The sequence below is a fragment of the Danio rerio genome, chromosome 7 (assembly GCF_052040795.2).
Source record: "Danio rerio strain M-AB ecotype USA chromosome 7, GRCz13ab, whole genome shotgun sequence".
Classification (NCBI taxonomy): domain Eukaryota; kingdom Metazoa; phylum Chordata; class Actinopteri; order Cypriniformes; family Danionidae; genus Danio; species Danio rerio.
In genome coordinates, this window is record NC_141027.1 from 30,203,897 (window position 1) to 30,348,075 (window position 144,179).

The following is a 144,179-nucleotide window of genomic DNA, read 5'->3' on the forward strand; positions in this document are numbered from 1 at the left end:
GTCTGCTATGGAATGCAAAAACTTTGAAGCTCAATATCTCAAAATCATTCAGAATGCAGATAGAACCTTATAATTCTAAGGTGACGAAATGTTTTACAGTTAGAGCTTGCTTTATATTCTTAATAATAATACTTTTAATTTAATGGCACCTTTCTAGTCACCTAAGGTCACCTTAGAAAATACTAACATGTAGAAAAAACAACTATTAAACAACACATAAAAGCAATGGAAATATGTTTTAAAAAATAGAAACATATCTGAATACAAACATAAATATCATAAATACAAAAAAAAAAAAACACAAATAAGATCATTAAATATAGTCTTAGGGAAACTTCCCATATAGCAAAATTTCTCTGGCCCACACAATCAGGTTTTCCTTTGCCCACATGCCGCAGTGAATTACGGTACATGACTGGACCAAATCTGGCTTCCAGACAAGGGCCAAGCACAGACCATATCTGGGCCAAGTCTCAGCCAAGTTAATAACTCATAACTGGGCCTGAACTGGGCCAGATAGGTTGGTGTGTCACGATTGCAATGAAATTGATAAACCCATGGAGTGATGCGCTTTAGGCACACTATGGGCACGCTTTTTCTCAAAGTGACCTGATTGGTAGAATTTTTTTTCTTTACTCAAAAATGATTTTAGTGTATTTTAAATGTGGGTCAAGACTGGCCAAACTCACATGGCCCAATAATCAAATTTTTAAATCTGGGCCAAATACTACGTTTTTCATCTGGCCATCTGTATGCCAGTGCCGGATGAATGCCTGCTGTGCCAGCTTTTTGCCAAATCTGGGCCAGAATTCTTTGCTACTAGGGTTGGATACATAAATTGGTCTTAAGAAGAGATTTAAAAGTGTGAAGGCCTACACTCAAAACATTGCATTCCTACCATTTATAACCTGAAACACAATAATAATCCAAGCTCTGCAAATCCAGCCAGAGGCGCTTAGGAAGAGAACTTGGATTTTGAGTTCTCTGATGAACACTGGGAGCATGTTCTTGAGCTCACACATACCTCTTCTATGTGCAAGACATGGGCTTATACAATGTAAGATTCTACATCGGGTTTAATACACTAATGCTAGACTTGCTAAAATATACCCCTCTGTCAGCGATGCATGTAATAGGTGCAAACAGTCACCAGTGAATCTCGTCCACATGTTGTTGGAATGCCCTAAATTATTTGATTATTGGACTAAAATATTTAAAACTCTGAAAGATGCATTCGACATAGATCTGGATACAAATCCACTTCTGGCCATTTTTGGGTTGGCAGTAGATGCTAACCTTTTAGCAATGGCTTTAGCTTTTACTACTTTAATAGCGAGACGTCTCATCCTTTTAAAGTGGAAACAATTAGACTATCACTTACTGGTTCTTTAAAGAAGTTGTGGCGCCCTTTTTTAGATTATCTGCTGGCAAACTCTTGATTCTTAAGCTGAGCAATAATATATGAATAAATATTTATTTTTAATTTTTTTATTGTATGTTTCATTTTTAATTTAATTTATTATTATTATTATTATTATTATTATTTTATTTATTTTATTACCCTTTATTTCCTCAGTGGGAAGTTAGAGGCTGTTGAGGGAGGGAAGTTTTCATTTGGGGTAGTGTTAACATTAACAGGGTAATTTTAAATTGACTGTTATGGTTGATATTCCATGTAAGAACCTAATAAAAGAATTTTTTTTAATAAAAGTGTGAAGGCCTAGCCCTAACCCTAACCTAAACCCAGTAGGAAAATGAACTGCTGAGTTTTGAACCATTTGGAGTTTATGGAGGAGTTTTGGGTTTTCTTCAACCTCCAAACAGGAAATCTTCGAGCAATAATTAATTATTAAAAGATTAAGAATAACTGTATTATTTATCAATTGACTGCCTTTTTTCTTTGTATCAGTGCCTGAAATTAGATTTCTGTTTTTAATTAAAATTAACAACATAGCAAAGGCATTTTCCAGTGATGGGTTGCAGCTGTAAGGGCATTCGCTGCGTAAAACAGATGCTGGATAAGTTGGCGGTTCATAATAATGGGACTAAGCTGAAAAGGAAATGAATGAATGAATGAATGAATGAATGAATGAATAAACATAGCAAAGGCTCCTGTCACTTTAAGACAGACATACAGATCCAGTATATGCATCATTTTGTAGATGTTTTCTGTTCATTTGAGACCAAACTAATTTAGTTATATGAATATTACATAAGTTTGGCATTTTGACATCATTTTGAGTATATTTGATAGCACATACAAGGTAAAGAGCGAATAAGTTTATACTGTATGAGGTGTAGATCAGATATGCCAAATATGCCTAAACACAGAACCGCAGTGCTACTTTAAATAATAAATTGCATTCAACAGATACAAAAGTAAACTATGTAAAATATTTTAGCTAGCAAACTATACACTGTAAAATGCTGGGTTCCACACAGTTCTGTCATGCTGTCCCAACACAAATCGATTAAGTTACCTTTTTTAAATTTACATATTTTAACATAAAACAATTAGGTTGTCCCCCCAAAAAACTTAAGAAATGTGTTGTTTCAACTCATTTTAAATAAAAGGTTTGAACAAACAGTAAAAGTCATTTTATGAGTGTATCGTCATTTGTCAATAAGCAAGAACATTCACACACAAGTCACACACTTTGTCATGCACCAACACTGTGAATATTATAATAATATATCTGACATACATTTTGGCACCCAACATCATACTTTTTCTAGCTCACGATAACCTGAATTCAACAGGATATATCACATGATTTATTTGCATACAGAAAACAGCTTTACTTTGTTAAAACCTTGGTGATCTAAATTGTTATTGAGAATAATGGTGCATATCAAGTAGTCAAGTATTTTAAAAGCAAAGAAATAAAAAGTGAATAGGTCTCTCAAAGAAATAATAAAAATTTTTTGGGTACCAGTTAAAATGAAATGACAAAATAAAATTAATCAAAATATGGAAATAAATGAAACACGTTTAATTAAAATTCTGTCTGTCTTTGTCTGATTTGATATCTGCCGCTCATTATAAATGTTTTCAGTGTCTTGGAGCAACTCATTTGCAGTAATTAAACTTCCCAAAACTCTATATCTATCTTTGTAAGTGCTGTAAGCTGCTAATAATGCACATTTTAAAATAGAAGATGCAAATCAAATCTCTAGTGCCATAGTTTTATATGATTCCCCATCCCTAGTTTTTAATGATAATGGTCAATATCACATTTCCCTACCAAAATAAAAACTCTATGGTTTCATGTCAAACATAAATTTGAGGTGATTTTAAAGTTAATGTTACTCTTAATGTTGCAAATAATAATATTTGACTGACAAATAACACATCCCAAATTAGTTGTTTGATGAAATCATGCATGCAGATTAGTGGCTGGTAATATATATATATATATATATATATATATATATATATATATATATATATATATATATATATATATATATATATATATATATATATATATATATATATATATATATATATATATAATCACAATATAAAAATTGGCTTTTAAATTCAAAACATGTCAAATAAAGAAGACAAGCATAAAACAATTGCAAAAGCAAAAATTGCAAATTGCTGTTTTTTTTTGTAAAATACACTTACAATACATTACACTTTGCCTGTACTGTGGAGAGGAGAGCAGTCGTTCCGCCTGACTGCTTGTTGTGCGAGTGATGGTTAGTGATGTCTTAGCATGCCTGTGTCAGGGAAAGGGAGCCAGTGACTATGTAGGCTTTGTGGTCGATTATCTAGTTGAGTTCCTCTGGATGGTGTGAAAGTCGCATGCAAAGCAAACAAGCTTCATTCGTGCTTTATCTGATCATGGAGTTCCGTCCAATTCAGACAGCAGATTCACTCATGCTGATAATAGGATATGTGCTAAAACATCTTCAGCACCGGAGCAGGATTACAGAACGCACATTCCCAGCATTACTATCAGTCATCTCCTGTTCATCAATCTAATATAAAAAAATAATAGTAATACATTATATTTAGGTTATTTTGGGAATATGCATATATGTTTGAGATGTGAAGAAAAAAAAATAGTATTGAAACCAAACTAAACATTTTTAAAAACATTCATAATATTATCCCTATGAATACACACACACACACACACACACACACACACACACACAGACAGACAGACAGACAGACAGACAGACAGACAGACAGACAGACAGACAGACAGACAGACAGATAGATAGATAGATAGATAGATAGATAGATAGATAGATAGATAGATAGATAGATAGATATTAATTTAATTACACATATTTTAAATAGGAAGCTATACAGTATTATATGTGTGCATTTACATTAGATCAGTCAGTACTTGAACCCACGGTACCTACTGTAACGGTCCCAAAACTTGTACAGCCAAATTTATGTTACAGAAAAATATTAAATAAAAAACAGAGGAAAAATAAAGAGAAGCAAAAAAATAGTAAAATTTTGTTGCAGTTTTGTAGGTTGAGATTGAGATTAAAAAAATTCAAATTTTATATATATATATATATATATATATATATATATATATATATATATATATATATATATATATATATATATATATATATATTTTTTTTTTTTTTTTTTTCTTCTTCTTCTTTTTTTTCCATATATACTTATATTTCTTCAGTTGGCTACAGAACAAACCACTGTTATCCAATAACTTGCCTCATTAATCTAGATAGGCCTTTAAATTGCACTTTAAACTGATGAATAGTATTTTGTAAAATAATGAGAAAAATAGTAAACATTAAAATTGTATCGTGGCAAAAAAAGGAATAAATTAAGTATTAGTTGTTAGAAATTAGTTGATAAAACTATTGTTTAAAAAATGGGTTGAAAAAAACATACATTACATTTTTGCAAAAATGTTTGTTATATATACATACTTTTATAATACATAAATAATATAAATTTTGAAGAAAAAAAAATTTAGGGTATTTTGTTTTGCTTACATTCAAACCAGCTACATTCAGTACAGGCAACCCTACAAAGTATTGAGTTGCATATCATCATTCTATTGTCATATCCATTACATATTGTGCCTTTCTCATATTTTTTGACCACTTTATAAACTATAGTGAATAAACAGTGGTAAAATGAGAAATGTTGAAGATGTCTAAAACTATTTTGGTCTGGAAGTGCGGGTCTGAGCGTGCGGTTGGGTCTCCGGGACTGCAGCTTCATAATGTATAAATACGGTCCTGTACTCATTTTTCACCCACTAGAGGGAGACACCTCGCTGAATGATCACTGTGCATTTCATTGTATAGAAATTGTGATATTATAGAAATAATATGACAGTAAGAAAAAAGTAGTACCCTAAGTTAGTACGTTGTAACTAAATCTGAACAACCAGTGCAACAGTTAAGTCTTAGTTTAATGAGAAACACACAACAGGCCTAAAGATTTTTTTTTGTATAAATTGGAGTAGACCAGGGATGAAAGTGAATATGAATAACTTTGCGTTTATTCATGTTAGATCTCTAAAAATGTGATACACTGTAGCCACATTGTCTACTATAAATATAATGAACTTATTAAATATAACTTGTTCTACACAATCTGTGATTTATGCCAAATACAAAGGTCCTTTGTTGCAGTGTACCAAAGTACTGGGCTAAAGTACTGGGTAACACTATCTGAGAATAGATGTAACAGTCAAGTAAATTGGTGAAATAATATCTACAATTCTCCAATATATCTGGACGCAGCCTTTATGATGCAAGCTGAGATTGCAATGATAGACACAATGCACTCACGATGTCACTGTGAGGTGTAGGGTTAGAGGTGGGGTTAGGTGAGCCTATTAAAAAGCATTGTATCCAGCTCAGAGTGCATTATTAGTTCCATACTGCAGTCAGATCCCTATCCATTATCCAGTTAATGAATTACTTAAAAGAACAAGATGAGTAATTAAATGAATAAATAATTTTCCTTTGGCTTATAGTTGCTGATTCATCATGGGTTGCCACAACAGAATGAACTGCCAACTACTCTGGCATACCCAGCTGATGCTCTTCCTGCTACAAATGGGAAGCACCCATACACTCATGGGAAATTTAGTTCATCTATTTCACCTATAGCACATGTCTTTAGACTGTGGGGGAAACCAGAGCACCTGGAAGAAAATCCATGCAAACACGGGGAGAACATGCAAACTCCACACAGAAACCAGCGACCTTCTTACTGTGAAAGTGTTAACCACCTAGCCACGTCACTTAAAATAATATATTTAAAAAAACAAACTGTGCGTCTGTGCATTTGTGTGTGTGTTTCTTTTGAAACTTTAAACTTGACATTGTAACAATTTGCTGTGTATGTCAGTGAGTGTATGCACTTTTAACATTTGCCATTAAAAAAGGAACATAGAGGAGGAATTAATACATTTCTGAATTAGGGTTTGATTGTTTCAACTGTTACATCTACAGGACCTCCTTTTACAGCATCAATTTGTCTTGGGAATGACAGATGCAAGTCCTGCACGGTGGCCAGAGAGATTTTCTGCCATTCTTCTTGCAGAATATTGGCTAGGTCACAACGTGATGATGCTTTAGGAAAACGTTTCCTGTCTCGCCCCTCTAAAACACCCCAAAATGGCTCAATCACATTTAAATCTGTTGACTGTGCAGGCCATAGGAGATGTTTAACTACACTATCATGTTTATCAAACCACTCTGTCACCAGTCTTGGTGTGTGTATTGGTGCGTTATCATCCTGATGCACGACACCGGCTTCAGGATGCAATGTTTGAACCATTGGGTGATCTTCCCTTGAAAATGACATGCCCATCTAGCACAATTATTGAGCCCAGAGAATGCCTTGATATTGCAGTCCAAACCTTCACGTATCCACACCCATGCTTCACGCTGGGCAAGCAACAGTCTGAGTGCTACACTTCTTTGGGGCTTCTCCACACTGTAACTCTCCCGGATGTGGGAAGACAGTGAAGGTGGCTCTTTTGAACTTTTTTATATGTCATCCATAATGCATTGCAATGTGTTGAGCAAAACTGTGCTAATACTCTAACAAATAAACATTCACACTCTGCTCTTACTGAAAGAATGTGCAATTAATTAAGATTGGCCTCCTCCAACACTAAACTGGCAATGTTTCAGTTTCATTGTTCAACCTCTGTATATAGAAATTCTTTTACTTCAATATTTGAATGAGTGAAATATAAGTGATAAACAATATTTTAGTCTTAAATAGTTTTCATTTATTCATTTTGTTTTTGGCTTAGTCCCTTTACTAATCTGGGGTCGCCACAGCGGAATGAACCCCCAACTTATCCAGCATATGTTTTACGCAGCGGATGCCTTTCCAGTCGCAACCCAACACCGGAACCACCCATACACTCTTACATTCACACACATACACTACAGCCAATTTAGTTTATTCATTTCACCAGTACCGAAGCACCTGAAGAAAACCCACGCGAGCACAGGGAGAACATGCAAACTCCACACGGAAATGCCAACTGACCTAGCCGGGGCTCGAACCAACGATCTTCTTGCTTTGAGGCGATTGTGCTACCCACTGTGCCACTGTGCTGCCCCAATAGTTTTCATCACAAATTAATTAAACAGTATCTACATATATCATTTATTTACGATGTACCTGTTTGGCTTACTATATGTCAGTACTGCATTACAGTAGTGTAGAATGCATTTTCAGTGATTAACTTTCCTTTAGCTTAGTCACTTTATTCATCAGGGCACGCCACAGCGGAATAATCCGCCAACTTATCCAGCATGTGTTTTACGCAGTGGATACCCTTCCAGCCACAACACTGGGAAATACCCATACACACCCATTCACACACATACAGTACCTATTTAGTATATTCAATTCCCCTACAGCGCATGCATTTGGATTGTAGAGGAAACCGGAGCACGCGGAGGAACCCCATGCCATCACAGGGAGAACATGCAGACTCCACACAGAAATGCCAACTGCCCAGCTGTCAGCCGAGGCTCAAACCAGCAACCTTCTTGCTGTGAGGAAACAGTGTTAACCACTGAGCCACTGTGTCACCCTATAGAACGGGTAGTTCAAGCAAAAATGAAAATTTTACATTTAATCATTTATCAGACTTATCCAAAGCGACTTACAGTTGAGGAGACATTCAGCAATTCAACAAGAAGAGGCAGTACACACAATAAGCAGGAATTATGCAAAGGAGCTGTTTGTGCTCAGAGAATTAGGTGCTAGATTTTTTTATCAGTATTTTCTCACCCTCAAGTCAAACCTTTATGATATTCGTTCTTCTCAAAAAAGTGCATTTTAAAGAAACTAAAGAGTAATCATTAACTTCCATAGCAAGAAAAAATAGCCTACTATAGAAGTCAATTGTTAAATGTTTCCAGCGTTCTTCTTTGTGTTCAACAGAAGAAAGAACCTCAACAGGTCTGGAACAAAGTGTGAGTGAATAATGACAGAATTTTCAGCTTTGGGTGAACTATCCCTTTAATTTATCACCCAAACATGAAACGTCACGTTAAAACACCTCCCAGACCATGAATATTGAAGTTGCTCTTCTGAGATTGTCGAATCAACCTTCGCTTTTTGGATGTCATAACAAGCAGGGGGCGGGGGCAGTTACGAAACCGCTCGTACGCGGGAGTTTTCATAACAGCTTGATTTCAAAGGAAGTGTGTGTGTTGAATAACCTCGAGAGCGTAGACATGGATACAGATAAAAGTGATTTAAGTTTAGAGACGATGAAGCTTTTACAGGTGAGCCGAGGTTTGCTCGCTACTAAATGTTTCTCACTTCCACACAATATATCAATAAAACACGCGCTGATACCTTGCAGTGTGTCTTAGGTCTGCATGCATGTATTTATGCTTTAACGTTACTTAAGTGTTCTGTACTGGTAATGTTAGCTTGCATGCTGTTGAATTGACGTTTGATGGACAGAAAGATTCAACTTTTTACCTCATTACACGTACAGGCAAATACAATTGCCAAGTAACGTTACAGCTGAAAGTTGTCGGCGTAATGTATTGAAATGTGTGAGGCACGATAGTAAAGACGTTTGTATTTGAAAGAAAATAAATGTAAACACTGTAACGGGCGATTAAAAGCGATTCGGTGAGTGCTGTAGCGTTAGTGTTTATAAAGAAGTTTTGAAATTACAGAACCTGCTGCAGCAGCTAGTGATTTTAGCGCCCCCTGTCGGACACAGTGCTCAGACACACCGCTGCTGGTTAATAAAGTTATGCGTTCAAAAAAATAATTGTATCTCTTTTTAGGAGAGGACGCCGCCTCAGAATCCTGGAATGGACGGGTCCGTGCTTCGGACGTCTCGGCGAATAAAAGAGAAACAAAATCAAAGGAAGAAACAAAATTTACCCCCAAAATGTCTGACCTTTAGGTCTGAGGTGAAAAGCACCAAAAGAGTCGTCAAAAGAAGGGTAAAGACATCTTTTGTTGACCATTTCAACCTCAGCTGTGTTTTTGAACATATATGTATATTTATTGAGTTATATGTTATATCATTATATATTTCATCCCTAGATAAGTGGCAGTGAAAAAGAAAAAGAAGTTAAGAGGTCAAAAGCAGACCCTGATCATGAATCTCTTCCAGTAAGTACAGTCAGTAGTCTGACTAGTCTGCCAAAATGTAGACTGTCCACCTGAAAGGCTTTTCTTTGTCCTGTCAAGCAGGGTTATCGTGAAGGTTTGTCTGAATATCAGCTGGAGCGATTGGAGAATATCAGAAAGAACCAGGCCTTCCTCAATTCCCTGAATCTGACCGAGGTAACTTAGCGAGGCAGCAGATTTAAAATGTTGCATTCTGTGTCTTTGTTAGTTGTACACGTTTTCATTTTCATTACATTTTCAAGGTATCTGCAGGGTCTTAGAAAGTCTTGAAGTCTCTAACATTTTAAAAACAAAAGTTTAGGCCTTAAAAGTCTTGAATTCACTAAATTATTGTGTTGTAGGTCATTTTATACAGGTCTTAATTTCCCTCTGTCCAAGTAAACCTGGCCAATCTGACCAACACCAATCACCTATAATCCATCTCAAAACTTTTTTTAATAGCAAAAATCAGTCTATGAAGGCAGCTCTCTGCCAAAACGTGCATAGGTTTTTAAAGGATTAGCCATGTGAATAAAGGGTTTTTAATGTTTTTTTTTTTTTTTTTTTTTTACATTTTTTGAGCGCCTTGGACTGATTTTTGCAGTTTATTCTGATGAATCCCTTACCCAAAGAGCACCAACACATTATTTAAGCTACCCCTGAGCACTATTTGTTTGATTTAGTTTTTAAACAAAAAAATATATATTTACGTTTTTTATTGCAAAGGGACACAATTCACAGCAGTTTTTAGACATTTTTTAAAAGCAAATTCTCCAAATTAAACTACCCAATCAGGCAAAGAAAATTAAAGCAACACATACCTTTAGATGATCTTCCATTAATACAAAAACTATTTACAGAAGTAACCAGGTTATAAGAAAAAAATGCTTAGTGTTTAGCCCTGTATAAATCTAACCTTTAAGTCATAATGGTCTTCAAAGGATCCTAAAAAGTCTCAAATTTGATTTGATGAAACCTGCAGAAACCCTGAGATTGACATGCTTGACTTTATACCCACTTATTTATGTTCAGTATTTTGACATGCTTGACTTTATACTAATATGAATGCGACTTGTTTACAGATTTCTGAAGCTCTGAGACCCAAGCAGAAGCCTACACAGAAAGGCCTGAAAAAGTAATTGTTACTTAATGTACATATTGTGACAAATGTACATAATTAATATATTGATGGAACCTTTTTAAACCACTAGTATTATTTTCAATTATATTTAAAGGTATTAAAAACATCTCACTACTAAAGATATTCTATTATTAAATTTAGAGAAAAGACCCAAGTGGAGATGCTTCCAGTTCGAAAGTCACTGCGGTTACAGAATAAGGGTCCTCAGAGTACCACTGCTACAGAATTTACCTTTCCTACAACCTATGAGCTTGTAAGTCATGTGTCATTTAAAAATAAATAAATAAATAAATAAATTTACACTGAAATGAATTGATATGAAATAAAACTGTCCTTACTAGGAAAAAGAAGCTAAACCCCCAGGACCTATTCCACTGGACCCTATCAACTTGGACGAAGATGCCACCTTACCTGATGATTTGTTAGATGTCTGGAATGAAGTCAGTCACATGCTTAAAATATTCTTAAGTTAACCACACATTGATAATATAATAATGACTTAATAATAACCCAAAATCTGTTTGATTTCATCACGCTTAGGTCCCGTTAGAACAAAGCACAGGAACACCAGATTTGAAATCGTGAGTAGAATCTAATAAGGAAAGAGAGTTTGCTTGTGCTTGTAATTTTGCAATTTCTTCTCTCACTTAAGCAATGAATATATTATGTATTGTTAAAGAATTGCTGAACTTGTTTTTAGGTATGAAAGAATGTTGAAGAAGTTATCTATTGATGACAGTCGTGTTGTGAAAGTTGTGAAAGAACGAATCTGTTGTGCAGCTTTTCACCCTTCCTCAAACTTGCTAATGGCTGCAGGAGACAAATATGGCCACCTGGGACTCTGGAGGCCGGTGAGATGAAGAGAAGAGAAATTTGTGAAAGTTGCATATTGGGAATGAATGACTATTTACTAATAACTGTTCTGAATTGCTGTGTTGTGTTTATGATGATGTAAACTGTGTTTTTTTCAGGATGCTGAATGGGGGGATGATGGTGTAGTCTGCTTTGAACCCCACTCCCGTGCAATTACTGCCTTGGCTTTCACATCTCAGCCGTGCAATCTCATCACAGCGAGTTATGATGGCTCTGCACGCAGCATGGACCTGGAGAAGGCTGTGTTTGATGAGGTAAAACAGCTAATGTACCATCAAAAGACACTCAAATATTAATAATCACAGTAAAAAAATAATATTCAGCTATGATGAAGATTAAATGTTACTAACGTTGTTAGAACCTATATATATGCACCTGCATCTAGCAGGCGAAATGGTAGCTCACTGGTTAGCACTGGTTCGAGTGTTGTTGAGTTTGTATGTTGTTCCGGTGTTTGTGTGGGTTTCCTCTAGGTGCTCCGGTTTGCCTCACAGTCCAAAGACATGCGGCACAAGTGAAATAAAAAAACTAAATTGGCCATAGTGTATGAGTGTGTAAATAAAAGTGTATGGGTAGTGGGTTGCAGCTAGCGGGGCATTTGCTGCATAAACAGGGTGTTTGTGGTGTCTTAAAATGTCTTCAATTTCAAAAGCTAAAATTTAGGCCTTAAGTTTTAAATTCACTGAAATATTGTGTTGTAGGTTTTAATCATTTTAAACTGGCCTTGATTTTCCCATGTCTAAGTAAAGCTATCCAGTCTGGCTGACACTCAATCAACTATAAACTTTTCTCAGAACTTTTAACTTTTTATATTTAAGTTTTTTTATTGCAAAGAGACACAATTCACAACAGCTGTTAGACATTTTTACAGCAAATTCTCCAAATTTAATTTTCTAATCAGTTAAAGAAAACTAAAGCAACACATCCCTTTACACGATCTTCCATTAATACAAAAACTATTTACAGAAGTAAACGGGTTTTTAGAAAAAATGCTTTGTGTTTAGCTTTGTTTAGGTCTAAAATGTCATTCATAATGGTCTTAAAAGTGTCTCAAAAAGTCTTAAAATTGATTTGAATAAATCTGCAGAAACCCTGGTAAAACATATGCTGGAATGGTTGGTGGTTCTGAAATGGAGACTAAAAAGAAAAAAATGAATGAATGAATGAATGTATGAATGCGCATCTAGCAAATAGGCATCAAAACCTTAAAGTGTGCAGTCTTTAGTGCTTCACAATATAACATCTCTATTTTGCAGGTGTATCGCTCATCCTCTAGCTTGAAAAGCTTTGACTTTTTGTCAAGTGACTGCTCCACCTTGCTGTTTGGTGAATGGAATGGAGACGTTGCCGTTGTTGACCGTAGAACTGGGTAGGACCAACATATATAACATGTTTATAGATATTTATACACAGAGAATTATTAGCCCTCCTGTGAAAGTTGTATTACTTTTCAAATATTTCCCAATAGAGAGATTTTTTTTAAAAATGTAATAGTTTTAATGACAAATTTTTAACAGGTAATAGGGTATATGCAGAATAACCTGGGTCTAGTGCTTCCGGTGAACTGTATGCAGAAAAGTTGCGTGTTTGAGGTCTGTTTTCTTTAAAAATCAACCATCACTGCCTGATTGATATACAATATAAAGTGGGTCTCAGATTGTACAAGAAACGCTGCTTTAAATGAAATTTTCCCACGCCATAATATGGACATTTATTTTACTCCAGTGTTTTTGGTGTTTCTGTGCTCGCTAAACGGCTTTTCATATCGTTTTACACTTGAACAACTAAATGAATGCCGAAGTCTATTTCACTGATTGTATTTTAATTACATTACAACATCGATGATGTAAAAGGAACCGTATAAAATTGAAAAAAGTCCCATTAACTGTTCACCGGAAGTTTATTGGTATGGGAAAGAACACTAGCTGTGCATATAACCTATTTCTATTGTCGTGATAACAGTGCAATTCAGGGTGTCTGCGGGGTCTTAAACAGTATTTAAAGTTGATAAATCAATTATGAGAAAATTAAAGAGAAAATGAGAAAATTAAAGCCCTTAAAAGGTATTGAAAAGTCTTAATTGCATTTTTAAGAGGTCTTAATTTTATTTCAAGCATCGTCCAAAGTGTTTGACTCCAAAAAAAGTATATTCCATAAATATATTTCATTTCTTTCTAATATTAACAACGGCGTGCTCCATCCACGTGATTGGTTCAGGTTGGGCGCGTCTGGTTAAGCTCCTCCGTCTGGGTGATGTCACGTAATTTGCGACAAACATGGGAAGGTGATGTGATGCTCTCCACATGTAGAGAAACAATAGAGCGAAACAGACGGCGAAATGGGAAAATGTAAGTTTGCGTACTCCTGGTTGGAGAAAGAAGAGTTTAAACAGTGGCTAAAGCCTGCCGCTGAAAACAGCCACGTAATTTATTCTTTCAAGCTTTATTTCTTCAAAGCTGGTCTTAGTTCTGTTGCATGGTTGTGCATCATTAATTTAACTACAACTGTTTTTTAACCACTGTTTATTAAGTTAAAGGTTTTATACTGACTAGAAATTGAAGTGGCGATGAGCTCTTAAAATATTCCGAGAAGGTCTTTAAAAAGTCCTGAAAAGGTATTAAATTACCTTCAGGATTCCTGCATATACCCTGATATTATTTTACAGTTTATTTAGCTAGATGCTAGCATTCAGCTTAAAGTTATATTAAAAGGACTAACTACACTGAAAAAAATTATTAAAGGATGATTCCTTGAATTTACTTATTTTTTTTAAGTTAAGGGGTTGTAAACAATTTGTTTATGTTGAATTTAAACAATTAAAATAAGTTGAACATTACAAAATTTAATTTGTTTGTTTAAATTCAACACAAATAAATTGTTTGCAACAATTTTGCAGACAGCATTTTTTCAGTGTAGGTTATTTATGCTAATTAAGCAAGTTAGGTTTGTTTGTTGCGGCTCATTGAAAAAAATAATGATTTTTTAAGGGGATGATGATTTTGTATTATAAAACCTAAAAATTCATTTTAGAAATTTAGAAAGTTGCTTTCCAGCCTAACCAAACAAAATCTGAACATGTTTCTTGTTCTGTTAAACAGCACTTGGGAAATATTTGAATAAGATAAAAAATTTCACAAGGGGGCAAATAATTTTCTTTACATTATAACTTATGAATGAAATATAATTGCAGGAACTTGTGTGAATCTCTTCATGCCATGACTGCAGCTCCTCTGCGAGGTGTTCATGTCCACCCTGTGCAGCAGCATTACTTTTTAGTAGCAGAGAGCAGGTAATACTTCTTACCTGTACTAATATTTCGGTTCATTTTCACAAAGTAAATCAGCTTTTTAAGTTACTGATTAAAAGTTTGCATGCTATGCTGACTGAAGCTAATTGTTTTTGTGTTTTTTTGTTATATTTGTCTTTTCTTTTAGTTTTGTGAACATCTATGATTTGCGCCATCTGAAAAAAAGGAACAGTCCAGCAGTGTGTGAACTGTATGGTCACAATCGCAGTACCTCCAGTGCCTTTTTCTCCCCACTCACCGGCAGCAGAGTCCTGACCACCTGCATGGACGACTGCATCAGGTGCCCAGAGATCACAAATGTCACTGCTAGAAGCGCTCACATTAAATTTTAGATGTTCCTTCATTCTGTCTTCCATGTCTAACAGTAGAGGGTGCCAGAGTGTCATGGTTAAGATTTTATTTGATGTATTTGAATAGGTTGGATTTATGTTTTTGTTTTTTAAACCGTATGAACTATTTGTACCTTACTATCATATTGTCTTTCAAGAATTATAAATGTCATCTGTCCTCCAATTATCATCTCTAGAGTTAATGAATGCTGAACATGATTTATGATTTGTATAACAAATGTTATTTTCCTTTTGCTAATTTATTTTAGGGTATTTGACAGTTCGCAAATAGCTGGCAGGATTCCTGCACTAACATCAATTAGGTAAGTATAGTTGTTGTTAAAATGTAAATGCTCTGTTGTAAGACATACACTAGGAGATTGAGTTCAAATCAAAATTTATAATCTCAAAAGATGCAATAAAGTAAAAATCTCTGTTTTGAGTCATACACTACGAAATTTTGTTCAAATCAGAAGGGATTCAATAAATTAATGAAAAGTGAGAGTGTTGTGACAAATTTGTATACTTGCATTATTTACACAACATGGTTTGGAATATTTTATTCATCTCATAATCTGACAAATTTGTTATAGTTTGCACATTGTATCGAGCACCAAATTAGCTATTAGAATTAATTTTTAGATTTTAAATTTAATTTGCGAAGGATCATGTGACAATAAAGATGGCTAAAATCATTGATGATGAACTTTGCAATAGCGGGAATAAATATTTGAATAATATTTACAAATTGTTTAAAGTTTAAAAAATATTTAGATATTCCACAATATACAATGTGTTTATTTTATTTTCAGGTGCATCATTAGTGAGAAAGAGACTTCTTTCAAAAGCATTAAAGTGCTGTTTTTAAATTAAAAGACAGAATCAGCAGGGCTGTAAACATAGGCTAAGCAACATAGATAATGCACTGAGGCCCCACACTCACAGTGGCAACAGAAGTTCTAGAACTTGTCTTTTAAATAAACCCATTTATTAACTGTAGTAACTAAACAAGCCGTGTGCAGTGATATTCTCTAAATGCATTCATATTTTACTCAAACTACACAGATGTAGAATAATACAGAATTATTTAGTTGAATAAATTTGAATTATTTAAAAAAATAAAAGTTTATAAATTTAGATTTAAAATATAGCTTGGCCATTTCTAAGTGTTATTAGTATTTTCTTATATGTCCTATTTAATTAGTCACATTTAGATAAAATGTTTAATATACATATCTTTGCAACTCATATCTCATATACCTTTTTTTTTTTTTTTACACTAAAGTACAATTAGACTTTTGAGTTAAAGTCAATGTCAACATGCATTCAAAATTACAGTTTTTAGTCATTAAAATGTCTTTTAGGAGACCATCAAAATAAAGGTATAGCAGCAGTTTACAAATACTTTAATTACTGCTAGTTGGAGTGCTGTTGCAAATTCCCTTCTAGTCTCAACTGAACTAGCAAATTAAAGTTTTACCTTTTTTTAAATTAAAGATGTCTTTAACTACAGACTGATAAACTGATTTTTGTGCAGGCACAACATGCAAACAGGCCGGTGGTTGTCCAGGCTGTGTGCCGTATGGGACCCCAAGCACCAAGAATGCTTTGTGATTGGCACCATGGACAGGCCTCGTAAAATAAAGGTATATCACGAGAGCGGTCGCCTGCTCCACACTTTACAAAACACGGAGCACCTGACCACTGTGTGCTCCGTCACAGCATTCCACCCTAGCAGGAACGCTCTGCTTGGAGGCAATGCAAGTGGGCGGCTGCACATCTACACTGACTGATTTATCAACTAGAAAAGATTGATTGCTTTACCTGTTGCTTTATTTGAATGTTGCTTTTCTACTTTCCTTTTATTTACACACACACGGCACTGTTGTTTTATATCAAATATGCTGTTGTTTATGTTCCTTTAACCTGATATATGTCATATTAAAGAGTACTTGAATAATCTTATTTTAGCTTTATTTCTTTCTTTGAAATTCCTTCTTAATCTTCCTATTTTTAGAACACATCCATCCTGAACTCACACACAAACACATTCATTTAATCAAATTATCATTCACTCCAATAAAGTAGAACTTCAAAAAACAAGTTTATTTAGTAATCTACAGAGTTGCCTTGAAAACAGTTTACTATGGATGTCACACAGGCTTTATCTCCTCTAGTTAGACAGGAACTCAAACAGTCAGTGATGAAAGAGGCTCATCGTAAGCAATTAATTGGCTTTTTCAAAGTGCAAAATAAATAGCAAATCAATACAAAGGAACAGTAATTCTCCACCCGGAAGCTGTTAAACCAAACTAGATGAAGTTAAGTTCTGGCAACGGTAGTGGTGTTTGGGAATGGCCAGCGTACGGTCCTGTACCAGACGAAGTGCAGTAGCTTTGGTACACTGGGCCTAGGCACACATCACTCATTTATATATGTATATTTATTTATTTTTGTACCCACACAAACCTATCTACTCATGCAGATATCCAACCATTTACATGGGCCTTTGTTTTCTTTTACATTAGGAGTTTCTTTGTGTTTCTATGACTTACTGTAAGTGAAGGCAATATAAATCAAAATAACAGAAGTTATTAGACTGCTCTGAAGTACCACATCGATGAAGGCCACACGGCTGCATGCACCTGCTATTTCCATATTCCCAACCAAACTTATTTTTGGAGGACTGTGTGCTTTACACAAGACTGCATGTGTATGCACCTGCATAATGATGAGGCTAATGTATTGGGCAGAAATGTAACCTTGTGATCCACAACGTACTAAAAACACAGCATTGATGTTTGTGGAGTCAAATGACTCTTTGCAAACCTTCAGTCTGTTTCATAAGAGACAATCCCGAAGTGGCTACTCCATGAGATCAACCCCAGGAGGTCAAGATGGCCTCCAACAACCTGCTCTTCAAAAAGGCGAGCAGTGGTTCTCATAGGGGAACATCTCAATCAACTCATGGTTGATGGGTGCCAGCGCAGGCCATTTATTACTTAATATTATCTCAGCTTGACTTGTTTTGTTTTATGCTGTACTGTAGTTTCCCACATCCTTCCCGAAGTTGTAATAGTCAAGTTCTTGGATGGCAACCTCGGATAGCTTTGTTAGATTTGGGGCATCATTATTTTCCATATTCTCTGGTGCTGTGAAATTAAAGTTTTCGTCTTCATAGTCCTCATGGGGCTCCATGTCTGTTGGGCCATCTGTACCAAAAAATCAAAGTGAAATTGATATTGGAAAATGTCCATAACTGCGATGTTAGAGAATGTTTGCTAAATACTGATGGAATCTCTCACCTTGTCCATCTGGAGAGACATCCATTCCATGTTTGACCTTCATGTGTCTGCTGAGATTTCCCTTCAGGTTAAATTTACTCGAGCAGTACGCACACTTGAAGGGTTTACTGCCTGCATGGAGGTGCATGTGGCCCAGAAGGTTGTACATTCGGTTAAATGACTTTCCACACACCTGTGTGGAAAAGAAGTCAAAAGAGCATTATGAAAGACGCTGAGGAATTGTCACAAAGAGGTGGTGTGAAGAACGTGCTAAGCCTAACCTTGCACTTGAAGGGTTTCACAGGCAGGTGTACGATCATGTGAGTTTTGAGGGTCTGTTTCTGGACGAAAGATTTGAAGCACACGTGACACTGAAATGGCCGAACACTGGCGTGGATCAGCATGTGCCTCTTTAGGTTTGCAGACAATGTAAACTCTCTGGCACATACATCACACTTAAACCCCTTTGTTCCCTAAGAGGAAAACAAGCACGAACAACAATTGAAATGGAATGTGAAAACATGTTAGAAACAGCAAGTTGTAAATAATTTGAAATTATAGATAGAACATTCGTGTTACTGATTAGCATACCTAAGAACTATTTATGTTTTTGTTTAAAGTGATAGTTCACCCAAAAATGAAAATTTACTCACCCTCAACTGGTTCCAAACTTCTAAGAGTTTCTTTCTTCTGTTGAACACAAAAGAAGATATACTGAAGAAAGCTGGAAACCCGTAATCATTGCCTTCAATAGTTTTTGTTTTCCTACTATTGAAGTCAATGGTTACATGTTTTAGCTTGCTACAAAATATCTGTTTTTGTGTCCAACAGATTAAAGAATCTCATAAACGTTTAGACTACAGGTCTCAAACTCAATTACTGGAGGGCCGCAGCTCTGCACACTGGAGTTTTTCTCCAATATTAATTAAACAACGCTGATCCAACTAATCAAGGTCTTCAAGACTACTAGAGACTATTAAGCAGGTGTGAGTTAAAGCTAGTTGGAACTAAACTATGCAGAGCTGCAGCCCTCCAGGATTTGAGTTTAAGACCACTGGTTTAGAATCATTTGAGGGTGAGTTAATTTTCTTTTTTGAGTAAACTATTCATTTAATATACTACTGTTTTTAAATAGTGTGGGATTGAATTTTCACCTTGATCTCGCTCAAAAATAAAAATATTATCATTATTCACTAATCCTCAGCTTGTTCCAAACCTGTTTGAGCTTCATTCTTCAGTTGAAAATAAGAGTAACACTTTAGTTTAAGTACAAATTCTCACTATATACAGGAATCAAACTGAAATTTAATACCTTTTAAGACATTTTTAAGACTCTTTCCATACATATTAAGACCTTATAACCACTTTAGGATTTAACCGGAAACACTGTAGAGATTTTAACTTACAGTATATTTACTAAATATTAATTAAAAAAATGTATCAAAAACTAAAACATTATTCATATACTGCATAAAAATCTATAAAATCCAGCTAATTCAGCAGGTTGACGCCTACAGAACTGCAGAAATAACAGTGTTGCCTTGATTACTGCAGTAAACAAAGCAGCATGATGTCAAAGCTAGCAGGATTTCATAAACTACACAGAATCCGGATATTAGATTTAATTAGATTAGATTCGCAGATTTAATTTAGGCAAACTTTAGCATACAACAATACAATGCATAATCAAAATGATATAAAATTAAACACCTAGCAAAATACCATTTAAGACTTTTTAATACTTTTTAAGAGCCTTAAATTTCTCTAGATTGATTTATTAACATTTAATACTTTAAGACCCCGCGGACACCCTGTATAAGATATTGGCTGTTTATTAGTACTTATAAACTACATATTCTGCATGAACCTAATCCCTAATTCCCTACTCCAACCTAATACTTAAACCACGACCCTAATGACTATTAATAAGCAGTAAGTTAAGAATTTAAAGCAAAAATCATAGTTAGTGTTTTATTAAAAGCGAGAATTGTACCTTAAAATAAAATAGGATATTGTTAAAAATGTTTTATGTGAAAAAAAAATTTGTGAAAAATTTAGCAATGGACTTTCATAGTATTTATTTCCTACTATGCATATCAACGGCTCCCAGTTTACAACACTATTAAATATATATTTTGTGTTCAACACCGAAAAAACTTGTAAAGGTTTGGCTCTACCTTACCATTTAGTTCTAGATGTTGATCTAAATTGCAAAATAGGCAGAACTATCCATCATTAGCCAATGCCAATAATCAAAACAATAGCTGACCAAATGTAAAATTAGCTGAAATACTACCATTACTTATGTAAGACGTGACCTCGCCATAGCATAACATAAAGATAACAAACAAAAGCAAGAAAAGAGTTGATCAAACGTGTAATAATTCTCTCTGTACCTTGGTAGCGCGGGTCTGAGGTTTGTTTGTCTTGTGCGTGAGGGAGTGCTGGCGTAGCTGATGCAGCTGAAGAAACTGCAGGCCACACTGACTGCAGGAGAAGGAGCGTTGCGTCTGGTGCTTCAGCAGGTGATTCTGCAGCTGGCTGCGGTAAGCGAACGACTTGTTGCACTGGCTACACTGGAAGGTGGAAGGTCCTTGGTGGCTCACCTGGTGACGCTTTAGGTGGGCATAGGTTGGAAACTCCATGCCACACTGCGAGCAGACGTGGCATCGACCTCGTTCATGCTTTACTTCATGAGCACGGAGTTCACTGGGGTAAGCAAAACCACGGCGGCAAAAGCGGCAACTGTAGGGCTTGACGTCGGTGTGCTGCAGCATGTGCCGCTTCAGGTGACTGGTCTGGGTGAAGCCTTTCTTGCACACAGTGCACTTGTGTGGCCTTGTGCCTTGGTGTGTCAGCAGGTGCGTCTGTAGGTGGCTGGGCTGCTTAAAGAGTTTGCCGCAGTGTGGACAAGCGTGTGGCTTTATGCCATTGTGGCCAAGGATGTGGGTGACTAGATTGTACTTAGAGGTGTAAGACTTCTCACACATGCGGCACTTCCATCGTTTCAGGCCTTCGCCAACATCCACACAGTAAGACTCGTTGATCTGGATGTTGATGTCCAGTCTGTCGATTCTGCGGCCTCGGGGTGCCTCCCCTTCCACTGGCTCTGTCCAAAACATCCCATCGTTGTTTTCATCAAAGTCCCCGACCCCTTCCATCTCGCCACCCTCGTAACCGACCTCATTTGCCTGAAAATAGCTGCTAATTTGCTCTTCTCCATTTCCGGCTTTCCCCATGCCGTTTCTTCCATTGTCTCTGTCCTCTGCCACTTCATCTACTCCTTTCTCATGTGTATGGCCCCTGTTGCGTGTAGGCACCTCATGAGGTGCATGATTATGTCCGTGGGAATGCGAATGTAAATGTGGGTCAGGTGGAGAGAGCGTACTCTTGGGATCTCGAACGCAGGTGGTGCTGCAGTTGCTGGACTGGGATTTGGGCAGGACCCTGTAGCTGGTGGGGTCCACCATCTGCATGCCTTCTCTGGGAACCATGTTATTCATCATGTGAGTGCAGGAGGGCAAACCTGGGGTAACAGACTCTCCTTTAACATGCAATGCCATGTCTTGGTGCCCTACAGGAGGCTTGGTGTTTTCAGGTTGCCCCTGCCACCTTCTCTCAGCACAGCTGGAGTGCATGTGGCCATCCTCGCCCAAATTTTCCCCAAGGTAGTCACCGTTGGCACCTATAAGTTGGTCTGCGTATTCGTAGTCCATTCTCTCACCCGGCGGAGCAGGGGACTCTTTGGGGTCTCCCGTGTAGAAGCCGTTGGGGGCGATTGTGGCACCAAAGACCTCGTTCTGGGAGATGAGTCCCAACACAGCAGCTTGGGCCAGCGACAGGACCACCACAGGGTCTGTCTGTGTCCCTGCGTCCATCTGTTGGTGCATGGCCTCAGAATAACATCTGACCAGCCGCTGTGTCTTCTCCTCCTGAAGAGCACAAGCACAAGTAGATTAGTTTAATATGACTACGGGTTTAGCTTGACGTTAGAATCTTTTTTCTTTTATGGAAAATGACATCATTGTTTGGAAGTTTGAGATGCATTTACACTATGTTGTAATTGAAATTTTTTTTTTTTTTTTGTGAATAACACAGCATCAAAAACCAACCTAAAAAAAGACTCAGTAGGTGATTTACTCTCATCTTTGGTCACTGCCAGGAACATTAGAGTCTACATACAAGATGTAAACATTCTATTTTGTGATTATCTACTTGGGCTGCACGATTAATCGAAAAAAGATCATGATTCTACCCTACACGCAATCTTAATGTTAGAATATAATGTTGAATATAATGCAAGAATTCCCACGCTGCAAAAATGGTCTAATAATGAAAACTTCAATGAATATTCAATGAAAACTCAAACATAATAATTCAACTTTATAATTATGAATAGTTATATTCTGATGTCATCATTTTACTGTAAATTACCAACAGGACATATTGAAAGTCTGTTAAAGTCCACCATAATGACTATACAAAATTTTGACCTACACACACAGGTCTAATATTATTATTGATGTTTTACCATATGTTTGAGAATTAACAATAATAATAGCCTACTCATATTATCCTTTATTTTACATCTACAGAATCGTGAGAAAATCATGATTTTAATTTTAAGCAAAAAAATCTTGATTCACATTTTAGCCTGAATCGTGCAGCCCTATTATCTACTGTATATCAGATACATATTGTGATATATATTGATATATATTGGCCCACGGTAACCTTTGATTTGGCCCACCATCACATCTGAGAAGACAATTAAAATTTAATGGAATTTCTTATACGTTTGTTTTATTGTTAAGCTATAAAAATGCTAACTGAAATTAAATGTTTCAATTTAAATGCTGTAGTTTAGATTAATTATGTACATTTACACTAGATCCCAAACTCACACCATTTGTTCAACCAATGTTATTACATCTGCTTGTGCAAAAAAAAAAAAAACAATTGGAGTTTTGTTTGGTACTACGAAAAAATACACCATCATTTGCAGAAGTCCAAGTTCTCACTCAAAAACAAAAATTCTGTAATAATTAAAATTTCATTCCAAACCTGTATGACGTTTTGTTAACTAAACTTCCACTTTAAATCTTATATTGTCATTGTCAAACTTCTCATGGTCCAAATAATTAAGTCGGTCAGGGTTTGAAATGACAAGTTGACAAAACAATTCTTTTTTACACAAACCATGTCTGTAAAACACACTAACACAGTCAGCACCCTCTAATTTCCATCTCACTCAACACAAAACCAACATTCCCTCAGACAGGTGACACGGTTTACTGAAGAATCCACACCTTAAGGAAATTTAATCTCCACTTGCGCATCATGCAAATCTTGAAACAAAGGTAATTATGTAATGAGGATTGTGCTGGTAGGCATTTTCAACTGTACGTCTAAGTGCTTTTAAAAGACAGGAAGAGTCTGAGGAAAAAAGAGAGAGAGAGACAGACAGCAGGGGTGAACGAGAGAGTTAACAGAAAGAGAAGAAAAAAGAGAGGGAGGGGCAGAGTGGCTGGATGAGTGAGTGACTGAAAAGCAAGAAAGAGAGCGAATGAGAGATAAATAGAAAATTTGAAAAAAGGCTTGAAGGATCAGAGTTTAAGAGAGACAAAATTGACTCAAGTTTCTAAACTGATTAATTAAAACATTGCTATAATTAAAAAGACGAAGCAATCAAATACATGTAAAAACACAGGCCAAGCCATTTCGTAAGACCTCTCACTTAGGCCATCTAGTTTAGTGACTACAATCACATGTACAAACAAACCGAGCCCTCAGAGGGCATCGGAGAAGTAGCAAGGGGAACTCACCACATTTTTCTTGGTCTGTGGCTTCAGGTGTTTGAGAGATCTCATCCTGAAGCAGAGTCAAGGGTTTGAGTTCACACGCTGCCCTCCCTTTTCATACATTATATGTTCTCTGGACCAAAACAGACACTCTCTCCTCTGTTTCTCGTACTCTCTCTCTCTCTCTCTCTCTGTTCTCTGTGTATGTGTGCTCTCTTTCTCTCTCTCTCTCTCTCTCTCTCTCTCTCACACACACTCTTTTTCTCTTTGCTTTCCCCTCCCCCACTTCTCTCTCTCTTTCTCTCCCTCTCTTTGGCGCAACCAAGCACACACATACACTGCTCTTTTCTCTCTCTCTCTCTCTCCCTCCCCCTCTTTTCATTCTTTTTTTTCTTTTGCTCATTCTCTCTATCCTTTCCTCTTACTCTCTCAACTGTTACTCAGACATTCTCTCTTGCATGCACTTGTGAAACGCGTTTGAAAACACAAAACCTCGCGCTGTGAAAAATTAGCCATAAAGATACAGGGATGCATGTAAAAAAACAGCAAGCACACAAAGAGAAGCTGTGTTTGCCATAGAAGGGAGCTGCAATAGAAGTATATAGAGAGGAATACATGCATAGAAACATGAAATACACCTGATAGGAGATCAAAATAAGAACAGAACAAACAGATGGGGAATGGTCTAACTGGTGAAGTTATGAAAGCAACTCTTTACCAGTCTATCTAGCCGTCTGACAGAACAGAGGATGCGAGAGCACACATGCATCTGAGAGAGTCTGTGCCAGACGAGGACCTTTTGGCCTGTGTGCTGCTGAGAAACAAGAGCGTTCAGCATGGCTCTGTTTAAGGCTCAGTAGACGCTATCTGATGTCCGTCTACGACGTCTATATATGGACTCACTTATGAATATCCATTCTGTTGAGTTTGTATGACACATTTACGCTTCACTTTTTTTAACAAACAACAAAGGAAGCAGGGAATTCATCTATTGTCTAACTGCATGTTATAGATCTTATTGCAAACAGTAACTTAATCTTTTGGTGACTTACTGTTAGTCAGACTTCTCCAATAATCTTTCTGCACAAATTCATCCGCTATCTTGCATTCAGATCTGCCTCCTTCTGATAAGCGGTATTAAAAAATCTGAACCCTTGCTTTGCATTTTCTCCTTTTGAATGAAAGTCCTTCAGACACAATGTAACATCATTGTACAATTTCATGTTTGAAGACATCCATTTCGGTTCATATCACAATGGACTAGCAATAGTACATACATTAAGCGGTAAGATACATGAGGGTGTGCTGTAGGGTAAATGTTGACGAAAAACACAAAAATTTCCTGAAAAATAGTTTGGGTTTTTGACTTCCATGTATAAACATTGCAGTTCACACAGATCTCCAAACACAACTAAAAATGTTCTATGAATGTCAGGCCAGTAGATGGTTATGATGCTTTGTGAAGTAACACGACACACCTGCAGGCTTTTATGGAAATAATCATTCCTGTAGTCCACCATTTTCGTTTTGCGCATATCTATAATCTGAAAACACAATACACACCCAGCAAGCATTTTATGTTTTTTAAAGATGTTTAATAGTTGTCTAAACATAGTCGTCTTGGCTAAAACAAGGCTAAATTTGGGCTGTCAGTAAGAAATCTAATAAGACGTTTAAGAATAGACCAAAATTAGACTAGTCATCAAATAAACAGAAATGAATGACTACGCATATAAAGTCTGTCTGATCTGTCTATTTGACGACTAGTCTAGTTTTGGCCTATTCTTAGACGTCTATTAGATTTTCACTGACAGCCCAAGTTTAGCCTTGTTTTAGGCAAGCTGTCTACGTTTAGGTGTCTATTAGACATCTATTAAATACAAAAGATTTTGCTGGCCATGCACATCATGTGCATTCACTAAATCCTACTTTGGTAGTTAGAGAATTTTTTCTGAAAGATCTTAAAATGTAGTATTTTCTGGCCCCAAAAATGCTTTTGTTGTGTAAATGAACGCACAAAATAAATTGGTGAAACCATATTTAGAGTCATGTTAACGTACCTATATTCAGGGCCAATCGGTGTGCATTATTCAGTTTTAATCTCATTGCAAAACTTTTATAAATAATCATGAAAAACTTTTATTTTGCAACTCGTATCCATGAGATCCAACAAGAGCAGAGTCTGTGTGAATTTTTGCAGTTTATATTGTGAAGAGCTTTATGAAGCATTCATCCACAATGAAATTCATTCTGCTTGTGTTTCACGAACGAGCCTCATTTTTCACAAGTGATTAAAAATATTTTTTATCTGTGAGATATAATTATCCCTTATTCCTACGTTAATTTGCAATTACTGACTGAGTATTGATTTTTAATGGATACCAAAATAAGTAGATATACCTCTATATAAAATGGCTGAGAGAGAAGGATTGTGAAAGAAGAGAAAATGGAGGGATGAGGGAGGAGAAGGGAAGCCTTTGCCAGTAAGGAGAGAGAGATGGAGTGAGAGAGGGAGGGAGATATTGTGAGAGAGCAAATGGTGAGAGAGCAATAGAGGGAAAGAGGGGAGGAGATAAAGAGAACAGGAGAGGGAGGGCAGAGAGAGAGAGAAAGGAGGGAGGGGAAGAGAGAAAGAAAGAGAGAAATGGCAAAAGACAAGAAACAGAGAGAGTCTCAGCAAAAAGAACGATAGAGGAGATCCTTATGAGAAAGTAAGAAAACGTGAGAAGTTGAGTCAGATTGAGTTTGTGGTGTGGGGGGTTTAAGAAAAGAGTGGAAAAAGGGAAAGAGAAAGAATTCAAACCATTGGGGGGAAGGGAAGAAAGAGACAGAACATGACAGGCAGAGAGAGACAGAAAGATTGAAAGGCTGTCCCCTGGGAAAGGTCTGCTATCTCGGCGAGATAGTGTGGTGACAAAAAAATTAAATACCAAGGAATTTGGTTCAACAGTATGAATTCAAATTTAGTGATGACAAATCACAGGATGCAAAACATCTAATGTAGACATTAGCAATTCTATTAGAGTCAAAAAACACTACCTATTACTGTAATACTGGAATTGTAAAAATATATATGAGTCAAATGCTTTTCATATTCAGAGTCTACACAAACCAGAATAAGAGACCTGATTTGTGTATAAACTGTTAGCACTGGGCATCTTACTAAAACCTTTAACGTAAACTAAAAAGCACTGGCTAACTAACTAATTTAACTTAAATACAAACAGATCCTGAGGCAAGCAATATAACACTAGCCACACACAATCTAAACTACGTCAAGTTGAGGGTTAGAATCTTGGATATAATGGATTAAACAGTTCCCGCAGTGAAATGTAGGCCTTGGTTATTTGGTAATCAGATGCATTTTTATAGTGTGAATAATGCTAAATACAAAGTGAGTTCTAAAATGTTTGAGCTTTTCCATTTAGTCTACTATTTGGGCACTTGCACAGGTAGTTGAATGTGCAACAGCTTTGTAGATGCTTTACTTATTTGCTCAGATTTGTTCAATAGCCACTAAAGGGTGTCTGCCTACTTACATAATTCTTATATGTTACAGGACGTGTTGTTTAAGTGTGATAGCCATATGTGATTCACACCATGCCTTTTGAAAAAGTTTGGTTTAAAAGAGAAAAAAATTGGAAAAGAAAAATGTTCTCTTACTATTTCGGACTGTTGTCTACTTTTATTTTCTTATGTGATCTTTGAGAGCAATTATTTAGAAATATTAAATGGAAATATCAGAAAGGGGGCATACAAACAATCACTGATAGACTGTTTCAATAAAGAAATCAGAAAAAGTGGACAGGCCGGCAACATGAATGTATTTCCTTCATCTACTTGTGATCCAATTGACCAAAATGCAGGTGTATACTAGGGTTGTCGCGATACCATTAATTCATCTTATGTTGCTATACCAGCTGAAGAATCATGATACCAAGTATTATTGCAATACTGTAAATCATAACTCAAATTATAAAGAAAATTGTCAGAATTACTGTTTTACATGTTATAATAGGTCTTAAATGTAATTCATAATTCCCTTATTATTGAAAAAAGTATTATTTGCAAGTCACGTCACCTAAAATTCATTATTTTTGTTTTGTTTGTAGATAACTGACCAACAAAAAAATACATTAAAATAAAGATACAAACCACACCAAATAAAATTTGTTACAAAAGAGCATTTTTTCCAACAAAATTAAGCTTTATGAAGTGGTCAAAAATTGTTTCAATATTTCCTGTTGCTATTTTGGGTTTGTCATCTATTGTTTTGTCAGTCTTATCAGGTAACAATCCAAAGTAATTCAAAATTTCACTGCAAGTAGTTCTTTTTAAGAGATTGTTGCGGTTATTGTAGCTACTAAATCCTATTGAAAGGAACAGATATGAACCGATTCAGATGTGCAGTTAAAACGTCAGAAAACATCAGAAAACTTGCACCTTGAAGGGCTTTAAAACAAACACGCGAGCGTTTTAGTGAATTTCCACATCCAACATTATCTATCGTAGATAGACCATTAATGACGATATACCGTTTACAAACTACAGTGGCACCGCTAGCATTTTGGAGCCATAGTATCGCAATACTACCATTGTACCAGGCAGTAAACCATGCAAACCTAGTGTATACAGAGGCATATTCTGCTATCTAGACCTTCAAATTTTAAAGTGCCTCTAATCCCTAAAGCAAGACATTCTTAAAAGCATACAGTTCCATTTTGACATGAAATGACGTGAAAACTTTACGACAGTGTTAAACACCAAGTTTTACATTCAGAACATTAACTTTTTTTTCTGCAATGGAAACTAGTGGTCTGTGGTGGAAAAAAATTATTATCTAGAGCCAAATCACTTATAGGGTATCTTCCAATCTCTTAAACTAAACTTTATCTATTTTCACACAGACACTTGACCAAAAACTTTGTATCAACACTACATTATCACTAAACACTAAGATTAAAAACAAAAAAAAACAAATGTCATTTATGTGCTATTTTTACACTTCAGGTGACTAATATAGATCCCGGCCACATGCTATTTTTGATTAATCACACAGAATGAAAGATACCGCCTTGCCTTATTGCATTTACAGTTTTCAGAGAACAGTAGGGAGGATTATTACCCAGACAAAGAGTGTTGTTGCATGATTCACTGGACAATGTTTCCAATAGCATCTAGGTCAGTCAACCCTAATGCTGGGCTATAGACATATCACATGATAAGATTTACAATAGAAAGCAAGGATAAAGGTTTTTCCTTATAGCAAAGTCTTTAAACAGTCACAGTGATTGCAGATTTGGATATTCCAGAGCTCATCATTACAATTATTACACATCAAGTACTTATGTATGAATTTGAGAAGACATACAATGACAACAACAGCGGTTATATAATACAGCCATATAATACATTAAGCAAAAAGCACCACATACTTTCTACCTCTCCCAAACAAAGCATCTCAAGTAGTGAGACTTGTTAGATTTGTGAAGGTTATTATTGCAAGACTGATACCAAGGTTTAAACTATAAAATAAAATAAAAACTATAAAATAATAATCATTATTATTAAACAGACCTTGTGTAGCACAAGCTTCTGTAGACCTACCTGTTTCACTGAAAAGGCTAGTTCAGACCAAACTGCTTTTTGAGCTGTCTTAACTGAATATAACTTGCACAATCTCAGACACATCTTAAAATATGGCAATGTCATTGTTTTGCCTCAAGACACACATGCGGTAATGTGTCTTTCTAAAGCATTTTTATAAAAATCTGCTAAATTGTCCTTATTAAATCAAATATTAGTCCTGGTTTAAACCAAGTTCTCTCTGTTAAACTGGGCCTATGTGCTCAACCATTATGTCAACAAATTATTGCCGTCACATGTAAATACATGTAATCAGCACATGCAGAAATCTGCAGATTTCAGCAGATTTTTAGCCCATCGTTGATCCTATGTATTTACTTGTGTAAATCTGTGTACATTTATATTTATTCAGTTTTTAAATTCATTTCACTAATATTATTTTGATATAATAATAATAATAACAACAGTAAAATGTTCATTTGATTTATTTTCAATACAGTTTGTAATGTAATATTTTCTGTCTTTCAGTAAAGATATTATATGAGAGAGTTACTTTGTTTACCAAATAAGTGGATCTAATTGGATTTGCATTGTTAACATTAAAGTTAAAAATGTATTCTTTTTATGTCTTTTTAAGTTTAGTTATGATACTTCCAAAATAATTCAGCATAAATCAGACACATATATATATATATATATATATATATATATATATATATATATATATATATATATATATTTTTTTTTTTTTTTACAATATTCTCTGCAGAAATGGAAAAACATTTTCTGCACATTCTGTCTGGCCCTACTAATGGCTGATACATCCACCTTATGTTTCAATGCAGGCTGTGCTATATACTAAACGTGAGGAAATTACATAAAAAAAGTGTTTACAATTAAAGGAAAACTTTAAAAAGGTCTGAAATGTCGAGAATAATAGGTTTTGTACACTAAAAAGAACTGGAAACCATAATTTCGTTTACGAATAACCATGCATAATTTTACATGAAAAATCAGATCGGTAATGTCGACATACTGTCATTTACATAAATTGTAAGAATAATAATAATTATTAGTTTCTCATATTTTGTGAATCGTGGGTGTTTTATATTTATTTATGCTTTTTATTTATTTGTTATTAGATAAGTATATTAGAGTGTAAGGTGACTAGAACTTTTTGAAGTTCTTTGCTTGTGGTGACTTTCTAAATAGTCAAATTCAATGTATAGCTTTAAGGTTATATATATAAATATATATATATAAATATATATATATATATATATATATATATATATATATATATATATATATATAAATATATATATATATATATATATATATATATATATATATATATATATATATATATATATATATATATATATATTCTGTTTATATTTTGCTCACAAAAAACCTGTCTTTCCATTTTTATCATTGTTACAACATCAATATTCCTACAGTATGAAGAAAACAAGTGATTTTTCTTTAAACAAGAGTGTTTACTTCTGAACCTGACGTGTGCACCTTATTATGCGTGCTCTTCTAAATTATTATAAGGTGCATGGTAATTGGCGGTCAATGCTTGATTGTTGTTTTGCCAAACAGAAATAAAAATTGTTTTAAAAGTGATATCCTCTGTCATAATGATAACATGGGCTTCTCCGATATCACAGAATTAAAACAAAATGAGTAAAACTAGTATTTTATCAGCTTACACTAATAATAAAACATTACCACATCACCTAACAGAATCATCCACTTTTTAGACATACAAATAATTTAATATATACACAGCATTTTTAGGAATAAAATGTAAACATCACGCTTTCATGCAAAATAAAGCTGAACACTTGATTCACAACAGTAACTCAGATAGTAGTCTACAAGTAAACAAACTGTGATGCTGAAATTCTTTAAATACACAGATCATGTGATCTGAAGATGATGTGTGACACCAATGCACCTGACCTCCGGTCCGAGATGCTGACAAACAATGACTACTGGCAACAATGGGACTGACAAATATAAGTTGATCACAGTGACTGCATTAGAAATATCGTAACGAATACCCTTGAACAACACTACTACAACCAATCCCACGCAAACTCACTAGCCAGCTAGCCGCGTCTTAAAACTTGGCCACATTCTTCAGCATCAACAGCTACATTGCGTCCATATGTAAAGAGTTGAGAAAAGAAACTTCAGAGAGGGAAACTTGAATGCAGACTGCACGGGCTCGGGCCTGTCCTAAGTTGTGCTCCAGTCACACACCGTGTGAGCTAGGCTAACGTTAACTGAAGGCGAGCGTGGCCTGCTCTATTCGTTTATGCGGCTCTTTTTCACTCCCTCCATTCCCCTCCCGACGCCATCTGTTTGTGCCATGAGAGAATGTGGAAGTAAAAAGAAAAGGCGACATTTTGGCTCTATAAAATGACCCAGATACACAATCGCATCCTCGGACATGCAAGCACAAATCGTAATGTAGATGTCAGATGAAAAGCGGAAATGTAAATATCAGCATCCAGTTCAGAGTGCACATTATTTTTGAGGCCAGTTACACAGAAATCGGTGAGTTTCGCTGGGATAGACAGTGGGACAGCCGGGTTTTTTTCTTTCGGGGGCTATTCGATCATCAGTTTCGTTTTCTGTTTTTATGTTAATAATGAACGGACCGTTGTCGAACTTACCACGCTCCAAAAATCGGGTGTATACGTAGAAAACACTTTGGACGATTTGAATGTCGCTTTCTAGTTTGAATTGTTGCTGGTCTGGTTCTCTGTGTTCGGCAGGAAGGAAGGAAGGAAGAAGGGAATGAGAGAAAGAGTGACGTGAACGAATAAACAGCCCGGGCTCCTCCTCGCTGTCACAAGTAAATGATGAAGCTCGTGGCGGCAGAAAATATACACCCGTGCTGCTGGATTGATTCAATACAAATTCTGACAACACAGGCTGATAATGTTTAAGAAAATTATTCTTTAAGAGATATAATCTGATTGAGAGGCTTGGTTTTTAAAAAGCACAGAATGAGTGGATTTTTACTCATTAAACAGTAGCGTTATTATTTGGATTCTGTGTCAAAAGTGCACTTTTGTTTGGGTAATTTATAAAAAAAAATAGAGGACTTATACAAATAATGGACGATAGAGGACGCTATTGATTCACAAGGCTTAATTCATCTGTAGAGAAACCTGGTTAGTTTCTGTTACAAACACAAGATGTCGCCCTATTATCATCTAAATCTAAAATACTTCATGAAGTCAGTTTGTCACATTAAGACGGTTAAGCCTTAAGACGGTTAGAAGCATCACTCACCATTTCTCTCGTGGTTTCTCTCATGGTTCAGCATAACAAACCCTATGGTAGCCTACTTACTGGTTGCCAAACTTGCCATATTGCACTAACAAATAGAGAGAAATCCACCATCCAAAATTTTGCCAAAAAAAGAAGATATTATTGAACATTTATTTGAACCTATAGTAAATGTATTTCTGGCTAAAGCAAATTTTCCATCTTTTTTCAAAAACAGCTATTATGTTAACTTAATCTGTAGTTTGTTATTTAGCAATTTAGACTTGCTATTCTAAGCTAACTTTCTGAAGACACAATTTATTTTTTATTTTATTTTATTATTTTTTGTGTGTGCTATTTTTAGAACTATGCTGCTATTTCTTGGGATTATTTATTTATGTTTTGGATGAATGTGTTTCTTTACCATCTTTTGAACTATAGCTGTATGTAACCAGTTCCCAAACTCCAGATTAATACATAAATTTTTGACTCCTAAAATAAATTGTAAAAAAGTTGAAAAACATTTTAGATGAAATTTAGATAAAGATTTTAGATTGCATGATGTGTCATATGATCATGTTATCACATTTCTCTTCCATTCTGGGGTAAATAATAAAAACAATATACACATTTATAATAAAATAAAACCACATATTTGTACCAGGCAAGTGCATGTGAAATTTGTAAAACTATCATGCTCTGAACCCCATGCAGATTCACACAACCTGAGGAAGTCAAGAAGTGTTAGGTTGTTCCCTGCTCTCCCCTACCTAGATGGGAGCCCTCCTGGTGGCAACTATGATTGCTGTGGAACCAGGAGTGCTTGTTCTGTGGGGGTCCAATTGTGAAACCCAAGCACCATGGCCAATTTGCATACTGGCCTTTATCAGTTTTGGCCACCTTATTATTACCATACACATGGTGTTTAAAGCTTAAGAGTGAAAATAATTGTCGTTGTTGTAAGAATGGCCAGGGTAAGGGGGCAATCTACAGGCTATCTACATCAGCATAAACTCAAAAAGATACTAACCAAACAAATAATAGGATATAATTCATTCCCTTTTGTGCTTTTAACTGGTTTATATGTAATATCTATTATATATATATATATATATATATATATATATATATATATATATATATATATATATATATATATGAAATTACAAACATTTATTATGTTATATTAAGTTGTTCATAATAAATATTAGTTTTTTATATCATTGCTAAGTCGATGCAACGTAATTAGGATCTGCATTACATCTACTCTGATGTTTTGAATAACAAAAATAAAGGAAACTGAACTGAAACTAGGAGAAATCACTTTAATATTTTACTCAACAAAAATACAAAATGTTTGTGGTGAATCAAGCTGTCTATTTCCAGCTCTCTTATATAAGCTCACACACATACAATATACATGAACACAGAAACAGAAATGTGCTATTAATTAGGATGCTGCTGCAGAAATGAGTGCTAATAACTGCATTAGTCTACATATGAGAGCATCAAGCTTCTGTTATGAGCTCTAAAATTACATATAGTTATCAACAAGAGGTTTGGGATGAGCTGTAAAGAAAAGTCTTCCTAATAGACAAGTTTGGACAAAAAAAAAAAAAAACTGGCTCCTGGTCTTTGAAATATTAGAAAAATGCCACAAATCTTATTTGAAACATTAATAGAAAACCCCAATTACAAACAATTTTAACCCAAACATCCCAGATATATGTTTCAAATGCCAAAACATAAAGGAACATTCTTTCATTGTATCTGGGAATGTGAGTTAATTAAGATTTTCTGGCAAAATGTAATAACAATAATCTCGTCAATTATTTTAAAACCAATTCCAGTTACACCTGAAATATGTGCTTTGGGTTTATTTCCTGTAGGTTTGTCATTACCAGGTTATAAAATGCTAATAAATGCTATAAAATGATTGATATGTGTCTTGTTATTGCAAGGCGTTTGATAGCACTACTGGAAGAAGTCCATCGATTGATCACTGGCTAAAAGAATTGACACATTACATTGCACTGGAAAGAATAACCTACAGTATTAAGGGCAAATTAAAGAAGTACCATAGAATTTGGGATCTGTTTATACAATTTTTGGAACATAACTATACAATGGCACAAGCAAACACTTCTCACACTATTGATTAGTTAATTGATATATGTTTATGTGTATTTTTATTTGTGGAATACAGTATATGTTTTTCTTTGCCTTAGCCCATGTAAAACAATATATCTACCTGTTAAACTGAATCTGGATGCTTTTGGGGAGGGAGGGGGGAAGAGTTAAAATGTAAAATAGTGTATTTTCATGCAAAATTTCAGGTGTTTTTTCTACAATAAAAAATGTAATAAAAAAAAAAAAAGAAAACCCCAATTACAAAAATTTGAGATATTTTTTAAGGGAACCCATAGTAAAATAAACATCAAGTCTACAGGATTGAAGAAGGAGGATCCAAATATCAGTTTCACCTAATTCACAGCAAGAGCTATATGCGGCTCTGGTAAAGCAAGAAAATTGCTTGTAATACAGGGTTCTAAAGTTGTGCCTTATTAGCCGAATTACATGCTTATAAATGGATTTAGGTGTGACAGTAAAACAGTATAAAGTAGATTAGTGCAGGTATAAAAAGGGCATTTAGAGAATAATTAGTTAAGGTATATCGGCTGTATAGCAAAGATTTAGAATTTCATCAACACTTGTTTTCTGTAAACCAATTTTAAAGTGTCAAACATTTGCAAAACACACATAATGTCCAGTTCAATGCATATAATATTCAATTCAAGCATATTTAAAGGGCTTCTTAAAAACCCTTAGAGAAAATCCAGAGGGAAGCCATGGGGAATCAGTCAAGACTGTAGAACTATATAAGGAAATGGGTGTCAAAATGATTATTTTGTGCCTATGTTGCAATAAGAGGCAAATCTGGCTCCTGGGACCAAGTGTAATTTCTTGTAATTCAGGGTTCCAGAATGGGCCTTTATTGGCTAAATTACATGCTTGTACACGGATTTAGGTGTGACAGTAAAACTAGCAGGTTTAGTGAGGGCTAAAATGGCCTTTATTTGATTGTGGATCAAGTGAAAGAGTTCATAATGAGAATAAATGAGGTAAATGTTTCTCAACTATAACAGATTTGTCTTTTCATACATATTTCACACCAGTTGTCTAGTGTCGTACAGCTGCAAAACTTTCAATGCAATGTGGACTTAAGTATATCGTAAACGTGTCTTGTTCTAATGTCTTTCAGCACAGATACTGCTTTCCTGCTGGATTGCCATCAAGTTATTGCTCAGTGTAAGTGCTGGCCTCAGTCAGATAGAGATCTGTTTCTTTGCATTGCATCATGTCCACATAACATCTGTGATCAGTGGGAACTCTGCGAGCAAGTCAGTGTGTGTTTGACCCTGTGCACATTTCATTAGGTTCACATCCCATTGAGATGCACCTGGAGAAGGGATCTTCATCCAAATGTGTCCTGAATGCAGGAATTATAATATACAACATGCTTGTACATATACACCAACAGGTGGTTACAACAAGCCAGAACATTGTTTCAGCTCTTCACATCTGAATGTGTGAAAAAAAGCCTTTCTCCTTCTCTGGGTGTGTATCCACACCCACAGTGGGGTGTGTATGGGTCCAGTGGGAGAGATTAGCTTGAGAGTTTCTGGCTGTAATACAGTGCTGAGTGAATCATAAAAAGAGCACACACACACACGCATGGAGCACACGTACTCTCCCACATTCACAACACTCCACCCCCTGTGTATAATATGAATGGAGCTCCATTCACAGCTAGGTTGACAGGTCTGTATTAGTCCAGTTCCCATCATGCAGAGCTGGCCTAGTGTTTTAGAACAAGACCCTCATTAGTATCAGGCCTGGCCATACTGAGTGGAAATAATGATGAGAAGTGAGGTCTAAAACAGCACTTCATGTCCTGACTGGTCTTTTATTAGGGTCAGTGCTACTTTCATTTTGGAGATCCGGAAGGATTTTTTTCTCCTGTCAAGATGTTCAGTTATACATTTTAAAATGAACCTGTTCCTGAAAGAGAAGCTGGACTCAGTTTCTTGAGCCACTACAGAAAGATCAGGCCATCCTGCTCTCAGATTCGGTCTCTCTTTACTTCCCCCGACACAATCCCCGCTTTCTTTCACCGTTTCTCTCACTTGATTCCTGTTCTGTTGCTCTGAGAGATGAGGTAACGGCCCCTAGAGCACTATCCATTCTCATTCAATTCTCATTCAAATATGTCATGCAAATAAGCTTGAACAACCCAAATAGTACCCCCTTAAAAGAGAATAAGCAGATACTTGGATTTAAAAATACATTACCAGGACTGTTTTTTTTTTAAAGAAAGTGATAAAAATTATTTAATTGTTTAGTCACAAAGTAAGAAAACTGGTTTTACTACTCATTATTCATAAAAAGTTTGCTACCTAAGAATGGTCAGGTCATTGTTTAGTATGTTTTGCTTGTTTAAATTTTCCAGAACTGCAGCTGACCCACATAGAATCCATCGTAGACCTCTATTTGACTTTCGTGTCAATTTTAATATTGCTGAAACTTTCACATGGAGCAAACTGCTATGAAACAGTGTTAATATTTTCCTTCCTTGCTCTATTTATGTCAAATAAGTCTTTAAATATTCATCACATTTCTTATTTTACCTTTGTATTCTTTTTTATTTCACCTGTAATATCATCCGGCGTGGTGACGCAGTAGAAAGCCCTGTCACCTCACCACAAGAAGGACGCTGGTTTGAGTTGGCATTTCTGTGTGGAGTTTGCATGTTCTCCCCATGTTCGCGTGGGTTTCCTCTTGGTGCTCCGGTTTCCCCCTCAAGTCCAAAGACATGCTGGATAGGTGAATTAAGTAAGCTTAAATTGTCCGTAGTTTATGTGTGTGAATGAGTGTGTATGCGTGTTTCCCAGTGATGGGTTGCAGCTGGAAGGGCATCCGCTGCGTAAAACATATGCTGGGAAAGTTGGCGGTTCATTCCGCTGTGGTGACCCTTGATTAATAAAGGGACTAAGCAAAAAAGAAAATGAATGAATGTAATGTTATCAAATTGAACTCACTGACAACATTTTCAGATTTTTTTTCAGAACACTTTTTTTCTGAATAATGACATCATTGTCTTCCGCAGAGCTGCATGTAGGTTTCTATTATTTGTCCAACCTTTATGTATTGTTAGAATACCTGTTTTAGTGTAGGTTAGCTTTATGTATAAGTTTATTTTTATGTAAGCACTATTTGTTTGTTTAAATATGTAGCACTATGGTCCTGTGAAGAAATCTATGTATTTGTATTGTTTTATTAGAACTAAGCTCTCTGAACCTGATTTTACTTTAATTATAATTCCACTATTTTGTCTCAGGTGACGCAGTGGCGCAGTGGGTAGCACATTCGCCTCACAGCAAGAAGGTCGCTGGTTCGAACCTCGGCTCTGTTGGCGTTTCTGTGTGGAGTTTGCATGTTCTCCCTGCATTCACGTGGGTTTCCTTCGGGTGCTCTGGTTTCCCCCACAGTCCAAAGGTGAATTGGGTAGGCTACAGGTGAATTGGGTAGGCTAAATTGTCCGTAGGCTAAAGTGTTTGTGTGTGTGGATGTTTCCCAGAGATGGGTTGTGGCTGGAAGGGCATCCGCTGCGTAAAAACTTGCTGGATTATTCCGCTGTGGCGACCCCGGATTAATAAAAGGACTAAGCCGAGAAGAAAATGAATGAATGAATATTTTGTTTCATAATATATGGCATTGAACTAACTCAAGCAGAACAGCAAAACTGTTGCCTTTGGTTGAGCAGAACTGAACGCATTTCATCATTTCATCACTTCACACAATCAATGACACTTTGATTTCTAGAGTTTTTATTTCTAGAGTTGTATTACAGCAGATTTAAATTCATGAAATATTTACCCCTTGTGCATTGTTCAAATGTACTACTCTTTTGTTATGTTCTGGATGAAAACATTTGGGGATGAATTAAACTGCTGTAAAAATGCATCAGATTAATATTTTTTATCAAATGTTTTTTGGTAATCAATCTCAGTCCTGATCAAAACTACTAAATTGTCTAGTAAAATACAGCATTTAATTAACTCTTTAATTGCCAAACTTTGAAGAAAAAAGCAAACATAAAATGAAATATTTTTGATATAAAAGTAATTGTGGAATGGATTTTTTTTTACCATTTTTCATTGACTGTTTAGTGCAGCCCAAAAGAAGATAATGTTGCAGCTGTTTTATGCTTATATTAAAACTCTGTTAAGTTCAATGTTGATCTTGAATTACATAATTGAATACAGTTCATGAATGTTAATCATTCATTCATTTTCTCTTTGGCTTAGTCCCTTTATTAATCAGGGGTCACTACAGCGTGAACCGTTAACTTATCCAGCTTATATTTTACGCAGCGGATGTCCTTTCAGCTGCAACCCATCACTGGGAAACACCCATACACTCTCATTCACACACATACACTATGGACAATTTTAGCTTACCCAATTCACCTATACAGCATGTCTTTTGACTTGTGGGGGAAACCAGAGGACCCAAAGGAAACCCACACGAACACAGGGAGAACATGCAAACTCCATATAGAAATACCAACTTACCCAGCCGAGGCTCGAACCAGCGACTTTTTTGCTATGAGGCAACATCGCTACCGAGCTGCCCACACAACATAAATTTAAAAAGACTTTTAAGTCTAGGCCTATTGTGGCTGGTCCTTGCTGGTTGGAAGCATGGTTTATTTAGTTACATGGACTGCCGGTCATTCTGACTAACGTCAGTTCTTAATCACCAGTCAAGTCTCCGAGCCTGGGAATACAACCCCTGTGTTTACACAAGATATCCCTCTCCCTTGCCACAACTCATCAGACTGTTCACGCCATGCACTGAGAGGCAGAACTGCTCAGCAGCAACACTCGGAACTGGCTTCAGTCCTAGAAGCATTAACAGTTTAGTGACTCCTGGATGTTTTGATTTCATTCAAATTTCAACGGGAGGATGTGACAGAGCGCTGAGTCAAACGCATGTGATTCTGTGTGTATGTGCAAAACAGAGGAGTAAAAAAAATCTGAATATTTATGTTCAGCTTTCCCAGCCAGTTTATTTGGGGTGCCAAAAGAGCCGATGTTTCTTTCTAGTACCTTTTTGTACCCCAATAGTGAGCTTGAGCTGTATGTATAGATCTTTTGGTTGTCTGCTTTGATATCTTACATTAAGAAGACTCCTTTATACAAAGTGAATTTCAAATGGGAATAAAAGAATCACTTTAAATCATCAGAAAGCCAGTATATGCGGTGCTCAGCATATATAAGTACACCCCTCACAAATCTCTCTTTTAAGTTTATATTTTTAATAGGAAGCTATAAAATATTATATATGTGCATATACATTAGATTAGTCAGTACTGAAGCCAAATCTGGAGCTTTACAAAATAACTTACGATAACTGTTTAAAAACTAGTACAGCCAACTTTATATGCTATAGAAAAATATTAAATACAAATTTTAAAAAATAGGAAAAATCAAGCGAAGCAAAAAAAAAAAAAGAATAATTTAGTTGAAATTTTGTAGGTTGTCAATTTTTTTTTCAATATTTTGCTTGAATTTTATTGTTTTATCTTACAGTTTTGAATGTTTAATGACTAAAATATTATTTTAATAAATTTATCTGTTTAATAAATCAGTTTTGTTTAAATGCACTAAAATATATTGCCTATATTTACTGAGAAATTGTTAAAAATATTCATTTTCAAAATGGGGTGTATTCAATTATGCTGAGCACTGTACATGCTATGACAAGTCTAAGCATACGGAGAGAAGAGGATTTGTCAAACACACTCACTTCTGTGGAGCACACTCAGAATTGCACAATTGTAATGTGAAGCGAACGCTGACAAGGGAGTGCAAATCCAAACGCAGATTTATTGAGAATGGTTAAGCAACGGTCATGATCAGTAGTAAACAGACGTATGCAATCAAATCCAGAGTCATATTTAAAAACACAGGTAATAGGTCATACAGGCAGGAAGCAGACAACATAAACAAACAAACAAGGTCACAAATGTCACAATAGCCCCTTTCACACAGTGATACCGGTAAATATCTGGAAAATTTCCGGAACGACTTTACCGGTATATTCAAAAAAGCGCTGTTCACACAGGCGAGGACATTACGGAAATTTTCCGGAAAAGAGCATTCACACATCTATTCCAAAATACCGGTAAATTCTGACATCATTCACCACAAATGAGCTTTAAACGGCTGCGCTTGTATTTGTAAACATTTGACTAAATTACAAACTCTGTGGAATATCAATATTGTGAACAACTTTCGCAGGATCACTTTCGCATGTCGAGATGTTCATGATATGTGCGTGTGCAGGCGCTCACAGGCTGTTTCACAGGCACACGAAAAAAGCTTGAAGGTAAACAAACAACGGCTTATCATAAGCATCTCATCGATGATTATTTACACAGTTGGCATTAAGAAGAACATATAAACGTGATCTGACTAACTTCTAGCAGCTAAATGTGTCTGGAAAAATATTCAAAGGCTTTTATTCTCACAAACCGCGCGGACGTAAATGCGTCTGACTGTTGTGATTGGCTAAAGCAGACGTCTCACGTCAGCACGTTCTAGACGTGCACGCGCTTATTACGGCAATCTTCCTTCTGCATTCACACAGCGCAGCATTCCGGCAAATTACCAGTAATGTTACAACTTCTTTTTTCAGAAAATAGCCAGGACGAATTTAGCTGTATTTTCAAAAAGGACCTGCTCACACATACACACCTTTCTGTATGTGTGAAAGGGGCTAATGTCACAAAACTGTAAGACAAGACTCAGCAACTGGTGTATGTGTGTGTGTGTGTGTGTGTGTGCTGCTTTTAAGGTCCATGTAATCAGTTCTGTACAGCTTTCAATCAGTGAGAAACCGGAACAGGTGTGAGTGTGTGGTGCATGACTAGATCTTGTAGTCCATATACCGGTGAATTTGTAGTTCTATGCGATCTGAGTTTACCAGCAATCTGTAAGGATTAGATCACTGGTGATTGTCACAATAATGTTCTCCAAGAAGTATAGAGTGCTTATGAGAAAGTGCATATACAGAAGAAAAGTCTGTTTGTCAACTACAGGTGGTTTGTCAAGCCCACTCACTTGCGTAAAGCACACTAAGAATTTCAAGATGTTTTCAGAAATGTCTTGCATCAGCTCTTTCGATGTGTCATACACCAAAACCACACTTCACGGACTGTCATAAGTCATCCATCTAGCTGTACATTTGTATCACTTCCAAAGAAGCAAATCTTATGAGAGATTTATGTGACATTAAACGGTACTCTACACTGCAGTGGAGTAATTCCAAAACCACTTGACATTTATTAATTTAGGTGCACAAAAGTCAGGCTTACATGATAAAACACAAAGCATAATAGCAGTAATAAACCAAACCCAGAATTGTAGCCATAGTTGGTATGACCCACTGTGAAAAAGAGCACCGTGTGCATGACTCAAGGCTCTCATTTCTCATTTGTTCAATTGTGGAGTAGACTGAACAGAGACTGGTTACCTTGGCGACAGGCTGGGAGATAGTTAGGACAGACACTGAGCTTATTCTGTAAAAATAAGAGGAGACTGCTGCACGACCTTGCTGGTTATTTCTCATTAAAGATGAAACACTGTTGTATGTTTACACAAGTGCTTCACTCTATGGATTCTGTTATTTCTTCACAGACAGGGTGCAGTTGGTTGAATGACTACCAAATGAACAAAGGAACATTCATTGAATCTCAATCAGGGTGCACAATAATAGGTGAATGTTTCAAATGTCATTACCATTACAAGAAGGATAAAGACCATGCCATGAGACTGAAAATCTTTCTTTTGATAACTAACTCCTGACTAAGAGCACAACTGCTCATTAGAAGTATTAACCAGCATTTGATGGCAGTCTGCTGTAACTTTACTAGAGATTTCATGGATGCCTGAGCTCAGCTCTTGTCCTTGCTGCTGATCTGCCTCTAATCCACTGTAATTTCCTTTGAGGACTACACTTTGAATTATTCTTTTCGATTTGAAGGCCTGTCTAACTCTGGGAGTCACCTGGCTGCCTGCACTTTTATTAAACTCACGCGTCATGATGATATAGGGTATAGGTGAATTGAATAGGCTAAATTGGCATGTACGTGTGTGAATGCAAGAGTGTATGGGTGTTTCCCAGATTTGGGTTGCAGCTGGAAGGGCATCCATTGCGTGAAACATTGCTGGATAAGTTAGTGGTTCATTCCACTGTGGCGGCCCCAGATTAATAATGGGACTAAGCTGAAAAGAAAATGAATGAATGAATAAACATGTTTATGTCGGTGTAGTGGTTAGTGTGTTGACACATGCACTCCGGTGCTCATGGTGACCTGAGTTGGATTCCCGCCTCGTGGTCTTATGCCGATCCTTCCCCTCTCTGCTCCCCATGCTTTCATGTCAATACTCTCTACCTTCCTATACAGTAAAGGTGAAAAACCCTGCATAAATATTTATTAAAAAATAAATAAATAAATAAATAAACATGTTTAATTAAAAAAAAGCAACAAAACACTCAAAGATTTGCATAGGTTGATAATCTGGGAATACAATTTCTGATGAAATCCTATAGATTTACAATGTCTGAATGACGCAAAAGCCCTTTAGAATCTTTTCTGCCAAACATTTCTGTTTTATGTTAAACATTATCATGCTATGCACATGCTAACAATGCAATTACCATGCTAGCAATATAATAAAATATGTTAACAGTGTGTTAAATCATGCTAAAAATGTACAAAAACATGTTAGCACTGATTATGTAATGTGTATTTATATAGCGCATTTATCATGGATGGTCATACACCCAAAGCGCTTCACAATCATGAGGGAGGTCTCTCCACACCACCACCAGTGTGCAGCATTCACTTGGATGATGCGACGACAACCACAGGACAGCAGCGCCAGTGCACTTACCACACACCAGCTAGGTGGAGTGGAGAGACAGTGATAGAGCCAATTCGGAGGATGGGGATGATTGGGAGGCCATTATGGGTAAGGTCTGACGGAGGGAATTTGACCAGGACACCTGGGTTACACCCCTACTTTTTACAAAAAGTGATGACCATAGAAAGTCAGGACCTCAGTGTAACGTATTATCCAAAAAGTGTTTTCCCATGTGGTCTCCTGTACTGACTGGTCTTGGGCGGTAGGGTGATACTGTGGCAGATCATGAAAACAGTGTGCTAAAAGAATGGTAGCTATCTGATAAAACAAGGTTGCATCTTTCAAAATTTGTCTTCAAACTTGATATAAGTGTATAAGTATATTTAACAGTGTTTGAATTTAATATAACAATGGTGGCCATTTTTTATTCAGGGTTTAATAAAGTCTTTGCACTGAAGTTGGTGCAAACCAACTTTTTTAGTGGCCGACTATAAATGAATGTCTAGATTTTACCATTTTACAAAGCTCTTTATTCATTCATTGATTCATTTTCTTTCAGCTTAGTCTCTATTTCAGAGGTCACCACAGCGGAATTTTGAGAAACACCCATACACACTCATACACTACAGCCAATTTAGTTTATTCAATTCACCTATTCTGCACATCTTTGGACTATGAGGGAAACCCCTGGAGAAAACCCATGTTATCATGGGGAGAACATGCAAACTGTGAGGTGACAGTGCTAACCACTGAGCCACCGTGCTGCCCTATATTTTGTGAATTATACCAAATCTGTACAAAAATTCATTGTCCTTTTGTCTTATTGCATAACTCTGATTAATGTTTGTCGTCTTTTCTCATATTATTTTTGTGTTGTCACTTTATGTACACTGAAAGCTTCTGTAGCCAAAACAAATTCCTTGTGTGTGTAAAGCACACTTGGCAATCCGATTCTAATTCTGAATAGTTCAATAACAGTTTTGTTATAATCTCCATTAAAGGGGTCATCCAAAATTAAAATTTACTCACTATTTACTTAACTTCAGGTTGTAATGAACATTTATAAGTTTCTGTCTTCTGTTGAACACAAAAGAAGATAATATAAAGATCGCTGAAAATTGAAAATTGATCGCTCTATTAACTTCAAACACAAATACTATGGACGTCAATGGTTACAGGATTCCAGCATTGATCAAAACATCTTATTTTGTGTTCCACGCAAGCTTAAACAAGTTTAGAAAAAGTAAATGAAAAAAGATTCTGGGTGAACTATCCCTTAAAAAATTTAAAATTGAATGAACCAGTACTCTACTACCACTACTACACACACAGATACATATGGTATAGCCTTTATTAGGGCCTATTTTTATTTTATTTATATATATATATATATATATATATATATATATATATATATATATATATATATATATATAGACACATTTTATGACTAGTGGAAAACCAATGACAATCAAAAATAAGTTTTAAAAGGTTAAATAGGGGCCTTCTCGTTGGCTATATGTAAATCTGATTCACAGTTACTTATTTTGCCTACATTTTAAACATGTTTACATGAAGCAAAGTTACTGCACATTTAGAAATAACATTGACTGTAGTTTCTCATTGGTTTCAACAGCATATAACGCAATGCTTTGGATAAAGCACCTCTGGTTTCGTGTGTGTGTTTGAGAGAGAGAAAGAGTGTGTTAGAGGTGTGGCTCCAGTGAATGGAGGAGGAGGAGGAGGGTCGAGCCGAGTGTCTCAGTGGTTTATCCATGAGAGAAGAAATCAGCGGCTGAATGTTGCACAGTTACCCGGGACTCAGAGAAAACCTGCTGGATTACAAATACAACGACTCGCATCAGCTGGCAGTATATTCAGAGAGAGGTGTAACAGCTTCAAGCGCTTCAGCGGTAAGTTGCATATAAACAATAAGTTAAAGGGGCAGTGGGTTGACCAAGAGGTGCGATCGAGGATCCAGTATTGTTCGCAGACGTAGGACTGACCACGTTTATCTGTTGAATGTTGTGGTGCGGAAAATCACCTGTTGCGAAACAACACTTTTTAATGTCGACCAATAATTTATTTTCTTCTGAGATAAGTGTTTTGGTACTAAGGTGTACTAGGATCCAGACAGGCTGTATTTAGTGTGTTTGTAGTTGTAGTAGAGGGTGGGTGAGTGAGTGAGTTGGGGGTGGGTGGTGGTAGTAGGTGGGTGGAAAAAAATGGCTCAAATAAACAAGGTGGTGCTGGATTGTGCGTGTGCGTGCTCTGACAAAGTACACCGCAAAGTAAAGCTCGACATCTTGCAAGTGTGTGTGAGGAAGAATAAACATCAAAAGTAGGGTGGAAAGTGCAGATTTAGTACTGTTTGTGATGCAGAACTGGTAAAAATGCACAGTCAGCTTTTATACCCACGTGTTATCGCATGGGAACTTTTAATAGAATTTTAGACGGTTTCAGATCAAGTGGAGCAGATCATCAGCAAAACTAGGACTGTATAGATTCACGTTTACAGCAGGCATCAGGACTGCATTAAGTAATGCACTATTCTTCTGTAAACAGTGATGACACATACATTAAAAACAATAGGTTACATGTAAAACTTCTATTAGCTTGCATAGTCATGAATAATCGCATAATCTAACATACCCTTTGGTTATATAGATCCATTATGATGACGTCAGGCAAGCAAAAACATTCACAAAACAAAAACAAGATTGTTTCTGACTATTACTTTTATTTAATTGCCCTTAACCTTAAAATAATCAGCCTCACCTTTCTGGAACCCGTCCTTAAATATGTTTTTCCTTTGTTTTAAAGATGCTTTGATCAAGAGTACTGCCTTCATTACCATTAATTATTGATATTAATCATCTTAATTATGACGGGGGTTTCTGAAAACAGGGAACATCCTCCTTAATTGTGTCGACTGGGTTTTTTAATTTGTTTACCCTTCAGACCATGTGATTTTGAGTGTAGAGAAGGAGGTTAGATAATGATTAACACAAGAGATAACAATTAAATTGAAATTAGTGATCAAAAAATGTGTTTCTCCTCTTACTATCTTTTTAGTTGCTGATTATTAGAACAAGAATTCAAAACTGAAGTGTACTTCCTTATATTTTTTGAATGCTGACTAAAACCGAAGACCGTAGTTCCTTTCTATGGTTGGTTGAGAGAAGAGAGCACATGAAAGCAGACCTTTACTGTTTACTTAAACTCTGCTCTGTTTAAAACAGCATCGACCTTTTGGATCAAAGACTCGGACAGTGAATACCTTGCATGTCCTATCAAAGAATCGTTTGATGTTTATGCAGTTTAGTCAAGATGCAAGTTCTAGTGTTTTGTAGTTAGTATTTGGTTGGGAGTCAACAATTGATAACCGGTTCTCCATTTGGTTCATTGTATCAGAGGAAGACTGTTCTTCTCACTATGTCACACCTCAGGACAGTTAAAGATCCTTTTATGTGTAAATAACCGAGAACATGAGCTCCATATTGTTGAGCTTATTATGAGGTCAGCAGTTTCAGTAGAATTTAACTAATATAGATGGCCTTACTTCAATTTTTTGGCCCAAGGTCTGGCTCTACAAAGAATTGTAAAAGAAACCAATGCTGTGCTGCTCTTTTCCAGTTAGTGTCATAAAAGTATTAGGCCTAGAGGAACGAGGCCAGACAGCTTGTAAATTTTATTGCAAATATCAGAGATCTTTTTGAAGTTAAAGATAAGGCGTTGACCTCTATATCCTTCTTTAGATGGTCTACTTTACGATATAGTGCATTGTAAATTATCTTATACTGACAAGAAAACATTACCAATTAAGAGTGAAGAGCGAATCGAATATTTACTGCTGTTAAAAAGAGTTACGTAACGTTTAATTTATTTCTAGAGTACAAGGTTGAGAGGTCATATCATTAATCCCTCTATCAAGTCTTCCTCTCTTGAGATCAGGCACTAAATCAGATCATATCAACATCAATGGAAGGTAGTTCATAAACAAAAGTTCTTTCCCTGTAAGATTTAAAGAGTCAAAAGTTTTATGTGTATGTATTAATGGTTATTGGTCAATAAACAGACATCCAATGTTGCTACCTGCTAGGGCTGTGCGATTAATTTAAATCGAATCCCAATAGCAATTTGAAACGTTGCGATTAGCTTATCGCAAGAGGCTGCGGTATGAAATATATATTATTTATTTTTTCCCACTCAGAGCAAATGTGTGACTGCCGTCTGTGTGTGACAGTCTTTCTAGCCAATCGAGTGAGCACACTTTCGTTTTGCCCAATTACAATTGCGTAACCGAACTATGCAGAATGCCTACAAAAAACACACAAAAAGGAAAGTGCAGACTAGTAGGATGATGGTGTCTGCGGGTTCAGAAGCATTAATAGACAAATATCAATGGAAATCAGGACATCAGTAATATGGGAATATTTTGGTTTCAAAGTCACGAAAAATAAAAGTTTAATGTTTTGATAATTTCATGTGTATTTCGCGTGCATTCATGGCTCAGGATGCATGTTTTTGCGTCATCTGTATTGACTGACTGTCATGTAACATACTATAAAAATATCAAGTGTCATTTCATTTTCATAGGACAGTTATATATAGATGCAGAATTTCAAAACTGTATTGGATATTATGTGATTCAATGCGACTACATGCATGACTCTTCGGAGAGCTTACAACCTACTAATTATGTATTTCTTTAAGAACATGTTAACAAATTTACTCGTTAACACTCGCTGCATTTAAACAGTAAGAAGCTACAATAGATTATTGAGCTGTAGCTTGATTAAATCGCAAATCAAATCGAAATCGCATCAGCTGTCAAAATAATCGCAATTGGATATTTTCCCCAAATCGCACAGCCCTACTACCTGCTATAAAAATGGATTTTAAGTACATTAAAAGATAAAAAGAGTATAAATATGACAATTGAGCAAACTATCTACTTTAATGGAATAGTTTACCAAAACAATGTCTGATCCACTTTATTACTCCACTTGCTTCAAACCTGTTAAAGTTTCTTTCTTCTGTCGAACTCAAAAGAGAATTGCAACCTGCTAGCCGTTATCTTCTTTTGTGTTCGTCAGACAGTAAATAAATAGAAATAAATAGAAACTCAGGTTTGCAACCATTAACGGTGAGTAAAAATGCATTTTTAGAGTGAACTGTCCTTTTAATCTCCTTTTTTTGTAACATACTTGAGGAAAAGCTGTGTATACTTTCTGGTTTTCGGTTAGTTCATATCAGTGTAAACTGCATGTTTTATTTTTACCTCGGTCTTTAATCATTTAGAAGTGCCTGTCTTCCAAATGTGACTCTTGAGTCTTCGCAGCAGTCACAGGGCAGTTCTGTCTGCAGGATTCATGTGTGCTTGTGTACATCTTGTCCTTGAGAATGATAGCAGAAGTAGACACATTTTGTTACATCTATACTTTTAAGATTTTATATGTGTACATCTGTTTGATTATCTAAAAAAAAATTATTTATGGTTTGATGCCACCTCACAGTCCAAAAACATGCGGTATAGGTGAGTTTAATAAACAAAAATGGCCCTAGTGCATGTGTGTTCATTACAGAATGTATGGGTGTTTCTCATTACTGGGTTGCAGCTGGAAGGGCATCCGCTGCGTAAAACATATGAATGTTTATTTTTAAATGATATTAGAGAACTTTTTTATTCAGGAAATATTTTAAGTGAAACGTTTGAAAGGGTGCCTACCTGAACAATTTTAGAATATGTATCTTTGAACAAACTAAAACACTTTATTATGACTGTTTTCAGTGTTGTTGCTATTTGTTTGTTTTTGTTGTTCTTGTTTATTTTTTACAATGTATGTTTGTTAAGAAACTGATATGATTCAATAGTTATATATTGTATAATTAGTAGATGTTTTGCCATGAATATAGCCAATGCTGCTGATATTGCATTAAAGCCAAAATAAAGTAAAATAAAGCGCAAAACGTGCTGGAATAGTTGGCAGTTCATTCCAGTGTGGAAACCTCTGATAAAACAAAGGGACTAAGCTGAAAAAAAATGAATGAATGGATGCTCATGACCAAATAGTCACCCCATCTTTTTGACTGTTACTCACTGGCAGTACATATTCGGTGTAGTTTGGTGATTTTATTTTCTCCACCTTAAAACAAATAAATGATAAAGATAATAATAATATAAATATAAATCAATAACATAAGCATAATTAGGATGGTATTTTTTTTATTTCATTTGTGTATTATGCTTGAGGCTACAAAGACTACGCAACCTTTCTGTTTTCAGGACAAACCACTCTTAAAAGCCGATCAGGCCAAAAGGGAGGAGCTGTTGCATTTCCAAATACTGTTTGGATAATGTCATGCAGAGGAGGACATCAAATTCACACACAAATAACTCTGAAACATGTGCTCTGAATGTTGAGATTACCCACCTTTGAACTGTGAATCTGTTTATTTTATCATGGGTCTTCATTTCAGGCTTTGTTATTATCTGAGAGTGTATAACTCCTGGTTATTATGCTCTCATAGGGAAAAATCATTTAGTCTGTTGGTCTCTGATTATTCATTTGACTAAATGTGCCTCTGTTTTTTCCTCGGCAGATTCCAGACAATTCAATAGGAGTTTCCAGTCACTAACAGTTGGAATGTGACGTGTAAAATAAGTGTTTTCCAACCAGGATCTAATATCAGTTCCCCCTTGATCTCTATGTGGAACTGGTTCCAGTATGGCCTTGCAGTATGACCCCAAATATCCCTAAAAGAGTCAAAGACGAGCTGTAAACGTCACATCTGAATACCAAAGATACTTGGAACAATCTTCAATCGCAAAGCGGTAACCATGGCAACCAAATGTAAAGTCCAATGGAAAATATCCATGGAAAACACTGACTCTGTCTGGCTCTTATTTTGGAGCATATGGATTGTTTTGGCTGGAGTTTTACAATCAACCATGGCGAGTGAAGATGATGTTACAGCACGCATTAGTTTCACATACAGTAAGTGGATAAATTAATTCATTCATTATTCAACAGATACATTCTTATTCAAAGCTATTTGCATGTCACTTAATACTTTACCAATCCCCCTAGAGCCAGCAGGCAGGGGGGTAATTTACCTACATGGCACATTTCATCAGTCAGTATATCATATGTAAACATTTCTGACTCTAAACCACGCTACAGCGATGGAATCAGTTGGTCAATATATATTTTGAGCCACTATTTTTTAAAGCTTTGTATATGTTGTGTTTTTAAAAGGTTTTAGAAATCAGACAATACTCGCACGATCCTTCTGAATTCATTTGATGATCAAGAGAGACTTATGATGAATAATAGTTATGTGTAGAGCTGTGCTAAAAACAAAAGATCAGGATTTTCTGATGAGAAAGTTCAAAACAAAAGTATTAATTCCAAAAAAAAAAATATTTTGTAAATGTTTGAACATAGCCCTGGAGAAAAATAAGACTTATTGCATCATTATTGCAGTTTTTTTGGATTTGCAACTAATACAGAGGGCTGGGCAATGAATTGAAAAGTAATCGAAATCGACATTCAAAACCTGGAATCAGTCAAATTTTTCCAGGCCAGTTTTTCCAATAACTTTTCGTACTGTGCGTGGAGTCACGTGATCTCACTTTAAGGCTGATTTATACTTCTGCATCGAGCGCAGAGGTATGGCCCGATGCAGCCTTCGCATGGTGGCATACCTGCGCACCCCTCAAAAAATGTAACTACACGCTGTACGTTTGCACTACATTGACTATAGCTATGTTTCCATCCAAAAATGTGAATTAACTTTAGGCACAAAACTGGATTATCACATAAAAGATGCGCAAATGAAGCAGCGTTTCCATCCAATGAGTCAAAGAGAACAAAATCCCCATTCCTAATTAACTGGCGCCAAATATCAACAGTAAAAACGTAATTTGCTGCAGTAGGAGAAGCTGCGGGAATCCTTTCTTTATTTAATAAATGACTTGTGCCTCAGAAGGCAATCCTGACATGCAGCGAATGCGTTTGAAGGCGTGAAACACAGAGCACAGACACTCTTGAATCTGGAGGTAATTAATAATATAATAACACTAATACTGAAATGATTAAGTTATTTTAGAATGACCAAAACAACATTTTAGATGTTTTACAGTGTGCTCAGCCTGCTGGTTTGCCCATTCACACACATTTTTATCATCACATGATCTCTTATAACAAAATCACATGACTTTTTTTAATGCACAAGATGGAGTTTGTTTGGTAAAAGTGTTTCCATCGTAGTTTATAAGAATCTTTTCTTATCAAAATTTTTTTTATCCTACTCAGTTATGCGCTTATGTTTTTAATGCACATTTTTAAAATTGATGCGCGTCTTAGTGTTTGCATCAACAGTTTTTTTTTGCACGCATCCTAAATGCACATAAAAATAGGTGGATGGAAACATAGAAAATAATTAGAAGCTGCAACAGAGATGTCTTGATATTGCATATTTTCCATTACAATAAAATTATTTACATTAATCTCTCAAAGCCCAAGGTGTTTTTTTTACATGCGTTTTTATTTATTTTTTGCTATTTGGGCTTTTTGAAACCTAATTAGAATAAAAACCTAAGTATTATCTTTTGAATTGATGTACTTTTAGAGAAAAGTGATGTCCATTTATGTGGACTTGTTGCCTGAATTTACATAAAACACTTTTTCCTGAATGATTTTAATGCATAATATTTAAGAAAAAATTGTTTTACATGTTTTGACTATCAGAGAGTAAAAACAAAAAAAAATCCATTTTGTACAATTGAAAATAGGGTTTGGGACATTTCATATGCTGCAAAACAGTTGCAGGATGACACTTTATGTCTGTAACAAATATAAAACATTCAAAGTATTTTAAATAGCCACCTAAGAGTTAAAATGTGCTGTCCATGTATGTGGCCACTAAGCCATAGGAGTTTAAAATATTTGTTTACAAAAGATTCAAGAAATGAACTGTTTAAAATGATTATTTGCAGGATATACAAGAGTTGATTTATTTATAAGAGATACTGCTGATTTTCCAAAAGTGCAAGTTTATTTTCACTTTTTATATGAAAAAAAGTGACTGTTTGTTTTAGGCAGTGTGTGTTTTAATTTCAGTTGCTCAGCGTTAATCTTCAATAAATAATCATAGATAGTAGATATTGTGTGTTTCCTTCATAATTTTTAGTCAAGGTGTGCTCCCTTCAGTTAAAAACCTCTGACTTGTAATATGTGAGCAAAACTTGTCAGTGAACTAGGATGGCAAAAAATATAAAATAAATAAATAAAATAATCGTTCATTTATTGTAATCGAGTTAAAATGTTCAATCAATCAGGATTTTGATTTAAGGTCAAATTGCCCAACCCTACTAATACATTAGTGTTTTGAGTAAAATGCCTTTTTGTTTTACTAGTTATAACGTGCCTCCTAAATGTCAAAAAACAATATTGTAATTTATTGAAATGTTTTTAAGAAATTGAATTTTTTTCAAGAAAATAAAAATAGGTCAATTTAAAATAAAAGAAAATTTGGTAAATAAATATTTTATATTTACTTTTTTTTTGCTTTCTTTAAATAATACACTAAATTATAAAATTAACATAGTTGAAAATTTTACTCTATGTATTTATCTATTTATTTCAATTGCAGAAAAATTATAATAACTTTTAACAGGTCATCTAGTTTTTTTTCTGAGCTGTATACTCTATGCATGAATTTACATGCACACTATATTCATCTAACATTTACTTTTAGTATTTACTTGGTTCTCTTCAAGACTAATCCTGGGAAATGTTAAAAAGTTTACATCATTATTTTCACAAAAGCAGCAATGTCAGTAATGAACATCTCTGTATCCTCTGAAAGAAGCTTTGCTGGCCCAGATTCCCTCAGACTACCATTCATCTGCAATAATTTAGCTCAATTTTAGGGCTACTTGAACTGATGTTTCTTATTCCCGAAAGACCCATTATGTGACTGTTCCAAATGCTGCATTTACTCATCTGAGCCAAACACACAAGAGGGGTTTAATCCTTGATTGTAAACATTTACAAGAGCTATTAGAACCATTTGCAAACCCTGGCTGGTGTGCTGTATCAGGATAACAGCCGTACTCATTAATCATATGAGGTTGAAAATGCAAATGTAATGGTGGTACTTAGAACCAAAACGGCTTGTAAAGGGTTTTATGTCTGTAAATAATGATGTTAGTGACTCTGTGCCTCACCAGGAAAACTTTCTGACATGCAAACCCACGTCATTTTGTTTAGGGTACAGGTTTGCATAGTTTATAAAGTACATTATGTGTGAGGAATACAAGATATGTTTAGAATGAACTGTAAAGAGCAATTTATGATTAGTTAATGCAGTTAAAAATCACAATAATTATTTAAATTTAATTATTTAAAGTTAAGAGCAAGTCAGTGTTAATAGCCTAGTGTATGCATAAATAACCTTTATCTGTGAAGTAATTTGAAATATACAGGCATACACATTTACAAATAGGGCTTGGAAATTAATCAACAGCAAAAGTTTAATTCATTTTTTTCATTTGTTTCATTTTCATTTAATTCATTTGTTTTGTCAGAAAAGATCTTCAGCAGGTGCTTTCAGATGGAGCAGCATTTACTACACAGAACCATAGTTCATCTGCTGACATTTTTAGCCATTTCTGCAGAGAATTTAGAAAAAATCTGCAGATTTATGCTGGATGATTTAAGGAGTATCATGACTAAAAACTTAATAGATGAAAAAAAAACTGTATTAACTTTTATTTAATGTTTACAATGCAAATCCACCTAGATCCATTTATTTGGTAAACAAAGCAAGTCATATGTTATATCTAAACTAAAAATATGACTTTACAAACTGTATTGTAAATAAATTATGTGAACATTTTAATATTACTACTATTAAATCACAATTATGTAAAAATTATTGAAATTAATTTAAAAACTGAATAAATAATTATTTACACAAGTACATAGACTCAACAATGGGATAAAAATCTGCGGAAATCTGCAGGTTACTGCATGCACAGATTCCATATGGACCTACCAATGCCTTACATAAAATTGTATTCAAAAATCAAAGTGGTTTTAATGGAGTGGTAATGACAGCTGTTTGTGTAGCTTCACAATGAACTTTGGCTCTGTGTAATACAATCCATAATCTGTGTTCAGTGTTGGGCAAAGTTAATTAAAAAAATAATGCATTACAATATTGAGTTACTCCCTAAAAAAGTAACGAGTTGCGTTACTTAGTAACTTTTATGGTAAGTAATGCAGTACATTACTTTTTCTGACCTGGCTGAGGCTTGATCTCTTTTAGAAATTGCTTTTTTTTCTTCTTAAATAGAGGAACTCTGCAATTAACACACCTTCATTTACCTTAAAAAAAGGAATGTAGGATGATTTTATCTTCTAAGAACTTCCTGAGGCCAGAGCTCTACATTCCGTATATACAGATGAATGAAAGTTTGCTATATGGGCAATGCTATTGGGCTTTCCTGGGTTTCATTTTGTGGGTGTTTAACGTTTTTGTGCTAGAGTGCCCTCTGTTTTTTTGGAGGACATTTACTGCCAGTCACACAACTTTTCTTTTATTTCAATTAATAACCCAGCCCTATTTAAATAAAAATCTAACTTCTTACATATAGGTGTACTGAAGAAAACTGTTCGACCTTTAAATTAAATGCATGAAATTTAATGATGTTGCCACACAGTTTGTTGAGGTGGCAATTTCTGATGTCCAAATAAATGTTTGCCAGTATACCATTACAAATATGCTTCTCAAATAAACATGTTTGATGAGTGTGTATATTAGGCATGGGCCGGTACAAGATACTGATGGTATGATAACCTCGTATTAAAAAAAAAAATAAAAAATCATGTTTCACAGCATTGTGATTACTGCTCTAAAATATATTTCTTTTAAATTTCTGGATAAAAAAACAAAAACTTTTTCCCCTTTGAACAAAATCTATTTTATTTTGAGAAACATTTATAATTTTGGAACAGTAAACATGCTGAATAATAAAAATGATTCTTTAACTTCTGCTGTCTTCATTTGTTACAAAAGATTTCTTTACAATTTAAAACAACATATTTGCATATCTTTTCTGCTGAAGATACTGTGAAAAAAAAAGAATAGAAATAGAAATTAAATGGATCCTAAAAATCCTCAATAAAAAAGTCTTACACTTAGGAATGATATAGCAGAACGTTTCGGCTGTTTTAAAACCTTGATTTTTTTAAACTGGGATATACCTTAAAAACGGTTATCATCCCATGCCTAGTGTATATGCATGTATATCTCAGAATAGCAGCCAGAGTTTCAGCCCAAATGAGCAGCTTGCACATGCGTTTCAATTGTTTTTGTACTACTTAGATTGTCCACAAGATGTCACAAGTTTACAGTAGTGAAAAAAATGAGTTCATTTCTAAATTTGTTGTTTTGCTTGTTTTTTATACTTGCGTATACTTTAAACATTTAATGTAGTGTTTAATTTTACATTTTCAAAAGAAAAAAAATACATTCTTTAATGTAATTATTGTTATCATAAGATGATCATCCACTTTTATTTTATGGCCTATTAAGTATTTGTTCTGGCACACTTTTGGCCACCAATAGAATTTTAAAAGTATTCATTTGAGAATGAACGATACCCAACCCTAGCCGACACTATTAAATTTCAAGTGTTTCATTTAAGAACTTTGGCTCTAATGGCTTTCCATAAGTGCATATAGAGTACAAGTGTTCTGTGCTGATTCTGAAATTCACCTCATGTGCACTGTCCATCAACAATCTTCTCTTTATGAATTGCTTTTAGCCTGTATAGGTAATATTGTCATCTCTGTGTGTGTTCAGATGCAGAAGGGCGATCAGTGAGCGGGTTCTCTGTGAATGGTGTGTACAACTATTCAGCTCTTCTGCTGAGCCCAGATGAAAACAAGATCTATGTGGGAGCCAGAGAGAACATATTCTCCCTCAGCCTGGACAACATCAGCGTGACGCACCTACAGAAAACAGTAAGTTCATGGGAGAATGTTTGTAGTAGTGTGTAGGAGTACATTTTGACGTTACTCAGACGTTTTCATCTTTTGCAGCTCACGTGGAGCACTCCTGAAACAAAGAGGGGAGAGTGTATCTTTAAGGGAAAAGACCCCCAGGTATGTGTGTTGTGGCAATTCTTAATATACGTATATGTGAAGGAATGAATTAAAGCAACAAACTGAAAAGTAGTTTGATTCTTATGTGTTTCAGACTGATTGTTTCAACTACATCAAGATCCTACTGCGTCTGAACAGCACACACCTGTTTGTGTGTGGAACGTATGCATTCAGCCCCATCTGCACTTATATTGTGAGTTTTTGTATTCATATGTCTAGTATGAAGTCTGAAGTGTGTCTAAATTGTCGAATGAAATATACAGTAAACGCTTTGTCACACAAGTATAAGCTGTAGTAGTAACTGAAAGGTTTGAATACTTGTATGCTAAACCTAAACCCTATAACTTTTTCTTATGAAGGACCAAAAACCAAACTGGATTGAGGCTAGTGGACAGAAGGTTAATATAGTTGCCACGGGTAATTTTTAAATTTATTTAATTATACTTAAAAATGACCAACTAATACAGTTTTTTTTACATTTATTTAGAACTTATTACAGTAAAACCAGAACAATCTCATTTAAAACAACAGCATTACACTAGTTTTTGCCTTGATTTGCTCGCTGATGTCTTGATCAGTCGAGTGACTATTTACATTTTTTTTTAAATCTGATTTATTTACAACATTTAATTGAAACAATTAAATTCAGTTTGCTTTTTTGTAGCTTAGCAATAAAACAAACAAAAAAAGGTTATGTCAAATTAGAAATGACGATGTTTGTGTTAAAGGCATTTGCCCCATCCGCCTTCCTATCATACCTTATATCATAAGATTACAATGAGTCAGCCTTGGCCCGTTTCAACTTTGAGCATCTCCACTCAAAGTTGAATTATGAATGAATTAATTGAAGAATTAATTAATATTGCTTAAAGGTATAATTATACTACTATATATCATTATTAAATCTTTAAAAATGTAGTAAATCTTTTTTAAATATTGTTTTTATATGGTTTTAGACTACATTCATTTTAAGAGTTTTAGTTTATTAGTTACTGTATAAATGTCATGTGGTATTACCATGAAGTAAAAATGGAAACATAAAGCAAAATGTTTTACTTTATTAAATGCAATTTAAAAAATGTATAAGTATGTTTATTGGAAATGTACATAACATTGTGTATAATATAAGAATACAAAGAGTATCAGGACATCATCTTTTTTTTTTACAATTAGCCAAATAAAAATAATAATAACAATAAAAAAAATACAATAAACCAACCAACCCTCAATCCTTACATGATATAATGGTTACAAATTTTATCAAAACATTTCTCAGATTGATGTTGCATAAAGATACAGTCACAATAGATGATTGTAATAATAAATAAATAAAATGATGTACAGAAATGATACATGAATAAATTACATTTAAAAGTATGATACAATATAAACAATTACATAAAATAAGTGAGGGTAACAACTACAACAACAAAAAGACTAATATACGAAATACTAAATTATTAAAGTCTAACAGAGGTAATGTGGCCCCAAATATAATTAAATATAATATTACTTTAATAAATAATATACAGTTGAAATCAGAATTATTAGCCCCCCTTTTATTTTTTTAATATTTCCCAAACAATGTTTAACATAGCAAGGAAATTTTCACAGTATGTCCGCTAATATTTTTTCTTCTGGAGAAAGTCTTATTTGTTTTATTTCAGCTAGAATAAAAACAGTTTTTAATTTTTTAAAAATCATTTTAAGGTCAATATTATTAGCCCTTATTATTATTAGTGTAGAGAACAAACCATCGTTATACAATTACTTGCCTAATTACCCTAACCAGCCTAGTTAATGTCACTTTAAGCTGTATAAAAGTGTCTTGAAAAATATCTAGTCAAATATTATTTACTGTCATTATGGTAAAGATAAAATAAATCAGTTATTAGAAATTATATATATATATATATATATATATATATATATATATATATATATATATATATATATATATATATACATATATATATATATATATATATATATATATATATATATATATATATATATATATATATATATATATATATATATATATAAAACTATTATGTTTAGAAATGTGTTGAAATAATCTTCTCTCCGTTAAACAGAAATTGGGGGAAATTAAATGGGGCTAATACATCAGAGGCTTTAATAAGTCTAACTTCAACTGTATTTAATAATATATTTGAACACTATTTTATTCATAATAATATTTAGAAAGTATTTCCGATGTGATTTTATTTATAAAAAAAATTAACAAATTTTTCTTTTTTCTTTTCTTTTCTTTTTTTCTCTAAAATTTCCCAGAACATTTCAAGTTTTTCTCTGGAAGCAGATGAAAAGGGTGAACCTATTATGGAGGACGGCCGTGGACGCTGTCCATTTAATCCAGAATACAGATCTACAGCTATTACAGTGGGTAAGTATACTCATGCAAAAAAGGCTATCGTTTTGTTTGAACTAAGCATCAAGGTTGATAAAGAGGTTGAATTAGGGATGATGAGTGTTTGTGTGTTGTAGATGGGGAACTGTACACTGCTACTGTCAGTAACTTCCAAGGAAATGAACCCAGCATATATAGGAGTCTGGGCTCTGGCACTCCTCTGAAAACGGAGAACTCTCTCAACTGGCTCCAGGGTAAATATATACAAACACACACACACTTCCTCACAAGGGACCTCATATTAGATAAATATCTAAAAATAAATGCCAACGTCAGTGATTGCAGAACCCTGCTTTCTCACGCATAATGAAAACAGAAAATGAGCGACTGATGCTGAGGGTAAATAAACAGTTATAAAGAGTGTGTTTTATGAACGTTTTTATGTTTGTGTGTGTTGTGGTGCATCAGACCCAGCGTTTGTAGGTTCTGCTCACATTACTGGTTCGGACAGCGAGAGGAATGATGATCAGATCTACTTTTTCTTCAGTGAGACGGGGAAGGAGTTTGACTTCTTTGATAACACCATAGTGTCCAGGATTGCACGTGTGTGTAAGGTAGGATGGAGTGTTTAAGCAGTTCACAAGGTGTTGAGAAAGTCAGCATAAACGTGAGAAGGAACACGCAGTGACACGCATACACAAATCTCAATACATCCATAATCAATATGCTTTTAGCGTATTTTAATCTTTTAACAATTTCTTCTCTCTAAAGGTCAACATATACAGCAGGGTTTGCATTTCAGATTTTTTGTGGTATTTTGTGGCAAACTTTTGTGGTATTTTCTACATGTTTATTTAAAAAAAAAACTTGAAGAATTTACTTTAACCAATGTTATGTGGAAAAAAATATTTTTTTCACCTGCAATAAATCATTATTTGGATTTGCGCAATGCAGCAGCGCATGCTACATCATGCCCAAACCAGCCTGTTTTGAAGTCACACTCTCATTGGTTGAATTCTGCAGGGTTTCCAAGAGTCACATATATAATTGCGTCATTTAACAGTGCTAATGTAAACAAAGTTGGAATGACGGCGAACCCCTTTTTGGAAGAATAAGTCATCATGTTTACAGCTGCAACAACGAGTGCTTATCAGGACCAGCTAGTGCTTAAGAAGCATGACGCTGAACAAACAAACTTTGATTGGTTGTTTTACGTGTCAGTCAGAGTTCTTCTTAGCCAGTCCCTGGAGATGGATTTTCATTTGTAAAACCAGGGCATTTTTTGGTCACCATAGTCTAAGGTTGATTTAATAAACGGATGAACAAAGTGAATCACAGAAGACTGTGAACTCTGCCCTGTTAAAGCTCACATATGTGTTACTTTCCCACTCTCTGGTACTCCATCACACCCATGATGAAATCATGACAACATTCATTCATTTTCCTTTTGGGTTAGTCCCTTTATTAATCAGGGGTTGCCACAGCGGAATGAACTGCCAACTTACCAGCATATGTTTTGCACAGTGGATGCCCTTCCAGCTGCAACCCAACACTGGGAAACACCCATACACACTCGTTCACACATATACACTACTGACAATTTAGATAACCAATTCGCCCATAGCGCATGTCTTTAGACTGTGGAGGTAACCAAAGTGAACAAGGGGAGAACATGCATGAACTACACAGAGAAATGCCAACTGATCCAGTCGAGACTCGAACCATAAACCTTCTTACTCTGAGGCGACAGCGCTACCCACTGCGCCACCGCGCTGCCCCATCAAGACTACAGTATTAATTATATAAATACTTTAAGAAATCGATCAGAAATAAATAAGACAGTCATTCAGTATCAAGATATTCATATCTCAATCAATCACTCTATCATTGTATGACAACAGCACTTTTTTACTCAAAAAAAGTTCAGAAACTAGAGCTGACCTTGTAAAAGGAGTCAGAAACTACAGCTAATATTTGGATGCCCCCTTGTGGTCTTTCAGAGTATAGAATTCTGTACTGTAGGCAATTCTGGATTATTAAATGTTAATAATCTGCTTTTTTTCTGTGTGTGACCTCAGGAGGATCAAGGTGGAGAGAGAGTCCTGCAAAAGAAATGGACCACATTTCTGAAAGCTCAACTTTTGTGTTCGCTACCAGATGATGGCTTTCCTTTCAACATCATACAGGATGTATATGTACTTCCAGCCAAACGCAAGAAAAACACACTCCTTTATGCAGTCTTTGCTTCTCAATGGTGAGCAAAACAGAGATGGCCCTTGGAAGTTAGCATTTTTTATTTTGTGTATTACCAGGGATGGGCAAAAAATACATTGTACATTGATATAACAAGTATCAAAATAAAATACTGTATTTGGTATTTTGAAAATTCTATAACATGCTTTTAGGTGGGAGGATAACACTTCTTCACAAACCTTCAATCAGTAGGCCTATTCAATCAATTCCTTCACCATTAAACTCACTTAGTAAAGTGAACAATGTTTGATAAGAACAGCATTTTTCTGAACAGGATCAAGTCAGCCACTGTAGGACTTGTTTTTATGTTGTTGGCTTATTTTCTTGGCATCTACATCAGCAATTCATCCAAAACTACTGTTATATGTGCAGTTTACTCGTACTCCCAAGAGTTTTTCCAGTTCTCTTTTAACTGGAAGAGCCTCATTTTACCCCCTTAGTGAACACCGGTACACCATCTTTCGTTGTTTTATTATTCTAAAGTTCGTCTGAATTTCCACTTGCAGCACTGAGACTGAGAATGATTATGTGCTGAAGGCTCCACATCCTGTTCTTTAGGGCTGATATTTTATTCCATCGTATTTCTTAAGCAAAGATGCATAACTTCCAACCATAATCCAAGCATTAACCACCTTCATAATAAATTTTCTGTTCTGATCTCAGGCTTAGGCAAACAACTGAGAAAGCACCAATCGGAGGCCGCGTTTTTAAGATGTCACCATGTAGACTTCTTACAAAGTATTTTAAAAATGCAAAAATACAAGACCCTTAGGTATTTTGATACAAAATATTAAGCCATTTTCATAAACCCTATCAAATACAAATTACAAAATATTATTTTGTATTTAAAATGTGTATTTAAAATACTTAAATACTGCTCAACCCTGTGTAATAATATAATAGTACTAGTATTATTAGATGCATTGTGCCCTCCAATAATATTGGCACTCTTGATAAATATGAGCAAATGAGGGTGGGGAATTTTTTTTGGATGAGAGTAGAGAATTTTCCTTAACTTTTTCAAACTATGATAATGTTGGTGACATTAGGTTGTAGTAATAACCATTTTAACTTCCCGCCAAACGCAAGAAAAACATACTTTTTTATGCAGTTTTTACTTCTCAATGATGAGCAAAACAACAGAGATGGCCCTTGGAAGTTTTTTATTGTGAATAATACTATACTAATACCACAGTATTATTAGATGCACAGTGTCCTCCAATAATTTGTCACCCTTAATAAATATGAACAAATGGGAGTGGGGGAAATGTTTTTTTTTTATCATTTAACTTTTTATTCTTTTGCTGAACAGATAAACTGAACAAAATAAAGAGATAAATTAAAGATTTTTAAAGAATTTCCTTGAAATGTTTTAAACTATGGTTATGTTGGTCATAGTTTTAGAGATTTTCTGACCCAAGAACTAACTTACTTGTGCATTTCTCCATCTGTGAATCTTTAATGTTTTTTTGACTCAAATCATCCACCCAGCATTGCATAATGACAGGACAAACACACGTCATCTTCCAGGTAGTCATAACCCATCCAGCTGAGTGGAATTTATTAATGATTGCCTTGATAGTGTATTTACCGTTTGCCTCAACAACCCTTTGCCTCTAATCACAGCTCTGTTCTTTAGCCTTGTCTAAATGGAGGTCATGGTTGAACAGTATTCTCTTCCTTGTCATCCTGGTGTACAAAAACTGTCAAATAGTAATGGGTATTTAATTCAAAATTCATATGGGGTGCCAATAATGCTAGCACACATATATTTAGCTTTTTTAAATAAATAAAATAAATAATAAAATAAAAATTTAGTTCTTAGTGAGAGTATTGTGTGTAATTTCTATAAGCAAATACATTCACAGCCTTGTTGTTGTTTGTTTTAACTTACCAAGTGTACCAATATTACTGGAAAGGTCTGCATACTAAACTTCTGATGTGTTTATTTTACTTTTCTACTCTGCATACTGTTTGTTTCTAATCTGCTGCTGTGTTTTGCAGGAGTAAAGGTCTTGCTGGCAGTTCCGCAGTGTGTGTGTTCAGCATGGATCAGGTGGATCGAGCCTTTACTGGCCGTTACAAAGAGGTGAATCGAGAGACGCAACAATGGTACACATACACTCAATCTGTACCTGAACCACGACCAGGAATGGTAAGACAACACACTCCCACATTTACACTCTACCTGTTCTGTACAAGTGGAGAGTCTCTTAGTGTTTTTTTTTCCTTTTGTAGTGTATTACTAATGCCTCAAGGCAGCTGGGAATAGACTCCTCTTTGGATATGCCAGATAAGGTACTAAACTTTGTGAAGGACCACTTCCTGATGGACCGTCCTGTCAGAAGTCAGCCTGTGCTCTTCACACACACTGTGCACTACACACAAATCGCTGTGCACCACGTGAAGGGTCTCCACAGAGCTTATGACGTGATGTTCATTGGCACAGGTATGTGAGGCCTTTATGAACATCAGATTTTCTGAGGTTATATTTAATTCCTAATAAGATGGTGATGTTGGGTTTTGGCAGCTGATGGGTGTCTGCAGAAGGCTGTAAATGTAGCTGGTATGATGCACATCATTGAGGAGATCCAGCTGTTCTCAGAACAACAACCAGTACAGCAAATAGAGCTGGATTCAGCTAAGGTGTGTTTGTGTTCTATATTATGTGGTTTACAAGGACACTAAATTGTATAGTGACATAGGTCTTACTGAAATGTAATACTGATAAGGTGATTTTTCTTTACACTTAAAATCATACTTAACAGCGTGATATTCGCAGATTAACAGGTTTTGATATTCAAATTTTTAAGGTTTACGGATAGAGGTAGGGTAAGTCCATATAATAAGCTATTTTTACAGTATAAAATACATTACACCTATGGAGAGTCCTCATAAACCACATGTATATATATTTATATGTTTGTGTGTCTTTATAAATTCAGTGTGTTATTTTATATATTTAATAATATATTCATGTTTTGGCAAAGCTTTTAAATTTATTTATTTATTTATTTATTTATTTTTTTAGTTTTAAGTAAGTAACTTTTTTTTTTTTTAATATGTGAATAAAATATAATAAACAACCCCACCCCCACACACCAACAGCTGTATACTGTGCTCTTCATATTAATCCAAACATTTGTCATGTCGATGTTAAATAAAGGTGGAGTAACAATGGTTGATGATACATATAAATGAAAACCGTAATGTCCAGAAATGATGCACAAATAAATGAATATATAAGTAAATAAATAACATGTGTATATATAGGTAATAAATAAAAAAATAACCAAAATATTTCATGACTGACAATACTGATGTCCAGTATTAAAGTCTATCAATGGTAATGAATTAAGAAAAGGGGCCCAAATATAATCAAAGTCTGTGGACTTTTGCATAAACATAATTTTCTCAGGGATACTATATAATACACACTCAATAATCAAGTGTTGAGCTCTGGGTGGTAAAATTAACATTTGAAATCTGACACATTTAATGTCACTCTCAACATTGATTTGTTAATAATGACCAAAAAACAAAATACAGTCTCTACATTTCTGAACAGTGTACTTGTATTTCAACTTCTGTTCTACAAAATGTGTATTTCACCCTCTCACTCTCAGTCCCGTCTCTCCACAAACAGGGTCTGTTATTTGTGTCGTCACACTCTGGCATTGTTCAGCTGCCAGTAGCAAACTGCAGTTTCCATAACAACTGTGGCGAGTGTGTTTTAGCCAGAGACCCATACTGTGCTTGGACAGGCACACACTGTACTGACGTCACACTTGTCCCACCACAAAAGTAAGTCCTTGATTGTTTTTTCTAAGTCATATGTCAAATAAATAATTTTTAGCACTGATTCCAATCTGTACCTGTCTACGTGTGTTTTAGCCAATGGCTACAAGATATAGAGGAAGCAGACACTTCGAAATGCAACAGCACCATGCTCAGAGTTGACTCTGGGAGCTCAGGTAAACTTGCAAACCTTTACAGAAGGTTCTTCTTATGTTATTTTTGTATTATCATGGAATTTTAAAAGGTCTATTCCAGGCATTGAAAGTCAGGGAATTTTTATAAATATATTTTTTATATATATTATAACTCCATGGAATATCATTGGCTTTTGTTTGTTGCTTTACATTTTAGTTTCCATTTATCAAAATGTAATTTTTCTATACTATTTTTTTATATCACACTGGTTCACGCAGATTATGGTTAATCTTTTTTTTAGCTTATCACCTGGCAACAACTGAGGGCCAATGCAGTACTTGGCAGTACTTGTTAAAGGGTCATGAAACCCCCCTCTTTCGGTTGAAGTCTACCACAGTTTTTTCAAAAATCCTTTATGATGGTATGGAGCTGTGCGAGTAGAGGGAGAGTGGGTGTGGCTGGCAGAGCAGGGGGAAAAGAGAAGAGCGAACAACTGTTGTCAGTTGGCTCACAAAATAAGACACAAACTATGAGGTGACTTATGATTTTATAGTTAACAAAGTTAAAATGCAAAGAAATAAAAAGTAATTTAATGCTCGCTACATATGTTATTCGTAATTTCACATACACATAACCACAATTTATATAATTATAAAGATAATTGTATAAACACTAGACATGAGTAAGACTTCTCTCCTCATGAATCCCCAGGTCTGAATGGAGACACAGTGGATAGCAGTGCAGCAGGTATCTTTCCCTAACTATTCCAACCATTAGTCCTATCGGTTTTCCGGAGGATTTTAAACATGGGTGAACACAGCAGCATAGGTGATGTCCAAATAATAACAAACTCAACTGATAAAAGACAAACTCCACCATTCTCGTACAGCTCTCCTGACAAAAATGCTTGCTGCAAATCAACAACTTTACTGTATCGGCCCTGACAGCATCACAAAGCAACATGCAACGAACCCTGTGAATCATGGAAACAAACACATAACGTTAAGACCCTTCATGAATGGCTAAATATTTCTTGCCATGCGCAGATGCGGTCTTACAGCTTGGCGGGTCTGCCTTACCTTCGAATAGCACATGCATGCAGTCATGAATTAAAAAGCAGTCTTCCGCTAATGAATAATAATGAAAAACTGACGCTCAACAGACACAAATTGAACCTTTTACTAAGGCTAACATACTAGGATAATGTCAATATTCAAAGATTCGGCTCTTAAAATAACCACTTCAGTGTTCAGAATTTATGACAGAAAAGCAATATGTAAAGTTTGTAAAACTACTTTGATCTGTCAAATATGGGAGAGGGAGCACTTCACAGCCACACAAACAGGAAGCACCTCAAGAATTAATTTTCAAAATCTGAGGTATATTATTTATTGTTTTTTTCAGTGGCTATTGAAGTCATACAGAATGAAATTCAAGTTAAAACTGTTTTAATATTTACTATTATTTTAATGTTTATAGTTTTTTGCCTCAATCAAAGCTTTGGTTGAACCACAATTCGAAAGCGATATCTGATTTTCATTGTTTATTTTCTACCTTTCTGATCAATATATACAGATGAAGTATTAGCCCTCCTGTATATTTTTCCCCAATTTCTGTTTAACAGAGAGAACATTTTTAACACATTTCTAAACATAATCATTTTAATAACTGATTTCTTTTGTCTTTGCCATGATGACTGTACCATAATATTTTCAAGATATTAGTATTCAGCTTAAAGTGCAATTTAAAGGCTTAATGAGGTTAATTAGGCAAGTTATGGTAATTAGGCAAGTTATTGTATAATGATGGTTTGTTCTGCAGACGATTGAAAAAAATGCTTAAGGTGGCTAATAATATTGATCGTAAAATGGGTTAAATCTTTTTTTTTAACTTTTTTATTCTAGACAAAATAAAACAAATACGACTTTTACCAGAAGAAAAAATATTATAGGAAATACTGTGGAAAAATTCCTTGCCCTGTTAAACAATTTAGAAAATATTTAAAAAGAGAGAAAATAATAATAATTTTGACTTCAACTCTCTATATACAATCACAACAACAGTCTGTTTTTACAATCATTAGATGTCATGACAATACTGCTTTTTAGTTGGTGAAAGCCACAGAATTTGATATTTGACTTAAAGTTGGAACCCTACTTATCCATTACATAAAAGTCATCCAAGCATCTATAATCCAAAAAATTAAGTTGTAATATTTACCTCTTCTGCTCTCTTTCTAGTATCACCGCGTTCTTTCCCAAATTCCCAAACATCAGATTGTGAGCTCATCATCATCCCAGCAAACACTCTTCAACTTCTACCCTGCAACCTTCGCTCCAACCACGCCCACAGAAAATGGCTATACAAACCAAACGTAAGTCACTTTCTGTTTCCCAGCGCAGATGGTGGCTTGGTAGTCAGCGGCCGAGCAGGCAGCGACGAGGTCTTCTCATGTTGGTCAGAAGAACGTGGCTTTTGGCAACTCTTGGCCAATTACTGCGTGAAGGCCGAGCCGTTATCTGAAACCACAACCAAAATCGGCCGCAAGGAAGCACCATTTTTAATCCAAAGCATAGCATCGGACATTCTGTCTGAGGAATCCGAAGCACACTCTGCTCAACATCGCATAAAGACGTACGGCACAGAACTGGCGGTGGTGTGTGTTTTATTAGCGGTATGTGTGCTTTCGTTTGGGCTTTCAGTAGTGTATCGACACAGAGGTCGGATGAAGGAGGTACTCAGAGGAGGAGAGCAAGCTGGAGGAGCCCAGAAGAGCACAGTCCACCCTGGGGAGAGCTTGCCTCTCAATGCTGGTGCACCTCCAACCTCGCCATCTGAACACAAAAGCTACCAGACGCTAGAGGAAAACTGTAGTTACATAATCGCTCCGGCAGAAACAAACGCACCGCAGAAATCGGAGGAAACACAGATACTCAAGCCAACACCACAGAATGGCTATAAAGAGAGTCATGTGGAGGTCAGTGACATTAGCCCTCGTCCTCGGGTACGACTAGGCTCTGAGATTAGAGACTCTGTGGTGTAAAATACTGCATATACAGACTGAAACTCTTAATGTTCACTCGGTACAGTCAATGGGCAGCTTTTGTAAAGACTAATCATACTGAGCCTGAGGAAAAAGAGATGGGACATGCTCGGTTTGTGTATTGCCACATTTTAGTTGTTGGAGACAACGCCCTGAAATCTACTCTCACATCTTACAACTTTTAAATGTTATGACACAGTTTATTGTGTTGATATAAAAAAAAAGACAGTTAAAATATTTGTGATGTGGACGAGACTAGAGCAGATCGATGTACAGGAAAGGTGGGCAATGGGCTTTGTGTTGTATGACTGCTACTGGTGCTATAATCACTGCCAAGACAAAGAGTGATGAAGCTTCACTCAAGGTGGAAAAAACAGCTTTAAATGACTATTTGTGTTCCTAATGTTTAATGAGGGTACTTTCATCTTAAAAGTTGACTGTGACGGTGAATATCAGGCAGTTCAAACCGGACACGCTATTAGTGCTACAGAGTTTGGGTACTTTTTAAAATGTATTCCTTTGTTTTGGTCAGTTGTTAATTTCTTAAGCTTTGATTTCTTTTGGTTTTCTTTTGTCAGATGTGTTCATTTAAAGCGATAGTTCACACAAAAATAAATCTGTCATCATTCACTCGCTTGTGAAAACTGTTTGTTTCTACTGTTGAACACAAAAGAAGATACTTTGAAGAATGCTGTTTGATGAAAAACATTAACTATGTTTCCATCTAAAGATGCAAATTAAATGTATTCTCAAAACTGGAATATCGCATAAAAGATGTGCAAATGAAGCAGCGTTTCCACCCAATGAGTCAAAGTGAACTAAACCGTCACTTCCTGATTAACTGGCGCCAGTTATTAAAAGTAAAAACGGAATTTGGTGTGGTAGAAGCTGCGTCAATCTTTTCTTTATTTAATAAAGGACTTGCGCCTCAGAAGACAGTTTGCCGACACCCAATGAACGCGTGGTGGTGTTTGAAGGCGTCAGACACAGAGCACAGATGCTCTTGACAGTCCCCTGGAGGTAACTAATAATATAATAACACTAATACTGAAACGGTAAGGTGTTTTAGAATAACTAAAACAACAGTTCAGATAGTTTACAATGTGCTCAGCCTGCTGGTTTGCCCATTCACACACACATTTATTATCACATGATCTCTTATAACAAAATCACATGACTTTTTTAAATGCGCATACTGGATTTTGTTCGGTAAAAGTGTTTCCATCATAGCTTATGTGCATCTTTTCTTATCGTATTCGAATAAAAAGTTTATCCTACTCAGTTATGCGCTTACATTTTTTAAATGAAAATTTTCAAAATTGTATCTTGGCATTTTCATCAACTGATGTTTTTTATTTTTTTTATTTGCATCTTAAAAATGCACATAAAATAGGTGGATGGAAACGTAGCTATTGACTTCCAAAGTAATTTTTTTTTTCAAACTATAGAAGTCAATGGGTTCCATCAGTTACATTTTTCAAAATATTTGCATTTGTGTTCAACAGAAGAAAAAAAAACTCAGTAAGTAAATGGTGAGATCATTTTCATTTTTGTTTTATATCTGAGGAATTTCACTATGATCGATGTAGGTTTTGCAATCGTTCCGGGTTTTGGCACGAGCGCCCAGTGGGCTCTTTCCACATACAGATCTGTTTCTGGAGGAAAATTCAAGGTGTCCCGCAGCAGATGTTCTATGAACTCAACCATGAAGTTTCTCTCTGCATCTTCAGGCACGTTGTCTATCCTTAATATGTCTCTTCTTGATCTGCCTTCTTAATCCATCTGTTTGCTTTCCAATTGCGATTGTACTACGATGATTTTCTGCATTGTTTCCTCCACATTTTGCATCCGGGTTTCAATTTCTTTAATATGTTCCTCTGCATGGCCGATTCTTTAAATAGTCTTATTTAATTCAGTCTTGATTTCATCCAAATGGCTGTTGTTTTCCTTCCAAAAGTTTTGAATTTCCTCCAGGATTCATTCCAGGTTGATCTGCGTGTTATCTGGGTTACTAGGCTATTGCCGATTAGCATTGTCTTGCTGTGCTAACGCATGTGTTCCAGTGGCCCCCTACTTTCTGCCATTCCCTCAGTCGCCTGAACCGGAAGCGTCATTTTGATTTTTGGATGAACTATCCCTTTAAGTAAAGTGCCTGGTGTTAAGTCATGATATCAATAAGTCATGATATGATAATGGTACGAAAAAACAGACATTTTCTTTTAGATAAATTGTAGCAAGTATGCACGACCAGTAAGAAATCATGTTTCCTAATACATTTGAATGTGTATTTGAGGAGTTATATGGAAATGTAAAGCACAAATATGAGATTTTGCCTGAGTACACACACATTGTTGGTTGTTTATTTTTTTGGTACAGCATATAGTGCAGTGGATGGAGTCTAAACAGCAAGAAAGTCGGTCTTACAGTACTATAATACAATCAAAGTTGAACCACTGTCAACCTACACAATGTGGGTAAAAATGAAACATGGTGGTTTACACATGTCTGATTTTGGTTTCAATTTACAAATTATGTATAGAAAAAAGAAGAATATTGCAGCAAATATGCATTTCAAATATATTTAAATATAAAAAGTGATAATGACAATTTGGGGACACTAATGTGTCATGCAGATTTCAAACACACCCATGCACTAACTTCACTATACTAGACTTCCATTTCACCAGGACAACTCTTTTTAATCCAAATGAACCGCGACATGTTTGATGTTGTTTAATCAAGTGTTACATTCCACTGTTTTCAGCTTGTGTGTGTGTGGTTTGAATGAAAAATGTAAAGTAGATTGTGATCTCTTTTTTATATGCTTTGACACTGTTTTGCTGTTGTTTTACATTGTACATTCACGCACTTTAAACTTTTTGTACCAGTGTTTGTAAGCTGTAAATGAGGTAGGCCACTGTCAACATCCTGGTTTAGTCATCAAAGCCTTGTAGCTACATTAAGGAAGAGATAAGTGTCTTCACTGTTGGACATGCAAAATTAAATTTTGCAATATACAAAAGTCACTGTCTAAGAATCTTGTATTTTGTATAGCTTATTTTATTTTTTGTGGATCAAATTTTATGAGAATTGCTCACAAGACAAATTCCCAACTGTGAAATTAAACAAACCATTCATTTTATTAGTTGAGCCATTTTATTAATAGTTAATTTCATTCTGCAACTGTGGAAATTTAAACACTTCTTATGAGTGATGTAGTATTACATAATACTTTACTAATACATTTATTATTATGAATAAAATCTAAAAATAACAAAATGTGATTCCAATCATATCATAACAAAGCTTTTGAAGGTTAAAATAATTTCCCTGCTTATATATTTTTTTCACACAGCTTTAGAAAAATAGGAGACAACTAGATTTATTAAATATCTATTTTTTATCAATGTTAAAATCATAATAATTTAAAAAAAAATAAAGAGGGAGAAAATTATACTCGCTCCAAGCTATTCAATATAACAAAAGCTTTTTATTTCAGATAAATGCTGACGTGACTAGATTTCTGACGTGGAAATATGACGACTTTCAAGTTCAAAAATTTAAATATTATAATAAAAAACGGCCACAATATTTATTTAGATATATGGGCCATCTATTATTATACCCAACAATAATTAAGATATTTTCAGTGTTTATTACCATTTAACAAGAACTGCACTGTACATACAGCTCGTGCTGCGCTAATTGACTTAACGCTGATATCAATTATTGTTTACATTTAAATGACCCTGTCACCACGGCAGCTTGAGATGGTTTAAAAATCCACACAACTGTCTATAAAGTAATCAATCCTGATCATCGCGCTACAAAACTCTAAACAAATCTCCCTTTGACTGAGTTTTACCTGTTGGTCTACTTTGGGGAATTGTTTTGGAGTTCATGATGACGCTGAGGCGCTCGAGGAGGGCCAGGACTCTCCCTGCTCACCTGAGAGACTTCCAGCTGGAGCGCGTCTCTTCCGTTGAGGAGCGCGCAGCGGCGGCCAGGCCGGACACTGACAGCTGCAAGTCGGACACTTCACTGGAGGACAAACACCTGAGGAACGCAGCTGTCCTTCCTGTCTTCCGCCCTGCAGCATCAGTCTCCTCAGTGGGTGAGTGTCCACAGGAAGAGCCGCTCTCCATCCACGGCCGGAGTGTGCAAGAATATCAGCACATCTTCCATAGTGTGATGGACTCAACGATGAAGAGACGCCGAGGCCGGTACAACCTTAAGTGGGGCTTGGAGATCAAGCAGCGGCTGTGGGAGAAGCTGGACCGGCCTGTACTGCTGGAGATCGTGCAGGCTGATGGACGTGTGGTCATCACTGAGAGCAGGTCTGGGTCCAGCATCCCTCCTCGGATCATGGTGGACATCAGCAAAGAGCCGCTGCCCAAGGAGCCCCAAAGGAAGAAGCCCAGGCACTGAGTCACCATATAGTGCCAGATGAAGGATCAAGGGCACGTATGTACATATTGTATATATTGTATATAGTTCTACAATAAGTTTGCAACACAACACATTTGACATTTCATTCAAGTTTTCATCACATTGCTGGAGGGTTTTGTGATTGTCAGTGCTCTTTTGGATGGTTTGCTGGATGTTGGCAGGCGTTTAGCAAGGTTTTCTAGGCGGTGTGTTGCGCATTGTTGGTCTCCTCTGAGTGGTTTTGGCACATTAGTGGTTGTTAGTGTTGGCTGTTGGGTTAGGGTAGGTTAGGGTCCCTCACACGGTTTGCAGCTTGACGTACTGTGAGGGCTTGTGTGCATCAGTGATGCTGAGAGCTATGCCACTGGTACTTCACAGTTACCGGTAGGGTCACCCATAGTGGACAGGTCTCAGCTGAGATGCCCGACCAAGACAAACCACCTGATTCTGGACAGTAGAAGATTGGCCTGATGCTCCAGACAGAAGATGTCATCTGAATGACAGAAGAACTTCAAAATTATAGTTTCTCTGCAATATGACACACACAAACTCTCTCTCTCTCTCTCTCTCTCTCTCTCTCTCACACACACACACACGCACACAAATAATTAAATATTTATTTGTAAAATATTTAATATTAATATTTAAAGATTTTTTTGTTGAAAAAACCCTTTTTAATGTCTTGACATTGGTGGTTTTCTTTTCACTAAATCACTTAAATAAAATGAATGGATTATTTCATTAAACATGTAATGCTTACGGCCCTGGGGAAGAATCAAATTAGTTGACCACTTAAAAGTTATTATTGGTTATTCTGAATTGAATTCATGCAAAGTATTGCAGAAAAAATGTAAAATTGACTCAGAAATGACCACCAAAAGAAAATTTCAATTCATTATTGTGTGAAAAGAAGCAAGTAAACATTTACAAAATAATCCACAAAACAAAGAAATTCATACAGATTTAAATGCTGTTAACTATTCTTTTATTTCAAAGAATAAAGTTTTTTGTATTCTATTGTATTTTAATATGAAGAATAATCCTCAAAATAAGAATCTAAAACTTCCAGTATGTGGTAGTAATGTCTTATGAGTGAGACTATTCCTCAAAATGAATCATTCAACAAAGAAGTAAACCGCTGTCTGGACTGATTAAAACATGGATTCATTCAGAAAGTAAACACAAAAGATCAGATTCAGGGTTTTAATTAAAGAATTATTATTGACCTAGATAATACTACATATTACTACTGACCTAGTTTTTTAAGTGAATGACACCCAGTGTTTTATAATTACTGCAAAACATTTTAAAAATCCAGTTTCCAGTGTTAGATTAACATTTTTGTTAGAAATAATTGGAGATTAATTGGAATGAATTTAAGACACATCAGAATAATCTCTAATATGATAATAAAATTAACATTCTCACTGAATTTCTCCACACGTAGATGCCCAAAGACATCTTCATGAAGAAACATTTTTCATGATACATTTTTTCAGAACAGCAACACAAATGCTCTTGTGCACAGGAAGAAGTTCCTCAGACAGGAAGTGGAGACCAGTACTTTGGGAAGCCCTGCTGCTGCTGCTGCTGCTGCTGCTGAGTTTCTTGAGCACCTGCAGTCTAGATAGCGGATCTCTGCTCACCTGCACTCAATGCAACACTGATGCAGCACCAGGTGGGTCCTCATTCACCATTACTATGTGCTGTTGACAAATAAAATCTTTTGGTTATCTTTGGATGAGGCCTGTTTCACACAGACTACTGCACGGCTTTCCTTGTAACAGAGAGATATATATATATATATGTTTGTCTATCTACACACACAGTGGGTATGGAAAGTATTCAGACCCCCTTAAATTTTTCACTCTGTTATATTGCAGCCATTTGCTAAAATCATTTAAGTTAATTTTTTTCCTCAATGTACAAACAGTGCCCCATATTGACAGAAAAAAGACAAAATTGATGATGTTTTATCATCAACACACTCAGATTTATAGTATTACAAATTTATAAAAAAGAAAAACTGAAATATCACAAGTTCATAAGTATTCAGACCCTTTGCTCAGTATTATTTGAAGCACTCTTGATCTAATACAGCCATGAGTCATTATGGGAAAGATGAAATAATGTGTTTATCACATCTGAATTTGGGGATCCTCTGCCATTCCTTCTTGCAGATCCTCTCCAGTTCTGTCAGGTTGGATGGTAAACGTTGGTGAACAGTCATTTGTAGGTTTCTCCAGAGATGCTCAATTGGGTTTAAGTCGGGGCTCTGGCTGAGCCATTCTAGGACAGTCACAAAGTTGTTGTGAAGCCACTCCTTCGTTGTTTTAGCTGTGTGCTTAGGGTCATTGTCTTGTTCGAGAGGTAAACCTTCAGCCCAGTCTGTGGTCCTGAGCACTCTGGAGGTTTTCGTCTACATTCTCAGAAATAAAAGGTACACAAGCTGTCACTGGGGTGTTACCTTTTCAAAAGGTTAAAATTTGTACCTAAAAGGTCCATATTGATACCTCAAGGGTGCATGTTAGTATCTAAATAGTACAAAAGGGTTCGCTAAGTATTTGTCTCTCCTACATAGGGTGAAAAAACCCTTAATACATATATACAAACAAATCTGCTTTAAAACGTTCTGTCCCTCGAGCATCCACTTGTTGTTTGTTGCTTTAGCTTGCTAAAGCTACCGACCTCTTCTATTCACTAATTTTCTCACTTACTCATTTTCTTACTGGCCTTGCTTTTCACCCTGTACAATGTCGCTTGTGTTACTGTCCTTGAGTGCAGGAGAAGCATTGATTGAGGCACTGGAAGCAGTGAAGTGCCAGATTCGCTCCCTCGAGGTGAAGCGGACGCGACTGCGGGAACGAGCTCTGCTCGTTGTACCTCATGCTATGGCCGCCTCGTCTGAGGTAAGTGGACGATACATCCACATAACTCCCTCTACCTCAACCCCATGTGTTTCTCTGCCCAGGCCCAGCGCACTGAGGATGCGGTTCGCCCAGGCGTTGTTCACGCCGACACCCGGCTACCACGGCCCCTGGGTGCAGCAGCGCAAGGTGCTTGCCAGGTCTCGGGGCAGAACGTCTCCTCCTCCCGTGTTCCAGATCTTCACGGAGAACCGATTCGCCCCTCTCCGCGAGACGGGTCGCGTTATAACCATCATCGGGGACTCCATAGTTCGCCACATCCACGCCGCTTCCTCCAAAGGTAACACTTTCTGCTTCCCTGGTGCCCATGTTAAAAATATTTCTACATAGATACCCACTATCCTGAGTGCTGCCGAGAGCCCCGGTGCTGTCGTCCTCCATGTGGGGACGAACGACACCGGGCTCCGGCAGATGGATATCCTGAAGAAGGACCTCAGGAACCTGATCGAGATGGTTCGACTCACCTCGCCCGCCACGCACCTTTGGAACAAACGCTTCTTTATCTTTAAGCCATGTTTCAAATTCTTACAAGTTAGCTGTTATTAAGCCTGTTATTAAGAAACTGCAACTAGACCCCAGCAACTTAGCTAGGCCTATTTCAAATCTTCCATTTATGTCTAAAAGAAACTAGAAAAAGTTGTTTCTACCCAATTATGCTCCTTTCTGCAGACAAACAATGTTTTTGAAGTGTTTCAGTCAGGTTTCAGGGCTCTTCACAGTACAGAAACCGCATTAGTGAAAATAACCAATGATCTACTCTTAGCTGCTGACCAAGGGTGCATCTCGCTATTAGTTTTGCTCGATCTTAGTGCGGCATTTGACACCATTGACCACAATATCCTCATAAATCGCTTCAAGTCTACAGGTGTCCAGGGACAGGCTCGACAATGGTTTAAGTCATACTTTACTGACCCTTACCAGTTTGTGAATATTAATGGACAGCCTTCACAAGTCAGCCCAGTAAAGTCGGGGTGCGTCAAGGATCAGTTTTAGGCCCTTTGCTGTTTACAATTTACATGCTACCTCTGGGAGACATTATTAGAAGACATGGGATCAGCTTTCACTGCTACGCAGATGACACTCAATTGTATATTTCAACTGAACCTGATGAGATGTCTGAACTGTCTAAGCTAACTGAGTGTATTAGAGATGTTAAAGACTGGATGACCAACAATTTTCTTCTCTTAAACTCAGAATTATTACTTATTGGGCCTAAATCCTGTACACAGAAGATCTCGCAACTCTCTACAATAACAATTAGAGGGATACAAAGTTAGCGTTAGCTCTACTATAAAAGATCTGGGTGTCATGTTAGACCGCAATTTAACTTTGTAATATCATATATCCCATGTCACAAAAACTGCCTTCTTTCATCTGAGAAATATCGCTAAGATACGAAGTATGCTATCCATCTCAGATGCAGAAAAGCTAGTCCATGCTTTCATGACTTCTAGGCTGGACTACTGTAATGCACTGTTTGCTGGCTGCCCAGCATCCTCTATTAACAAACTTCAATTAGTACAAAATGCAGCTGCTAGAGTTCTTACCAGGTCTTGAAAATATGATCATATCACTCCAATTTTATCCTCCTTACACTGGCTGCCAGTTAGTTTCATATTGAATTTAAAATATTGCTTCTTACATATAAAGTTTAAATATTCTAGCACCTGTTTATCTAACCAACCTTCTGTCTAGCTTTAATCCAACTCGATCTTTAAGATCTCAAAAATCAGGGCTTCTGGTAGTACCTAGAATAGCAAAATCGAGTAAGGGAGGTTAAACCTTCTCATTTATGGCTCCTAAGCTCTGGAATAACGGATTAACCTTCCTGATAACGTCCAAGTCTCAGACACACTCTCCTAGCGGAGAAATTAAAATGGTCGCGCCCAACTGTGTCTGGTTTCTCTCAAGGTTTTTTTTCACCTTTGCCAATTAGTGAAGTTTTTTTCCCCTCTCCACTGTCGCCTATAGCTTGCATGGTTTGCGATCGGTAGAGCTGTGCATCAATGAATTTGCTCTTCAGTGTTTGGACTCTTAGTAGTGATTTTTAAACCACACTGAACTGAGCTAAACTGAACTGAACTTAAACACACAAAAAATAAACTACACTGTTCCAATTTACTATGTCCTTTTATGTGAAGCTGCTTTGACACTATATAAAAAGCACTATACAAATAAAGGTGAATTGAATTTAATTGGTTTTCTTCACACATACTGCTTAGAATTAAGGTCAAAAAGTTCTATCTTAGTCTCATCAGAGCAGAGAATCTTATTCCTCACCATTTTAGCCAACTTCATGTGGGCTTTGATGTGTCTTGCACTGCGGAGAGGCCTCTGTACGGCCACTCTGCCATAAAGCCCTGGCTGGTGGATGGCTGCAGTGATGGACTTTCTACAACTTTCTCCCATCTCCTGACTGCATCTCTGGAACTCAACCACAGTGATCTCTGAGTACTTCTTTACTCTGTCACCAAGTCCTTCTTCCCTTATAGCTCATTTTGGCCAGACAGCCAGCTCTAGGAAGGGTTCTGGTTATCCCAAACGTCTTCCATTTAAGGATTATGGCGGCCACTGCGCTCTTAGGAAACTTAAGTGTAGTAGAATTTCTTTTTAACCTCGTCCAGATCTGTGCCTTTCCACAATTCTGTCTCTGAGCTCTTTAGACAATTCCTTTGACCTCATGATTCTCATTTGCTCTGACATTGTGAGATGTAAGGTGTAAAGACAGGTGTGTGGCTTTCCTAATTAAGTCCAATCAGTATAATCAAACACAGCTGGACTCAAATGAAGGTGTAGAATCATCTCAAGGATGATCAGAAGAAATGGACAGAACATGAGGTAAATGTATGAGTGTCACAACAAAGGGTCTGAATACTTAGGAGGACCATGTGATATTTTGGTTTTACATTTTTAATAAATTTGCAAAGTGTCAACAATTCTGTGTTTTTCTTCCAATATGGGATGCTGTGTATGTGTATATTAATGGGGAACAAAACTGGGGAAAAATGGGGAACTTAAATTTCTGTTTAACGGAGATATTTTTTCCAAAACATTTCTAAACATAATAGTTTTAATAACTAATTTCTAATAACTAATTATTTTAAGCTTTGCCAATCTTAGATAGTATTGAAGGTGTGTGGCTGTGGCTCAATTAATGTTGAACTCCAGTAAGTAGGGTATGTTATCCACTTTAAATGAAGCGATTCATTTTAGTTGATGCAGACTCATTTCAAATCTGTTGCGGCAAAAATGCTGATTACATGTAAGTTTCCATGAATCTGCTGTTAGCAATTAAACCATTTCTTATCTAGTTAACGTTAGCTTGTTTACAATAGCTTGTTACATAGTGCACTGCAACTAACACACCAAAGCCGTTTCCCATGCATTGTTTTATTTTTGACGACTTGGCATAATGTTAACTTAACATTAACAGCCACAATTAGCATATTGTTTAGCTGCGCTATTACTAAATGAGCACTTTGCCACATCCAACCTAACCCCACTGTATTTTTTCTATAATAATTTCTATTGTGTTCTTAAGTGCCCTAATTAGTTTTAAATACAGTTTTAGACCTTTTTTAATTCATTGTTATTGCTGTGATTATTTTTTATAATAGTTTTACTTTCTTTATGATTTTTTTTACATAGAGCAGTTACTCTAAATTCACTATTTAATGATTGATTTTGTTGCCAAACATGACTTGTTTTACATATCTTTTTCACAATAACAGTCATGTTTAAATTTTATTGTATGTTGATGGCGTGACTGTATACAACATCACAAACAATGTATTTGATAGTTTTGAAGAAAAATCAGTTTTGTCCTTGAACCTAAGAAAGTCTTTGAAAATAACCGTAATGACGCAGTCTCCATTCTACAGTAACAATGATAGAAGCCAAGATTTTCTCTATGGGGACAGTCACAATCTACAGTACAATCTAACTATTATCTGTGTCCCCTTAAAACAAATTTAATATTTATTGTTCCCCTACTGTAAATGAAATTTGCACCCATGGCCATAATGATGGTACATAATGTTTTACCAGATATTTTTCAAAATTTTCAGCTTAAGGTTTAATTTAAGGCTTAACTAGGTTAGTTAGGTTAACTAGGCAACGTATGCCCGTGGAACATTTTTTCATCCATATTTAAATTTTAGTGTCATAACAGTTATTTTAAACAAAGCAAAGACAATTTACTTGCAAACGGCTTGCATATTTTTATTATTTTTTATTTATTACAATGTAAACTCAAGTTTCATTGTACATCTCTTGCAGTCACAGGCCTCAGACATAAAATGTGTGGAAAAGGCTAAGAAAAAAAAAATGTAGATTTCAGTTTAAAATGAATAACAATGAGCTGTTTGACACTTCAGGCTAAGTATATTGAATAATGCTGCCCCGAATATCAGCAAGTTTCTCTCACTTGACGAATGTCTTTCTTCAGGTAATGATCCTGCTGTTTCTGTCATCCAGCATGTTTTAGTATGTAGTGAGATCCAGAAGTAGATTCAGTTGTTTTGTCATTGCAGATTGTGAAGAAAACTCCAACGAGAAGCTTGAGTTTGATCCAGAATGGCTGGTCATCTTAAAAGCGACAGTCAACCTTCAAAAGCCATCCCACAGTTTTTGGAACTCTCCGCTGGACAGCAGATTTAGAACACATACAATGATCACAGTTGCTCATTTTCTGATTGCTTTTTTGATAGCATATTGACAAAATCAGCTTAAAGAAATAATTAACTCAAAAATGAAAATTACCCCAAAATTAACTCCCCCCTCAAGTCAACCTCAGGGTATGAATGCTTATGGGGTGATTTTCATGTTTGGGCGAGCCATTCCTTTAGCTTGTTCATAACAGAGGAGTACATTTACATGATATGCACAATAAAAAAGGGCAAATTACTTCACAATAGTCAATATTTTGCACATGAATTAATTTCTATTTCTAAGTATTTTAGTGTCCTGTTCCTCTGCTTCTTTCAGGTGGGATTTTAGTCCATGAGACAGACATCTAGTGTCTAGTGACACTTATTTTTTAAATAAAAAATACATTTAAACTTTTATTGCTTAAAAAGAAGGTACGTTTTCAGACATGTTCATTTTGGTCAACACAATACTAAAGTTTTAGCTTCAAGGGAGTTTAGTCAATTTACAAAACTTCATTTTTAGTCACAATTTTTCCTAGTTGCCATTTTCTGAAAAAAAATTCTCTAAATGACAATAATTTATTTGAAATTGCAGAAATGTTATCAGATGTTTATAGAATAAAATGAATATTAACATTTCACTCTAACCCATAAATGCAGAGAAACTGAAAGTCTTTACCTTGGTCTCTTTTTTGCCACAACTGTATTTAAATTGGGATTGTTAATATAAATAAAGTCTATTAATTATTTTTAGCATCATTCAATATAACATCAAACCAAAATGAAAAAGAAATTATATTTCTTTAAGCAAAATATTTGGGTTAAAGAGTTATTAAATTATCATTTATCAGTACAGAAATATATATATATATATATATTTCCCCCAATTTCTGTTTAATGGATAGGATTTTTTTCAATGCATTTTTAAACATAATAGTTTTAATAACTCATCTCTAACAACTGATTTATTTTATCTTTGCCATAATGACAGTAAATAATATTTTACTAGAGATTTTTCAAGACACTTCTATACAGCTTAAAGTGACATTTAAAGGCTTAACTAGGTTAATTAGGTTAACTAGGCAGGTTAGGGTAATTAGGCAAGTTATTGTAAAGCAATGGTTTGTTGTGGTCTATCGAAAGAAATAGCTGAATGGAGCTAATAATTTTGACCATAAAGGGGTTTTTAAATAAATTAAAAACTGCTTTTATTCTAGCCAAAATAAAACAAATATGTCTTTCTCCAGAAGAAAAAATATCATCAGACATACTGTGAAACTTTACTTTCTCTGTTAAACAAAAAAAAAAAAAGGAAAATAAAACTTAAAGCTGGGCTTTTAAGGGACTATTAAGGATGTTTTTTAATCATAAAAGAGTCCTGAAAAAAACTACTCACACGTTAATTAATATTGATAATAATAATAATTGGATAGTTTTTGCTGTGCTTTGTAGCAGTTTGGTGAGCAGAGATTTTTTTTAAAAGTTAGGTTAATAGAAGGCGTTTCTCTTTGGAATTAATTGCCAGTTCTTAGGGAGTTAAACATTAATTTAGTTCTCTTAAAAGCAAAAAATTATTTAAACATGACATTTGGTTCACATCACCCCTGCTAACGTGACTAGATTTCTGACGTGGAAATATGACGACTTTCAAGTTAAAAAATTTAAATATTATTAAAAAAAACGGCCACAATATTTATTTAGATATATGGGCCATTTATTATTATACCAAACAATAATTAAGATATTTTCAGTGTTTATTACCATTTAACAAGAACTGCACTGTACATACAGCTCGTGCTGCTCTATATCAATTATTGTTTACATTTAAATGACCCTGTCACCACGGCAACTTAAGTAGGTTTAAAAATCCACACAACTGTCTATAAAGTTATCAATCCTGATCATCGCGCTACAAAACTCTAAACAAATCTCCCTTTGACTGAGTTTTACCTGTTTGTCTAATTTGGGAAATTGTTTTGGAGTTCGTGATGACGCTGAGGCGCTCGAGAAGGGCCAGGACTCTCCCTGCTCACCTGAGAGACTTCCAGCTGGAGCGCGTCTCTTCCGTTGAGGAGCGCGCAGCGGCGGCCAGGCCGGACACTGACAGCTGCAAGTCGGACACTTCACTGGAGGAGAAACACTTGAGAAACGCAGCTGTCCTTCCTGTCCTCCGCCCCGCAGCATCAGTCTCCTCAGTGGGTGAGTGTCCACAGGAGGAGCCGCTCTCCATCCACGGCCGGAGTGTGCAAGAATATCAGCACATCTTCCATAGTGTGATGGACTCAACCATGAAGAGACGCCGAGGCCGGTACAACCTTCAGTGGGGCTTGGAGATGAAGCAGCGGCTGTGGGAGAAGTTGGACCGGCCTGTACTGCTGGAGACCGTGCAGGCTGATGGACGTGTGGTCATCACTGAGAGCAGGTCTGGGTCCAGCATCCCTCCTCGGATCATGGTGGACATCAGCAAAGAGCCGCTGCCCAAGGAGCCCCGAAGGAAGAAGCCCAGGCACTGAGTCACCATATAGTGCCAGATGAAGGATCAAGGGCACGTATGTACATATTGTATATATTGTATATAGTTCTAGAATAAGTTTGCAACACAACACATTTGACATTTCATTCAAGTTTTCATCACATTGCTGGAGGGTTTTGTGATTGTCAGTGCTCTTTTGGATGGTTTGCTGGATGTTGGCAGGCGTTTAGCAAGGTTTTCTAGGCGGTGTGTTGCGCGTTGTTGGTCTCCTCTGAGTGTTTTTTGGCACATTAGTGGTTGTTAGTGTTGGCTGTTGGGTCAGGGTAGGTTAGGGTCCCTCACACGGTTTGCAGCTTGACGTGCTGTGAGGGCTTGTGTGCATCAGTGATGCTGAGAGCTATGCCACTGGTACTTCACAGTTACCGGTAGGGTCACCCATAGTGGACAGGTCTCAGCTGAGATGCCCGACCAAGACAAACCACCTGATTCTGGACAGTTGAAGATTGGCCTGATGCTCCAGACAGAAAATGTCATCTGAATGACCAGAAGAACTTACAGCTTGTGTAATTTTGTTAGAGATGGACCAATGCCAGTTACTGTTAGCTCTTCTCTTCTCTTCATCTCATCTCATCTCATCTCATCTCATCTCTCTCACACACACGCGCACGCGCACGCGCACGCACACGCACACACACACACACACTAACCAAAGATAAAATAAAAATACTTGAAAGTTATTATTGGGTATCCTGAACTGAAATAATGCAAATTATTGTAAAAATTCTGTTTAATGTTATGAAATTGACTTAGAAAGATTTCAATTCATTATTGTGTTAAATGTGAAAAGCAGTAAGTAAAGGTTTACAAATATAATCTATACAAAGAAATTCATACAGATTGAAATGGCACCGTAGTGTGTAAATGATGGCAAAATTATTTTGTTTGTGTGAACTATCCCTTTATTTCAAAGAATAAACTTTATTGTACTTTATTGCATTTGAAGAAATGTTTTTTTAATAATCTTCAAAATAAGAATCCAACACTTCCAGTATGTGGTAGTAATATTGTCTTATGAGTGAGACTATTCCTCAAAATAAATCATTCAACAAAGAAGTAAACCGCTGTCTGAACTGATTAAAACATGGATTCATTCAGAAAGTAAACACAAAAGATCAGATTCACAGTTTTAATTTAAGAATTATTATTGACCTAGATATTACTATTACTATAATACCACTACTATTAGTTATGATTACTACATAGTAATATTGACCTAGTAGTTTTAGTAAATGACACCCAGTGTTTTAATTGTTGCAATACCATTTAAAAATCCACTTCAGTGTTAAGCAGTCAGAATAATTGTTTTAAAAACAACTGGAAATTGATTAGAATAGATTTGAGACGATTCAGATTTCTCTCCAAGGAAAAATAAATAAATAAAAAACCTCACTGAATATCTCCAGATGAAGATACCCAAAGACATCTTTCTGATGCATGATTGTTCATGAAGCATTGAATACAAAGTATTCTATATGGGGCTTATTCTTCAGGATAGCCTAGATTCGTATGCATTTTGATAAACGATTTGTTTATAAGGACTGGGCTATTGATAACTGTATATCTTCTAATGGAAAAGGCTTGGGTGGTTTGGTAGTTGAATATATAAAATCATTCAAAACTCTGTGTTTATGATGGAGTGGTGATTAATGATTAATTGATCATCAATTTAAATGATCATCGATCACGTGACTTCGTTAAAATTGACATGCCTAATTTAAAGCTCTTAAAGTGATTTTTACATAAGTCCCCTTTAAGTACTAATTTACTTAAAATTAAGGTTTGTGTAATAAAAAATTGTGCAAATGTATTTGCGTTGTCAATTTTGCTTTATTGAATGTTGCATGAAAAATTCTTCTGTGATGGCATGTCTGACAGCCCTCCCAGCGGGATGGTCCCTGGAGACAGAGTCAACATCATCATTGGATTGCTGGCATTCACTTGGCATCTGCTCCTTCCTTATAGAGGCTATGTTGTGGAGTACAGCACATGCACCCACAATCTGAGACGCACGTTCGGGTGACACTCTAAGGTCACGAAGACAGTTAAATCGGGCCTTTAAAATGGCTAAAGTGTTGTCTATCTTGAGCCTGGTTTGACTCAGGGCTATGTTAAACTCGTGCTGTGGTTTTGTCTTTGGTTCAGGATAGGGAGTCAACAAAAAACTCTGGCATGCGTAAGTCCCGTCTCCCACCAACACACCATCGAACAGCCCTGTCAATGTACACCAAGAAAGACCAGCGTCACAATAACACTCCATTTTCATTAAGTGCTGCCTACAGTTGCAGTTTTTACTGTACCTTGCTGAAAGCGTTGACATAACTTTGACTTCTCGAAAATTTGGTTGTCCTGCATTGAACCAGGCCATCTGGCATCCAGGCTTGTGATCAAACACTGATGGTCACAAGTCATCTGTAATTAACATGTAGTAGGTAAATATATGTTAGCATCACAGTATGTTGAAAATGTATAAATTCAACATCCCTGTACCTGAACATTGATGCTGTGAGTGGCGTTCCTGTTAAGAAAAGTAGCCTCGATTTCTTTTACTGGCGTAGAGATTGGAATGTGTATGCAATCGATTGCTCCGATAACTCCAGGTAATCCTTTGAAAAGATCAATTCATCTCTTTAGCGATTGCATAATGGCAGTTGACAAACAGGCAGTAAAATGTTTATTATTTTTGTAAAACCATTTTTGAAGGATGTTGAGTCTGAATTATAATTGACCAGGAGCTGCAGAACAAGTGATTTGTAGAATGACTGCTAAGTTTAACCATAGCAGAGTGAAAGTTTAGTAAATATATATGCAGTAAACGTGACTGGCAGTTCATTCCGATGTGGCGACCTCAGATTAATAAAGGGACTAAGCCGAAAAGGAAATCAATGAATGAATAAAAGCAACTATAAAGCATGTGTTTTTAAAGTCTGTGCTACACAAAAAGTTTAAAATTTGGCCACATTTAGGCACAAAAATGATATTTGGAAGTATGAAATTTGTTTTGTATTTAATTATAATTAAATCTTAAAACTTTTGTCTTGTTTCTAGCCCAAAATTTACATTTTTAAGCAAAAATACAATATTTTGATGTACCCCACTAGCAGATAATTTTGGTTTAGATATTTGTACTAGAAACAAGACAAAGCAAAGTTGCATTGCCATTATTCAATTTCTGTACCTGAATATGGTTACACTTCCCAGAAAAAGACATCAAATATAGCTATTCAAGCCAACTTGAGAAACTGTGTACATCGCAATATCAGACTTTTCCAATATCATGAAGCCCTAGTCTGAGGTATTTATTAAATGATTTTTTACAAATTTCCCTTTTCATTTAGAACTATTCTTTAGACAGTCACAACATAAGACAGATATATGACAGAGATTTGTTAAAAAAAGAAGCTTTTTTATATCAAAAGGTCCATTCAAGACAACGAAATGTTTATCCAGTTACTGCATTTTAAATGATGAAAATATATATTTTTTCATTTCTGAAAAATGCAACATCACTTCAACAAGCCATATAGAAAATGGTTGATGGTGCATTTATTAGTGTATTAATCATTGAGGTATCATTAGGTTGGTTTTCTATTCCCACATCTGATTTGGACTTCAATTAAATATTAAAACAGAATTTTCAAAATGTATTGAATATTTGAAAATTCAGTCTGAAATCACATATAAACGTGACTTTAAAACAATATTAGCACTATTGAATTGACTGTGGACAATGTTGTATTTTGATAATATGATCTCCCTATTAGCAAAAAAATATTGTTTTAAAATTATATTACCCCAGTGTATTAACCCATCTTACCGGCTATTTGGGAGAAGCCCTCTTTTATGGCCTGAGTGGGTAGATGACCAGGGAACGCAACGAAAGTGTTTATGTATCTCTGGAGCGCAATAACCACCCTGCGAATGGTTCGGCAGACCGTGTTTTTGCTGAGTTTCTCGGCATCGCCCACTTCATACAGGAATGTGCCACTTGTAAAGAAACGCAGAGCGATGCAGATCATTTGCGGGACAGTAGTCGCGTGGCTCCGTCGCGTCGGGTTTTTGATATGGGGCTCAAGAAGCCGACAAAGATATAACATTCCCTCCGCCGAGAATCTGTATCTCTCGTATAAGTGCTCGTCGGAGAACGCCAACGGGTTTTGTACATCTCGGATAACTCTTTCTCTGCGCAAAGCCCTCTGCACAATTTGTGCTCCGATGTCTACAGGATTCTCCAGATACGGGGAAGCCATTTTGCTTGTTTACATGCTAGAATGACCCGCCGTTTACGTCATTTATGTCACTTTGCTTACAGCTGATTGGTCCAATGTCTCTACAATGTTTGATTGATTAATCAGTACAGTGGTCTGGTCAGAAGTATGTCACTCTGAAGTTATCGTTTATCTATGGGTCTCTTTTTAAAACTGTTGTGTAAACGACATTGTGAGTCGGATTGTTTTTCCCCCGTCTGAACGATTCGTGAATAAAAGTGATTTACTAAAAATCGGATTTGACGTATTTGGAGAAGTGTGTGGTAGCAGAACTAAGAGATTGTACTTATTACCTTCCATTCAAAAAGTAGGTAGCACATATTGATGACGCAATATGCTACCCATTATAGATTTTGCTACCAGTGTAAATATGATTGCAAATGGACATTTATTAAATTATAAAGAATTTCTTAATCGATTCAATATTCCCATCCCCTAAAGAATTTGCTGTTGTATTTGATGCCAAACCATCTGGAGTTATTAGGTTATTCCAAGGCATCCCCTGTCCTTGTTTCCCCCTTTTGATCCTTCTACTACAATAGTAGGAAAATAATGTTTCTCTGCAACTTCTTTAAACAAATCAATACACTCTTTATTTCTCAATACAATTGTATCAGCTCCAAAAGTTACCTTTTATTGGAAATCTTTAAATATTTAAAATTCTTTAAGAAAAATTTAAATGGCTCATCTCAAATAGCTACTTAAATACTGATTAGATAAAGGAAGTTTCGTTTAGAATTATTCATCATATCCAGTGAATACTCTTAGTAAGATATAAAAAAGATATTAATACTAATTGTTCCTTTTGTTAGCAACAACCCGAGTCCCTCACTTATTCTGGCAGTGCAGTTACTCGAATTGAGAATGTTGATAAAGACTTGCTTACTATGGTTTGGTTTTGTTAAGTTTAAAACAGAAACTTTACATAATTGAAAATATATTTTCTTAATCTTATCTTTATAACAAAATTTTATATACATAATTGTAATTTTTCAAACTAAAAACCTTCTTAAACATTTTGCTTATTGAAAAGCAATATTATTTTAAAACTATTTCTAACTCTTGTACAAGAAAGGCTTTTTAAAAAAAATTGTAATTATTTATAATATTTTTCTTTCCCCTCTGTTTCTTTTTCCCAAATGTTTTTTTTTCTTTTTCATTTTCTTTATAATGCAGTACGATTGTATATTCTCACATTTAAATTATATTTAAAATACCAGTGTAAGTATGTGATATGAAGCTGTAATATTGCCCCAACCTACCTAACCCCAACCTTAGAACCATTCAAATAGTGTTGGTAGCATATTCTGATGAGTAGGATAAATTGTCAGGACACTGTCCCCAGAACAGTTTTATTATCTGACAAAATTCACCAAAGAAATTAAAGACCAAAGACATATAAAACAGCAAAACATAAAAATAAATGCCCTGCCTTAAGTGGCCAAGTCATCACAACTAAAGTAAACAGCAAGCTAACCTCATTCTGATAATAAGACTTGTGTGTTACACTAAAATGGAAATTGTTCTGTATTCTATTTGCTACCTCTATTCAAAGTAATAACATTTTAAAGGTAAATATAATATATATAAAAATACAAATGAATTCATTGATTTTTGCAAAATAGCCCACTGGTTACCACATGCACACTGATATTGGTTCATTTATATTGACAAATTGGTTTCTAAAGTTTGTGTACAGAGATTCAAACTAGCCATATTATAATCTGTTGTTTAACTTGTTTTTACTATAAACCTTTAATTAATTTAATGTCAAATTCAAGTATTTCTATTGCAGTGCATTATGGGATTACTTCTCATTAGAAGTATAATGGTTTCTCTGTTAGTGTTAGTGAATGGTATAACTTTGATTAAATCTTATTTTGTTAAGACATTTTTATTCAAAACACTTCAATTAAAAGGTTTTAAATAATCATTAAAATGATTACAACAAAATCTTAAATTACTAAATTCTGATAGCACACATCTATGGAGTGAATCTAGGGCCATATATACTTTAAAAATAAAAGAAACTTTTGCAAACAAAAAAATAAAATATTGAGCAAATAAAAAGCAAATCTCCAAAAAAATAACAATATATATACATTTTTTGCTAACAAACATAATCAACTGCAAAAGGGAAAGTTAAGCTTTGAGAAATAAAAATGAAATTTGCAAACTAAAAAAAGAACTGCAAATAAAAATCAAGCAGTGCAAAAAAAAAAAAAAAAATTTTTTTTATTTGCAATTAAAAAACAACAACTATATTTGTACTGCCTTTACAAAACCCGTCCAGTCAATTGCAATGCTCTTTTTGATTTGTTTTTTAGTTAACTGGGATTTTGTGATGCTGTTTTCACTTTGTAGGTTCCCTTTACTCTCTGCCCCTTTTCAGATCAGGGCCACAAAGTGAAATGTGCAGAAACGTGTAGTGCAAATTGAAAACACGGTTGAATACATGCAATTTTTTTGCACTGCTTGATTTTTATTTGCATTTCTTTTAATGTTTGCAAATAAAATTTTTCTCTCACAAAACTTAGTTTTCCCTTTGCTGTTTTTTATTTTTGTTTGCAAAACTTTTTTTTTTTTTCAAAAATTAATTTTCGCTTCGCAATTTTTGGAGATTTGCATTTATTTATTTTTGCTCAATACTTTCTTTCTTCTTTGCCAAACTTTCTTTTATTTTGCAACTATATATGGCCCTAGATTGACTCCATACACATCTTTTATTTTTTTCAAGGCAATTCCAAAATACACTAGCCAACAGTTATGGAAAACCTTTGATACCAGCTTGACTTTATTTTACCTAATTTAGAGTAACATGTTCATATCCTTGCACAATGATAACTGCAAAGTTTAATGAAGTATGTCTATGTTGATGATTTCACAACCAGAAGAATGAAACTGCTCCAAGCAATCACCGTCCAAGCAAAACAATGGAAAAATGACTATAACAGCAGGACAGAAGATACAGTGAATCTATCGATGTACACCAAGTGGTAGATACAACAGGCTTCCTCAATAAAAACCCCTGGTCGTCAAACCTTTAAGACATTATGTCCATGCTGATTCACAGTGTATGCAGAGATTAAAGAAAGATAAAGAATAGAAGATGAATTAGCAAAAGAAGACAAATGATTAGAAAAATGGAGATACTGAACAGATGAAAAAGAATAAGTGAAATGCATTTTTTATACCAATAATGATAGCAGAGAAGCTATCATTTGAATACTGTAATGACTTTTTTTAAACAATTCTATGGTTATTCTATGGATGATCTATAATGAAATTCAATATAGATCATTCTGTATATCAAAGTAAAGAAAGTTGTTAATGGTTAAAACATTATAGAGACAACCGTTTAATCGCTAGATGTGAATTAAAATGTACATTTTATTCAGAAGGGCACTTGATACAAAAATACAAGATTACAATGCCGGTCCAGACATTTTGAGACTCCCATTTATTTGGGCCTGCTCTGATTATTTGAACATAAGAAAAGCTCTCCTCCGCAGCGGAACATAAATCATTATGTACTGTATAGTTGATATGCCCTTTCAAGCACATTATGGAGTTTGGGATGAAACTTTATAGAATCAAAATCTCCACATCTACACAATGAAAGATACTCTGTCTTGACAAAAGAAAAAAAGATCTTGGATGCCATTTCAGTCAAAACTCTGTTGTCCTCTGGTTATTTGCCTTTTGGTTCTGGCTTCTCATTTGCCTTTTTTTGCTTCTGCTGCATAATTTCAGCATCTCTGAAACACACACACACACAAAATCATACATTTAGTAAGATGTACTTTGCTGTTTAAATGTCCATTTAACACTCATTTTCCAAGTATCAGAGTTCACATTTTTAGGAAATATTTTCATTACTATGAGCCGGTATAAGATTTTGACAGTATGATAACCTTGGATAAAAATATGACAGTTTCATGGTATTGTGATTACTGTTCCAAAATAAGTTTTTTTTTTTTTTTTTTTAAATGTCCCATTGAACACAATATATTTTATTTTATTTTAAGAAACATTTAAAATATTTTGGACCAGTAGCTTTTGATGTAGAGGTTCATTTTCTGCTGGAGATACTGTTGCCCTAAAAAACTAAATAAAATAGCGAAAAACATGGGGAAAAAACCTTAGGAATGGTTTAACAGAATACTTTTCTAAACCATGGTAAACCTTGAAACTGGTTATCGTCCCATTCCTAATCACTACATTCCAAAGCATAATATCATGATTTTTGCTCCAATACATCTAAAAGGTGAACCACACAGAGGCATGCAAGTCAAATGGTGAATGAGCCAATTCTTTCAGTTAACCTGTTTAATTGGTTTACAAATTAAATAAAACCAGAGAGATCCATGCATCTGTTCTTGAATACATTTATTCAGACGCTGCAAAAGTTATAATTAAAGTTAGCATTTTTATAAATTCAGTGAGACAAGAACTCAAAATCAGAGACTAATGGCATGAGAAATTAAGATGATATTGCTGAATATAATAATGGCTCAATTGTTGTTTGTGAAAAAAATATTCTACAAGAGATTGAGCTCTTTATACCTGCTGTATGAAATGCTTGATTGTGAACATGTTCATAATTGTGTTTTACTATCTAAATCCAGAGAGGTTTATTTAAAATAAACAAAATTGCCAAAATAAACATTCATCAATCAGTACTTTATCAAGTCTTTTTGCTGGAATACAACTGAAAAAAGATACTATCAGTGGAGTAATATTTTAAAGTACTAGATTTGTGTATTTAACCATTACTGCTGTTCAGGAGGATAATTCTGCCAAAAAATGAAAACTGCCTCAATATGTACTAATATTTATGTGATTCTAAACCTTTATATTTCTTTGTTCTGTTGAACACAAAAGTAGATATTCTGAAGAATGTTGGGAAAAAAGCAGCCATTGACATCCATAGTTAACATAAAAATTATTATAGAGGTCAATGTCTGCTTTTCTGCAACATTCCTCGATAGGGCACAAAGGAATATTTTATGAAAAAAAAAGAAGCTCAAACAGATTTAGAACAAGAGGAGCAGTGACAGAGGTTTAGGCAATATGGGCGATCACCCAGAGTGGCATTTAGCTGGGGGCGGCACAGAGAGACAGTGCAAACCAGTGGCAAACTATCCCTCTCGAACATGTCCTGAACAGCAGTGATGGTTAAAATACATAAATCTAATGCCCCAGTAAAAATCATCTGTGCCCCAGTAAGCTTTGAAAGATACAATTTACTTTATGCAAATGTATTCATTTAGAGTGGTAATACCAGAATAAATGCGTTAGAGGCTATTCGCATTTGGCGTCTTTTGCACGCGTAAGATTTGTTATTCTCTATATGCAACCGAAACAACGCTGGTGAAAGCAAACTGACACATTCTTGCCCGCCTCACATGCTGCTCATGCTCTTGTTTACATGCACGCCGATAAAACATGGACTGCTCATGCACTGTGAAATCGGAGTAAAAGCCTTTTCTGTTACTTTTATGCCACGAGGTGTTAACATGCAGCGAGTTTTGCAAGTTGACAAAACTACAGCTTATAATATGATGATGATCTTATTTTGACTAAGCATGGCTATAAAACAGAAAGGATGGATAGAGTCAGGAAGGTAAGACTTAATAACATTAAATCTCAGTCTTGAGTCGAGTCTAAGATGAATCGATAATTTTATAAAACATATTTATTTTTGTATTCTATAGAATTGTCAATTAACATTCATGCTAAATATTTCTTAGTGATCTTAGCATTTCACTCCAATTCTGTCATTACATTGTTTTCCAGTTACATTTAGGATTGTTTTCTGTTATTTATGAGGTGAATCGCCCAGGATGCAATTTAAACTAGAACTGCCACTTAAGTTGAGGATGAGTAAATGACAGAATTAAAACTGGGGTGAACAATCCATTTCAGGATCAGTGTGTTATTATTCTAGGTTGTGCACCTTTGCTTGCGGGCAGCTGCAGAGAGGCCATCTTCATTTCTCTTCCCTTTGGAGCTATCAGTTTGCTTCTTAGCGTTCTTTTGGCGGGCAAGCTCACGCTGATTTCCCCCTGCAGGATGACAAATTTACTTAATTTACTTCAAATCAAAAACACTTAATGGCTTTCTTAAACACTCTTAAATTTAAAAAAAATTAATGCTACTGATTTTAAATATTCTTATAAATATCTTCCCTTGTGTTTAATGGAAAAATAAATGAAATTAATAAAGGTTTGCTGATACTGGAGAATGTGTAACTGGTGAGAACCTTTTATTTTTTGAGTAAACTATTCCCATTCTATTAAAAAGCGAGAGACACTGCAAACAGTGACATGATTTTTAAATACACCAGTTTAGTTTTTTTTTGTGTGTGTGACTTGGGCTTTTCATAATGTTATTTTTTCAGCATATTTATTTATTAAAGAAAAATCCTAAATACATTTTTAAGTCACATGTTATAAATCGATGTCTGTCAATTTCAATTACAATATATTTTAAAGACTTTTTCTGAAAATGAGGGTCTTTTTCATCTGCACTGAGCCATAAATCTCCACTTCAGCAGATCTTACATACACCGGACTTTACAGTTTTATTCATATCTGTAATCTGATGTTTTTTCTTTACAAATGGATTAGTACATACCTAATATGTCTGATTGTATGCAACATACTATTATTCAAAACATTGCTATTTCCTTTGGTTAATCCCATTATTTTGTTAATTATGGGCTAATAAAAAAAATTCTACATCGCCTCTGTAAAGACTCTGGCTAATCACACACAATAATTTTGAACAAGAATTCATCCAATGTAAGCATTTTTGTCCCAAAAATATATGAAAATGAACACACATTTCATTAAATAAGGGCACAGTTACACATTAATACAAAACATGTTAGAAAACTGGTAATTAAATACAAAAAATATTAGCAGTTCTTAATGTAATTAATCTTAGGGTGAACTATTGTTTTTTTTAACCTATTTCACCTTTAGTCTCTGCGATTAGAAGATCAGTAAAATGTACAAAAGTGAGGTTGTGTACAAAAGTTGACGTTGTACAGAAAAACTTGCAAACACTGATTTATGCTCAGTGAATCTACATACATTAATAACAATAATGTGTGGCAGTGATGCGACGTGGCAATGAGGGCGCCAGAGAGCTTTCACAACAATAACATCCGTACAAAACGCTGAGACAAATGATCGACGATAACGCAAAACAAACGACTCTCTGCTCTAATAAAACGATTTCTCTTAAGACAAAATGATTCCCGCTGGGTTTTTGCTGAATGGTGTTAGTAGTACACAATATTACTGACTCTGCAGTTTAAGTTTGCTAATGTTAAACATCTGTCATCTCCGGTTAAAGAAACTATTAACGTTAGATTACACATGTTTTCTGTGTTCTATCATATGCAATAAATAACTAACGTTCACTAGAGCCACTGTAAATTGATGGCTTAAAGGGATTTTCTTGTGATTTGATTTCGTGGACTTTACACAGAATAAGCTAACTGGCTAGTTTGTTAGCCTTGCTGTCGTACTGCTCTTAAAATGAGGATTAACTTAAAGTACTTTCATAAATGATAACTGAAGCTGATATAATATCTTTCAAAAATAAAAATAATAATACCAATCAATACCCACTCGTCATGATTGCTCTTTAGTTGTCGCCGGAGCGCAAAGCTCAGCCTAGCGTTAACTCCCGTCCTTATGATGGCTGGCGGTCTCGAAAATACTAGGAAGCTTTACGACAACACCGCATCGGAACACAGCAGCTCATTCTTTATTACGTCACACGAAGGAAATCACCACACATAAATAGTCCAAAAGATAAACCCCTGGAACACATCAGATTTGTTTTATCATATATGGCTCGTTTTTCATTCACAAACATAAATTCGCAAATAATAACCCACCCGTCGCTCATTTTGGAATAGAATTTACTCCCTCCTAAAATGTTATGCATATGTATTTAAAGAAGATCCTCGATTGTAGTTGCTTTCCTTATGGTTATTTAGCTATCATTGTAATTTCATTCGTTTAATTTTGTTTACTTAATTTAGTATTTCTAGTATTATTTTTTTATTATTAATAATACAATAATTCTTATTATTTTTTTATTGTTTCCCTTTTTGCCCAATGGTATGCTATTGGCGTTTGTATGTGATTATATTTTTTCTTATGACTATGTATATTATTAACCTTCTTTAAGATCTGTCTCACTGTCTGTGATCCCTTGGACTTTGCTCTGATGTTCTTGTAATGTCAGTTCAAGCAATAATAATATTAATATATATATATATATATATATATATGGGTGTGTGTGTGTGTGTGTGTGTGTGTGTGTGTGTGTGTGTGTGTGTGTGTGTGTGTGTGTGTGTGTGTGTGTGTGTGTGTATAACTCACCACACATATATTTTTAATAAGAAATAAAGTAAAAGGAAGATATATTTTTAAACTAATGTATAAATATTGCCCCAGTAATTATTTCAAAGGTTTTTTTTTTGTTTGTTTGTTTTGAAGATATTCCTACTCAGCTTGCTTCTGGTTTGATTTTTGTTTGTTTATTAGAGACTGTGCCCAACTTTATTTTGAAATTGTTTATATATATATATATATATATATATATATATATATATATATATATATATATATATATATATATATATATATATATATATATATATATATATATATATATATATATATATATGTTTTCTAAAACAATCATGGAAATGGCTAAAATGGAAAATTAAAACATATGAAATAAGTCCTACTTATGGCACATAAGGGAATTGATTGCGTATTTCTGACAGAGAAACGTATATGACAGAGAAAATGAGATAAATATTGTTCAGTGGCTTTTGTTTTTCCTTTATTATAAAGTACAGTAAACTGTACCGTCCTTATGTTTTGAAGCTTCATAGTGAAGTACATTAGTCTGACCAGCAGAGGACACCACTTCATTTTTTAATCTTTTCTCCGTAGACAGATTTTCTAAATGTCTTATCAAAAAACGAATATAACAATTCTTTTAAAGCTGTTAACAGCTTTATTCTGCCTTGCATGCAGCATTTTCACGAAAAAAAAATTAATTTTTGTCCTTCTAATAAAAATAAAGGTAAACAATTAATTTCTCAACGACCCAATTTACATGCTATTGTTAGGATATTAGTAGATTTTATTTAAATCTTATAAAACAAACAAATAAACAAACAAACAAAAAATCTAGGACGCTAACTTTAAATATGTTCAACTGGAACCGCTTCCACTTCCACAAGTTTGGGTCTTTTAATTTGTAATGTACGTGACACATCTGCTGTGGTATACTCGTCGCTTACTTCACAGTCTTTGCACATTTTGACAAATGGCGGCACAAGTTGATATCTAGCATCCCCTGTCAGTTATGAATTTTTATAGCGTGTCATTGTGAAACTTTTACTAATCTATTTATTCTTCACATATTTGATCATGTTGCCGTCGTGGGTAGCGCGACAGGGGGAAGTGGGTGATCTGAGAAACAAAAGTAAAGATGAGCTCCTTGAAATACTTTCACGACAAGAAAAGATACTGTCTAATAAGTAAGTGATTTCAGGTACTTTATTTTACACCCACGTATATATTTATCCTAAATGTGTTATTCATGATTGGCGTCTAACTAAACAACAAACGTTTGGCTTATTGGCTCGATGTCTATGTTGATAAACTTCTGGATCATTCCAGATCAACTGACAGTTAATTTTACAGTTAACTTGGAGAGATAATTCATCCAACGATAAGCATTTTCTCACCCTCAAGTGAATCTAAACCTTTACGAGTTTCGTTCTTTTCGTACAGAAAAATATATGTTAAAGAAAGCTGAAAACTTGTAACTATTGACCTCCATGGTATGAAAAACAAATATCACCAAATGCCAATACCGTTTGTGTTTAACAGAAGAAAAAAACCCATAAACATGTGAATTAAGTAAATGTATTGAGTAAATTATTACAGAATTTGCGTTTTCGGTGAACTGTCCTTTTAACATACCTGTGTGTGAAAATAGAAGTGTGCTTACAGTTGTTGAAGTAATGGATGGACATTAATTTATTTCATAAGTTGTTTTTTTGTATTGTTTTTTGAATAATTTTTGAAACCGCTTGTATTGTATAAAAGACCTCATAATCGTAATGAAGCATGAATAGTGTTTTATAATCTCTTTCAGGAGATTTATTCAAACCCTCCCAGATAAGGGGAAGAAGATTGCTGAGTTTGTGGAGAAAGTGCATCTTGCACTCGGGCATCTGGAGGAGGAGGAGAGAAAGCAAGCAGGTTTAATCTCTGTCCGGACAGAGTTTCAGTCGAAATATCAGCAAGCCCTTGCCAAGCGAAGCAAAGATAATCATTTAGACTCAAAATTGGACACAGTTATCCCATCCCATGACAAAAAGGAAGCCAATGTCAATACTGACGTGGTTAGCGTACAGGAAAATGGTGATCTGTTTGGCCAGGAGGAGTTTTTGACAGCCCGTCTGCAGGCTGCTGAAACACTAGAAACAGCCGGTGTGAATGCAGCAGCCTCATTGCTGAAAGACACAGAGCTTGTGAAGGCATTTGGACGAGTAACATTTGCTGAAAGCAATAATGGCTCTAACAAAGACAATATCAAAACTCAGCCTCCAAGTAAGCCCTTTCTGGACACTAAGCCACTGAAGAAACCACATTACATAGAAGTCCTGGAGAAGACAGAGGAAAGTGTGAATATGAAGAAATCTAGATTCAAACCAAACCAGTGAGTGGAAATACACTATTATTACACATCTTTTAAATTAAGATCAAAACGAATACTACATTATTATGCTTAAATCTTGTGTTTTTCGCAATTCAAACACTGTCTAAATAGTTATGTTGGAGTTCACACACATTTTATGTCACTCTTGATCAATATTATGACGATAGTCATTTTGAAACTCTTACTCAATATGTCAGACAGTTGTGGAAGTAGTCAATAAAAATAATAAAATACTATAAAAAATAAAAAAAAAACGAGCTTTCAAAAAAATTTTTTACTAAACCAAAAAAAAAACAAAACAACCCAAGGGCATTCTTGTTTTTAACCAATTTTAAGGCTTTCATAAGAGTTTTACCTCGTTTAACTCTTGGTCAAAGTTGGGTTTAGATGTGAACAATCTACACACTTGAACAAATCTCTTTCCCAGGCATAACAAAAAACAAAACAAAATTAAACTATTTGCCTTTAAAAATAGAATACAGCCCTGAATACCTTAGCATTGTGGGTGGTGTTTTAACATCCCTGATTTGCAACTATTTTCAAAAGGGTAGCACTGTACATTATAACATAATATGAAAACATGACCATATTTACAGTACTTTTCCCACAAAATACACTATTGTTTGAATTCAACCTTAAGAAGTTATTGTGATAAATCAAATAATGCTAAACATTATCCTATGAATATTTAGCCTTAAACACTACTTATGGCTTTATATAGTATCTCATGTTTACTTGCCCCCTCCATGGTGTTAGCAAAAGCAAATTATAATTCCCATCTACATATTAATTAGGTTTTTTATAATCTTGCTCGCCTGTTTCTTGTTTGTTTCTTAGGTTAATTGCAAAATCTGAGTCTCCATCATCTAGTCAGGCGTCTGGCAGCACCACACCACTAACTGCAGAAGCCAGAAAACAACAAGACCGAAAACACCTGGATGACATCACCGCAGCTAAACTTCCACCACTGCACCACAGTCCAGCCCAGTTACTGTCATTAGAGGAGTCGGCAGCCCTTCTGCAAGAGCAGACCAGAAAGCAGCTGGTAGGTGTCCATAGCAAAGGTTTGAGTAATCATATTGACCAACGACATTTCAACATTTCAAAAAGTTTTATCCCACAGAAACATGAACAATTTCAACATACTTTTGAATACTCCCAATCGACTGTGTAAAAATTATACATGTTTGCTGCTTTTGTATGTGTGTTGTTCATGTCTCAATTTGTATTCTGGAAGTAGTGCAGTCATGTGATTGTCTATAATGCTCATTTCAGGAGATGCAGGCCAAACAAGCTGCCCAGAAGCTGGCAGATGGTCTTAGTATCAGGATGGAGAGTTACAACCCAGAAGGAGGCCCACTGGCAGCCTATAGAGAGGTGCATGATGATGGGGCCCTGCTTTCTTCAGAGGAGGACTGATCGTGGGGCCCTATAGGGAGGATACTGGCTTGTTGATATGTTTGGCCCCTTGCCCTGGACCAGCTCTCGGCCTAGAGCCCATGCTTCAGGACCCTGGAGAGAGTCTTTCAGCTTGAGGACAAGAGAAAGGCCCAGAATCGGCAAATCAAGATGAATAATAGCAGGTTGCATCTAGCTATTCTGTAAAAACTAGACTGTTTTTGCATGTGGAAATGTTAGTTTCTCTCAGTAACCGCTTATCTTGGCAAGCTGATACCAAAAAAACTTACCTCGACAGGTCCACACCTGTTGTCTTTTACAGAATAATATAATTTGAAGCTCTTATCAGCCATACCTTCAAGGGTGTAGTTGATATGTTATTGCGAAGATGGTAATAGAATATTTTTGTATGACCTTTCTTAGTGTTTGTTCAAGCAAAATCCCCTGATTCGAGCCCTCAAGCTTGTGATTGGTTCTTTGAATCGGATAACAGAAACCGCAGTTTCATAAACTAAAGGTGGAAGCACTTAATGTTTTGTCACTTGAGCGCAACAGCTTTGGAAACGTCTGTCTCCCTCCCTTTTGTAGCATTGTTTTGATAACCACCCACTGGTTGATTGGAGTGAGTCAGCCATCGTTTGAAGGGTGGGATGTTGTTATCAGTGCAGAAATCTGTGACATGCCTCAGATGATTAATATATGTAATGTGAAATATCGAGGCTTGAAGGAATTACACCAATTGGTGGAATACATCTGGATTGTATTTAGATCATGTTTCTGTATGGCAGTGCATTCTGGGATGGCAGTGGATAGACAGACGGAACATATGGTAAATTCAGTTTCCAAAGTCATCAGCATTGATAAAGCATTCATAAAACTGACTTCAACTCTCAGGATGTAAACAACGTGTTTCTTTCTTGCATATGATTCAGGAATCTTTATATTTAAATGGAGAGTAGGGAGTTTGAAGAGGGAGGAAATCCAAATCTGCACTTCTCCGCAGTAGATGACCTGTGATAACCTCTAGTAATTGCTTCTGCCCGTTGATGGGAACTGCTGCCTCAGAAAAAAAGAGATCCTAACACATCTGGCAGGTTAGTGTTTAGACACCGTGTGTGACGAACTCCAGAGTGCCTTACCCAGACGTCCTGTGATAAATATGTCAGTCTTGTTCAGAAAGAATCTCTTCTCTACTGGTATTAATTAAGTCTACCTTGCATAAAGACTGTTATCAATTACACACTGGATTCCTGCGCTGATCAGATTCGCTGCTGAGTACGTAGATACGCTTGAGTTGGATTCAAGCATGCGTTCTGACAGTGTCTTTAAGTTGTTCTTTTTTAGCTGCAGTTTTTGCTTTCCACATACCTCCACACCCATCGTCTCAGATCAATAAACGGCTCATGGAGTCATCTGTAAGTGCTTTACGAGTGTGAAATCATGCCCTGAGAGAATGGGCAAACTTTCTGAGCTGTGAGGGGGATAAACTATAGATTTTCTTTTTTTTATCCTGGAGAACCCTTCCAACTGACATCAATAAAAACACATTTTCTGCAATGCATTTCACTGCTCTCTTGGTTATGTTATTTATCTTATTTAAAAGCATTTGAATTCATCACTGCTTTGAGACATAAATCTGTCACTTTAGGCATTTTTTTGTCTACCTGTAGATCCAGTTTCACAGTCTGTGCCCTACTATAAGACCCAGCTCAGTGCAGGTCACACACTTAAGCTTTGGGCCTCTAACGTTATGACTTCAAAGTCCCCTTTAGTTCAAAACAACACTCTCCTATCTACATTGATCAGTACCTCTAGTAGTTCTGTTATAATATGAAAATGTCAGTTTAATTTTAAATTAACTGTATTTAAATAATGTCTTACTGTAGACCCTAGTGGGAGTTTGTAAATGTGTATAGATTCTATTCTACTATCATAAACTAGTGTAGGGGTTTTAAGTATTTTAGATGTTAAAGTCCATGTGAGATCAATTTGCAATGCTTATTTTCTAGTGAACGTTGTTATTCTTTAGGTAAATAATTATTCTGTGCAAGTGAAACTTGGAAAAAAAAGGTTTTGGTAGTCTTTGATCAAAACTTGTCCATTTGCTTTCTTCTTTGGAGTTCCAGTCCTTCTCGATAACACTTTATTTTTATGGTCCATTTGAGTATTAGTAGACTGTCTACTATATCTGCTGATATGCTCCTTCAACAGACATTTAACTGACTAAGAAACTTTGCAAGTACATTTTAAGCCATGCGTATGCTATGGTGTATGCTAAGGTGCTACGGTGCAGCACACGCATGGACGCATAAGGCTGATTTATACTTCTGCGTCAAGTGCACGCGTATGCTAAGGCGCAGTCTGCCATCGGCGTCACTGACGCGCTCCTCTCAAAAAATGTAACTACACATAGCAATGATGCGTAGCACAAGCTCTGTGATTGGTTGACTTGGTAGTGCTGACGTGTGGGCAGGACCGAGAGCCGCGTGAGTCCGTTGGAGCGAGTGTTTACAAGTGTGGAGTCCCATGAAGGAGCTCCGGATGGAAAGTTTTGTTTTGTGTTTACCCTATGGTAAAGTTGTTGCACATCTGCCGGTTCCAGCATCAAAATGAGCGAATTTGAGCCACTTGTACATTAAGGTAGCGTTCAGAAAAGAGAGAACACCAGCGAAGAAACTTGACTCAGAGGAACACAAAAACCTACTGCCAGTTAGAGTTTCGGAAGTGTTATTGCAGAGCAACAGAGACAGAGCGCAGAAGTATAAATGCTCGGCTACGCGCATTGCATGTACCATTGGTCACGCCAATCACTTGTCGCAGAAGTATAAACCATTCTTTAGCCTAACCCTGACCTAACATTCTACTTATAATCTGAGAATTAGTTGGCACGTAGATGTAATGTAACTTAAATTCAACAAACGGACCATCAAAATAAAGTGTGAACTTCTTCTGAAGATATCAGTTTGACGGCTTCAGGCCCAATATTCTTAACCATGCTCCTTTTACCGTTAGTTTGCCATGAGGTAATAATACACAAAAAAAGCCTCATCCCCTACTCCAGCGGTTCCCAACAGGGGGAGTAGGGTCTGTTTGCGAACTGCAAGACAGGGAGGTAACATGAAGGTGCCTTAGGAGCGTAACTTGAAGTTATGGAGCCATGTTAAAACTATGTTGTTGGCTAGATGGTGCTTTACATCAGTTATTAACATGTACACCTACCCCAACCCCAAAGCCAACCATCACAGTTATTAAGGTCTACACCAGGAATGTCCAAACTTGGTCCTGTAGGGCCAGTGTCTTGCTTAGTTTAGCTCTAACTTGCTTCAACACACCTGCCAGAAAGTTTCTAGTATGTCTAGTAAGAGCTTAATTAGCTGCTTCAGGTGTGTTTATTTAGGGTTGGAGCTAAACTCTCTAGGACACTGGCCCTCCAGGACCGAGTTTGCACACCCCTGTTCTACACCTTTTCTAAACCTAAACCCAACCATCAGAGTTATAAACATCTACACCTTCCCTAAACCTAAACCAGTCCTAAGATACACTTGAATAAGGGGGTCCTGGCCCACAAGGAGGCCTAAGCAAACTCTGTGTGGGGTCGCATCATATAAAAAAAAAATTAGCAGTGGACAATTAGTAGAATGTTCATGTTGCCTTAGTTAATTTTATCCTCTGGCTGACCAAAAAATGGACAAATTTGTAATTCGTCCTTTACAAAAATGATCGAGTCTCACTTGTTCGCCTTCAGCAGCTAATAGTAATGAACCAAGCATACTGGACCCAGATGGAAAAGCTCCAAACATTTTGGGTTACAGCGCTAGCAATACTGGAAACACGAAATGAAGGAAATACCAAGATAGTTACCTAAACTATGGTTTTATTCCCTTTTCTCGAAGCAGAGAGTCCCTGACCCAGCCACAGTCAATATCTGCGACAAAGTTCTTGCTAATGAATACATGAGACCGTCCAAATTAAGAAGACATTTGCAGACGATTCATCCCCAATTGCCCAAGGTGTACCTAATCCAAATGGCCTACTGATGTTTTGCTTTTATATTTTACATTAGGCTATTATTTGTGCATAAACATATCTAGATAATAATAAACATACTGTTTCTTTGAAAACAGCAATTTGTTGTCATACCTACTGCAAATTTATATGAGCGATGATATCATTAAATGTGGAGGGGGGCCTTATATTTTCCGGATGAAAAGGGGGTCTCAGTCAAAAACACGTTAGGTACCACTGTCCTACTCAATATCCTGTTTTAGGTGGAATTACATCATAGTAAAATAATTTCATTCAATTCAGCTTTATTTGTATAGTGCTTTTACAATGTAGATTGTGTCAAAGCAGCTTCAAATAAATGGTCATAGTAACTGGATCAGGGTTGTTCAGATTTTAGAGTTTAAGTTTAAGTTGACATGTTTAAATGTCAACTGACCCAACTAGGACCTAGTTTATAATCTGTTAATTTAATGTTATAAATAGACCTAAAATAAAAACAGGAAAATAAAAGTAATGAAATTTCATTCATTATACTAATGTGTTTTTTTTTTGTATTAATATATTTAGGAAATACACTGATGCTCAAACATTTCATCAAATCTCTCCTCCATCTCGTAAAAACACCAATGTTTATTCTTGTTTTAACCCATAGCCTTCATATTTGGCTTGCACATCTGTAAGCATCAAGTTTGAATCTTTCTTTTCTCATGTAGCATGTCAGACTGAACACCCTCTTACTACAGCAGCCACACCCTAAACACTCACTATTGGTCAAGCTAGAAAGTGATTGGATTCAGTGTTTACATTTTGGGTAGATAAATCTAAGAATGGCATATTTATAGGTACCAAAGGTGGAAAGAGTACTGAAATCTTACTCAGGCAAATTACCATTACTTGCAGTAGAGTAAATTAATTATTTAATGCAGTAGAGTAAAAGTATCTATTGGTAATATTGCTCAAAGCATGAGTAAAAAGTAGACATTTCAAAAGTGTCAAGAGTAGTGAGTAAAGAGTATTTCTCTGTTAAAAGCTGATGCGTTTACATGTAATTTGTGCATGTGTGTGTAAACGTAACAATCTGGAGTGTGTCTAGTTAATGCCCAGCTGGAACACAACTTCATAAAGACGTTAATATTAGATTAGATTTAGGTTGTGATGTCAGGTGACCAAAATTCAATGTCTTTAGCCAGCGTCTAAGGACAACGTTATTTTGATGTCCAATAATGATGTCAAATGATTTTGATATTTGGTCGATTTTTAGGTTGTTAAAAAGTAACCAAAATCCAACGTCGAGCAACATCTTAAACCAACATCATATTTACGTCAAATACTGACATTTATTCATCAGGTATGGCAACCAAAATCCAACCTGTGATAAATGTCATAGTGGTAACGTCCTCACAACTTCAAGTAACATCATTAGACGTTGATATTTCATTGATTTTAAGTTGGACGTTGGACATTGATGTCGGCCTGACGATGGGGTAGAACGTCAGTCTGATGTCATGTTGACGTCTTGTGCCTGCTGGGTGTTTAAAGCCATTTCAGTCATCATACAGTAAACATCTGTCATCTTCTCATCAGTGACATGCATCTAAACACTGTCTGGGTCAATATGTGTAAAGATTTTGGACATCTTTTTGGACACTTTTAATACTTTCAAACAGTTTGCTGCCCATGTCTTGAGGTGGTTCGTTAGGATGCGATTTTTACCTTCTATGTGCGGTTAAATTAAATTGGAATCACATGACTGATAAAAGTATTGATACAGCACTAAAAATGTACTCGAGGGAAAGTAAAAGTGCACATTTTTAAAACAACTTGCATATTACATATACTTACCGGTTACAATTCCTGAGAAAAAACTACTCAATTATAATAATTTAAGTATCTGTTATTACTTTACACCACTGGTAGTCACCCAATAGTAATGTAGGTAAAAAGGGATAGTTCACCCTAAAATGAAAATTTACTCACTATTTACTCAGCCTCAAATGGTTCCAATCCTTTATGTGTTTTTGTTGAACACAAGCAATGATATTTTGAGGAAAGTTGGAAACCGGAAACCATTGACATCAATAGTAGAAAAACAAATCAAAGTTAATGGTTACTTTAAACTATGAAAGTTAATGGTTACAGGTCTTTAACGTTTTTCAAAATATCATCTTTTGTGTTCAAAAGAAGAAAGAAACTCAAGCAGCTTTATGACAAGTGAATGGTGAGTAAATGATGATTGAATTTTCAGTTCTAGCTGAGATACACCTTTTAAAAGACTTAATTTTTATATAAATATACTTCACCTTTAAGAAACACTGCTTCAGTATATATTTTATTTGTGCTGTTTTCTCTCCCGGTTGGTTTCAAATTTTCTGATTTTGATAGATATAATAAATTTTGCATTGCTTAGGTGATCACCACAGTACATCATTATTGCCTAAAAGTCATCCTGTTTTCACTGAGCGTTTCCGTACCGGATATAATCTAAGACAATGATAATAAATATTGTTTTTTTTCCATCAATTTATTTACTTTTAAGTCTTAGATTGCGGTATGGTTTTGATACAGTGGTTTTTAATGCAGGAAGGAGAGAATGAGTCAGTGCTAAGAATAAGAAACCTCAATAATGACTGTTGGCTGTAAAGATTTATGCTGCTGTTGTGAATGAGGATGCTGTTGAGAGAAGTGCTGTTTATATCATTCCTGATGTCTTCCAGAAATGCGTTTATATGATCAGGAAAGACATGAGGATTTCACATCTGCTACTTTATCAAGTCCATGTGAATAAGTGTAATGACGGGAATATTTAAGTGCATAAAAGACAGGGAATGGTTTTTTCCGCAATGTAAAAAACCCTGGTTGCCTTAGATTTTTAAGCTGAATCAGATTAACCTTATGAGTCAATTGAATTTATATCATGTTAAACTAACTTAAAACAGCTTGCGTAACTTATAGAATTAAGCTAGAACTTTATTAACTTAGTTTAATAACTTACAATGACCTAAAAACACATACTGTCATGACTAATTGATCATATAATTTTTTACAGTGTGGTATTTTTCATTTTACTAATAACTAGCAAAATTACAGTGGTAACACGAAAGTTACTAAAGTTAATGCCACAGTGATTTGACACACATAATGGTATTCACTGATTATGGTGTTGTCATACTTTGTTATTTACTTAATGATTTATGTTTGCTGTCTAGTGTAGATATTGAATGGACATATTTGCTAATATCAAACTATGCACTATAAAATATAGTGATAGACAGTGATCTTTTTATGTAAAATGACCCATGTTTTACTTTCTAAACGAAATAATTTGCCAAAAAATCTGAATCTTTTGTGTATATTAATTAAGATATTTTCCACATCTTATACAGAAGTAAGAAAAAATTGAATAAATGAACAATATTTTCATTTACAGGTCACTTAGATGAAACTTGAAGCATTCTCGTATGTTATACAGCTGTGTAAAAAAAAAAGACCACTTGAAAAATCTTGATTTCTGAATTACAAGATTCATGTGTTTAAGTAAAACCTGTTTTTTTTTGTTTAATTATGTATCATACAAATTTATGTAACAAAATTTTAAATAAAAATGTTATTTAGATTTATTTGAGTGGCATGTTTTCAGACATTTATATTCTTTTTTTAGACCAAACAATAGCAATGATTTAACTTCAGAAGGCATCGGAAAGCAATATTTGGTGGAATAACCCTGCATTTTGATCACAGCAAATAAAAAAATGAGTGTTTTACAAAACTAATGAAGACATTTTTATATTTCAGATATATGTTCACTGCTCTAAAATATTATGAATCTTTCAAAAAAAATTTTTTTTATAAATTTATATATATATATATATATATATATATATATATATATATATATATATATATATATATATATATATATATATATATATATATATAGTTTTCAAATATATATTGTTTTACTCAGACATTTAAATAGAATATAGTTTATTTTTCTAGCAGTAATCACAATTTCGTGAAACCGTGATATTTTTATCCAAGGTTATCATAGCGTCAGAATCTTATGGCCCATGCCTAGTGGCGACCCCTGATAAAGAAGGAAAGTGATTACCATTTCTATAACCACAGTTTTACTACAAATGTTTTTCTTGGTTAAACTGTGGTTAGTCGAGTTGTCTGTAATGTGGTTAGCATTGGTTAACAACAACAACAACCACGTTTTGTTTTGGTTTTAATGGGAAAAGCAGTTACTCTGAGCAGACAGCAGATGGCAGTAGTGCTTCTGTGTTTTGCGTGCTGAAAAAAAGCTTGGTTTTCAATCATGTCGACTGAGAGGGTTCATATCTTGTTTGCATTTTCTCTGAAGAGGTTTTTAATGCAATTATTCTCAGCTATCAGATCTTTTCGGTGTTAGTATTTAGAGTAGTTTACTGATACTGATGATTCAGCATCATTTTGTCGCCATTAGTGGATCCACCATTTTACCATTCCTCTCAATGGCAGAATCATCTTGAAAGTGTTATGGGTAATTTGATACACGTGTATGTTGAAATTGCAGTTGTACGTTTAGCTCAGAGCTCTAATAACTATATAGCAGGGGTCTGAGTGGGGTTTACACCTGCAGAAGATAATGTTTACTCCCTAGATGACCCTCCAGAGCTCCAGCAGACCTGGAGGAAACACTATAGCTTCGAATCGTAGTCCACATGTGCTTAAACAAACTGTTGCTCTAAGAAGTTTGCATAACAATTATGAGATGGCTGGTCCATTTCAAAACCATGGAAAGAGAAAGAGAGAGAGGGACGGGGAGATTAATAAGAGCCAAAAAACTGCCAGTATTCTGCTCAGCCACTGTCTGGCCTGGCACGGCTGTAAAGCCTGTCAAAAACTCATCACGGTGAGGAAGCCGCCGCAGCAGGGATGCTTCAAGCTGCCAGGGCACGGTGGGGGAAGAAAATGGAGCCGCTTGCCCAGCAGCGTGTGATCATAATGAGGAGGAAAATTCCCATTCTTGTATCCAGATTAATGTAACAACAACAATGTGCTTTTGTCCAACTTTTTTTCTCCCCCTGCTTGTATTACTCAAAGCCTCCGTTCCCTTTTCCATCCATCAGCGATACTGCGAGCGTAGAGTTACTCGGTGCAGTTGCTCACAGGTTTAATGCTTCTCTTGGGTGGGATTTCTGCAAAGATGTACTCTCATATTGTGCGAGTTTCTGGTTCCTTAGCAAGCCGAGGAAAATCGATTTGGGTTACCAAGCATCCTCGTACCATCTCCAAGCAATGAGCCTCTGTATCTGTGTGTACATGTGTACATGAGGTCAGTCTCAAGCTGTCTGTCCATGAATGCAGTGTAATGCTGTTTTTAATTATTTTCATGCTATTCAAGTGAAACCATGCTTTCTCATTTCTGAATGCACCAATTGACAAGCACCAGGAGTGTGAATTAGCAGCTACTTAGGGAATACTGCCAGACGTTACAAATGGAGAGTGCTAACTTCATTTAAAGGGTCATGAAATACAATCGGCGACATGTCTGATTATTGCCATTGCCCACTTTTACTGTGTTGCAGGTGTGAGAGTGGGTGAGAAATGCTCTTTTGGCTCGGCCTGATTTCTGTGATTTGTTATTTTATTTTAGATGTATTTATTTATTTATTTCCCCACGGTCAGAATCTCTTATGTTATACGACTCCAGCACGACTTGTAAAGATTTGCTCACAGAGCCTTTGGTCGTACAACAGAAGTAAAAGCGTGCCATAAAAACAAGGCAGTTCTCCTCAGCCCAGCTCATAACAATTACAAGGCCTTGATATGGACTCATAGGCTTGTTTATGTGCTGTAATGTTGTCCACGTGCCAAGACAACCTTGAGTGCTGGGATGCCTGGTGTTTCTGATTGGAGCTGCATGTACGCGTTGACTTTGCTAGTCTGCAGCCTGGCTTAATAGACTGCAAGGTTTATGTGTATGTGTGTGTGTGTGTGTTTGTGTGTGTGTGTGAGCGTTTGTTTGTGCACCTCCTAATTTGTTTATTTACATAAGCATTCTCTCCACAATCTCTCTGTCATGAAATCCGGAGCCTCATCTGCTCAAAAAGCAAACATATTTTTCTAATGAGGGAGGAGATGCTGTCCAAGCCCCTAATGATCTTAAGCTGTAGAAAACTGACTGAATTAAAGTGCAATAATTAAGTTTAACTTGCTTTTAATTGACATCTTCTTCTCTCAGTATCAGAATCTTTGACCTCAAGTGTTTTATTTTAACATAATGTTTTAAAATAGTGGAAATGCAGAGAAACACCTTCTTGTGTCCTGAGGATTGATTCAGCGGGTGTGGAGTTTATCAGTTAAACTACATTTCAATGGGATGTTTGTCTTCCTGTGCTTTTCTGTTCAGTGCCAATGTTAAACGAAACCTAATTGCGCATAGGACCGTGACAATTGTTAAAATGTATCACAAATTGGCAATCACTCATGGCCTCGAGATGGTAATGCTGTCTTATACAGGTGCCACAGTTTAGAGTAATATAAAGCAGAATGAGAGAGGAAACAGCTCGGATAAGTTTTCTTTGTCCTCCTCTTGCTTCTTCTCCATTGAAAATTTATTTTGCCCTTCATTCTTTTTTCCTTTCCCTTCCCTTTGTTTCCTCTCATCATATTTCACATGCAGCATGGGACCTCTTCACAGACAGATGGTGTCGCTCACACAAGTGGTGCCCTGTTCAGTCACATATCAGATTCGTTCTGTGTGGATACTCATGCATGGCTCTTTGGGAGAGGGAGGAAACCCTGCAAAAGTGACAGGTCATTTGACGCCCCCCACTGATCTCATGTCTCATCATGCTTTGATAAGCATTGTGAATTTCAGAGGCAGGAAGAGGGACGACACACAAAGTGACTCGCTCGGCAGGACTTAAAGGGTGGAGTGTTTTTTTTTTCCCCCTTTAGATGTTTTTTTTTTTCTCTTCAAGGAAGAGAAATATGTCACCACTGACAGCTCTTGAAGTACCTTTAATGGGCAGAACATAATCATTAGTTACAGGACACTCTTTGAACATTAATAATTCTTTGTTCTTTCAAGAGCATCTTGTGTAAAAGGCTCCTGCACAATGTCCTGCTTGTGTTTTGACAGGTTTGCATGCAATACATTTCTGCAGATAGTCATTTCACAGAGATGATACAGTTCCCAATTGATGTTATATTCATCATCTACTTAATATACTTCCTCTCCTATATTCACTCCCTTTTTCTCCTCATTACTTCCCAAAAATAATCACAAATGTGATGAAAGCACCTCACAGCAGAGGCTTTTCTCAGTGTTTGAACTGTCGTTGGTTATCTTATGCTTTTAGCTCATGCTCTGACAGCTCCAGCTTGTTCACCTACTTTCTTGCCTACTGGTTCCTTCATGACCCCTACTACTTGAAAAGAAAGAAAAAGCAGAAACAAATTAAATAAGCATTTTTTAATAAGCTGTGACTTCTGTTCATTCATTGGGAATCTCCTATTCCTCCACATCCCAAAGGTCATCTAATGGATTAAGATCTGCTGACTATGGGGGCCATTATAAGTGAGCTCGGCAGAGATGCCTAAACTAGGGCCTAAACTTGGCCCATGATAACTTTTGATTAGGCTTACCATCCCATCTGAGAGGGAGAATGAAGGGGATGGCTTAGAGATTGTCATTTCAAATTTAATGTAACCTATTTTTCTGTTTTTTTTTTTTTTAGGCTACAAAACGCTAATTGAAATTAAATGTTTCAATTCAAGTGGTGTCATTTAACCAGATTTATTTTAAAATGCACATACTTTTTCTTGACGGTTAGAAGACTTTGGTGAGCTAATCAATGCAAAGGTATTCTGCTTGACTAGCGTATTCAGCATTGAACTCCACTGTGTTAAATGTGATTGTTTATGTTTTTATAAAATAAAAAAGTTATTCTGCATTAGGTATTACAAATGTTTCTATTTCTTTTTAAATATTATGAAATACATTTGGAAATTACCCATGGCAACTTTAATGTAAAATAGTTTTGCATGTTTATATTTGGCTCATGGCTATTTTTGTTTTTGGCCCTTAGTTCAAAATAGTTTGGGCATCCCTGTGTTAGAGAAACCAGTTTGAGAGGATTTGAGCTTTATATTGCAGAAAGTATTCATAACATGATGGCTTTGTTGTGCTCATAAAGGGATGGATAGCAACAATACTCGTGTAGAATGTGTCATTTTATGTTCAGTTAATACTTAAGGCCTAAAAGCCTAATTGATTATATACTGTTTTCAAACCTCTCAACACCTCTGCTCTGCAGTAGGCAGGGTTATAAATGTGTCAAGATGTTCGCATATACCCCTAAACACAACAATGATGGTGGCGGATAAACATCTGTCAGCCTTCTCTAGCCTGTTGCACAAGAAGCGCCACCAATACACACAACATCTTTATGTTGTTTTATATTTGTTGTGAACAGACATTGAATGATGCCTCTCGTCTTGTGTGACTCCCCGAGTCTTTTAAATCAGGGGTAGGTTTGTGCATTAAAAGCATTGCATGCAGCTCAGCTTGCATCTGGGTCTGCAGCCATATCCTGCTTCTGCTATTTGCCCCTCCAGTGTAGTCATGTGGCTCACTTGGTGTTGTTGTGTTATATGTTGTTTTACTGAGCACGCCCACTGATTGCTTAATTATATAGCTCAAAGATGCTTAGGACCCAAAACCATACCTGTGTCCGAAATTGCCTACACTCTCAGAAATAAAGGTACGCGAGCTGTCACTGGGGTGGTACCTTTTAAAAAGGTACACGTTTGTACTTAAAGAGTACATATTATTACCTTAAAAGTCTATATTAGTGCCTAAAAAATTCAAGAGGAACACTTTTGTACTTTTTAGGTACTAATATGTATTCTGAGGTATTAAAATGGACCTTTTAGGTATAATTTTGTACCTTTTGAAAAGTTACCACCCCACCTTATATCTGAGAGTGTACTAGTCAGGTACTACATTTGAATTTGAATTTACTAGACGACCATTAGAAAAGTATGCTCTATACAATATGAATGTGAGAACGGAACTTGCACGTACAACATTCGCCATTTGTCATTATTATGTGACCTACCTGCATCAGTTACGTCACCACTCTCATTCATAAATTATCGGATGTGCACTGAATAATCTCGCCGGAAATAGTAGGTCATTTGGGTACTTCTTTTTAGCGTACTATATAGTATGGAAGTGTGCTATTTCAGATGCAGCCAATCTCCCCCATGTTGTGAACTGCCAAAACTAACTCAAAGCTAACTTCATTTTAGCAGTTTTGTTCCTGGATTTCATTTGATTGAATACCAGGGCCTTTAGGGGCTCAAACTGTGCCAAGAATATATCTTCTGCAAATCTCAGTTATAATGAGGGATTATTAGAATTACTATGACCTCTCTATCAGTTGATCTGTGGTGCGTTTCCCAAAACCATCGTTAGCAAACTAAGGTCGCAAGTTCCGTCGTTACAAACATAGTTTGTTGATTTGCCGATTCCCAAATCCGTCGCTCCAACGAACATTCGCAAACTGTGTCACAAACTTGAGAACTCGCAACTATACCTCTGGAGCTGTAGTTCGAAACATTCTGGCTGTGTTCCATTCCCACTTATCCCCCCTATGCCCTATTCTTTTAGAACACTCTAACATTCAAAATTGGAATTATGAAAAGTAAAAAAGCATTAAGGTAATTTCTCTTAGGTGTTATTTGCTTTCTAACTATTTTTACAGTTCAGTTTTAGCGATTTTTATGTTTACAGTAGTGCTCCCTTCGCAGTGCATTTTGAAAACATTGATGTCATTTTGAACACAGCCTAATGGCGAAAGCTATACAGTAGGTGACCTATTTTTTAAAAGCGGAATTTATGTTACCTCTCCAGAGCTTGTGAAAACAAAAGGCATACGTTGATTCTTTTAATTTATAGTAGGTTATTTATTAAGTATCTGTACTGTATATGACATGGGCCTGTCGGTTAGAACCTTTTGCTGTGGTTTACAAGTGCCAAGTTGTAAAAGTAGACTTTTAAAAAATAAATAAATATTATTGTTATTAAAGTATGCTTTTTTATTTCTTATACATAATAAGTATTACATTTCATTTCTTGATAAATCGCCTCATTTATATGATTTATATATGATATTAAAATACGTGTAAGCTTTTGTAAGTGATTTTTTGTTTTAAAATATGATATGTCATTGTAAAGCAAACATAGGCCCTATATGTGCCATAAATTTTAATTAATATGGAAAGCGAGTGCATGTTTTTACCAAATCTATTATTGGATTTAATTTTAAATGCATGTTTAATTTGCTCAAAGAAATTAGGGGTTCTTCTCTAAAGAAGTTACTAGAGCGTCATTATGGGTGTTTTACGTTATAACTAAAATGGTTCAAGCGATGGATCTTTGACAGAGAAACTATGCGTTTTGGGAAACACTAGTCACTACATTGCTCTTTTCCCAAACGATGCATCGTACCATGAAAGTTCAGCTGCGAGTTATGTCGTTGTTTGGGAAACGCACCCCTGGTCATTCTTCTCGGCATTTTCAAAATCATTTCTTCATTATCTTGACCACATCTACATGCCTAAACAAATTTTTTTGCTGCCATTTGTTTGGCTGATTACATATTTCCTTTACATCTATTGCAGATTATCAGGTAGCTGTTCATGATCTCTCATAACCACATTTCCCACACAATTATAACCCACCCCTCACAATTATAAATCAAATTGAACTTTTTTCTAAGAAATGCTGTAAAAATTAATGGATGCTACTAAATTTAACCTTACTGTAAAGTGCTAGTGAGAAGTCACCTATAGGCTATGGCACTTCATGGCATTTTATCAAATTTATGACATCAATCTCTCATATATTTAACGTGTAATGTCTTTCTGCACAGTTCAGTGTGATTTATCTTTATTCTTCTTAATTGCATTACACTGATCACCTCTGCCTTATTGATCAGAGAGATGCATTGAGCCATTATTTGCCTACCTTGAGCTTATAGAGCTGATGATGAAATAGATTTAACCTTTAACAGCTAAACACTCCAGTCTCTCAATGGGACATCTGGTTTCCCACTCTCGTAGAGCCCCAGAGAGTGCTGTTGCCTATAGCCCCTGCCCTCTTGCCTGCTCTGGTATTAAAGTATACACTGAGAATGACATATAGAAAACATTTAAGGAGAATCTCTTAAAAGCAAAGTACTGGCAAAAGGAAATAAACAGCTGTTACTGAACTTGAGGTCTCATGACTATTAGTACTGGCACCTGCAAACCATTCCAGCGCAGGTTTGTGATTATAGAGACAATAAGGACTAATGTTTTTCCTTGGGAGTAATTAAATTTAATATATTTGTTAAATGATGCATGTTGACCTCAGGAGTACTAGCGGAAAGAAGTGCATTTCTACATTTACATGGATGGATATAACTCAGCTGTGGTTTCCATTTCTCTCTGTGTATGCTGAGTATATGAAAATGTGAAGAAGTCAATTTGAGAGTGTGCAAAACAGCAAGACCAATTTTAGTTTAAATAATGCATACATGTTGAAAGAAGTGTGATATGTTGTATAAAATTAACTTCCTTGCTTGAAATCTATAAAAAAAAAATCAGATAATAAAAGATGAACAATATAGAAAGCCACAAAGGAAAGTTGCAAATATTTGCAAAGTCTGTGTTAAAATGTTTTACTTTTAAAGGGAATTTTATGTTTGTTTTTTTTTCATGCATTAATGCATTTTTTTCATTCTTTTGTCATCAAATAATTAAATAAATGCAATTAAATTGATGTGATTATTAACATTTATTACGTTTTCACAAAAATAACAAAGTTTGTGGTTTGTTCTACTGTGGCGAGCCCTGATTAATAAAGGCAAAAAAGAAAATGAATGAACAATAAAGTTTACTCTGAATGCTTTTTAGCATGACAAACCATTTAAACCATATGTCAAATATATGTGACACTTGACCACAAAACCAGTGTCAAACATCTTATTTTGCACGTGGATATTTTTTTGCAGTAGCCAAAATAAGAATTGTTGATTTTTCATTATATGGGTCAAAATGATGGATTCAATAAAATAGAAAGATCATGTTTCAAGACCTTGTGTAAATTTTCTACTATAAATAGAATAAAACTTTGGATTAGTAACGTGTAACTTACAATGTTCATCAGTGCTCTAGATTTGCCAGTTTCACACTTTTGAATGATTCTCACATTGATTCTCACAAACTGATTGTAGAATCATGAATTACAGTTGAAGTCAGAATTATTAGCCCCCCTTTGAATTTTTTTTCTTTTTTAAATGTTTCCCAAATGATGTTTAACAGAGCAAGGACATTTTCACAGTATGTCTAATAATATTTTTTCTTCTAGAGAAAGTCTTAATTGTTTAATTTCAGCAAGAATAAAAGCAGTTTTTAAATTTTAGGGTCAAAATTATTAGCCCTTTTAAGCATTTTCCCCCCTATCTACAGAACAAACCATCATTATACAATAACTTACCTAATTACCCTAACATGCCTAGCTAACCTAATTAACCTAGTTAAGCCTTTAAATGGCACTTTAAGCTGAATAGAGTGTCTATCTGGTAAAATAATATTTACTGTCATCATGGCAAAGATGAAATAAATCAGTTATTAGAAATGAGTTAGAAATATTATTGTTTAGAAATGTGTTGAAAAAAAATCTCTCTGCTAAACAAAAACTGGGTGGGGGGGGGGGGGGGGGGGGGGGGGAAACGGGGGCTAATAATTCTGACCAACTGTATATGAATAAACCATTAGGGGTGGTTGAAAATATATATAAATATGATCTATTTTTTAATTATAAATATTATTATTTAAGATACAGATCAGAGAAAACTATTTCTCACTGACTGACCCTCTCATACATCTTACATCATACGTCCTTCAGGAGGGATCAAGTGTTAACTCCTTTAATTTACAGCCAGACTTAGCATTGCTAAGAACTTAATTTGAACTACTTTAAAGATGATTTTTTTAACCCCCGATTGCAGATTTTAAAATAGTTATCTTGGCCAAATATTGGACAATCCCAAAAAAACAATGCATCAATGGATACATTCATTTATTCATTTTCCTATAGCTTAGTCCCTTTATTCATCAAGGATCGCCACAGGAGAATGAACCACCAACTTATCCAGCATATGTTTTACACAGCGGATGCCCTTCCAGTGCAACCCAGTACTGGGAAACATCCATACACACTCATTCACACACATACACTACGGCCAATTTAGTTTATTTAATTCACCTACAGCGCATGTGTTTGGACTGTGGGGGAAACCAGAGTACCCAGAAGAAACCCACATGAACAGAGAGAACATGCAAACTCTAAAATGCCAACTGACCCAGCCGGGACTTGAATCCAGCAAATTCAGCAACCTTCTTGCTGTGAGGTGATGGTGTTAACCAATTTTTTTAGTTCTCCTTTCATGTAGTGTATAAATCTCAGTTTCAAAAAATTGTAAACAAACAGTAGGTTTTATGGTCCACGGTAACATATTGTTTACAAAATAAATAGTTAGCTGGTTAGAGTTAGCTTTTTTATTGCAATTGGCAATGAAATCACATTCCATTTACACTTCAGTATTATTTCTGTAAGATTATCTCTGTTTTTAATATGCTTAAATGAACTGTTGTTTTACCAAAAGTATTTAAAAATAAAAGAAAATTGTAGTCCAGGGTGTCCACAGAGTCTTAAAAAGTATTAAAAGTTGATAAATCAATTATGAGAAAATTAAGGCCCTTAAAAGGTATTAAAAAGTCTTAATTTTTACGAGATCTTAAATTTAGCTCAAGCAAACCATATGCTCAATCTGCGTGATTTATTTAGCTACAACTGTTTATAAACAACTGTTTATTAAGTTTAAAGTTTGCTACTGATTAGAACTTGAAGTGGCGATGAGGTTAAAATATTCTGAGAAGGCCTTTAAAAAGTCTTAGAAAGGTATTGAATTTACCTTTAGGATACCCTGTAGTCCAAATCTAAAGGGATAGTTCACCCAAAAGAAAATTAAATCATCACTTACTCTCCCTCATGTGGTTTTAAACCTTTATGAGTTTCTTTCTTCTGTTTAACAAAAAAAAAAGATATTTTGTTTTCTTGAATCCATCAGTTGGAAAAAAAGATGAATGTAAATAATACCAGCATTTTTCAAACTATCTTATTTTCTGTTTAACATAAGAAAGAAACTCGAGTAAATGATGACACATTTGTTATTTTGTATGAACTATCCCTTTAAATCAAACTTTCTGAAGTGCATGGAAACATATTGTAATATGTTTAGTATGTGTAATCCAAAGATCTAAAATAAAGGCACAAACAGAACCGAAGCAAACTATATATGCATTAAAAGTAATAGCTCTGAGGTCCTGAGACAGGAAATGATGCCATTAGAAAGATCTCAGCAGAGCAAATCAGCATCTCAAACATCTGCGCTCTGCCCGTACTCATCTGATGTATGGAACAGTTTAAGCCTTAAACACATCTTTACTTAATCACCGCTTGAGTCATTACTGGTATTTTTGGCTTTAATTGAAATGATCCATTCGGCTGTTGAGAGTGGCGGCGTGTCAGCTTGAGCGCATTGAACCAAAGTGATGAAACCTTTGGATTAACTGCACAGGCACACGGCTGTGACGACGGAGGAGTCATTTGTCCAGCCATTAAGCTAATGCGCTGTCCCTGTTCAGCCACATATCACTGGGGGTGCATAGGGGAGCTCTCCGAGGAGGTGGCTCCGCTGAATCGTAGCCAGGCTCTTATTCTCTTACCTTAACCTTGCCAGGCCATACGAAAGAACATCTGAGCAGCTTCACGCCAGAACAAAATGCTTTGGCTTCTCGCTGAGGCAATAAAGCAATTGTTTGGTCACCGCAGTTTAAAATGGGGCCCCTGAAACAGCCCTTTCTCTTGGCTTCAGTTTCTCTCTACCTAACCTTCTCTCCCCAAGTATTGTTACTGATTTGTAAACGCTCTATGTCATTGTTAACTATAACCTCACCCCTCGTTTCTCGCCTCCCTCGGGTGTGGTGGTGGATGCCATTTTGTAAACACAGGCATTGCTCAACATCGCTCCTTTTGATTTTCCACTGCTGTAAAGCGCACTTGGATACTGATATGAAGTGTGAAAATCTCAGTCAGTGTGTGTCCATACTTTTGCGACTAGGACAAAATCATATTACGTAAAGGACTTAACACCCTTCTCTCAGAGGAGTGTGTATATATGTTTATATATGAATGCGTGTGTGTGTTGGTGAGAGGTGTGTGTCCAGCGCAGAGCTTTGTTAAATAATAATCGCCTACTGTTAAAGCGACTCCTCGCAGTCTGCCCAGAAAAACACATCCCGCAGTGAGAGAAAGGCTTTCCTGCGCAACCATGGCCGATACACCCAGCTCTGGTTCACAGAGGTCTGAGTGACATCATCAGAACTGGACAGCTCGGTGCCAAGAGCCTTGTTAAAGTTCACTGTTGCTGGAATAGACAGATAGTCACACGGATATGGATTGTAGATATGTCGATTAGATATGTTATGTGGGGAATTATTTCCAGGTACATGTTCTATTTGTTTGGTGTCAATTGGCATATGGCGACGCAGTGGCGCAGTAGGTAGTGCTGTCGCCTACAGCAAGAAGGTCGCTGGTGGGTCAGTTGGCAATTCTGTGTGGAGTTTGGATGTTCTCCCCGCGTTCGCGTGGGTTTCCTCTGGGTGCTCCGGTTTCCCCCACAGTTCAAAGACATGCAGTACAGGTGAATTGGTAGGCTAAATTGTCTGTAGTGTATGAGTGTGTATAGATGTTTCCCAGAGATGGGTTGCAGATGGAAAGGCATCCGCTACATAAAGCATGTGCTGGATAAGTTGGCGGTTCATTCCGCTGTGGTGACCCCAGACTAATAAAAGGACTAAGCCAAAAATAAAATGAGTGAATGAATGACTAATTAGCAAATTGATAATCTGGCATTAGGACCTGTCCATCTTTTCATAATAATAATTTCAGTATTGAGCTCCTTAACCCAAAAACTACAATATAAAGCAGTGGTCACCAAATTTGTTCCTGGAGGGCCAGTGTCCTGCAGATTTTAGCTCCAACTCTAATCAAACACACTTGAACAAGCTAATCAAGGCCTTGCTAGGTATACTTGAAACATCCTGGCAGGTGTGTTGAGGCAAGTTGGAGCTAAACCCTGCAGGGACACCGACCCTTCAGGAAAGAGATTGGTGAACCCTGATTTAAAGTGTTTCTGCTATACCTAACTTTCAGAGTTTAAACAGAACTTTATAGTGATCCTCATCCAATATTATCCACATACTTGTAGGTGACCAGAGCTCAACATGTCTAGATTGGGTAGTGGTAATTTATGGTGACAGAGTCTGCCTCTACAGCACAACTGTTAAAGTATGACGACAAATTCCCCATTTTAAATTCCACTTATGGATTGTGGTTAGCATAGTTTTATCACTCTTTAGATGATGACACTATATATCACCATCCATATTGATATTGGCTGATAAATGCTATTTCTGATATTTATCGGCAGTCTGTGCAGTCTCAGTCAGTTGTTGTGCATCTTTTTGAGTAGTTTTCAAATTGATAAGTAAACATGAAAAGTAGGAGGCATGTTAAATCCTCTCTTAAATCTCTTAGGGGTTTTAACACTTTTGTTTTGATAGGACAGTTCAGAGTGTAGACAGGAAAATGGGGCAGGGAGAAGGGAACAGGATCAGCAAAGGACCTTGAACCAGGAGCTGAACTGAGGTTGGCATTATAGGCATGGGCTAGTTTAAGATTATGACTGTATGATAACCTTTGATAAAAATATCACGTTATTGTGATCACTGCTTACTGAACACTGATTACTAAACAATATATTTACTTGTGAGAAGCATTTAAAGTATTTTTGAAGCAGTAAACATGTCAGGCTAAATAATTCAAATGAATCATTACATTCTGCTGTCTTCATTAGTTTTAAAAACACAGATTTCTTTAAAATTTAAAACAGCTTCTTTGGATGTATTTTCTGACGGAGATACTGCTGTCCTAAAAAACTAAAAATAATAACAAAAAAAAAACTTTTAAAAAATGTGTTTTACTCATACAATAGGAACGGTATAACAAAACATTTAGCCAGTTTTGACTTTTCCAAACCAGGGTATACGTTGAAAACGGTTATTGTCCCATGCCTGGTCGGCACATTAACTACAATTCTTCTAGCACCAAGTCTTGAGGCTTATTAGCAAAGGAATTAGAATCCGGAAAACTGGTGCAACAGTGAAAAAAATTATGAATGTAGCAAACCTATTAAAATAAAATAGGCTAATAAAAGTTATAAAGCAATAAAAATGAGAGCAAATGTAAGACATGTTTAAATGCTGTCCATTATAAATTTGATTTGATAGGATTTCATGCCCTTTTTTTTAGGTATAATCTGTGTTAACCCTTCATTAATGTTGTTGTTGTTGTATGTGAATATTTTTTCTTCTGGAGAAATTCTTGTTTGTTTTATTTCGGCTAGAATAAAATTTTTAAGGTCAAAAGGTTATTACTTAAAGCTATATTTTTTTCAATAGTCTACAGAACAAACCATCGTTATACAATAACATGCCTAATTACTCTAACCTGCCTAGTTAACCTAATTAACCTAGTAAAGCCTTTAAATGTCACTTTAAGCTGTGTAGAAGTGTCTTGATAAACATCTAGTCAAATATTATTTACTGTCATCTTGGCAAAGATAAAATAAATCAGTTATAAGAAATTAGTTATTAAATCTATTATGTTTAGAAATGTGCTAAAAAAAAAATTTCTCTACTTTTAATAAAAAATGGGGGAAAAAATGAACGAAGCTTGTAGACAATAGTGGGTAGCCTTTTTCCTGTCTGCTATCCTCCTTGCAACTATTCTCTTAGTTTCATATTCTTCTTCATGTTTTCATGCCAGCTTACACAGTCAGATTTTGAGCCAGTGATGATACCCAAAAAGACAAAGAGAAGAGCCCTTTTAATTATGTTTTTTTGGGCAGAATTGTAAATTGTGGGACACATATTACATTAAACAATGAATATTCACTTGAGAATCTTTGAAGCAGCTGTTTTTTGGGTATTTTGTAGGTGTCGTTGGTAAGCCATTAAACAAATTGATTTAATATCCATTGAAAAATGCTAACATAGGAAAAGCAAGATAGAGGTATTAAAGTCACAATATTTTGAGTCATGATGTGATTTTATAGTCAATTTTATAGGGAACATGCTGAACCAAGGAGTTTTCTAAAGTCTTCATTGACAAGTGTGCGTGTATTGTAAGTTTTTCTTCACTGTTTAATCACAAAAGGAAAATTTCCTCCATAAACCTCAAGCTAAACATTCTCTTCCTCTCACGTTGGCCAATTTTAACTGCTTTCTGCTCTTTTCTTCCCCTTTTCATAACCACAGCATTCCTTTTCTTTGGTAAAACAAGACTTGATTCACTTGTTTGCATATCAATAAATAGCTTCCATCTGCTTGGCTGCAAATACATCCCCCTTCGTCATATCCAGTCTATTGCATAGTAGGATTTTATGTGAATTCCTCATGTTTGTGTACATCATTTGCTTCTGTTTGTCACCATAAACAGTTGGTGAATGAAGTCTTTAAAAATCCATGTGTACTTTTTTTCCTTTTCATTGTAGAGTTCTGGCAAAAAAGTAACACAGTTTCCACTCATTCAGCATTGATAATTAAAAAAAAAATGTTTCTTAAGCAACAGATCAGCATATTCAAGTGATTTCAGCAGGATCATGTTATATTAAAAGGTCATAACACCCCCCACTTTCGGTTCAGGTCTGCCTCAGAATTAAACTGAAATTAGCTGACAAAAGCTCAAAATTATTCAGTTTTTCCCATAATTAAGGCTGACAGGTGCTGATATTGTCTTAACTAAAGCTCAACACACACAAATCTGTTAAAATGTCAAAAAAAGTACTCGAGGGTTTCGTGAACTTTTAGAGACTGGAGTAATCATACTGAAAATTTCTTCTTTTATTCATTCATTTTCCTTCGGCTTATCTAGCATATGTTTTACAAAGTGCATGAATGGAAAACACCCCCACACACTCATTCATACACATACACTTTGACCAATTTAGTTTTTCAATTTACCTAGAACGCATGACTTTGGACTGTAGAGGAAACCGAAGCACCCGGAGGAAACCCATGTTAACTAGGGATGTCTCGATCAGGGTTTTTTTTTGCTCTTGAGTCTGAGTCATTTGATTTTAAGTATCTACCAATACCGAAACCCGATCTGATACTTGATGAAAAAAATTTAAGAACAGCGAAGAAGCATATCTGATGTTCCTTATTTTTAATTTATTTCATCTTATTTTAACATTCAACAACTCTGTTTATAGGGCAAAGCAGTGGCGCAGTGGATCACGCTCTTGCCTCACAGTAAGAAGGTTGCTGGTTCGAGCCTCGGCTGGGTCAGTTGGCATTTCTGTGTCGAGTTTGTATGTTCTCCTTGCATTTGCTAAGGCAACATTTATTAATAGTGTCTCTTCAACAAAGTGATGTCATGCTGCTAACGTTGCTCTTTCTATGTGTCTGTAAGGCAAAAAAGAGGTCTAACTCTGTGACACTGCATAAGTCTTGATGTAAAATAATGAGTGTATATATATATATATATATATATATATATATATATATATATATATATATATATATATTATTTATTTATTTATTTATTTATAAATATAACCTACATGCATTGAAAATAATTGTATTATTGTGAAAACTGCTTTCTTGTACAGATGCTTTAAATTGAAAGTTCACAAAAAAATGAAATTCTACTATTTACTCACCCTCGACTTGTTAAAAAATATATTTTGAAGAAAGCTGAAAGCCTGTTACCATTGACTTCCATATTTGTTTTGTATTTCGGAATTCAATGGTTTCAGGTCATCAGAAGGTGTAAATGATGACAAAAATGTCAGTTTTGGGTGAACTATCCCTTTACTATGCAATGCATTTTTATTTTATTTGTCATGGAAAAACTGGATTTTCAGCAATGATTTCTTCTGCCCTGCTAAGCATAAGAAATTACTTTCAAAATCCTACAGACTCCAAACTTTTTAAAAAGTTTTTTAAAAATTGCACTTTAGACTTACTGCGCTTTAGACTTACTCTCGTAATTTAGTGTATAATTCATTTTCAAGATTAATGTATCTATTTGTCATTTTATCTACGAGATGGGTAATATAGACCATTTTGAGAGATGTAGACAAAAACAATTGTCCCAACGTATTTCCTGTTTTACACTTTTGATTTCTGTAGCTTCCGGGAATCCAAAAAAGAGCCACTTATTGATAAATAATGTTATGATAGCTTATTTAACGTTAATTTCAAGAGTTCACACTTAGCTGATAATCAATAAAGCGTATTTGGCATGCTGTCCCGGGAGAGAGCCCTGAGCTCGTAATATCCTCGAGCCCGGGGCTCCCTCCCGTTAGAAGGGCGAGAGGGGAATTCGAGGTCAGGTAGGTCTCGAGAACTCCCCTGCTTGTCACCGTGAGAAGTGTAAACTCAGGTTGTATTGGGTGATAATTTGTTTTAGTCGATTGGCTATGGTTTATGTTTTTGGACGGTGGGAGGAAACCGGGGAACCCGGGGAAAACCCACGCGAACACGGGGAGAACATGCAAACTCCACACAGAAACACCAACCGGCCCGATGGGTTGGACTGGCGGTGTTCTTGCTGTGAGGCAACAGTGCTAGCCACTGGGCCACCGTGTCGCCCGATCAGAAAAAGTGGGAGGATGTGGAAAGGGGGGGAGCTTCAAGACGAAGATAACGGGAGTGAAAAACTCAGGTTATTTATAATGCTTCCGTAATCATCTAATAGGGCTGATTACGGAGCTAACAAGGAGCCAGCCATGTTGATTGTAAGCACGTGATCCTCTCGAAATTAGTTTATGAATAAACCACACTTATGATTGAATTGCCTCTTGTTACAGTTATGAAATAGTTTGATAACAAGCAGGAAATTTTATTGGCCAATGACATCACCACATTAAAATTGGCCAATAAAGCATTTTCTCTTTTAACCATTACTCGTTGCGCCAGACCATACTGAGCAAATTAACCCTGACCAACCAAAACGTTGACCCTTTGGTAATTTGTGCTTTTTGTGTCTGTTCACTTCCAAAAGAGCCCACTGAATGCTGTCCTCTAGTGCTTGGAAACCTTTGGTCCAAGTGTTCATTTAGGCTGAGGCCTGGCTGGGTGAAGCAAGTCACAGGCTGAAACTGAGTGTTTGTCTTCTCTCCCCTTATCTCCCATCCTGCTGTCTTTGGACTGCCGAGGCATTCATCACTGCAGGGCAGCAGTATTTACAAGCCTTCCCTCTCTTTATTAATCTCTCCCAGCTGCCCGTGCCTCCACGCTACACGGCTCGCTCGCACTAAACACCTTCAGGGGCGACCAGCATCTCCAACATGTGTGCCGGAAACAAGCCTTTTAATCCAGCAAACCACAAATAAACCCCATTAAAGAAAGGAAAGGCTTGCGCTTTTATTTTTTCGACCGAAAGATAGATTTACATGGAGCTTTTTTGAGTTTTAATTGTTGTGTTTACTGCGCTCGTTTCAGGGCTTTTATAGTGAAAGGCGACTCCATCCCTTGGATGAGACTGACTACTAACTAGCCCCTAATGATCAGTCAAAGCGGCTGGATACCCTGTGGACTGAAATAACTGTTTTCTCATCTCTTTAAGCAGAGCCGTGTATGAGCTGCAGGCGCTTTCATGCGAATTAATCCTCTGTGGCTCTCTTTCAGCGTTCAGTGCAAATGGGCAGAATAGCCAATGTTTTACTGAAGTCTGGAGATTCTTCTCATTTCTTGCACACACACACACACACACACACACACGTCTTCCCTCCAGTCTCCTGCTCTCATCGTATGGCATGAGTCCCACACTCACAATCAGCTCAGACTCTTTGCTTGTTTTACTGGGCTCCCCCCGCCGCCTCCCTCTTTCCTTTCCCTCTCTTCCTTCCTTTCCCAGAAATGACACTGTCAGATTTTGAAACATCTCTTTCTCCGTTGGCACTTGCTTTGCGTTTCCTCTGTCTATCTGTTTCTCTTTTGAGAGGACCACACAGAGGGATGACATGCGTGAGGTTCGTCCGTACTGGGTGGCCTGAAAGCCTGGAAAACACGGGGTGACAGGATCGGTCTTCAATCAGCGCGAGTGGTAATGCATGTGGACGGTGCAAAACCAGTCTCCTGGAGACCCCGCGAGGAAAAACGAAAACTAGGTAATTGCTGTGCAAAGTAGCAGAGATGCTTTAGGTCTTTGGCAGAGTCTGAGGCCGAAGCTCCCTGAAACACTCTGTCTGATGCACCTTAAACGCTTTGGCCAAGAAAGGATAAGCAAAGAGACTTTATCCTTCGCATTATGCACTGAAAGCCATTCCTGAATTGTCAGACCTCATGTTGATTCAGTCTTATCTCAGGAGACAGGGAGAGTATTCTCATTCAAATGAAGCCGTCTTGGTCCTCGGGGAGGATAGTTGGTGCACTAGCTGTTGTTTTATAAGCTATGTTCCTCCAGCAACCAAAACTTCTGAGAAGATGCTTGGTGGAGAAGGCACAACAGCTGGAGGCTGGATAAACTGGAGAGAAAAAAAAAAGAGTAAAGTTTCATGCAAAGTATGGCAATTGTTTTGCTTGGACTTGCTGCCCTTTATAGAGCTGCCATTGAAAATACACACAATTTCCTGCTTATTTTGAATTTGTATTTTGATTAACAGATGAGATTCTCAGTTGTTATGCTTTACCAGGCAGTGTGAGCGATCCTTAGTTGATTATTCTAAGTATCGGTTTCATCTCACTGGCATGACCAGTCTTTTAAATTGATGCTAAATTTTTTTTTGTATTTTTTTCAGTTGTGATCGCTTCCTTGTGTGGAGTTCAGTGTTGTACAAGACGTATATATGACTTCTTTAATATAATTTCTTAAATGTGGGATAAGTTTATGGTTTATTTCATTGCAGGCTTAGGTAAAAATTCCGAATATGTCAAATCATGGGCTGAAATTTGATTCACACAGGAATAGCTTGTTCAACCACAAGCTATTGAGTTCAGCCTCATGAACACAAAACTATTTGGATAAGTATTTCAACTGTTTTTGTCACTTTATTAAAAGTCAGTGAGATTCAGAATAACACCAGACCCCATTTATTTTCATTAAATGTTTAAAAAAAAAAAAAAAAAAAAAACTACTATATGCACACTACTGGTCAAAAGTTTGGGGTCAGTTTTTAATTTTTATTTTTTTGCTTCTTTTTAAAAATATTTATTTATTATTTATTTTAGATAGTTTCAAAGGAAATGATTGCTTCAGTGATTATTGCTTTTATTACTATTACCATTAATATTAATCATATTATTAACAACAACAACAACATAATAATAAATATTAGAGTGATTTCTGAATGAATATGTGACTCTGACGATTATAGTAATGAAGCTGAAAATTAATCTTAATTTCACTGCAATAAATTATTAAATTAAATTCTAAACTACTTTTAAACAGTTAGTTTATAGTTCAATAACATTTTACAATTTTAATTTGTTCTGTATTTTTAATGAAATTAATGCAGCTTGGTGAGCAGGAAAAGCTTATTTTAAAACATTTAACAATCATACTGACCCCAAACTACAAGTTTTGGTAGTGTTTATATACAACAAAACATTTATTCTTAAAAGTTCAGGAGTATATGTCCATGAGCATAGTTGATCTCCACTAAGCATTAGCTCTTCCTTTATTATCAATCAGCTGAAATATCCATGAGTCGTTCATGAGTTCGTATATGTCTGGCAAACAAATGCACAATCAGGCAAATTCATACTCACAAATAAATGTAAATGGGGCATTTGTGTCCTAAATATATGTCTGTTTATATCAACATTCAGCTTAAGGATGCATTGAGCCTTTGGTGCTGCAAAAAGCAAAAGATTCGACTTCCAGTCAACAGCCTTTTTTCTCAATGGGTGAACAACAAAGAGGTTCTATCACTCACTGCTCTACACATCAGCACTTCAGCGTTTGTTTTCTTGCTCTATCTCTGCTCTTGGCCCCCTTCTTCAAATGAAGATCCCCTATTGTAAACTTAGCTTTTGCCCTCATCCATTATCATCACATTGTCAGAGATTGGAAATCATGGGTAATGTTATTTTGGGGATGAAAGAATGAAAAACACTGTCAAATCCAATTTCCTCAGCTTTGTCATCCCGCAGCTGTACGTTGAGGCGAATGGTACAGACAGCACAGCTGTGAATCATAAGAGCTGAAAATATAAACTGTTTAGTAGTAAAATCCGATGCGCTTTCTGCCAGGATTGTGCCATAACATTCATATGAAATCATTTCAGCTCAAATCCAAGGACGATCTGCTGGAAGATGGGAGGTTTTAATACCACTGTCTTGCTTGCGTAAGTGTGATAGATGTGAGCTGGGCTGTGTAGACAGGAAACATCCTGTGGAACTTCTTCAAACCAGGGCCAGCATGTATTCAGGTACCAAATGCATTTCAGTTTCATGTTTGCACGAATTTTCTTACAGAATCAAATTTCCACCTAACGTTTTCCAGCGTTATCACAGGAAATCAACAAGCCACCTATCAGTGGCATGATCTGAGGACAGCAGCCAACTGTGAGCTCAGTTTGAAAACGAAACGCTAGACATCAGAGCTCAAGATTATAGACAATAAGTGTTTACATGCACAACTGGGAATTAACCACAGCCGTATTCAAGTATACAATGAAATATTTGTTGTAAATGCACAATGCAGATTAGCTCTCTCTTTCAGAGCAAGCACACAGTAGTCCGATTATCATCTGTTAAATGTCTGTAAACAGTCACAAAAACTAGACTAAAACCCTCATTTCCTTGGTATGAAGATACTTTTCAATCAATCTGATCACAACTGGACATTACAGGTCTAAAGGATATCTAAAACCTGTTTCATTTTACCATATGTAAATTACGCAGGTTTGTTTTCTAATATTACATTGAAAGATGATTTTAAAAAGCCCATACATGCCAAATCTTGAATGTGGTAAAATGAACAAACGTTAAAAATACCAGCTCTAAAATGGGAATGTATTGCCTTTGTCTACTTGAAATCTTATTGACCAAAATTCATCTTTGTACCAGGTGTAAACAGGTCAAAAACCTTTTTGAGACATTTTAAAACGATCAGAAGTGGTTTTATAATGTTTTAAATACTTCATTTTGAAATATACATCGGATACAACATTGGATTTCTACAACTTTCATTATATATAATAAAACATTTAATATAAATATTTATTTTACACAGAAGAAATTCCTAAATGTTTGATGCGACCTAAGGATGAGAAATTGATGACATGATTTTCATTTTTCGAGTGAACTTTTAATTTAATGTTTCTAAATAATGTTTCATGAATTATAATGACATCTTTTTCCCAAGAGCAGAACCTTGTCAGCTGTAGTTTTAGGGATATGATAGCAGACATTTATTATCCTTGTTTTAATTCATACATTTTTTTTCATCTGTACTTAAACAAGAAAGCTGAATTTACAACGATCTTCTCGTGGCAGGGTATGGATATGCTCAAAACAACTACGGTTGCTATCGTGGGGGGACGGAAAGCACAATTAGTGTGCTTTCAGGCAGCTGTGTGAGTTTTCTCTGCTCCGCTGGGAGATCCTCTGGCCTGCCGAGCTCCAAACAAACACCACGTATGCGTCCTTTGCCTGGTGAGTCATGGGGTTTGCTGGGATATGATCACGAGGAGACGAGCAGGAAATGAGCCGATGCTCTCATGCCCCTGAACGCAAAATTGCCAAAGCGCTTTGCCTGCCAATGTGGGAAGACTGTCTTCAAAGGCCCTGAAAACGCAGATTATACCAGCTATGACTCAAAGTCAACATTTGTGTTGTCTTCTGGTAATTCCTCCCCGTTGTTTTGATCACACAGCTGTAATATTGAAGGAGCACAGGTGTAAAAAGCTTTGTTTGGGATTTGATTGAGCCCAGCAGTTGACAGCTGGACTGCCCCTGTTCCCCACCCTCATACTTATGCTTAATTATCATAACTTCATTTAATTGGCCCAATAAAACAATCCAGCTGCATAAACATGTAACAGAGGGTGTGAGATTTAGAACAGGGATTTCTCCACTGCCATGGATATACGGCCGTCTGCCAACGCAAATGAATCATTTCACACTGCGACGTGCTGCTTAAAAGGTGGCTGAAGTAGAGCGCAGCCCTGCGGCACCTTGCTGGGACAACGTGTTGCTTTCTTATGCATCCATCACAGTGAACGACCCCCTTCCCAAATGGCTGCCACAAAGACTTTGTGCTGCTCCATTTGGGGTGCTTTCATGGAGGGATTTGCTGTTGATCTGCCCGTGTGGGGTGTGATATGGGGGCTTAACGTTGAGGTGATATGGGGGATGGTTTTTGGAAGCTGTGATGCGGGAATTATACGAACTGGTTGTTTTAATAGTTGTAAAGAAGAGCTCTACATCAGTTCACACTAGAGGAACGTTTTCATACTTACTATAACTATTGAGCGCCTGCTTTCTGGTGTGTTCACACGGCAGGAATTGATAGGGATTGTAGTTGTGGAAACACCTTTCGGGGGGACTAAATTAGCTCCTCAAGGCCTGTTTACACCTGGTGTTAAGATTTATTGTGTGTACACCGCTACGTACAGGTGCATTTATATACTTTTGACCAAATCTAGAGGTAGTCAAAATCGAAGGCCCATGTTATCGAGTGTGTTCAAATAGCCACAAAAGTCCAGCTATACTCTGCATACTGACCCCATTCTTATACATTCTTGTTGAATGCACTTGACAGGCAGTATTTAGACTTAAAAAAAGTTAACTGCTGAAAATTTTTGGTTTGAAGGTGGACAAACGAAAAGGTTCTCTTATCAGACCTGCAGGGACCCGTATTTATCAAGCCTCAGAAGAACACTGCACAAAGTTGACTTGGCTCAAAGCTAGTTATTTAGCATCTCACTCATAATTTAAGTAATGTGTAGGGCTAAATCTTAAGTATCAGTCTTAGGGATGATTTGTGAACTCTGCTATGCCATGAATGGGATTTTTAAAGAAGACGTCAGAACTCAACGTCAGGCCAATGTCAAAGTCCAATGTCCAACCGAAAATCAACCAAACATCAACGTCTAATGATATTACTGCTTGACATTGTGTGCATGGTACCACTATATCAGACGTTGGATTTTGGTTGCCATACTTGACGAATAAATGTCAGTATTTGACATCAATATAATATTGGTTTAAGATGTAGGCTCGACGTTGGATTTTGATAACTTTTATACATAACCTAAATACTTAGACACTGACTGAACCTTAAATTTTGGTGTATGTCCGAGTTACATTCATATTACTCACAGTCATACTGTATAGAACATACTTTTCTAACGATCAAGTAGTAAATTAAAATTTAGTACCTAGGCAATATTGGATGCAGCCTTATATATATATATATATAAATTGCTCAAATGGCAGCTCACTTAACAGTTTCAATGGCTTGAATGCAACCAAAAAAAAGTAGTTCTCAAGCAAGGGTCTAGTTTCTGTAACTACCTTCTATGCCTTTATTTCTATGCTCCGCTTTAAATCAGATTGTAATCATGGAAGCCATACAAGATCATTTAACAATAACAGCCCTTTCACAGATTATTATATTGACCTATTTTAAAAAATTTATATATATGCCTAATGGTGTTTTCAGTTGCTACACAATCGGCCGTGACTTTTACAAATGCACCGTGCTCAGATCTTGACAGATCTTGTTCATACGCTCAAGTATCTTTGTCTCGTGAGAGGTGTAATTACAGCATTTGGACATATTTCTCGGTTCTGCTCAATGTCCATCCTCACTCAGAGCTCTGACACATGTAGTGGCTCTTTCCCTCATCCCAGCAGACTGACCCACCAGCCATCCAGTCACAGCTGATTAGTTTTAAAACTACGCAGAATGCTTGTTTCCAAATCAGCCAAAATGGAAACAATCTATAGCAAGAGACTCATTCAGAGAACACAAGCACTGTATATAACAGGGCAGGAATGTTTATATATATTTTATATTATGTATGAATATGGTGTTTATGAGTGTATAGGCTGGGTATCCCAATGTCATAGAACGTATTTTTTTTATTTTATTCAATTCAATTCCTCTTTATTTCCATAGTATATTTACAATGTAGATTGTGTTAAAGCAGCTTTGGGATTATAGTGAATTGAAACAGTGTCAGTCCAGTTTTCTGAGTTTAAGTTCAGTTCAGTTCAGTGTAGTTTAATATTCACTGCTGAGAGTCCAAACACTGAAGAGTAATCCATCAATGCGCAGCTACAAGTCCCGAACTATGCAAGCCAGTGGCGACAGCGGTGAGGAAAAAACTTGGTAAAAGTGAAGGATAAAAAAACTTGAGAGAAACCTGGCTCAGTAGGGCACGACCATTTCTCTTTTGGCCATTTCTCCTATTTTATTTATCCTTTATTTTAACAGAAATTTTTCTGTGAGATTTGCGTCTCTTCTACCAGGGGGTCAAAATGGGAGCACAAAAAGTTTCAGATACAAAATTAGACACACATAAAATATCACAAATTGAAATTTATACAAAACATTCACATGACACTTCCAGGAAAGACTTTAAAAGATTTTTTAAAATATTTAGACATGTAATTGTTTTTAACATGAGAACACTCTGCATTTCAATCCATATTGTAGGGCCAAAGGAGGAAAACGCTGTTTTACCAAACTTCGTACTCACTCTAGGAACAGTTAAATCATTTATAAGAATTTCATGTAGTATAACTACAAATAGAATATGATAAAAGGTTACAAATATAAGATGGCAGTTTACCCAATAATGCCTTGGAGCTGAATAGAAGCATATACATTTTTTTCCTTTGGTGCAGGGAAAACCTTCCAAAAATGTTGTGCATACACTGATGGGTATATGTGAAGATGCATTCGTCACAAATCGTATTGCAACATAATATATACTGTCCAGCTTTTTAAATAATGACATGCATGCAGATAAACTACATCTACATAATCTTTCACAGCAAGGAAACAGCTTTAGATAATTATTTTTCTTGCTTAAAAAGAAAGGCACTTTTTTAAATACGAAAAAGAAAACAATTTAGTCCTGAGCTTCTTTATGAGATTTGCAATATGAATAATTAAACTCAACCATTCATCAAGCCATATGTCCAAATATTTATAACTGTTTGCTATTTCAATACAGTCCCCCTCCACAATTAATATTAGTGAAACCTTCATTTTTATACATACTGTACATACAGTATATATTAGTGGTGGGCCGTTATCAGCGTTAACGTACTGCGTTAACTAAAGACTTGTTGGGCAATAAAAATATATTGCCGTTAATCTATTCACAAAGTAGGGTTGAGAGCTGGGTCTATTCTACGCAAGCTATGATGACTTTCACCTTGATACTTTAGTGCGGATGTATACCTGGCTAAATTGTACTGTAGGTGGCGAGAGCGAGTCTTCGAAGCTGTGTGTATTCCTACTGTGAAATTACTACATCAAACATGACATGCTACAATGGATGCAGTTCACTAGACTGAATCTGATTAATGTTAGCTCCACATCTAACTATCAGGCACCTGTAGAGTTTATGGGTTCAAGTAAAACATATACAAATAAAACGGAGCTGGTGCTTTTTAAAATAAATGAAGGTGAATGAAAGTCAAACCAGTGAGTCGTCTGACAAAAAAGTGCCCTTCTGAATCAAATCAGCTGGATGCCCTTCTGGATCTTTCACTTATTTGGAAGACATACTCACTACGTTTCCACATGGACATCTATAATTTAGTTATTTGCCTTAACAGACAGTAATATAATTAAGGTGTTTACGTGAAGTGCTTTCATGTAAGAGTTTCATGTAATTTTGGGTGACTTTAACTGCAGTTCAGCAGTTTTACCTTCACTCATGAACATTTCATTCATGCCCCCAAGACAAATGGGATATTAGACGCAAATAAGGAGTAAGGACTGGTGAAAGTGCTATGGAATTTAATAACGCAAGCTGAACAGAAAGGAAAAAATTTCAGCATTTTGCGATGTGTGTGTGGTCCTTTACTGACAGCCACGTGTGTGGATCTTGTGGGAAAATATGGCAAAAAGTCCTACATGAAGGTAATAGTTTGATCGCGGTGTTTACTTCAATATTGCCACTAATACATGCATACTCCACATCTAAATTCCATTTCTGTTTAGTTCAGTTATGACTTTAGTCAGATTAAGGTGATCATAAATCGCTGTTTGGAGCTTATGTGACCTACAGTTCAAATTTCATGTTTTCTGAACAAACAGTTAGTAAATACAAGTACATCTTATTGAACATCAGTTATTTTCATCACCAATTATCATAGTAGAACAGTTACTCAAGCAGTTTGTGATGCATTTTGGAAACAGGAGATGAGCCCCTGGTCTAATGCGCCACCTGGCTTGAAAAACTTCTTCTCAAAGACTTGGGTAGCACACAAATTCTGAATGTCTTCGGCAGAATTCAAATGAGCCATTTTCAAATAAATATATCCCACCTATTATATATATATATATATATATATATATATATATATATATATATATATATATATATATATATATATATATATATATATATAGGTTGTGATGTCAGGGGGACAATATTCAAATATTCAATATCTAGCCAGCCTCTAAGTTCAACATTATTTTGATGATGATAACGACTTCAAATGACATTGATAATTATTTGATTTTGAGTTGTGTGTTGGAAAGTGACCAAAATCCAATGTCAAGTCAACATTTTAAACCAACGTCATTGATGTCAAATAATGATATTGTCTGATAGGCGTTATAGTGGTAATGTTTATACAACAATGATCTGTTACATCATTAGTTTTAACACATACTTCCTCACGGCACCATATCACCCCTGTACTTCAGCAACTTCCATGGCTTCCTGTTAAGTCACATATGGATTTTTAAGACTCTGATTTAAACATATTAAGCAGTGCATGGGCTAGCACCTGACTACATCTGTGACCTGGTAACCACTCCCACCCGCAGCATTCGTTCTTCATCTGGACTTATGTTGTATCAGCCATGCTGTAAACTGAAGTCTATGGGTGGTCATGCTTTTTCGTACAGTGCCCCTAAATTATGGAATGGCCTACCCATCAGCATCAGGAATGCCGTTTCTCTGGAATGTTTTAAGAAACTTCTTTAGACTCACCTTTTTACCGTTGCTTTTAACTTTATTTTTGTAAATTTTATCATCCAGTTGTATTGAATAATTCATACCAAAATCTAATGTCTGTATAATGAACACTCATGTTAGATGGTTAATGGACACTCATGTTTGTCTGACGTTGGATTCTGACATCAACCTGATTTTCATTTCCACCCAAAATGCAACGTCCCACGACAAGCATATGTTTTATCAAACACAGATGCAGTTAAATTGTGAATTCAGTTGAAGAGTTTTTTTCAATAAACATCTTATTTTCATTTTTTTTATGGTTAGAATTTATTTGAAAAATAAATCTTTTGTAGCATTACACAAGCTTTACACATCTTTACAGCCATGTAAGATCAATTTATAGTCCATTTTAAGTCCATGCTGAATAAAAATATATGTTTCTATTGAAAATAAAATTTTATTGACCTCAAAATGTTGAATAGTATAGTGCTATAGGATATGCGCACATAACAACACATTGTTATGGTCTGGCTGGACGATCTCACAAAATCCTTGGCAGGATAATCAGTCATGTTGTTTTCAAACCAGAGCTTTTACATGTAATAATATTGTCGCTCAAGGACCAGCCAACCCTTCAGCCTTGAAGTGTGAATGTGACAAAGAAAGACATGAATGATATGCTTTTCTTGACTGACCATCTGACGATAAGAGAGAAAACCCTTGGTATGACGAGTTTATACAAGTCGGAGAGTTGGCTGAGCATAATTTACTTTGAAATCAGTTTCATCATACAGAGAAAAAAAGAATTATTTACAACCCTGGTGGTGATACAGGAATAAGCTCAAGCCCGTTTCCATCTGTGTCCAATCCCAGGCTAATGCTATCATCACCTGTTTCCATGTGCCTCGAGAACATCTGGAGCGCATTAAAATACACACATACACACAGTTACAAGGTGCATGCTGTTGACTCTATTTGTGCATGTATTGGCACAAGCTTTAGCATTTGGCTCGCATTTGTAAATTAAGCTAAAATAACAAGTTAAGATCAAAGAGTGGAATGAAAAGTCCTGGTTTCAGAAATCAATGCAGTTCATTTTAGAGAAACCAGACTCCTTGGGGAGCTTTGAGCTTGTGGATTTATTGCTTTGTTAAAAAAACAAAACTAATTGTTGTAATTCATCTCACCATATCTCTAGTGATCGCATTTCAGACACTTTTGATCTCCTTTTTACATTTTGTTCCTGAAGTTTGAGTATAAAATTCCATGTATGTTTTATAATAATTGTTTGTTTCACAAGTGCTGCTACACTGCTATCTACCTGACAAAATTCTAGCCGTCAATCCCAGTTGTAAGATCCCATTTTGTCTTTTGCAAAGTCAGACCTCACTGTCCTAATGAAATTATTAAAAATCAAGGCATGATCGTATTTTATTTTGATAAAATAAGCGTAATCTAGAGGCCTTTGCCTTTCATATAAGACACTTCTGATACCAAATGTTCAACTAGGTCAAGTTATTATTTGCTGTTCCTTAAATCAAAAAGTAAAAAAAAGCAAAAAAATAAATAAATAAATAATAAAAAAAAAAAAAAAAAAAAAAATATATATATATATATATATATATATATATATATATATATATATATATATATATATATATATATATATATATATATATATATATATATTTTTTTTTTTTTTTTTTTTTTTTTTTTACTTTTGACTTTTTGATTTAAGAAGTTTTTGACATTTGGACTAGAAACCAGGCAAAAACTATTTAAAAGATTTTTGTTTGTTTGCACTAGAATACTTCATGTAAATAATAATAATAAAAAGTAAGGGTTGGTCGGTGAAACACTGGTAATGAATACATCTGTATGCTGATTATAATTGCACGAGTGGCAGGTGCCCTTGTTGACAGTGTACTTCTCATCTAAGATATGCCTTTGGGAGCTCAACACAGCTGCATTGCATTCTTAACAGTGGTACATGGACTGCCCAGAGATGGGAAGTGCTCTGTTAGGAAACTTTTTCTCCCCAAAACAGACTGGAATCTCTTTATCCATTCGATTTCCTCCCATGCAGCAGCTGTGCAGCTGGTTTCTTGCTGGGAACTGAGTGCAGTCCGTCTGCGGTCTGGTGGGACCTCAGCCCCGGCCCTCCCATGTGCATGTTAGGAAGCTATAATGTCATGCAACTGGGGCCGTATTATTGCTGCATGAGGCTCGAGGAGTGATGTCAGAGGAAAGAGGAAACTAGCTAACTCCCAACTTAGAGAGCAGAGGTCTGACTGAAGCTGGCTAAACACCAACAGGCTTCATGTGCTCTTCTGTTCCACTGCCTCTTCATTTTGTCTCGCTAATTAGTCATGTGATAACAGGAGGACAGGTTTCCAAACTGCAGATAGTCATATTAGGACTGAGGCACCTGCATTTAATGCATGTTGCATTTACAAAAAACAAACACAAAAACAAAACGAAAACATAAATTGTTTCATGGGCGACACGGTGGCTCAGTGGTTAGCACTCAAAAGTAAAAAGGTCGCTGGTTCAAGTCCCGGCTGGGTCAGTTGGCATTTCTATGTGAAGTTTGCATTTTCTCTCTGTTGGCGTGGGTTTCCTCCGAGTGCTCTGGTTTCCCCCACAGTCCAAACACGTGCGCTATAGGTGAATTGAATAAACTAAATTGGCCTTAGAGCATGTGTGTGAATGAGTGTGTATGGATGTTTCCCAGTGGTGGGTTGCAGCTGGAAGGGAATCCGCTGTGTAAAACATATGCTGGATAAGTTTGTGGTTCATTCTGCTGGGGTGACCCCTAATGAATAACGAAACTAAGCTTAAGGTAAATGAATGAATGAAATTGTGTCATTTGGTGTCCTAAATGAACGCATGACATTCTTATATTCCTGACAGTAGAAAAAGCAGAGGAAGTTTTGATGGTTCATCAACAGACATTCTGCTGGCTGTGAGTAATCTGTCATCTGTGAAGTTTAAGTTCACTAATTTGAGCTCTACTATTGACTATAATAAACTTTGCAGCTTGTATCTAATTCCTAATTCTTGCACTAATGCTCTGAATCAACAAACATTCATCTGGCTAAGTAACTTTGTATGTCATCTTATTTTACTAACCTTAACTTTAACCTAACAGTCTACTAATACTCTCTCTCTGTCAACAGACCTTGTAGCCACGTTAAGCAACTTTGCAAGTGTCAACTTGTTTTACTATGCCTTTTATTACTTTAACAATCTACTAGGGTGGATTCAGGTCAAATGGGACACTTGTCCTTGGTCATCTCATTGGCAAAACAAGTCTCAATTTTCCCTGACTTCATACCAATTCTCCACAAGTATGCTGTCAACTGTCATTCTGGTTTTAGTAAGTGAAGTTAGGGTAGGGGCGACATGGTGACTCAGACAGCAAGAAGGCCGCTAGTTCGAGTACCCGCTGGGCTAGTTGGCACTTCTGTGTGAAGTTCTCCTCTTGTTCTAGTGGGTGCTCCCGTTTCCCCCACAGTCTAAAGCACAGGTGTCAAATCCAGTTCCTGAAGGGCCGCAGCTCTGCACAGTTTAATTCCAACTTCCAACCCCAATTAAACACACCTGATCAAACTAATTGACTCCTTAAGGCTTGTTTGAAACCTACAGGTAGCCTAAGTGTGTTGAAGCAGGATTGGAACTAAACTCTACTGGGCAGCGGCCATCCAGGAGCTGAATTTGACACCTCTGATCTAACAACATGGCTGTAGGCTTATTGGGTAAACAAAATTGGCTGTGTGTGTGTCTGTGTGTTTGTGTACGTGTTTTTGTGACATATCAGGACACAAATCTGTATAATGACATGGGTATGACACAGGTATTACAAAAAGGAGGTGAAATATGAGGACATTGGTGACGTCCTTATTTCTCAAAATGCTTATAAATCCTACAGAATGACTTTAATCATGGAATAAAACTGCACACAGTCTCCTGTGATGATTGGGTTTAGGGGTAGGGTGGGGTGAGGGCAATACAATATACAGTTTGAACAGTATAAAATGTATGGAAACCTATTTAATGTCCCCACCTTTTACAAAAACAAACATACTAACATACTTTGGACTAAGCCAAAGAAAAATTAACCCGAACCTAATCCCTAATTTGCAATTATGTCAACTTATTTTACAAACCCTACAAATAATATTAATCAATCTTACTGGCCTAACAGTTTACTAATTCTCTAAAATTCATTCTGGCATTTGCAGATAGGGTTTGGTTAAGAGATAACTCCTAATCTTGCAAGTATTTTACTAACCCTAAAAAGTCTGATTTGCTTATGAATCCACAGACATAAGGAACTTAGCAAAATATGTCTATGTATTTTACATGTAACTTACTAATTCACTACAAAACTTTCAAAGAGAGTATATGGATATACGTAAAACCTTACAGATTGTCAACAGAATGTTTTTATTTGCAATAATCTTGTGACACACTTGTAGTCACTAAAATCTCTATGATTTGATCACATTTATTACATTGAAATATCTTCTTAAAACATTTTCTCCAATTAACATCGCTGATATTGAGAAGATATCTCATAACGGCTTTATCTGTCTTGAGGGAATGAAAGACGTTGAAGTGTCTTAAACACCCTGCTGTAAAGTGATTTGAGAAATGGCAGAAGAGGAGAAAGTGTCTCCCTCTGGAGGAGGAGCTTGTAAAGAGAGCTGCAGTCCTCCAGTTCCCACCAGCTTAGCTTTCTCCGCTTATCTTGATGAAGACAAATGAACACATTCTAGCGTCTAATGTTGCAATCCCCCTTTAGAACATCTGCACTTACAAATGTGACTTGCATTTGTTTTATCAACTACTTGGCAACGTGTAGGAAATCCATGGATATTTGCAAAAGATTGATTGGATTTGGAAATGGACGCCAGAGCCTATTAAAGAGATAATACACAAATGTTTAATTCATCCTCAAGTTCAGTAGATGGGAAGGTTATGTGGATCTATTTGCCCATAAATCCTCTGAAAGATCATAGGCTAATGATCAGTGAATGATACTTATCAGACTCCAGAAGTGTTTCATCTAATAAATGTGCGTCTCGGAGGAGAGATATTGGAATTGCGATCATGACAGATGACGCCTCGCCATTTAACCTTGGACTATGTCCAAGATGGTTGAAATCCCAGGATCTCCAAGGAGAAAAAATAAATGGTAAGGGTGTGAGAAAGTTAATATTCATTTGAGTTCACTATGCCCTACAAGAGTCATAAAAATGAAAGTACACCCACATAAAGTCTGTAATAACGCTATTTATTGATTTATCATGTTTTTCTTACTAAAAAGCAGCGCTTTTACACTACTGTCATGTAGAAATATCGGTGTGAACTTGGTACACTGTAATCATATGAGGCTCCAGGGAATTATAAATACTATTTGACAGACTCCTAAGGAGGGAAGGGTCGATGACACCATTGTGCAACAACGTCAGATGAATTAAACAATCCGCCTGCAAGCTTCCAACACTTTCTTCTCCTGATTGGGTTACTCTTGATCAAAACATGCGACACTCTATGAGGTGAAACAAACCACTTTGACGCTTACTAATTCACAGGACTCATGTGGTCCACAGAAATGAAAGATGTCAGTTTAGCTGCCTGATAGTTCAAAGCTCTGTGCTGTCCTTTTCTGCTCTTCCAGACTAGTGCTGTGTAATGCGGCCAAGTCCTTTCATCATTGGTGTTGGTCTGACTAAAGATATCAGCAGATTGGCTGGACCGCTGGGAAAATCCATCGTGACTGTTTCTTTGGGAATGCGACTTCTAAGGTAGTTGCACTACTGGGTGCTTCATTTATCTGGCTCTTGTCTGAAAATCTCTTACCAAACAAACTGACTCAGGCAGTTCTCACCCTGCTTGACATGAAACTCATAGTCATCTGAAAAATGCAACTGAAAGAGAATGAATATATGAATCCCCCCCATAATTCTGTACCAAGACAATTAGGAAAGCACCTTTGCGTAAAACATTTTTTAATGAGGAAATTACTCTATATCTTTAACTTCTGTATTCATAGTACATAATTCTTTAAACCTAACAGTAAATTGGGATCGATGAATGATCATTTGTCAAAAATACACACCACAGATATACATTTTTTTTTAGCTTTTTTTTTTTTTTTTCAGAGGTAAAACATTTTTGTTTACATTGGTCAAGACATCGACAAAGTTATACATTGTAAAAACAATCAAACAATGAAATAAAAAACAATTACACAAATTTAAGAATTAATACTCATTCGATGAAAACATCTTTTTTTCTGAGAGCTTCAGTGGTCTTAGTACAAACTAATATGCCTACTCGATTTCTACCCAGTGGAAAGGTAAGTTAATGATGAGGTTTGAGAATGACACGTCTCTGAAACATCGAACCTCTTGATGCTGAAGATGATCAGAGATTGAGATTGAAAGAGAAGTCACAGTCTGTTAGTGTCTGCACGCTGCTGGTGCAGTGGTCAAAAGCATGGCCCTCCTTCACCGGGACCCGGAGTGCTTTAGTATGGTTAGTGGAGCCGGTGAAAGGGGGACACACAGCTGGAATGGGTGTAGGCAGTTAATGGTGGAGGTGGAGATGAAGGGTAGTTTATGATAACAGCCTATGAGGATGCAGCAGAAGAGGCGCTTCAATGCAGAAGTGATGGGTGGTTTACTGCGTTTTACCACTTTACCCCACCAAAGGATAACGGCTAACATCAAGACTTCCAGCTGCAACGAACATGTACATGTCTGTGCTTTAAGACGTCTTGCCTGACATCTTCATCGTGATGGTTTTCAGCTCTGTGTACTCTTTCAGTCCGATCTCTCCACTGAAACGTGGAGGAAAGCAGAGTATGAGAATGTATGTATAGAAAACAAGATGTCATGTGATTCAGAAAGGCACTTACAGTTCACGGCCATTGCCGGACATTTTGAATCCTCCGAAAGGACACTGGCAGGACATGGCGTTATAACAGTTAATCCTGCACAACAACAAATACATGTCAACTTAGAGATTCCATGAGAGTTTTATGGGTTAAAAGGAAGATGCTAGATTTTGATGTAAGCATCCAATTAAATGTAGAAAAGAGATTTTATATATATATAGAAAATAAATACAATATGTGTACTATATTTAAATGAAATAATGTTTCATCATCATTTACAGTTTTTCCTCAACTGCTTTGGCACAATTTTCTCTTAACATTCTCTGTCAAGATGGTTTGCTGGAACTTAAGAAGATTATTGCATGTCTGCAAAATGTAGTAACTCCCTCAAAACTTTTCAACTATGCTTCAAAACCTATGTTATTGTGTCAGTAGTTTGGCCAATGCCACTAAAACATAAAGGGCCCTATCATACACCCGGTGCAATAAGGTGCAAGATGTGTATGGCATGATTTGTTGCTATTTTCAGACCAGCGCAACAGTAATATGTTTTGCGCTATGTTGTTTAAATAGTAAATCTATTTGCACCACTTTGTAGACTCATGGCTGTTCCAGTCTAGAAAAGAGGTGTGTTAAAGTGCATTGTTGGCCCGTTGCTATTTTGAGGAACTGACAGCGCCAATGATCACCTAAAAGCAGGTATAAAGTCCAGCAAAAAGAGCGATATTTATGAACCTATGAAGGTCCAAACGCTTACACATTGCTTAATATACACAGGATGTACAGCAATACACAAAAATCTTTACACATGAAAAAAATTAAAGGATTAAAATGTAAAAAAAATAATAATACATTTGTCCACCTGTTGGGTTTTGGAGACGTATGTATCACCATATAGGGCATAAGAATAGGATGTATGTTTGGATACAACTCCACACTTGGTTATTAGTGTTCATTTATTCATTAGAAAAACAATTATTACTGAATCTAAATTCAAATTTTTGTGCTTAAATAAAATTAATTATTAGTTTACTTATTCACGAAAGTAAAGGAGTAAAGAGTAAAAGTTAAGTAAAGAGAGTAAAGAGGTCAAATAGAAGAGGCTCGTTCTTTATCCTCTAAACTGTTTCTCGCTAGTGAAGCATTTAATTTTTCCGCTAACAAAGTCCACCATGTAAATAGCAAATGTACCATGGCATGACACAGCTGACTCTTAAAAGGAATGGGAGATGACACTCTGATTGGATTAATGCAGGATATGCTCAAAACACACCCTATTTCTGCTGAGAATTTTGTAAAAATAAAAAGTATCATAACTAAAAATGTAATATATGAAATAAGAAATATTAGCTTTATAAATTTTATTTAATGTTTACAATGCAAATCCATCTAGATCCACCAATTTGGTAAACAAAGTCTCTCATATAATATATCTACTAAAAGACAGAAAATATTACTTTACAAACTGTATTGTAAATAAATCAAATGAACACTTTCATATTAGTCAATATTATTGCTGAAAAACTGAATTAATGTAAATGTACATACATTTACACAAGTAAATAAATAGACTCAATGATGGGCTCAAAATCTGCCAAAATCTGTGCACACAGATTCCGTGTGGGCCTATAACTCATTAAGAGAATAGCAAAAGTGGATTCAGACACACTTTAATGCCATACGCTGTAGACTTTGTGCTTAGATCATTAAAATAAAGCCCAAAGTGTATTTGTCATCGTGTGAGCCACACTGCTCAAAATGATTAGCTGTTTTTTCAGCATGACAGTCAACCATGGAAAATAGGGTTTTAAAAAATCTGATATTTGTTGAGAAGTGAAAAAAAATAAACATTGATATTTATACAGTACATTTATTTTTGTATGAATGTATGACAATCTTGCTTGACTAATTGCTGTTTTGTATATTTCATAGTTCTTATGTTACCACAAAT

General features: G+C 35.9%; 8 protein-coding genes and 1 long non-coding RNA gene across 16 annotated transcripts in view; 5 read left to right on the forward strand and 4 right to left on the reverse strand.

Moving 5' to 3' along the window:
• The first annotated feature begins 8,645 nt into the window (after window positions 1-8,645).
• Window positions 8,646-17,246, forward strand: wdr76 (WD repeat domain 76). Of its 3 annotated transcripts, none has more exons than NM_001198567.2 (15): window positions 8,646-8,781; window positions 9,301-9,462; window positions 9,566-9,634; window positions 9,716-9,808; window positions 10,714-10,766; window positions 10,914-11,025; window positions 11,114-11,212; window positions 11,313-11,353; window positions 11,473-11,623; window positions 11,744-11,899; window positions 12,902-13,014; window positions 14,836-14,934; window positions 15,080-15,232; window positions 15,551-15,604; window positions 16,819-17,246. In NM_001198567.2, the coding sequence occupies exons 1-15, from the start codon at window positions 8,731-8,733 to the stop codon at window positions 17,072-17,074; spliced, it is 1,662 nt and encodes a 553-aa protein (NP_001185496.2). In that variant the 5' UTR covers window positions 8,646-8,730; the 3' UTR covers window positions 17,075-17,246. The 3 variants fall into 3 exon arrangements, with proteins under 3 accessions (NP_001185496.2, XP_087115952.1, XP_087115953.1); XM_087259826.1 differs by having other exon boundaries at window positions 8,677-8,781; window positions 9,713-9,808; XM_087259827.1 differs by lacking the exon at window positions 8,646-8,781 and having other exon boundaries at window positions 9,325-9,462; window positions 9,713-9,808.
• Window positions 17,247-17,366: 120 nt separating this feature from the next.
• On the reverse strand, window positions 17,367-32,765 carry znf710b (zinc finger protein 710b). Of its 2 annotated transcripts, none has more exons than XM_087261291.1 (5): window positions 32,640-32,765; window positions 20,962-22,497; window positions 18,847-19,038; window positions 18,587-18,758; window positions 17,367-18,493 (listed from the first exon to the last, which is right to left on the reverse strand). In XM_087261291.1, the coding sequence occupies exons 2-5, from the start codon at window positions 22,453-22,455 to the stop codon at window positions 18,315-18,317; spliced, it is 2,037 nt and encodes a 678-aa protein (XP_087117417.1). In that variant the 5' UTR covers window positions 22,456-22,497; window positions 32,640-32,765; the 3' UTR covers window positions 17,367-18,314. The 2 variants fall into 2 exon arrangements, with proteins under 2 accessions (XP_087117417.1, XP_087117415.1); XM_087261289.1 differs by lacking the exon at window positions 32,640-32,765 and adding an exon at window positions 24,391-24,556.
• Window positions 32,766-35,958: 3,193 nt separating this feature from the next.
• Window positions 35,959-39,264, forward strand: LOC147836006 (uncharacterized). Its single transcript, XR_015495808.1, has 2 exons — window positions 35,959-38,050; window positions 38,493-39,264. It is a non-coding gene; the product is annotated as an uncharacterized LOC147836006 (long non-coding RNA).
• A 6,747-nt stretch (window positions 39,265-46,011) lies between these two features.
• Window positions 46,012-72,037, forward strand: sema4bb (sema domain, immunoglobulin domain (Ig), transmembrane domain (TM) and short cytoplasmic domain, (semaphorin) 4Bb). 2 transcript variants are annotated; one of them, XM_087261275.1, is made up of 16 exons: window positions 46,012-46,147; window positions 50,841-51,235; window positions 57,114-57,274; window positions 57,353-57,415; window positions 57,510-57,608; window positions 59,711-59,822; window positions 59,924-60,040; window positions 60,255-60,400; window positions 61,865-62,040; window positions 64,044-64,194; window positions 64,278-64,488; window positions 64,570-64,685; window positions 65,686-65,843; window positions 65,934-66,013; window positions 66,684-66,719; window positions 68,213-72,037. In XM_087261275.1, the coding sequence occupies exons 2-16, from the start codon at window positions 51,079-51,081 to the stop codon at window positions 69,013-69,015; spliced, it is 2,586 nt and encodes an 861-aa protein (XP_087117401.1). In that variant the 5' UTR covers window positions 46,012-46,147; window positions 50,841-51,078; the 3' UTR covers window positions 69,016-72,037. The 2 variants fall into 2 exon arrangements, with proteins under 2 accessions (XP_087117401.1, XP_087117402.1); XM_087261276.1 differs by lacking the exon at window positions 66,684-66,719.
• An 881-nt stretch (window positions 72,038-72,918) lies between these two features.
• On the forward strand, window positions 72,919-81,275 carry LOC141375453 (uncharacterized). Its single transcript, XM_087260102.1, has 5 exons — window positions 72,919-73,234; window positions 73,348-73,479; window positions 74,972-75,121; window positions 76,228-76,650; window positions 80,903-81,275. The coding sequence occupies exons 1-5, from the start codon at window positions 72,919-72,921 to the stop codon at window positions 81,085-81,087; spliced, it is 1,206 nt and encodes a 401-aa protein (XP_087116228.1). The 3' UTR covers window positions 81,088-81,275.
• Window positions 81,276-85,359: 4,084 nt separating this feature from the next.
• Window positions 85,360-87,817, reverse strand: harbi2 (harbinger transposase derived 2). Its single transcript, NM_001128809.2, is given in 4 exon segments — window positions 85,360-85,763; window positions 85,850-85,961; window positions 86,040-86,155; window positions 87,367-87,817. Coding segments are annotated over 4 exon segments (1,056 nt in total). The 5' UTR covers window positions 87,800-87,817; the 3' UTR covers window positions 85,360-85,368.
• Window positions 87,818-90,477: 2,660 nt separating this feature from the next.
• Window positions 90,478-95,550, reverse strand: serf2b (small EDRK-rich factor 2b). The gene is given in 3 exon segments (NM_001160335.2): window positions 90,478-91,575; window positions 93,777-93,885; window positions 95,461-95,550. Coding segments are annotated over 3 exon segments (183 nt in total). The 5' UTR covers window positions 95,468-95,550; the 3' UTR covers window positions 90,478-91,508.
• Window positions 95,551-97,160: 1,610 nt separating this feature from the next.
• polr2m (RNA polymerase II subunit M) lies at window positions 97,161-101,546 on the forward strand. Of its 2 annotated transcripts, XR_015494476.1 has the most exons (5): window positions 97,161-97,397; window positions 98,021-98,587; window positions 99,425-99,632; window positions 99,863-100,814; window positions 100,918-101,546. XR_015494476.1 is itself a non-coding variant. In NM_001346180.2 (4 exons), exons 1-4 carry the CDS (start codon window positions 97,288-97,290, stop codon window positions 100,004-100,006), a joined length of 1,029 nt encoding a protein of 342 aa, NP_001333109.2. In that variant the 5' UTR covers window positions 97,170-97,287; the 3' UTR covers window positions 100,007-101,546. The 2 variants fall into 2 exon arrangements, 1 of the variants encoding a protein (NP_001333109.2); NM_001346180.2 differs by having other exon boundaries at window positions 97,170-97,397; window positions 99,863-101,546.
• A 39,775-nt stretch (window positions 101,547-141,321) lies between these two features.
• Window positions 141,322-144,179, reverse strand: part of aldh1a2 (aldehyde dehydrogenase 1 family, member A2) — a 42,114-nt gene continuing 39,256 nt past the window's right edge. For 2 of the 3 annotated variants that reach the window (XR_015494534.1, XM_087258681.1), the window contains exons 12-13: window positions 142,250-142,324; window positions 141,322-142,171 (exon numbers count right to left, since the gene is read on the reverse strand). Coding sequence is in view for 2 of the 3 variants with exons in the window: in XM_087258681.1 (XP_087114807.1) it covers window positions 142,099-142,171; window positions 142,250-142,324 (148 nt within the window). In the remaining variant the exon portion in view is untranslated. 3 annotated transcript variants of the gene reach the window in all.

Excerpts from the sequence above, each read along its gene's own strand:
- sema4bb (XM_087261275.1), top strand. The coding sequence starts at position 51,079 with ATGGCAACCAAATGTAAAGTCCAATGGAAAATATCCATGGAAAACACT. Across the intron at positions 60,401-61,864 it reads GGATTGCACGTGTGTGTAAG|GAGGATCAAGGTGGAGAGAG; the intron begins GTAGGATGGAGT and ends GTGTGACCTCAG. Across the intron at positions 64,686-65,685 it reads TAGAGCTGGATTCAGCTAAG|GGTCTGTTATTTGTGTCGTC; the intron begins GTGTGTTTGTGT and ends CTCCACAAACAG.
- LOC141375453 (XM_087260102.1), top strand. The coding sequence starts at position 72,919 with ATGACGCTGAGGCGCTCGAGGAGGGCCAGGACTCTCCCTGCTCACCTG. Across the intron at positions 73,235-73,347 it reads AACGATGAAGAGACGCCGAG|AGCAGGTCTGGGTCCAGCAT; the intron begins GCCGGTACAACC and ends GTCATCACTGAG. Across the intron at positions 75,122-76,227 it reads CAACACTGATGCAGCACCAG|GAGAAGCATTGATTGAGGCA; the intron begins GTGGGTCCTCAT and ends CCTTGAGTGCAG.
- znf710b (XM_087261289.1), bottom strand. The coding sequence starts at position 24,435 with ATGAGATCTCTCAAACACCTGAAGCCACAGACCAAGAAAAATGTG. Across the intron at positions 22,498-24,390 it reads CACAGACCAAGAAAAATGTG|GAGGAGAAGACACAGCGGCT; the intron begins GTGAGTTCCCCT and ends TGTGCTCTTCAG. Across the intron at positions 19,039-20,961 it reads CTCAGACCCGCGCTACCAAG|GGAACAAAGGGGTTTAAGTG; the intron begins GTACAGAGAGAA and ends TTTTCCTCTTAG.
- polr2m (NM_001346180.2), top strand. The coding sequence starts at position 97,288 with ATGTTGCCGTCGTGGGTAGCGCGACAGGGGGAAGTGGGTGATCTGAGA. Across the intron at positions 98,588-99,424 it reads TCTAGATTCAAACCAAACCA|GTTAATTGCAAAATCTGAGT; the intron begins GTGAGTGGAAAT and ends TTTGTTTCTTAG. Across the intron at positions 99,633-99,862 it reads AGCAGACCAGAAAGCAGCTG|GAGATGCAGGCCAAACAAGC; the intron begins GTAGGTGTCCAT and ends TGCTCATTTCAG.
- wdr76 (XM_087259826.1), top strand. The coding sequence starts at position 8,731 with ATGGATACAGATAAAAGTGATTTAAGTTTAGAGACGATGAAGCTTTTA. Across the intron at positions 11,026-11,113 it reads TTCCTACAACCTATGAGCTT|GAAAAAGAAGCTAAACCCCC; the intron begins GTAAGTCATGTG and ends TGTCCTTACTAG. Across the intron at positions 15,605-16,818 it reads CCTGCACTAACATCAATTAG|GCACAACATGCAAACAGGCC; the intron begins GTAAGTATAGTT and ends ATTTTTGTGCAG.